The following is a 127,495-nucleotide window of genomic DNA, read 5'->3' on the forward strand; positions in this document are numbered from 1 at the left end:
ATTCGTGCTGGGTTGGGTTGAGACCGCCTGGGCTCCATCATTCAGGTTGGGTTGTGTTGAGTTGTGCTGTGGGTTGTATGGGGTTGAGCTGGGCTGGACGGTGACATTCAGGTTGGGCTGGATGTGCACTAAACTGAAACGGTTCCCACACCCACATGGACATTTTTCAGAGTTTTTCTCCTACGAACCATTCCCAGGACACCCCCCATCTGCTCGGCCTTCCCGATGCTCTTGTGGAAATTGCCACGTTTCCTGTAAAACATGAATTCCCTGGGGAAACAGCCCCCAATTTTTGCCAACGCAGAAGCCACGTGTAGAGAGGAACCTGCGTGCGCCCTGCACGTCACAGCAAGCACCGCTTGACATCAGCGCTGGCGACGCGACCTCCAAGGAATCCCACGAGCAGGGAAGAGGGGCTGATTTCTCGCACGACCCGTCGGAGGGGAAGGAGCGGGCCCGAGGGAGGATGCATCTGTAGGATGCGGAGTCACTTTCCCCCGCGCGCGGTGACCTCGGAGCCCCACGGCGCTGGGGCTGCCGCAGGGACTGGCAGGGCCTTTCCCAGGCACGGGGCTAATTCTGTCCCCCCCCGGGCCGGATGCGGTACCTCGTCACCAGCACCCGTCAGAGAAGGGAAGAGCATTGTGCGAGCTGTTGCTTTTTTTAAAACCAGTTTGTGACCCCGGGACCAGCCTGCGAGTGAGAGCCGCTGCCGGAGGAAGGAGGGGAGAAGAGGGGGGGGCAGCAAATTCCCAGCTCTCCCTGGGAAATCCCCACAAAGCTCCCTGGCACTTTCTTTCCCACCGGGGCCAAGCAGCAGGTGCGTGTCCGAGGCACCGGGCACCCGGGGGGGACAGCAGCTGGCCAACACACCTCTGAGGTGGCCATGGCTGCGGCACTGCCTGCCCCGGCCCCACATGACCCAGCGGGTACGTGCCAGCGGCGCAGGCTCAGCTCTGTGGGGCACAAGAGGGACCGTGAACCCTGGTGAGCTCCAGAGACCACGCTCCACACCCCGAGGGGTCTGAGAAACAACCCCATGGGGCACAAGAGGGACCATGAACCCTGGTGAGCCCCAGAGACCACGCTCCACACCCTGAGGGGTCTGAGAAACAACCCCATGGGGCACAAGAGGGACCGTGAACCCTGGTGAGCTCCAGAGACCACGCTCCACACCCCGACGGGTCTGAGAAACAACCCCATGTGGCACAAGAGGGACCGTGAACCCTGGTGAGCCCCAGAGACCACGCTCCACACCCCGAGGGGTCTGAGAAACAACCCCATGGGGCACAAACCATGGGACGTCCTGGTGCCACTGTGCTGCCCGTCCCAAACGCAGCCAGCAGAGACACCACCCAGCCTCCTATAGACCCCTGCAGCTGATTCACTGTTTATTTGTATTCGCTTGTGCCCATCGCTCACGTCGGGCACACGCCTGGATCCCGCAGGGCTGAGCCCCTGCTTGGCTCAGGGGCTGCGAGTGCCGGGGCACAGCGGGAGAAGGGCCAGGGCCTCCTGCCAGGACCACAGCGTGCAGGAGAAGGACCAGGGGACAGGCGACGGGCACTGCCCGAGCACGAGGAGCACAGGGCCAGCATCACCAGTGGCCACTGCCCCCTCGGGGAGCCGGCACCGGGTCACACTCGCACCCCGGCAGCCTGGGAAGGGCCGGCGACAAATTCTCATGGAGTTCGAAATGCCTCTGCCGTGAGCTCAGCGAGTGACTAACTTGTTTATCTCCCCTGGGAGCTGCACCGAGTTTTTGGGAAGCAGCAGATCCCCGCCAGCTCCTCCGCCTGCTCCAGGCGCCGCCCCCACCCCTCTCCTGAAGGGAAACAGAAACCCGTGGTGACACGCCACCACGTCCCCTCGCTGCGAAGGCCATCGCGGCAAGCAGCTCTTCTGCCTCTTGTCTGGGTGACGCCAGGGAAGCTGGAAGGACACAAAAAGCCTGAATTTTGGAAAAGCAGGGGTGGAAATTCCGGCACAGCAGAATCTACAGCACGGAACAGCACCGGGTGCTTCCCTGGGGCTGTGTGTCTATGCAGGTACCGGGGAGGCACCACGGAGACCTCATCCTGCCCCATCCTCAGCACGAGACAGGGCAGCTGCCTGCCAGGGATGTGGCCCCGGTCCGAGTGACCCAGACACGCAGCACCTCCGAGGACACCGGGGCTCAGCACTGCTCAGGATGTGTCCGGTGGGCTGGTGGCAGCAGGGTCAGCCCGCTGCGGGAGGCTCTGCCAGCCCCACTGCCCTCCAGCACAGCTTGTCCCCAGCTGACAGGGACATCCTGGCCAGAGAGTGGCCTCAGACCACCTGCAGGGAGGGACAGAGTCAGGGGGGCTTCTCCTGAGCACCCCAGATGGGACGAGCAGGGGTGCAGGGGCATAAACATCACGTTTAAGCATATGACTGACGGGTTAAAGCCCTCCACACCGAGCCTCAGAGCTCCAGTGCCACCGTGTGTCACCCATCCTCACCCCAGGCCGCCAGCCCCGCGTCCCCAGTGCCACCTCCGGGCTCCGGCTCTCGGATCCGGCCCCCTCTCGCCCTGTGCCCAAAGGCCGCTCAGCACCAGGGTCCTGCCCTGAACATGCTTCGTGCCAGAGAAAAACCTGGCGCCCCGGGACCAGAGCTGCCGCCCCCGGGAACCCCGCGGCGCCCCCCCGGTTCAGCGCTGGGTAACCGGCAGGTCTGGCCGGGACAAGGCCCAGGGGCACCTTCGGGGCTGGGCACAGGCGGCGGGGCCGGGGCAGCCGCCACCGCCGGGACCGGGCGGCCCTGCAGAGCCTCCCCGCCTGCCGTCAGCCTCCCCGCACACACAGGCTGCGGTTCCGGTGCCTTTAGATGAAAATCAGCATTTTACACCCCAAAAGGGCCCCGGCTGCCCCGGCCTCGGCCCCACCGCCCGCCCGCGCCCCAGCGCACTGCGCATGCGCCACCCCCCGGGCCGTTCTAGGCCGCAGCGTGCCTCTCTATGGTCTCCCCCCGAGGCGCTCTATGGCTACAGAAGCAAAGCGGCTCCCAGCGCTCCCGGCACGGCGCTGACCGCCCGCCCCATGGCCGGAGCCTCTCCCGGGACCGTCGCTACGCGCAGAGGCTTTTCGCCGCTCCCGCCGCCTCCCCGCTCTCAGGACACACGGGTCTCTATGGTGCGTGCGGCGCTCTATCCGCCCGCCTAGCTCTCTATGGTGTGCGCGGCGCTCTATACGACGGCCTCCCAGCTGTTTGTGGCCACCGGGGCGGCGCCCGGTACCGGCTGCGCCCCCCTCCCACACGGCGCGGTGGCGGCCCCGTGCGCTCTCCATCCCGTGCCGTCTCTATGGGTGCGGGCGCTCTACCCCACGCGTCGCTCTCTATGGCGGGCGGCGCTCTAGCCCAGCCCGCCCGCGCTCGGTGGTGCGGCCCCGCCCCGGGGCGGCCCGCGGCGCCGCCTGAGGCGGCCCCGGCCCCGCCGCCGCTCCCGGCCCGGCCCCGCCGCGGGCTCGGGGCCCGGTACAGCCGCTCAGGAGGAGCCGGGGCGGGTTCGAGCTCGGGGGAGCTGCCGAGGTGGGTCGGGGCCCGGGGCGGGGGGTCCCGGCTCGGCGGGGCGGTGGGAGCGCACGGCTCTCGTACCAGGCCCGGCTGCGGGGCTCGGGCCTGGCGCTCCCCGGGCCTCGTCCTCCCGTCCCGGAGCCCGCCGAGCTGCTGCCGCCGGGGAGGGCGCTGGCGGCGCGGGGCCGCTCTTGGGCCGCCTCTGCCGAGGGCCCCGGGAGCTCCAAACGCGGTTTGTAACGTGGCTTTTTCTTTACTTTTCTTTTTTTTTTTGTCTGTAAAAGGCCAGCGAGACCCTGATGTAAAAGCCTTCGGCTCCTCGGGCAGCGCCGGCGGGCGCAGGGAGCCGGAGGAGGGGGCCGGGAAGAGCCGTGACCTCCAGCACAGACCCTCCGTCGTTCCTCCAGCCCCCCCGAAGCCTCGCTCCGTCTCTTCCCCCGCCTCAGCCCCGTGCTCGCACGGTCCCAGGTAACAGTAGCTGACCCGGAGTTCAGACGGGGATTAAGATGTCAGATGCCATCAGTCTTGCGAAGGAAAGAGCAGGCAGAGCTGTTCTCTCTCCTTCCCTGGTAAAAGGCAACCTCTCCCTGCCCGGGAGAGCTGCCTGGCCCCTCTCTGCCAGGGCAGCACCCAGAGCAGGTGAATAAAGTGATTTAATAATAGTTTACTGTAATAAGTATCCCTGCGGGGGATATACCACGAGGGTTGGCTGCTTTGCTGGAAAAAAGAATTAGAGCTTGTTTCTGCTAAGCTGTGCAGCCTGAAAAGGCTTTGCTTGAGATAGATGAAGAAACTGCAACGAGGAGACTGCAATAAGGTTATGGGAAGGGGGGGTCTGGAGTCGGGTGGTTGGTGTTTAACGTGGGGTGAGCAGATAATTACCTTTACTTCTAGGAAAATGAAGTAGCTGTGAAGCTGGCAGTGTCTGGGATGTCTTTATTAGCTCCTTAATTTAATTGAAATCCCTTGCTGGGAAGGGCTGGAAGGAGAATCTGACTCCTGACAGCCGAGATCTAATAGAGCTGTCTGCTGCAGCGGTGCAGTCTGTGGGAGAGCAGGAGCCTTTCTCAGCAGGGGATGGCAAATCTGCCTGTTGTTTCTTTTGTAATTAATAGGTAAGCGAGGCCAGCTCGGGCTGTTAAACCTTTAACTCTGCTGGCAGTCCAGTGTCTGTCTGAGAGGGGGGACTTGGCCTGTCACGGGGGTCCGTCACCTGGGTTAGCATACGCAGGGTGTGTCCAAGATCTGCAGACAGAGTATTTCTCAGGCTGCTTTGAAAAACGATTTATTTTCTCTTTCTCTGTCTTTTTGAAGTGTAAGGCCTGTTGTGCTCCTGAAACTTTCCTGTTTCTTACAGATCAGAAACCTTTGCTTTAGCCAGGTGCTTCTAGCAATGAAAAAGGGTGTGTGAGTGTAAGCAACTCGAAAATGCTTAATGAAAAATGGATAGTTTTTTTCAGATGCTCAATAAGCTTGAAAAACAGGCTGGACATGCTGTCACAGAGCGATGACACAGGTCTGTTCACGGCACCAGAGCTGCTTCCCTCATGCCAGCAGGCCAGTGTCACCCTGTGCCTGGAAGGTTTTGGCTAAGAGCTGGCTGAAGACCAGAGTCTTGTGTTGTTTCTCCTTCCATATGTTTTCATTGCTGAAACTATTTAGTTACTAATTTTTCCGGCTCAGTATTTTTCTTTGCTCGAAATGGGAATTGTGGCTTTTTGTCAAAGAGCTTAAAAAACCAGTCTTGGTTACTTCAAATACTTCTTGTGTCAGCAGTGAGACCAACTGCTGAAGGGCTAGGCGGGAAGTCTGGGCAGACCAGCCCCTCCTGAGGCCCGCTCTTCCTTCCTCCTCCTTTCACAACATCTCTTGTCTTTTCTCTCAAGAGACTTATGGTAATTCCTCAAATCACAAGATATTTGAGTTTTCTGCCTTTCCCTCTGCCTTTCCTCCTGTTCACCCTGTCACTTCTGGCACAGGTTCTGTGCATGCTCCTGTTTTCATCCACGTTGGGTTCTCTTGGATAGGGTGAGCCGCATGGGAGATATTCACATATAATGTCTGCTTGGGCAGAGGGGCAGGCTTGGTAATGGAACATCTCTCCCTTCTCAAAGTCCACTTGTGTTTACGTGCAGGGTAGTTTAATGCCTTCTTCCTCCTGCCCTTTTTGAATTTCAAGAGAAGCTTTGTCTTGAAATCTCTCAGCTGCCACATTTCACTGCTGCCCAGGTGAGCTGCGTGGCGCCCGGCCAACATAAAGATGAGAAACATAAAGGTGAGGTAAACATGAGGACTGGGGGAGAGAGTTAGCTGTCCAAACAACCAATTCCAGCCAGGAGAGAGCTGTTGGCTCTGATTAAACAAACACAAAATGTAAATCCTGTCTAATCATATAGATTTTTATTTTCAGCTCCTCTTAGGTTTAGCATCTCTTGGAAAGATTAAATTTCAGGCTTCCCTGTGAGTGTTTGTGGTGTCTGCTTCCAGCAAGAACAGCAGAGAAGCAAGAGGTCTCATTGATTAGATTAAATATCTGGGTCACTTACCATTACCTGTGTTTATTCTCTGCTAAGTTTTGATATTGGAAGAGGACGAGATAAAAGGAACATGTGCAGAAAGAGATAACTACGGCTGGAGCTGCCCCAGGCAGAGGCCACCTTCTAAATGGATTTGTAGATGAGCTTTTCCTATCAGCTTTGGGTCCTGGGTGAGGAGATATCAGGCGTGTGCAAACAAGCTTGCTGCTTTTTCCCCCTCTGTTGGGTTAGTGGATATCCTTGATACCCAAAAGCCAAACTGGACAGAGTCTTCCCTCCTGTCTTTGAGTTGTAATGCTTGGTTCAGGGAGTTAAATCCTTTCTTTAAGCTTTGTAAAAGCCAATAAACATCATAATCAATGCCTGGTTGTCTATAGCTGCAGATTTTCTTCATATCAAGAAGAAATATCTTGATATGCATATCAAATTTGGCCAATTCTTTTTCCTATACTGACTTTTCAAAGCTAGGGTGGGTTGGGAAGCATTCTGTCGGAGCTTAGCATTGGCATTTCTACAAAACCTGATATTCTGGCTGGCTGGAGACCACCAACGGGAAGAGTAGGTATTGTGGTGTGTCTTCAGATGCCCTTTGTATTGAAGAGTTGTTACAAATCTCCCTCTGAGAAATCACCTTCTAATCTCTAGCCGAAGGATAACCGTGGCTGGTTTCTCTTCCATGCCAGCTGTGTCCTTCAGAGGAAATAGATTTTCTTCCTCCTCATTGTTTTGCATACTTTTTCTAGAACTGACCTAATTACTGGATTCCTCTAGTTCTTGCTTCTCTAACCAAGGTCACTTTACTGCCCTTATCCCTGTAGTTCTGTCCAGGAACGGTGAATTCAAACTGGGGAGGCTGGAGAGGGGACAAGACCTGCAGCAGATGAGGCTTTGCCAGTCTTTTGCACAAGAGCACTGGACACAGAGCTGTCTCTTCTGGAATTGCTTTGCCTCATGAATCCGAGGATCTCACTTGTTTCTTCTCAGGACTGTTTTCCGCTGTGGTTTATGGTGGTCACAAAATAAGCAAGACACCCTTGTCTCTGCTCCTCCTGTCTCCAGTTGGATTGGATTAGCTTGTTTGTTTAAAAAATTAATTGACCCCCTAAGGGTTAATTCCCTGTTGCCTCCATTACATGCAGCTTTTGAGGGCAGCCAGTCTTCCCATGCAATTTCATGGTCTTCCTCTGAGATGTTGGCAATGCCTGCAAAAATATCTGCTGCAGCTGGTCTAAACAAGGGTAAAGCGCCTGATTTTGTGGAGATTGCCTCGTTGTCTGTGTGTTGTTAAGGATAAGCACGGATTGTGGGCACTGGAGAAAGCCTGGCTGCGTGCCTGGCTGTGCTGCCACTGGGAGAATGCAGAAGTGACGCTGGTACTGGGGCTTGGCAGCGAAGGCGTTTGATACGAGACTCGCCAAACTCTGTGTTTAGTTATTTTTCATGTCCAAACAGTGCCTGGGAGGGAAGTGACTCGCTCCTCTGGCCAGGCTGCCAGTCATCATGCCCACTTCTTTTCTCCCTCCTCAATGGACTAGTTCTCACTCGCCTCTCGTGTCGGTAAATTACAGCTGTGGAGGATGAGACCAGCTTTCCCGAAGTGCCTACGGTGCCTGGCGTAAGAGCACAGAGATCAAGACGGGGCTGCCATGCAGTAGCACAGCCGAGTCACCTTGTTCTTTCCCCTTTCTCTCTCCTGGCTGCTCAGGATGTGGGGCAGGAGGCTGGCGTGGCTGTTCCAGGTGCCGTGCCAGCGGGGTGGAAGCACTAGACATCACTCGCCGTGGCTGCCCTGTGACAGAAGGACCGTCCTCGCTGCTGCGGCTCGCTGGCATCACACGGCCCCAGAGTCCCTCAAGTGTGCCTGGCAGTTACACGGGGACCATCTAGGTAGGTGTGTTGGGTGCGTGTGTACCTGCTTTTGAGGCTGTTTGGGAAGAGGAGTGAGACTTTCCTGACCTTGTTTCCCAGGAGTGATTCCCCCCCCCCACCAAATGGCCTGCGTTGGACGCTGGAGTCTGTTTCACGTTCCCTTTGGGAATTCCCAAAGGCAGGACGGAGCAGGTTTGTCTGCTGGTGGTAAGGCTTTTGTGGTAAGCAAGGCAATGCTAAATCAGAAATCAAATCGAGGCATTCCTGAACAATAACTGCGTCGGAGCCTTGCCCTGTCAGTCCCTTATTTTCTGTGCCGTGCTCGGGGCTCTGACTGGCAGGCGGGATGGCTGGTTTGGTGCGTCCTGCCCCCACTTGTGCATGTTTTCAGTGAAACGCAGTTGCTGGAGCAGGTTTTCGAGCAGCCTGCCTGTCTGTGCGGCTGGATGGCAGGAGCAGCAGGAGGCAGGGGGGCATCAAAGCCTTTTTGATGCAAATTGTACCTCACTGGGAGACTGCTTAAAGAAAAAGCAAGGAGAGTGTGTCTGAACGTGCAGTAACCCAGCAAGGGGGGTATAAATGCTGTCTAATTCAGGCTTTTGTCACTCTGCTTTTGGAGGTGACTTGGCAACTGAGGCATGTGATTCCCCGTGGCCTGTTTGGTTTGGTGCAGTGTTTGTCTGCCTGGGGGATGTCTGCAGAGGCTGGTTAGATGTTGGTACTCCGAGTCACTTGTAAGCAAAGGGAATTGCTCAGTACTTTATCGAAGAGTGGCCCCAAGAAAGGATGTGGTTGTTTTCCCACTGCAAAGTGACCTCGGATACCTGGATTTCAAAAGTGAGCAGGAAGGGCTCTCCTGTTGCCTCTGCTGGCTCTGAGCCCCTTCTGAAGGGCTTGGAGTATTCCTAAGCTGTCCCAGGATGGGACAAGGAGAGGCTTTATAGCAGTGCTGAATGGATACCAAAGCTTTGCATCAAGGTCTTGATGTTGGCTGTAACGCTTGCATGGTTTGGATGTTGGTGTGATTATTTGGTTGCTCTTACCTGTGTTCTGTGCTGGGGTCTACGGCTGTGTTACGTACAGCAGCTGCTCTACAGCTCTGAATTTACTGCTTGGTGAAGAGAGGTGAGAGATGGAAGTATGTAACCAGCATGTTTGTTAGCCATGCTCCTTCTCCCTGTTGCAGGACGAGCTTGCCTGCAAGAAGCAAGACCGTGGTGAAATCACTGACAGCCAGGCCTTCTATGAAGATATTCTGCCTGGTCTTCATCATGGGACAAGCTAGCTTAATTTATGTAAAGAGGTGCTAAGTCTACCAGCCTCTGCATCCTCTGTAAGCAGGATCATAAGGCCGCACCTTGAATCCTGTGTCCAGTTCTGGGCCCTGCACTTCAAGAAAGATGTTGAGGTGTTGGAGGGAGTCCAGAGGAGGGCGACCAAGCTGGTGAAGGGTCTGGAGGGTCTGACCTACGAGGAACGGCTGAGGGAGCTGAGGGTGTTTAGCCTGGAGAAGAGGAGGCTCAGAGGTGACCTTATTGCAGCCTACAACTACCTGAAGGGAGGTTGTAGTGGAGTGGGAGTCGGCCTCTTCTCCCAGGCTACCAGCGATAGGACAAGAGGACACAGCCTCAAGCTTGGCCAGGGGAGGGTCAGGTTGGACATTAGGAAGCATTTCTTCTCAGCAAGGGTCATTAGCCATTGGAAGGGGCTGCCCAGGGAGGTGGTGGAGTCACCATCTCTGGAGGGGTTTAAGAAAAGCCTGGACATGGCACTTAGTGCCGTGGTCTAGTTGCCATGGTGGTGTCAGGGCAATGGTTGGACTCGATGATCCCAGAGGGCTCTGCCAACCTGGTTGATTCTGTGATTCTGTGATTCTATAACTTGTGGGCTCTCGGCACCAATGCATAGTTTGAGCCTGTCCTCCTTTGCAGAGCTGAGGTACGCGAACACGCTGATGCGCTTCGATTTCGTGTGGCTGCGGGACCACTGCCGCTCCACGTCCTGCTACAACGCCAAGACGAACCAGCGCAGCTTGGACACGGCGAGCGTGGACCTGGGAATCAAACCCAAGGCCGTCCGAGTGGATGAGACCACGCTCTTCCTCACGTGTAAGTAGCAAAGTGACCGTACCCTGCGTGTTGTACAGACCACCAGCCCTGCTTGGAGGGAGCCTTGTTGGTGGATCCCACCCTTCAGTTTGCTGGGAGGGGGCAGCCTTATCTCTAGACCAGTAGCTGGTTTGGGAAGAGACTTGGCTGGAAGCAGATTTTAAACTCTGCTCTTCTGAGCAGCGCTGTTGCTGTCAACACGCCTCAGTCTTGAATTTGTGTCTGTTTCCCCCCCTCAGCCCTTTTTGCGTAGAGATGTGTGTATCTTCAGTGTCTGGGTGTTTTATTGGTTGGTTTGAACACAGCAGGAATGCAGGTAGTGAGCAGATTGGTTTTCTTTTCCTTACCCTGTCATGTTTGAGCTGGTATTCCTGATCAGAATTCACATTTTCTGTCCTTTCTCCTCAGTTTCCCAGCTGCTTCCTTCCTTTTCTTGTAGCTTACCTTTATTTATGGGCTTGTCTTCAGTGCTTTACTTCTCCCTGGAGTCCTGTCACTAGAAAACAACCGCTGAATTTGAAACACTTAGCTCTGAATCTGGAGTCGTTGCAGCAATTAAAATGCTTTTTAGGACTTGTGGCCTTAACCAGCTAATATTTTGGGGGGCATCAGGGTGCAAAGAGTCTGTCACCAGACAAAATTAAAGGGTGAGGACTGTCCTAGACTGATGGTGGCACTGACACGATCTCGGGCTGTTCAGTGCGGTTGGGGTGACTGTGACCCTTCTCCCTTGTCGAAGGGCCGGACGGGCACGTGACGCGGTACGGGCTGGAGTGGCTGGTGAAGAACAGCTACGAGGGGCAGAAGCAGCAGGTCATGCACCCGCGGATTCTCTGGAATGCAGAAATCTACCGCCAAGCCCAGGTCCCATCCGTCGACTGCCGGAGTTTCCTGGAGACAGACGAGGGGCTGAAGGAGTTCCTGCAAAACTTCTTGTTATATGGGATCGCTTTTGTAGAGAACGTCACCCCCACCAAAGAGGACACAGAAATCCTAGCGGAAAGGATCAGCTTAATCAGGTAACGAGGGCTGCCCTGGGAAGGCCACTGACAGCTTTGTGGAGGAGCCATGAGGGGTAGACTGTTATTTTCTTTTTGTTTGGACAGGTGCTGCCTTATCCTGTATATTGTGCAGCGTGGCTTGTTTGCAAACAGAAGTTCTGGGTCTTTACAGCCTCTTGAACGGAGGTGGGGTGTCGTGCTGTGGGATCTGACCTCTCTAGGGGAGAGGCTGGAGTCACTGGGTTATGGAGCTGCCTCGGGAGCATACGATGACTTTTGTGATAGTGGAACTGCGCGCAGAGAGGAGTGACTGAAGGAAGTGGCCTGGCTGGGAAGGCTGGAGCTTTGCGAGGGGAAACATTTCCTGTTTTGACTTGAAAGGTTAGGAGGGCAGCCCTGGCCCTGGGAGCCAGTGAGATCAAAAACAATTTGTAGCTCTCGCTACAGAAAAATATTGAGAAATGTTTCTTCTGCGCTTGTTTAAAACGCACCAACAGCATGGCAAGCTGGGGGTTGAGTTTCAGGTTTTAGCCAAGCTGCAGAAACAGCTTAACTTGCCTTGGGCTGTTGGAAGAGGAGGGATTTCATGTAATGAATAGTCACTCCAAATAGAAATGAAGGGCTCCCAAGAATATCCAGCCAACCTCTTTCTCCAGGTACTCTCACCCTGTAGCCCCTGAGCACTGTTTGTCCGTACCCTGTCTGTTCTCCGTGTGTGTCGTAGCGTGGAGGTGGTGAAAACGCAGGATCCTAAGAACAAGAATTGAAATTATTGGGCAACCCCATGGCAGGTACAAGCAAGGGCTGGCTGCACTCTGGCGACTCCTCGTGTCGCTCAGTGGCTTCCCTGGTTGAAGTGGGGCTGATGTTTGGGGTGGAAAGAAGATCTGTATTTGTGGAGAGGCAGCAAGGCTCACTGTGTCGGTCTTCTCGGGGAGGGGAGAGAGAAATTAAGCACTAAAGGAGGCATTAGAAGCACTGTCTCTTGACAGTGTGAATTTTGTGAAGTTGTTCTGCTTTAATTTACTCTGTACACGTGGAGGGGAGTAACCTCAAATGCCAGAGAGGATCTGCTTTGCCTCCCCGCTCAGCCCTGCAGCGCCCTGTGATAACTGCCCGCCTCCTTCGCAGGGAGACCATTTACGGTCGAATGTGGTACTTCACCTCCGACTTCTCTCGGGGAGACACTGCCTACACCAAGCTGGCTCTGGATCGCCACACCGACACCACCTACTTCCAGGAGCCCTGCGGGTAAGTGCTCTTGCTGGGTCACACACACACGGCGCAGAAGGCAGGAACGATTCACAGCGATGCTGTTTTAGCAGCACAGGCTTCATTGTCTCCAGTGCTGCTGATGGGACGTACTGTTACTAGTCACACGGCAGTTCTGGGTCCTGTCTGTTGCCTGTGGAGTGGGGTAGTCTGTAGATCACAGTTTCCTATGCTTGAAACTTCTAGGTCTTCCAGAATGCAGGCAGTGAAGGACTTGGCTGTTAGATAGCTGGCTGGTGCTTGGTGTTGCTGTGGTTCCAGTAGTCTTTGTAGCTACAAAAAAAGGCTCAGTGCTGTGGTCACTTCTGTGCTACCCTGAAGCGTATCTGACAGCCTCGTCTGAAATCACCCTCCACAGTCTCGGTGACACACAGCATCCAGCCTCACAGAAAGGAGCAGCTGATCTGATTTGGGTACATCTGGCAAGGCTCAGCTCCTCCCGCAGCAAGTGACCCTTAGCTGTTGTACAAAGTTGCTGCAAAAGCTTGGTTTGACTTAATCCGGCTGACCTGGGGCAAGCCCTCCTCGCCCACACCAGCACCGTTTGTTTTGCTGGCTGAGCTGGGCTAGTGGTAGCCTGCGGGGAAGGAGAGAGAACAGCTCACCTTGGCACAGCCTGCAGTAACTCTTTCTGCCCTGCCAAGCTGTGAGTGGCAACTGATGTACGTGCTGTGCTCATGTATGCTCTGTGCAGTCACTCTGCTTCGGACAGGCTGGGGTTTGCCTTTTGGCAGCGGTGCAGCCCTGGAGGTAGTCAGAAGCCAGGCTTCCCCAGCCCTTCCGAGGTCACGCCTGTCTGTGCTTCTAAAAGCAGTTTGTAGCTACAGCATTGTTTCCCAAATGCTCCTTTGCAAACTGCTTTTCTGATACAGCCTCGGGGCTGTGAGTTTTATACACAGAGAAAGAAAGTCAGCAGCCCTGATCATAGTTCACAGTGAAGTGCAAGAGACTTAGGCTTAATTTCTAGCTTAATTTTTTTTTTTTGTCTGCTTTCATCTCAATCAAGAGGGGAATCATGGGGAAATGGCCTCGGGGAGAATGGATGGAAGTTCTGTGATCTCTTACAGAACTGGGGCTACAAAGAGAAGCCATCCAGTCCACACCCCCTCCCTAGGGCAGGATTAGCTCTTCCCAAGTGAGGCTGTTAACTTGCTAAACATCTTAATGGGATGTAAAAGCAGAGGAGGACTGAGAGGTGAGACCTGTTGGCTGCACGGGGGTTTCAGAGCAGCCCTTCAGCCCAGGAAGGGCAGTGTTACCCAGGTGGCACCCTGAGCCCTGCTGTCTGTGCCCAACCAGGCAGGAACCTTTTGGGTGGTAGCATTTGTTGTAAAGCAGCTCGGTGGCAGGAGCAAAGTAAGTGGATCTGGGTGTGCTCTGTGGAGCTAGAAGGATACCTGTGAAGCGTGGGGCCTGCCACACACTTCCAGACAGATGTAGTTGGGTTCCATGTTCTCGGTGAACAGCTGACTGCAGCACCCATGTGCTTTCATGACCTGCAGTGTTACCTGCTTGGCTGACTTGTTTTAGGAGCTCACAAATTCTTCCCCAAAATCAAATTTTAAAAAGTAATTAGCAATCAAAGCTTCAGCCTATGTTAGAGCTTTGATTAAGCTGCTCGGTGCCAGGACTGTAGCACTCAACAGCTATTTTTATACCTTTCTTTTCCACTTGGAAGGATTCCCTTCACGTAGGTGTATTCTCATCTGCAGCCAACTGAAGTACATCAGGCAATGGCAGCATGGGCTGGATTAGTCGGGGTAACCATTAACCCTTGCAGTCCTGCAAAACTGTAGTTGTGCAGGAAGAACATGAATTTCTGGCTTTCCTGAGCCCCCATCTTTGCCAGAAATCCCTTCTTCCCAGACTGTTTCAGACTTGCTTCCAAAACACTTGAACCAGTCTTTGACCTGCTTCTAAAGGAAATGAGGTGTTTTTCAAGAAAGATGTGTTCATTTGAATATCTGCTTTCATCTGAAATCAGCCAAAGCTGACAAGTCTCAAATTATTGTGAAGGGTAGAGGATAGAAACTCCCCAAGCTATGGGAAAGACTTCAACTCACTCCTCAGGTACCAGAGCCTGCCCTCAGAAGAGGCTTTCTCAGCACCCCGAGCTGCAGGAGGAGGTTGCTGCCTTTGAGGCACAAAGCGTCCTTTGCTCCAGCGCTTGTGGACTGACTTTGGAAAATTATCCTGAAACTGTTGTGGGTAAAAGCGTGGTTAGGGCACGGGGTGAAAAGGTGCTGGTGAGGGTGGAGCTGGGAGGTTCTGCCACATCGCTTGCTGTGGGACTGGGTTAGGAGGCTGTGAAGGGAGATCAGAAGATAAAGGCTTTCCCAGAAGGTCACAATTAATTTTCTGACAAGTGAGGTTGGTACACTGTGTAAATTGGGCGTAGGTGGCTCGAGGCAGCTCCTGGGTAGTTGTTCCTGCCAGTACAATGCCTGCCTTGCTTGGATGAAAGGAAGGGGAAGCTTCAGAGAAGTAGTAGAAGGACAAAAGCCAAGTTGGATGACTTCCCACTAGGGAAGGGGTGTCCTGTGGGTAAGCTGCTCATTTGGGACTCCTCTGCTCCAGGCTTTCCAAGGGTCTTTAATGTGTTGCCTTGAGGGACTTCTCTTGACTGCTTGTGGGAGACCATGATGTACCTGCCTCTGAGTGAGAGTCGCCCTGAACTCCCCTTGTAGTTTCCTGGAGACCTTAACAGGACAACCAGCATTTCTTTAACTGTCCTCTTGTCCTGAGATGTTCTAGGGAAGTTTTATGCTTTTCAACCTCTGCATCCTACTGCCTGGATGGACTTTGGTTGATACAGGCCTGATCCTACACCACCTGAAGTCTCCCAGGCTCATGTCACTTGATCTACATCTGTCTGGGTCTGTGGGGAGCGCCTTCTCTCTGCAGGACAGGCAGCCAAGGTCTTTTCTCTTGTGCTCTGGATTCTCTCCCTCGTGCAGCATCCAGGTGTTTCACTGCCTGAAGCATGAGGGCACGGGCGGGCGGACGCTGCTGGTGGATGGCTTCTACGCGGCAGAGCAGGTTCTCCGGCAAGCCCCTGACCAATTCGAGCTGCTCAGCAAGGTGCCCTTGAAGCACGAGTATGTTGAGAGTGTGGGAGGCTGTCACAACCACATGATCGGAGTTGGGCCCGTCCTCAACGTCTATCCCTGGAACAACGAGCTTTATCTGATCAGGTAACATCAACATGAGGCCTCTTGCTTATGGGGAGGAGAGAGCATTGTGGCAGACAATGTGGGGTGGTTTTCCAGAAGATATAAACTAAAAAACAGCGTATATTTGAGGGGCAGGGGTGTGAACCACAGAAACACCCTGCGTATCCTCCTGGGCTGTGCATTGCTGCTTTAGAGGAAGCGTCAGAACCACCGATATAAAGATGAGTGTCGGTGCTGAGCACTGATTTTTCGCTCCTGTCATCCTGCCTTCAGCTCCATGCCCTCATCTCACCCCATTTGAGAGGCAGCAGAATTCAGCCCTTCTCTGAAGGAGCCTCTAGAAACTAGCCTGGCATACAGGGAACGGGGAGAGCATAGACTTTGGTCCACTTCCAAAGGAAACTTGGGCTCCTTTCTTAGTGCAGGAGGCTGCCCAGCACTGCTTCACTGTTATCCTGAACAGCCTTCAGCCTTGCCCGTTGTTGCGGCGCATCCTTCCATGGAAAACCAGCCAAAACAGTTTTACACTTAACAGTAAACTTCCTCCTTCCTCCCAGTGTTGTGTGTTCTCCTTCAAGTCCTGCACGTGCAGTGTAACCTCCCCGATCATCTCTGTAGCCTCCCTTAAACACTGACTCTACAGGGTTCCCTTTGGAAACACCTGGCTGTGCTCGTGGAGCTCTGCAGGCAGTCTCTTACCTCTCCTTTACTTTTAGATACAATAACTATGATCGTGCTGTCATCAACACCGTGCCTTACGATGTCGTGCATCGCTGGTACGCTGCTCACCGCACACTCACTGCAGAGCTCAGGAGACCTGAAAATGAGCTGTGGGTCAAACTGAAGCCGGGCAAGGTAGGGCTTGGAGTTGGGAGGCTCGTGTGGGTTTGGTACAGGGAGGGAGGCAGGGTGCTCCTTTGGATGGGCAGCCTTGTTGCCACTAAGGTAAAAGCTTCAGGCAAGCCCCACGTGCTGCAGTTTCCCTCTTCACAGCTGTTTTGAGGTACCCTGTGTTACAGCACTGGCATCTGTTGTGTGTGTTCCTACCGTCCTAAAAGAATACGAGCTTCCAGATAAGGCAGAAATGTTTAATTCAAACTCTGCCTCCGAGGAAAGTTAGTCTCAGCTCAGGGAGAGAAGATCTTTCCAGTCACTGAAATGAGGACCCTCAGAAGCAGAGAGGCTGGGGACACTTAATGTTCAGCCTCTAACTTCTTCCAGAAGAAAATTTTATTTTGATGGGGATATAAAGGTGTGAGAAGCTGAATTTGCTTCTGTTCTGATGTTATATTTGAACGCTGACATTGCCAGCGAATCACAGGAGACCCAGGCTGTCCTCACTGCCCCAGAAACGGCTGAGGTGCCTCAGCACACCTTGGTGCTGAAAGGAGGAAGCTCTGCTGGGTGCTGGGTGCAGCTTCGGAGGATGCTTCGAAGAGCTAGAGCCAGAGTTGTAGGCTGGAGAGGTGTTACGGGTGCATGGCTTCTTCCTTCAGCTGTGCCTGCTTGAAGGGGTTGTATTCCTACAAGGTCTAGATGCAGCCCCAAAAACTAAAGAGTCCAGCAGGGAAGATGATCATATTGGAGCCCCTACACCTCTCTGCTCCCAAGGATGCCTGGAGGGGGGGGAAGTGACACCGCAGAGGCTGAAGATGGCCAGTTTCTGTTGCTGGTGAACTATTGCACGGCCTCTCCAGTAGGAAAACAAAGAGCCCAGAATGTATTTCTGTGCTTTGCTAGCTGCCATGTTTTAACCTGTGGTTAGAAGCAGAGCAAAACTGCTGGCTTCAGGTAAACCAGCTGTGCTAGATGACGTGAAACATCTGGCTGTAGTCTCATGAGCTGTCTGACAGTGTTGAACAGGGAAGGTCCTGCCTGCCGGGGCATACCCTTACTTGCTCTTCCAGCCTCTAGGCATTCTTCATCTTGGCACTGGTGAGGCCGCACCTCGAATCCTGTGTCCAGTTCTGGGCCCCGCACTTCAAGAAAGATGTTGAGGTGTTGGAGCGAGTCCTGAGGAGGGCAACCAAGCTGGTGAAGGGTCTGGAGGGTCTGACCTACGAGGAACGGCTGAGGGAGCTGGGGGTGTTTAGCCTGGAGAAGAGGAGGCTCAGAGGTGACCTTAGTGCAGTCTACAACTGCCTGAAGGGAGGTTGTAGTGAAGTGGGAGTCGGCCTCTTCTCCCAGGCAACCAGCGATAGGACAAGAGGACACAGCCTCAAGCTTGGCCAGGGGAGGTTCAGGTTGGATATTAGGAAACATTTCTTCTCAGCAAGGGTCATTAGGCATTGGAAGGGGCTGCCGAGGGAGGTGGTGGAGTCACCATCTCTGGAGGGGTTTAAGAAAGGCCTGGACATGGCACTTAGTGCCATGGTCTAGTTGCCATGGTGGTGTCAGGGCAATGGTTGGACTCGATGATCCCAGAGGGCTCTTCCAACCTGGAAGAGATCACCTTCTGTGATTCTGTGATCTCCAGGACCTGCCCTGTTAGGGGCTCCTGGCCCTGGCTGCAGTGGTTGCCCTTCTTCTGACAGCCTTTTCCCTTCGCCTCCAGGCCCTGTTCGTAGACAACTGGCGCATCCTGCACGGCCGGGAAGCGTTCACGGGGTACCGCCAGCTCTGTGGCTGCTACCTGACCAGAGACGATGTGCTGAACACCGCGCGCCTGCTGGGCCTCCAGGCTTAGCCCCGAGCACCCTCCACAGAGGGGCTGTCAGACCTCCGGCACCACCACACCGAAGATGTTGCACATACCTCAGACGCCTTCGCCCTCTCCAAGCAGCTCTCAGCACCTGCTCAGGAGAGGGAGCAGGTGGAAGCCAAAGGCTGTGGGAGCTTTATGGGACCATATTCTGCCTTCGAGCGTGGTCAGCTCTTGCTGCCTGCGCACCCAGCCTGCTCTTTCCAGCCAGCCAGCCTGTCTCAGCTCTGCTGAGGGAGGGTTAATCGCACCGCGGGAAGTGCTCCCAGCACCTGTTGATGTGAAGTGCTCCTCCAGTGCCTTCAGGATTTGAAATCTCTGCCTTTTTCCCTGTTGTCCAGCCTTTTTGTCAGCTGGCAGTTCTAGGGGTTTTTTTTTTTTTAGCAGAGCAGAATGCAAATCTTTGGGGCCTTGTCTCACCCCAGGCTGGACTTGACCCTTTCTAGAGACAATGAAAATCTGTGGTCCTGATTTGATGAAAATGCCACTACTCAAACTTGAGGGCTATTGGCATATTCCAGTGGCTTCTTCTTAAACGTACTGTGTACCCACGTAACAGTCACTGGTACAAGCCATGCTGCTTGAGAGAGCCTGGAAAGAGAACCTGGTATAGTGAGGGTACTTCTGGGAAGGTTTAGGTTAGAAGGAAAGGGGGAAGTGGCAAGATCTGCATGTTGGGAAGGAGAGATGACTGTGTTAGATGTATTCCTCACCTTTCCTTGACTTCTCAGGTTCTTTCTGCCTGTTGCACCGTGCTTGTATCACAGGCGAAGGCTCAGCAGCTACAGTATTCACTGACAGATTTCCCCCTGTGCCTGCTCTTTCGTCTTTCCTGAGGAAGGAATTTGTGGTAGGTCATCGTCCCACTGGCTGCTGGATGAGGCTGACTCTTTTTCCCACCAGATTCTCCTGCACGTGCAGGTAATGGACGCAGAGGTGCCTTTCAGCTCCTGGGCGCTGGGAGGGTAAACTGGAGTCTGGCACACTGAAGGGCCACAGTGTAAGCAATAAAAGCGACTCCTGTCACTATTAGAAACATTGGAATTTTAGAACCAAGAGGGGATTTTAGGATTTTTTTTTTATTTTTCATTCTTCTGTATCTTTAGGGGTGTTCACTCTGCTCTGACTAGACCTTAAAACAGGGCTGGTCCCTTTTGCTCCTGGCTCTCCTGTGCAAGCAAGATGCTCTTGTGTCCGAGGTACACGTGCAGCGCAGATGCCTATGGGCTAAGTGTGCTGCTCTCATTTAACCTAAATACTGAATATACAGATCCTGGTGTTGAGACGCTCTTGAAAGCTTCCCTTGACATGGCCTGAGCTGCCCCACGCTGTCTCTCGCAGTTTCCCCTCCGCGGTGAGCCGCTGCTGCAGTCAGCAGGCGTTGGAAGGGGTTTCTGAGGGAAGGCTTGGCAGGAGGCTGCTCATCAGAGGGTGTGTGAGGGAGTGAAACATGAGCAGTGGTGGCAGGTAATGCAAGCTCGAAGTGAGCTGCCTCCTGTCAGGTACTGCCGGGGCCTGTGAACGGCAGCTTCAGACACAGGCAGGGACTTGAATTTTCCTCTAGGCTGAGCCAGGGAATTCCTCGAGCAGCCTGCAGCGTGTAGTCTGTTGCTTTCTTCATCAGGCATTTTGTTTATAGGTTCTCCTTAGGTGCCAGTTACGCCAGCACAGCTTAGTTGTGAAGTTTTACAAGTCTTCCTAGAGGGCTAAATCCTTCCTGAGCAGCTTGTGAGCACCAAACTTCACTGAAAGGACCAGGACTGCTTGGCAGCTGCTGCCTGTCTGCCGTGGGCGTTTGTTGTGCCGTGGTACAGAACAGGTTCTGTTTGCTCTAATGGCATCGGAGCAGGTTTTGTAATCGAGCTTTTTCAGTTCTTTCAGCCAATAAATGATGAAGCGCTTCCTCCTCCTTCCCCCTGCACTGGTGATGCGATGTATGTGTAGGACACTTTCCAAACCCAAGAAATCAAGTGTTCAAATAAATGATTTATGAAGTGGTAAGCTTAACAAAATATATATATATTTCAAGCAATCATGAACGGGAAAGTAAGTCTGTATTAACCATCAAAAGGTGGAATAAACGTGAGGAGCAGTAAACCAGGGCCTCTGCATTGACTTCTCCTCGTTCACTCTCACTGGCCACACGATGGCAGAAGATACCAGAAATTAGTATTAAAAAGTCACTGGTAAGTCCCATCGCTCTGTGGCTTTAGGGGTAGCAGTGATGCAGGCTCTGCTTCTTCCTCTGTGTTATATCCATGTCTTCTGACAACCTTGAGCAGCTCCGCAGCCGCGACGATGCCACATCGTGAAGCTTTTGGGTGCTGCTCAAGAGAAGAGGATGAGTGGGTGATCCCAGGGAAGTGCTGCAGCGCCTGCACGGGTTAAATGTGCCGGACTCTTCCCTGAGGTTTGTTCTCCTCGTCACCTGCTCGGGTTTTTTTCCCCTTCTGCGGGAGGCAGAACACAGAGGGGACACCGCAGAAATTAATGGGGGAAAAATAAAAGTGAGAGGAGACAAGGCTGGCCATGTTTGCTCCGTGGGGCTCTTCATGCTCCCCTGCTTCTACCTTCTCCTCTCCACCATTGCTCACCCCGAGCTCCCACCACAGGAGACGTTTGCTCTTCGCCCACCTCTGTCTCTAACCCACGCCGCAGCGTTACTGGCTGCCTCTGCCTTTTCATTTCCTTCTCTGAGCAGCAGCTTTGCCCCCAGGCCCTCCTTTGTTTGCTCTTTGAAGCTCTCAGGGGTCGGTGTGGCTTTCCTTGCGGCTGCAAATGGCTCGGCGCTCGCAGACCTCAGGCGCTCGCTGGCCGCGTCTCGGGGCAAGCTACTTCCCACTGGAGACGTGCAGCCTCGTATTTTAAAGGCTTCCAGGGGCACACTGGTCCTCTCAACAGCCTGGCTGCTCCTCATAATTTATTCTTCCACGTTTCAATCCATCCCAGGCCCGTGTGGCTGAATATCGTCCTTTGAGACTGCTTCTGAATGCGTGGGGGACCTGGTGACAGAGGACAGAGGAGGGCGACCAAGCTGGTGAAGGGTCTGGAGGGTCTGACCTACGAGGAACGGCTGAGGGAGCTGGGGGTGTTTAGCCTGGAGAAGAGGAGGCTCAGAGGTGACCTTAGTGCAGTCTACAACTACCTGAAGGGAGGTTGTAGTGCAGTGGGAGTCGGCCTCTTCTCCCAGGCAACCAGCGATAGGACAAGAGGACTCAGCCTCAAGCTTGGCCAGGGGAGGTTCAGGTTGGACATTAGGAAGCATTTCTTCTCAGCAAGGGTCATTAGCCATTGGAAGGGGCTGCCCAGGGAGGTAGTGGAGTCACCATCTCTGGAGGGGTTTAAGAAAAGCCTGGACATGGCACTTAGTGCCGTGGTCTAGTTGCCATGGTGGTGTCAGGGCAATGGTTGGACTCGATGAGCCCAGAGGGCTCTTCCAACCTGATCAATTCTGGGATTCTGTGATTCTGTGACATGGCCAAGGCACCCAGCCAATGTTTACAGGTTTGTGCTGCTGTATCTGCTGTTCGATGCCTCCAGCCCCTCCAAAGGTGCAGGGTGCAGGGCAAGTGCTGGAAAAGCTTTTAAAATACTTGTGAAAGGAGTTAAGCGCTAGCAGAAACCTGCCTTGCTTTTCCATTTAGTTAATCTAAGATTAAGTGGTGAAAATGTTTTGAAAGTTTCCTTCTTGCAGCCTGAAAGGATTAATGGGGCCAGAGTGACCTGACTGATAAAAGTTACTCTTTGGAGCAGTTAAATGAAGAGGTGGGTATGATGATGGGGATGTGGTGGGAGCGGCGGGTGGGCAACACTCATCTACGGCAGCTCATCCCCCCTGCGAGCAAATGAAGTATCTGCCTGAGGACGAAAGCCTCAGCCAGTGTCTCTCTGAAGACCCCTTTGGGTGAATGGTCACCCCAGGTGTTGCTGTGGCACGTTGGTGCATCCATTGCCACTGCAAGTGAGTGGCACAGTCACTGCCCGGCTCTAGGCTAAGGCTAAGCCTGGCCAGGGCACGGAGAACCTCCGACATTGGCAGACGTGACAAACTGCAGCGTGAGGAGCATCAAAACCCAGAGCTGGTGTGCAAGGTGCGGCTGGGTTTCATGGTGGCCAAGGGAGGGGACATGAGGAACAACTGAACTTCTCAGCTAACCCTGGGCACCTCTCAGGGAGCAGACTTGTGAGGCCAGTACCCAGTAAAACCAAACTGGCAATAGCAGCTAAAGCTGAGGTTGCCCAGGTAATGGTGTCAGGAATGCTAAATTTCATAGAATCATGGTTTGGGTTGGAAGGGACCTTACAGACCATCTAGTTCCACCCCCCTGCCACAGGCAGGGACACCTTCCACCAGACCAGGTTGCTCCAAGCCCCATCCAACCTGGCCTTGAACACTGCCAGGGAGGGGGCAGCCACAGCTTCTCTGGGCAACCTGGGCCAGGGTCTCACCACCCTCACAGGGAAGAATTTCTTCCTAATATCTAACCTAAATCTCCCCTCTTTCAGTTTAAAACCATTTGGGGGTGGATGTAGCAAAATGAGGACCAATGGGGGAAAAGTAATTACAGGCATGTTTATTTGGAAGGAGAGAAATGAAGGGGCAAGAAAGGGGAACAGGGGAGGCAAGGTCAGGGTCAGGCTGAGCACGGCACAGGGGCTGGGTGTGCTGCGGCAGGCGGGTGGTGCGGGCTGGGTGCCCTCCCCGGCTGGCCGGGAGCCCGCAGACGGGGCTGATGGAGCTGGCAGGTACCACCGTGCTGGTGCTCCGGACCCCAGGGCACCTGCATCCACCCACCTTCACACATGGCTGTCCTGTGCCAGCGTCCATCTCGCTCTGGCTTTGGTGGCCCGTGGGGGTCAGCCGGGGCCAGCCACGCTGGGCAGGGCAGGAGGGCTTTCCCCAGCGCTCTGGGGCAGAGCTCAAACACTCCCAAGTCTCTCATCCCTCTGCTCTCTAGTCTAGAGCGTGAAACTTGGTCCCCAGGTGCTCCTCTGATCCCAGGAGTGTCTCTCCCTTAAACTGAAATTCCCTTTGCAGAAAGCCTGTGGGACATGGATGGTGCCAGCCCACACCTGCCTTGGTGGAGGAGAAAGCTGCTCGCAGCGGGGCAAGTGTTTGGGAGCCTGCGGCCACCACTGGAAACAGGCTGGGGGGTGAGTCTGGCCTCTGCCCCGCTCCGGGAGCAGGGATGGGAGAGGATTGAGCTGTGAGAAAGGGATGGGGAAGGGTCTTCTGGCCTCAGGGCATGGAAGCGATCTGGGACATCCCCTGTAATTTATATTGCTGCAAGAACTGACATAGGAAACCCCTCCTTGGAGCAGAGTCACGCGGGGTTTTCTCCCTGTTTGTTCCTGGCAAATCAAGCTCAAGTTTTTTTGCAACGGGGCCACTTCTGGGGTGCAGCTCTGCCCACGTGTCCCCGCGGGGCTGCAGCACGGCCCCTCCGGGACCCCGCTCTGCCCTGCCCTGGCACAAAGGCCACCGAGGCTCTGAGCGTGGGAGCCCGCGCCCAGCCGTGGTGTGGGAGCCATCACAGAGCTCTGCCCGCCCGCACACCCGGCGTCATCGGCACCGAGCGTGGGGGCGAGAGCAGGGAGCTGCCGCCACCGGGAAGGGTCCCCTGGGACGGGTCCCCGGCAGCGGCGGCGAGGAGTGACAGGCAGGAGAGCAGCGAGGCTGGAGCCGGTCCAAGCTGGGGTACGAGGTGGGGTACCCGCGGCGCTGCCCTCGCCAGCATCGGGGTACCCAGGAGCATCGTTCACCTGGTCCCTCAGACCACGAAGCCTCCCACGGTACAGCCTGACCCGTTATTCTCGTTACAGCGTGGGCTTTTACGGGGCTAATTGAACAGCGTGGCGATTCTTGAGCCGTTTTTCCTTGGCAGATGCTGACGTGCCGTCCCGTGGAGCTGCTGGGGACCAGCTGGGTGCTCCTTGCAGGTAAGCTGTCCCCAGGCTGGGCGAGGGGACGATGCTGTTCAGTCCACGGAGAGCCTGAGGCTTGAGCAGAGCTTTGCAGTGGGGATCTCTGGTCCATGTAAATTAGAATTTTTAAGTGGGCAAAATGCTTAATCCTAATGGAAAAGTGTCTGTGCTTCACTGTGCAAAGGCAGGGGAGGGAGAAGCAGCTCAGGAGCTGGGCACGAAGGCTGGAAGTCTACGGCAGATTTGTACTGGGGCTGATCTAGGTATTAACACTAAATTTATTGCAGTTAGACGTGTGTGAGCAATCTCACCGCGGTCCTTATATCTGCACTGGCTGCCTCGGAGCACAAATGGGCGAAGATTTTCAGGGCGAGCATCTAAAATAGAAAATAAACCCATCCCAGTATGCCCAGACGTTCAGGTGCTGGGGTGTGAGGGAGCTCTGCTTGAGTGGCTGGAGGATGAGCTTGAGGTAGAGTAGTCGTGAAAAGGTGCCTGTGATGAAGGATTTTCTCTTGCCTCCTGCAAGTGGTACCGTGTGTTCTGTATAAATAGTGTTTTCCTAGAGCAAGGGGATTTTCAGTCATGAGATTTTCCTTGGGTGGGTTGTTACACCTATTTTCTTTCCCACCTGGGCTGCAAAATTGCTGAGAGCAGCCACCGGTGAGAGCCTAAGGGACAGCGCTGGGGATTGTTTGCAGAGGCAGCATCTGCTTATCGGGGCAGGAACTGAGACACGGGGGAGAGAGGAGCAAACACGGCTGGGAGCAGCACCAGCACCCTGCCTGCCCCACATCCCTGCCCGCCCCACATCCCTGCCACGCGGAGCCGTGGGGGCTGGAGATGGGTTTTTCTGGCGTCTCCTTTGCCGGGCAGGGTGTAGACCAAGGAGGTGGGGAGAGGAGCTTTAGCAGAAACCCAAACACCTCCTTTGGAGCAGCCTCTTAGGAGTACTGCGATTGGCACCAGCAATTAACTGGACCTCTGCCTGGGTGGATCAGTACCCATTGATCCAGCATCATTCTAGGGCTGGCTCCTTGCTTTACACTCTTTAACCTCACCTTTTTTTAATATTTTTTTTATTAAAGCATCCACTTTCCAAGACAGGACTGTCACTAGATGGTCTTTAATGTCCCTTCCAACCCAAACTCTATGATTCTATGACTGCAGGAGTGATTTCAGCCTGGCTTTCCTAGAAAGCTTTTGTTTTTTGGGGCTGGGAGCTGTGACCTACCCACAGCAGCTCCTCTTGAAGTCCTCATGCCACAACAAGCCCAGAATCTGCCATGTGCTTTGGGGGCACAGCTGCGTCCCACTCTCCTGGGAGCGTGGGGACACTTTCAGCCCCGAAGAAGACCAGGGATTGGGAATGAGTCGTGGAAATCAGGTCAGGATTAGAAAGTCTGGGCACAGGCTGGGAGGAAACACCACCCAAACAGGCACAAACCCCAAGCAGAGACAGCTGGCAGCCCTGCAGCCAGGTATCTCCGAGCACCCTGTGCTGTGTTTAGGCACCTGTATGGGCTCTGCTGGGACATCTCCCTGCCTGGCAGCGTGATAGGTGACAGCTTTGTGAGAGGCTGTGACCAAGCGGGTCAGGCACCACGTGTGTGTCCTTGGCACGGGGGGTACCAAAGCCTCTCCTGAGCCGTGCTGACTTGCTCCATCTCCCTGGCTCACCTTCCCTTCCCCTGCCGTCCAGGGCTGCTGGTGCCTCTGCAACAGGCTGCAGACGCGGCGGGACCCCTCGAGAGAAAAGCCGCTGCTGTGGGATCCTCGGTGCTGCTGCCTGGGCCGGATAATGTCACGCACATCTTCTCCACGCGGTGGGAGCACCTCAACGGCACCAGCTCCCGCACCATCCTGCAGTACCACAGCGGGTCTCACAACCCAGCCATCCACGCACCCTACACAGGATGGGCCATCTTCCATCCCTCCAATGGATCTCTCTTGCTGGAGGATGTCCAGGAAGGTGACAGTGGCATCTACAAAGTGACCGTCAACACAGGAGAGAGGGAGAGCCTGCAGATCCTCCTGGAAGTCCTCAGTAAGTGGTGGGCACGGGAGGGAGGAGTGGGGTGATGGGTGCAAGCAGAGCAGTGGCGTCATTTGGCTGCATATGGACCATCAGCCAGACAAAGGGCTTTGGAGAAGGGATTTGAGCAAAGTCTAATGGGCCAGTCATGAGTCCATGCATGGAGACATCACCAGGGAGCGTTGGCAAGAGGTTCCCAACCTGACCCAGCTCTGGTGGTGCTGCCCAAGGAGACCTTCCAGAGTCCCTGGCTGTGACAGAGGGCTGTCCTGGCAAGGCGATCTCCTCCCGTGTTCTCTGCTCTCCGTGCAGGGGTGGAGGGACTGGTGGGACGCTGTGTATCCGCTGCCACCGGCGGAGAGTGTCCCCGGCACCTTTGGCGAGGGGGACCCGGCAGAGCCGATGGGACTAAGCCCAGCAGGGCGGGTGTATGGAGAAGGCACTAAAAGCCTCCCCCCCAGCCCACACTGACGAGGGGCTGTTGGCAACAGGCAGGCTCCAGCCGCAGAGATAAGAGCACGATTTAAATAACACAGAAGCTCCCCAGCATCGCCCTCGGCCGTGCCCTTAATGCACTCGGCGTTGTCCTGTCTCTGCTCTAACGCTGCTACCACAGCCCTCCACCCCCCGTTTCTCCACCACACACACATCCAAATGGGATCCACATCCTTTTTTCCCTTTTTTTTCCTCATTTCCTGATGTATTTTAAGCCGCCCTGTGTTTACCCAAACGCAATCAAAGCAGTGACTCAGCTAGAGAAACCAAAGCCCAGCAGCCCTGGGACCTTCTGAGAGGAGGGCACCCACCACGGCACCGGTGCGGCCTCGAGGATGCCGTGGTGACAATCGCAGCCCAGATCCCCGTCGTGGATGGTCCAGGTGGTGTCTGAGAGAAGGTGCTGCTGTTTGTGTCCCCTCTGCAGAGCCCGTGTCTCGCCCTCGGCTCTGGGGCAGAGCCCTCGTGGCCCGGGCCACCGCTGAGGTGCTCTGTGACGTGGAGGAGGGCAAGGTGGACACCTTCACCTGGAAGAAAGACGGGCAGCCCCTTCCCCCAGACAGAGGTGTCCGCCTCTCCGACAGCCTCAGCGTGTTGTACCTGAGGTCGGCAAAGAAGTCAGACTGTGGCTCCTACTCCTGCAACGCCAGCAACGGGATCAGCTGGCAAGAAGCCTCCCTGAACGTCACCATCGCAGGTGATCGCTGCTGGGGTGTCACCTCCCACCGCTCTTCCTGCTCCCCACCCTTCCCTGGGGATCCCCGGGTGGTTTCATCCCACCCCCAAGGTCTGGCCGCCCTCTCATGAGGTTGTGGCCCACGTGCAGTTGACAGGAGCTCCCCATCACAGGATGATCAGCAGCAATTCCCGGTCTCTGATCCCACCAGGGCACGGTCCGTGGTGGGATGGGAGGCAGGAGATTGGCTGGTCCCTCTTGGAGAAGGTCCCAAGTGATGGCCCTTGGCCAAGGTGATGTTGAGCGGGACATGGGCAGGGGGTTGGTGGCCAGAAAGCCTGTGGACAGCATCCTAGGTTGGACATTTCATGGACCACAGCCAGCAGCAGAAAGCGCTGATTTGGCCACCAGCTGGCACGTAAATGGGATCTGCCCCAGTGCTGGAGGAACCCCACGGCCACCAGTGCTGTCCAGGCTGGTCCTGCCGCTGGCCTGACTCCTGGCTCCTCGGGTTGTGTGTTTCCCCAGGTCTCTCCCCTCCCTTGCAGGATGTGCTGAGGGTCGCCGTGGTTGCTGTGGTCTTTGCTGCCGTCTCGGGATGGGGATTGGTTTTTCCCGTCTGCCAGTCTGAGAAGCTGAGGATAAGTGAGTCTGCGGCTGGGGGCAGCCGGACCCTCATTGCCCTCGTCTTGGGGGGGGGACAGCTCGTCAGCAGCTAATTCCCTTTCAAGCTGCCCAGACAGCTCAGCTCCACGTCACCTGGCAGGTCTTCATAATAGGCGAGAAACTCTCCTTGGCAAACTTTTTTAATGGCAAAAACTGATTTTACTTTGTTTTCGAGACCCTGGTACCTCCCAGACCCTTTCGTTCTAGTGAGCTGAGGCGATTGATTGATAATTTTATAGAAAAAGCTGTTTCTCAGGAGCATTTTTTTAATTACAAGGCTCCATGTTTAAAAGAGTGTGTTCAATACACCGTACTGGGGCACAGAGCCCTCTCCAGACACCCACGCTGAAGACCAGGAGAAACCCACCGGGCCCTGGCCAGAGACACCCCGCAGCATCGCGGGAGGGGACGGGCTGCATCCCACCCCGAGGAAGGGGCAGGGGCTGGTGTGGGACATCTGGGGGGGGGTCACAGCAGTCACCCCCCGCTGCTCTGGGTGTCTAGGAGGGGAGCTGTGGCGGTGGCTCAGCGCCTACACCTGCGGGCTGGTGTGCGTCGCCGCCTTCCTGGCAGGCACCGCCGGGATCCTGTGGATGCGGGAAGAAGGTAGGAGGTGGCTGGGGGTGGTTTGGGGTGGGGGACGGTGCTGGGCAGACCCCGCTCCTTTCCCCTGTGCAACGTGCAGCAGGGAAAAGCAATCCTTGCTGTGCAAAAGCATGGGGTGGAGACCTCGTGGGAGATTGGAATGGGCTGCCCAGGGAGGTGGTGGAGTCACCATCTCTGGAGGGGTTTAAGAAAAGACTGGACATGGCACTTAGTGCCCTGGTCTAGTTGCCATGGTGGTGTCAGGGCAATGGTTGGACTCGATGATCCCAGAGGGCTCTTCCAACCTCATTGATTCTGTGATGGAGGGTTACAAAACGGTGAAGGTGGTAGACAAAGGCAGGAGCTGGGGGTGCTCTGCCTTGTCCCGTTCTCTTTCAGGCCCTTCCATTGCCATCATATTGCCAGAGATCGCCCTTACCTATGTGATCATGATCACCTTCCTGGTCTCCGCCACCGTGACCTTCCAGCCTACAAAGCTCATCCAACTCAAAAGCAAAACAGGTGAGCTGTTCTGCCAAGGACAGAGAAAACTGGTCCATCGGGCTTTTATTTTACCTAAAATCCCATCCTTAGCGTTTTAAATTAAAACTTTATTTCTCCTTCTGCGCTAGCTCAGGCTGGTGGATTCTGCACCAGCCCACGGGTGAGGGCAGACCCTCGTCCTCATCTCGTAACACACATTAACGTCCCTTTGCCGTCTTTCCCCCGGGCAGCGCAGCGCACGATGGGCTACGCCGCTCCCGCAGGAGTGGTGTCTGTGGTGCTGACGACCAGCTTCCTCATCAAGAACATCCACCATCGCCACGGTGAGAGGGGATGCTCAGGGACCACCCCAGGCTAAAATTTGTCCACCGTATGTAACCCCAATCTCCCTTTACCTCGGCCCTTTGGAGTTAGAGCTGCTCAAAAAAAAAAAAAAAAAAATCCAACAAATTGGAGTTTTCAGGGAAATCTTTGCAAACAGAATCCCAGAATCAATGAGGTTGGAAGAGCCCTCTGGGATCATCGAGTCCAACCATTGCCCTGACACCACCATGGCAACTAGACCAGGGCACTAAGTGCCATGTCCAGGCTTTTCTTAAACCCCTCCAGAGACGGTGACTCCACCACCTCCCTGGGCAGCCCCTTCCAATGGCTAATGACCCTTGCTGAGAAGAAATGCTTCCTAATGTCCAACCTGACCCTCCCCTGGCCAAGCTTGAGGCTGTGTCCTCTTGTCCTATCGCTAGTTGCCTGGGAGAAGAGGCCGACTCCCACTGCGCTACAACCTCCCTTCAGGTAGTTGTAGACTGCACTAAGGTCACCTCTGAGCCTCCTCTTCTCCAGGCTAAACACCCCCAGCTCCCTCAGCCATTCCTCGTAGGTCAGACCCTCCAGACCCTTCACCAGCTTGGTCGCCCTCCTTGGGACTCGCTCCAACACCTCAACACCTTTCTTGAAGTGCGGGGCCCAGAACTGGACACAGGATTCAAGGTGCGGCCTCACCAGTGCCGAGTACAGAGGGACGATCACTTCCCCAGACCGGCTGGCTACACTATTCCTAATAGAGGCCAGGATGCCATTGGCCTTCTTGGCCACCTGGGCACACTGCTGGCTCATGTTTAGCTGGCTGTCGATCAGCACCCCCAGGTCTCTTTCCGCCGGGCCGCTTTCTAACCACTCTTCCCCCAGCCTGTAGCGCTGCAGGGGGTTGTTGTGGCTGAAGTGTAAGACCTGGCACTTGTTCTTGTTGAATCTCACGCCGTTGGTCTCGGCCCATCTATCCAACCTGTCCAGACCCCTCTGTAGGGCCTTCCTACCCTCCAGCAGATCGACACTCCCACCCAGCTTGGTGTCATCTGCAAATTTACTGCAAAACTAGTTCTCCTCCCATCCCTTTTGTGTGTGTGTGTGTTTTCACGGTGGCAATTTGCCTTTCTCCTGTCTCTCCTGCTCTGGACGGCGTTTTGTGCTGGCACCCGGTCTGTCGGACCACAGAAGAAGGATGCACGGAGCTCGTGGCCGTGACCGCCCTGACGGTCAGCACGGCGGCCGTGGCGGCCCTCCCGCTCCTCGCCATCTTCCTCTGCTGTGAGTGCCTCCTCCCTCATCCCCCTGCCCCACCGAGGGCCTTACAGTTAACCAGCTGGGTCCCCTCCACCCCCAAGCAGCCGTGTGAGCTATTTAACAACTGTTTGGCTCTTGGGAAGACCCCAAGACCTCTCCATTGTCTGTTTCCCTTCCCTGGTGAGCCCCAGACGCTGTCCCCCACGTACAACATCCCGTACCGTGCGTTCAGGGCCCCTCGTACGCATCCCCCCGACGCCTGGGGACAGCCTTCTCCTTTCGCAGATCACACGACTCAGGGGAGGCTGAAGGCGCGTGACTCCAGCTGGGTGGACAAGCTCAGGTAGATCCTCTATTGCCTTTTTATGCATAAACTCATACGGCCTCAAAGGGAAAAGAGCAGGATATGGAACTACCCCAAGTCCTAGACCCCAAAAGGATGCCGTCCAGCGCTGCCCTCTCAGCCCCTGGTTTCACCCTGGGTTCGGTGGGTACCTCAGGGGGAGGTCCCCATCCAGCCAAGCACTTGCGTGCCTGCTCACATCTCCCCAACAACCCCCTTTAAGCCCTAATTCCTGCTGGGTTCGTCCCAGCGCTCTGGATTTCGGCCGTGCTGTGCGTGCCTTTGGGCTCAGCCAAGCCGTGGGAGAGCCCTGGGGCATCGCAGCCTCACGGGGCTCAGCCCTTGCCCCGGCCAAAACCACCCTGGAGTAGAGGAACGAGCATCACCCCCACAGCCGTTTGTAGGCTCAGACCATGCCAGGGTGGGCACAGAGAGGCCAGGGCAGCCCTCCCCTCTCTGGCACCCGGGGCAGGGCTGGACGGGCACAGCAGAGCCCCGGCTCCGCGATGCCCAGCACATCCCACCCCATCTCCCTTCCAGGTCCTTCGAGATGTCTGAGCCCCGCAGCAAGGATGCCGTTCCCAACCGCTGTTAGGAGCTGGTCGGGGTGTTTCTCACTCGACGGGGGTCAGCTCAGCCTTTCTCCCAGGTGTGATGGTTCAGGGGTCTCATGGGTTTGCACCTCTGCAAGACCTGTAATAAATGGAAATGAAATAAACTCATTTCTGCCTTTTTTTTTATAAACCTTGAGGTGGGTGAGGCCAAATGAACATTTTCCCCTTTCTTTCTCTTTAAAGCCAGGCCCTAAAGCAGAGAAGGTCCTTTAGGAACAGCTGCAGGAGTCTCCCTCCCTGGTTTATCACAATAATAAGGCCACATCATCTTTTATTAAACACACGTGGATAAATAAATGTTCCCACCCCACCCCTTCCCACTGCCGTGCTTGACCTCCCGCTCCCCAGCGCAGATGATCCCAGGGCATGTTTTGGGGGGTGTCAGGCTCTGTCCCCCTCAATCCACAGCTCTCTGTGCTGCCTGTCCTCTTTGGGGGGGGCACAGCATCTCCAGGGACCACTGTCCCCCCACAGCAGGGCTTGGCAAGCAGCTGCCCTGAGCCTGCTCTTTAATGTTTGCTTCAGTGCAAATCACTCGATAAAAGCCCTGAGCATGTTGGGGGTTGTTGATATCATCCCCCCCCCCTCCCTGCTGGGTTGTGGGGTGGTGGATTTGGATGCTCTACACAGAGGCAGTCCTGTACCTTGGGCAGGGGAGGTCTCACTCCTCCTGATCCCCAGGAATCCAGAGCCTTATTAGGTTTTTTTATTTTTTTTTTTGGTCTTCTCCTTGTTTTTTCCTGCCTGGCCAGGCAGCGTCACATCTGCATCACAGCCCCTCCGCTCCGCCCTTCCCACGCAGGGAAACAGCAGCTCCTGGGCCTCTTGGATCAGGAAAATGGGGAAAAATCCTGTTCCCTTCAGCAGGAACCGTACTTTCCACAGCCTCCTCTCCAAACAACCCAACTTGGGAGGAGCGTGGCTGGTTTTAGCCGTCGGGCAAGATGCCCTCATCCCTCGGGATGCCAACACGATGCTGGTACCTGAGCCCAGCCCGCTCTGCTGCACCCGAGCTGGCAGCTGTAGGACAGGCAGGAGGGAAGAATTCACCCCTTCCCGTGGCTTTTTTCAGTCTGTTTCTCAGTTCCTCCCCCGGGTATCGCTGCAAACGTACCCGAGCCCTGCAGCTCTGCGTGCGGGAACCCTCCCAACCAGCCCGAGGGGAGCAAACACACACTGATGGTCACTGCTGTTTGTAAAGGGAATTTTCTTCCTCTTACACAACGTCACGAGAATCTCTGGTCAATAATGGATGGGAAGGAGCTTCACGTGAGCCATGTTGATATATCCCCGAGCCATCTGTCCCGCTTTCCTGTTGCCCCAGCAGCAGTATTGACTGAGTCCGCTCAGCCCTTGGCAGCAGAGGCTCTGGCTTGTCTGTAATACCATTAAAGTTAAAAAAAAAAGTGTCTAATTTAATCTCGCAGGCTAACCCAGACATGGGGAGGTCCGTGGTGGCTGACGTTTGAGTGCTGACAAGGATGGAGACCCCACAGCCTCTCTGGGCAGCCAGCGCTGGTCCCCCTCGCAGTCAGACGGTGTTTTCTTTGAATTTCCTTTCCAGCATGTGCCCATCGCCTCCTGGCCTGGCAGTGGGCACCTCTGAAAAGTCTGGCTCCCTCTTTGTTACAGATTTAGATATTTATCCCCCTCAATGAGACCCCCATACTCACTTCCCTGTCTCTGTCTTGGGGAAACCTCCCTCCCTCCTTCCCTCCACCAGCCCTCATCCTCCGGGCGCGCTCGCCCCAACCCCACCTTCCCCAACCCCACCTTCCCCTCCTGCCTCCTCCTTTCAGCGATGCCAGAAGGACTGGAAGGCCAGGGGAGCCCCCCCGTACCTCTCCTGCCCTGAGCCTTTGGCTTGATGTTGGCACAGGGGCTAATGCTGCACCCCTGCGTTTTGGGGGGTGCTGGTGCAGCTGCAGCCTCCCCCTGTCTCTAGAGGGGGGCATGGGGTGGGGGATTTATGGCCTCCCCCTAGGCCAGTCTCTGGGTTCGGGGTGTTTAAGAGGAGTGCAAGGGCACCGTGTGCTCATCCCAGGGCTGGGACAACCAACCCCCCCTGCCCAGCAGCATTTTATTTTAAAGCATCCCTGAGGCAGCTTGGCCTGAGCTGATCTCCCTTCCGTGGGACTCCGAACCGACCTCGCATCCATGCCGTGGCCTTCAGCAGTTTCCTTCGCAGGTTGTAGCATTTTAGGTGATGTTGGAGTAAGTTCTGCCAAGGCCCTTTGGTTTGCGTCCCCCTCGGTCAGGATCTCAGCTGTCAGGCGTGTTTATCCATAAAAAAAAAAAGGCAACAAAAAAATACTTTACATCATTGTTTTCTTCTTCACTTTGTTATATACAACCTCACCAGGGGAGGTTCAGGTTGGACATTAGGAAGCATTTCTTCTCAGCAAGGGCCATTAGCCATTGGAAGGGACTGCCCAGGGAGGTGGTGGAGTCCCCATCTCTGGAGGGGTTTAGGAAAAGCCTGGACATGGCACTTAGTGCCCTGGTCTAGTTGCCATGGTGGTGTGAGGGCAATGGTTGGACTCGATGATCCCAGAGGGCTCTTCCAACCTCATTGACTGACCACGTCCCACCAGCAGTGCAGCCTGGGCAGGGCTGTGGCTGAGCCGGGGACAAGTGGCCTCCAGTGGGGCTCAGACAGGGACGTGAATCCCATAACCCTCACCAGCAGCAAGCAGGGACACGTCTGGGATGCTGCGGATCAAACCTGGGGTGTGGACCTGAGACTGCCCCATTTTTTGCCCCCGCCAAGCCCAGACCACACGGAGGATGGGGAGAAGGAGCGATGGCAGGGCCAAGCGTGGGGCAGCAATGACCAGGCATGCAGGCTGCACCTCTGGGGGATGCGCGGGGGTCTCGGCTCGCTCGGGGCCAGGGAAGGGCTGTGTGCTGGAGGAACGCTGGCAGCGGGGACTGCTGCCCCATAGCAAGGGGGAAAACATCCCTGCTGCCAGCGTGGGCTGGGCTGGGAGCCTGCGCATCGCTGCATCCCCGTGGAGGGGACCAGGGCGAACCCAGGGCGCTCCAGCCGTCAGCCAGAACATAACAAATGTCCTACAGCGAGCTACAAACCCCATGAAATGGCTCTGAGAGCTCCAGCCCTCCGGGGCATGGGGCCAGAGCTGCACCCATCCTGCCCCAGCTCCGTTCAGGCTGTCCCATCACGGACCTTCCCTGTGCAAAGGGACAAACTAACACACATGGAGACACAGCCCAGGCAGAGAGGGGCGAAGGGAGAGGATGCCAAAGCCCCAAAATCCCCCGTCACAGACTGATGTGTCACCAAGAACTGACAGGCAGAGCTTTGGATACCCCAAGTACCCTCGATAACCACAAAAAAAAAAACAATAAACAACAACAAACTTATCTGGAAAGGGGAAAATTAGCCAAAAAAACTGAAAAACAGTCTGGGAAAGTAGGAATTGGTGACAGGTATTGGCTGCTTCAGCTGGGGGAATAGAGAAACAGCCCAGGGAAGGAAAAATTGATCTGAGAAAAATAGAAAAAATCATGATCTACAGGCTGTTCCGGGTGAAACAGAAACATCTGCCCCAACCAGCAGTGTCTCACGCCCCCTCATGTTGCTACGGTATAAAAACTACTCGGTTCCTACCCAAAAGGGAGCCTTGCCCTGCAGGAATTTCTCTCTGTGGGACAGGAGGAGCCAGGGGATGCCTGCCTGAGTCCCCATCCCCTGACACGGGTCAGCCACGCAGGGAGACTTTGGCCACGAGGGACTGGCCTCGCTCCTGGGAGCAGTTTGATGGGCACCACACTGGGTAACACTTCAAATAACACCCATATAGAGGTGTTCATACAAGAAATTAATCATAGATACACACACTTCTAATATTGATACGTGGATACTTGCTGCTTTAGCAGAAGTAATTTTGGTAGTAGATGGAAATATACACCTACTTGCTTTTCTGGGTGTAATTGCCCCCAACACAAGAAGGACACGGAGCTGTTGGAGCGAGTCCAGAGGAGGCCACGGAGATGCTCAGAGGGCTGTAGCCCCTCTGCTATGGAGACAGGCCGAGGGAGCTGGGGCTGTTCAGCCTGGAGAAGAGAAGGCTCCAGGGAGACCTTCTAGCACCTTCCAGTACCTGAAGGGGCTACAGGAAAGCAGGAGAGGGGCTTTTTACAAGGGCATGGAGTGATAGGACAAGGGGGAACGGTTTTAAACTGAAAGAGGGGAGATTGAGATTGGGTATCAGGAAGAAATTCTTTGCTGTGAGGGTGGTGAGACCCTGGCCCAGGTTGCCCTGAGCAGCTGTGGCTGCCCCCTCCCTGGCAGTGTTCAAGGCCAGGTTGGATGGGGCTTGGAGCAACCTGGTCTGGTGGAAGGTGTCCCTGCCCATGGCAGGGGGGTTGGGACTAGATGATCCTTAAGGTCCCTCCCAACCCAAACCCTTCTATGACTCTATGATTCTATTCTAATTTTGTAGTACCTTGAAATACATACCTGCTGTACCAGGAGTAGTTTGTTTGCTTGGCAAACCCGCGCATGCCAAAAGTCTTCTTCTGCTCGTGCCAAGTGCTCGGTCAGCTCCTGCCCACACTGCAAAGCGATGGGATTTCACGGCCTCTTGCCAAGCTTTGCTGTTAGGGGGACAGCAGGCTGAGCTGCCCAGGGAGGGGGAAGAGACCCACGAGGGAGGACGGGCTTGAAGGCACGAGGGTGAGATGGATGCTGGCAACACCTCTGCCACAGGCACATCCCAGCGCATCCGACACGCTCCGGTACACAAACGCAGGGACCTGTTTACTCAGGACACACAGACTCTGCACATACTTTCTATCCTTCCCCAAGGCTGTTTTTCCCCACCACATTTAGCTGTTACTACGCAGAGAGGCATCTCCTACAGCCGAGAGGAGGCTTTTCTGATTATGAACACAGCTACTACGCATCAACCTGCCTACACAGGCCACCAGATAAACCTCGAAGCTAAAACCTCCCCCAGGGCGAAGCCCAGAGGCATCTCCGACCCCGTCGCACTCGGGTGGCATCTCCTCACAACCCCGGGCCGTGCCAGGGCGGCTGCTTGCCAGGTCCCAGTGACTCAGGGAACTGCTACAGGTTAAAAATACCCTCGCTCAGCTTCAGAGCGGGGTTGTGGGGTTGGTTTTAACCCCAGCTCAGCCTCCCAGACTGCAACCACAGCAGGAGCTGGGCTGCCCTGGCGAGGGAGGGGACGCAGGACCCCCACAGCCGTAGCAAATGACCTCCCTGAGCGTGGCAGCTCTTCCTGCAGGGCTGGACATCGGGGTCAGTCCAGCATCTCCAGCTCTGCCACCAGCCACAACCCACCAGCGAAGCCCACGCAGGGCCCGGCAGCGGGGAGCACGTCCCTCCGCTACCGCAGGCTTTGGGTACCCCCGAGGGGTTATTTCCCACCCCTGAAGATCACGACAACATCAACTGGGATAACACACGCGCTTTTATTAGTAGCTACAGACATTAAAAAACCACGACGTCTCCAAAACGATTTACAGACAAATCCCCAAAAATTTAGAAAAGTATTTTTTGTAGAACCGTGGCTGCGTTCGTCTTACACCTGCGAGGGCACCAGGGAACCTGACAGCTCTAACGCAGCGGCCACGGGGATTTCTTTGGCGTTTCCCTTCTAGAACACAACCACTTCGCTGCTCCTCCATCCCCTGCCACCGGCTCCACACCTCTCCTGGACTCCCCAGTGCAAACAACAGCAAAATCCTGCCCTTTTTCCTCCCCCCAGGGCCACGCTGAGCAGAACACCCACGGTCTCAGCCGCTGAGCCACGCTGGCAAGGCCCCGGCACAGCACCGCGCCGGGAGGCCACGGTGAGGGGCTCGAGCCCCACGCAGGCAGGGGCTGGCACAACGGCACGCCCCAGCAGCCCCAGGACTGTGTGGGTGTCCGGCGGGGACAGCGGCTTGTCCCAGAGCCATCAGCACTTACCCCACGGAGCCTGGGGGGAAGCCAGGAGAGGTGAGGAGGTGGGGAGCGCCGCAGCAGCCGGGTCTCTAGGCACGGCCGTGCCCACCTCCCCCAGGGATGCACAAGGAGCCCTGGGCCAGGGCAGGACGCCGCAGAAACAGTCCAAAAGCCAGTGTTGTACAAACAAGTATTTGTGGGGTTCAGCAGCTTGAGCAATCCAGAGGCGAGCCCAGAAGAGGCCGGGACATCATCCGACGTCGGGCGCTCCGCAGGCAGCACCCGCCAGCACCATCGGGGACGGCAGCATGGGTGCAGCCTCACGCTCCCCACCTGCGAGCAGAGCAAAGGTCTCCAGCTGAGCCACCTCCAGGGTGTGGATCCTCCACGTGCCCCTCACCCAGACACCCCAGAGCGTTTCCCCTCCACGCTTTCCCAAAAAACACAGCGTGAGTTTTTTGCTGCTTTTGCAACAGGAGGAATAGGGGCAGGGCCACCACTAATCACCCCCCTACACCTTCAGAAAACGTGTCACGGGAGTTAAACCACCAGCACAGAGGGAGAACAGGCAATGGAACAAATGGGTGATGGACCAGGGGGAACCCCGAGGCTGCCTGGCGCCTGCTTTGCCTGAGATAACCAGCAGCATCAGGCTCTGGGTGGGGGAATCAAAGGTATTTTCAGAGCAAACCCCAGTGGGGACTAAACAAGGGGGACAGCAAAGCCTTTGAGCCCCCGGAGCAGGGAGGGCAACCCCTCAGCTGCCTCTTACAGCTGCCAGGAGAGGCTGGCAAAGGACCCCCAGCCCTCCCGCGTACTCAGCCAAGGATGAATTCTGGTTCATAGCGCTGGCAGGAGGAGCAGGGCCACCCCACGAGAGGGGCCGAAGGCACCTTACCTACAGCCGCCGCGGCACGGGCGGTCCCTTCTCCTGCACCAGACGAAGATACCTGGGGACAAACCAGTTGGTGTCTCCGTTAAACGCCCCAGAGACGGTGCTCAGCTGGGAAACCTTGAGCCCAGCGCACCCGTGAGCCCCCCCCGACGCAGGGCTGGGGTTTGGGGTCTGGAGGAAACGCCCCCCTGCCCATCTCCACGCCGCCCCGCAGGTCCCCATCGCCCCGGCGCAGCCGATGGCCACACGGGAGCAGGTACACGGGGAGCGTCACGGGGCTGGTGAGAGCAGGAGCTTTTCCAGCACCTACCCAGCGCCCGGAGGCTTCTCACAGGAAAAACCTGAGAACTTCGTGCAATAACAAAACACCCACATGAATCACCTCGTGGGTGAGAACCTCCCACTGCTATTTTAAACTGCCAGATCCTCTTCCCAGGTCCAGACAACCTCCCCTCCCACATCTGGGGGAGCAGGGAGGCAAGGGAAGGCGACGGAGGCCAATATTCCCTCCTCGGATTGGGGACACCCCGCTCGAAACGACGGCAGTGACAAAGCCCCAGCCCCTGCCCATGGGCTGCCTGGCTGGGAAACCCAGGTCCCAGCGAGGACATGGCACAGGAGCCAGCACAGACCCTCTCCCCCCGTCCCTGCTCATGCTCAGCACCCACCAGCCAGCTAAAAAGTCAGGGTGAGGAGCCAGCCCTGGCACTCACCTGCGAGCGAGCCGATGACAACGCACGCCAGGCTCATGGGCAGCACCACGTTCGCAGCGTCTGCAAGGGAGAGGAGCCCCAGGCTCTGCAGCCAGCCCCCACCTAACCCCCTACCCACCCCCCAGGCAAGCGCCCGCCGCCGGGCAGTCACCCGTGGGGTTTTTGGGCATTTCCCCGTTTCCCTTCCCGGACACCAGGCAGAAATCCCCACTTACTCTGGACGTGGAGCAGGAAGGAGGTTTCGTTCTGGCTGACGGCGTTGCGGACCACGCAGGCGTAGTAGCCGCTGTCGTTCATCGACGCCTTCACGATGCAGAGGGTGGTGTTGTCAACGAACTGGATGCGGTCGCTCCCCAGCAGCACCTCCCCGTTTTTCTTCCACCAGTACAAGTCTGCCTTCCCTTCCAGGACGTTGCAAACAAGTTTGGTGTTGCGTCCTGCTTTCACTGACGAGTTGCCCACGATTTCTGGCTCAGACAGCGGTTCTGGGAGAGACGGAATGACCATCAGCTGCCAGACCCGGCACACCTTCCTCCACAGCGATCCCGGCTGCAGTGGAGGGGTTTCCCATCCCTACACTCACCGACAACGCGCAGCTGGAACCAGCCCGTGGCCTCCTCCTCGGACCTGAACCGGTACAGCCCGTCGTCTCCCTGCTGCAGCACCATCTGCAGCGAGAAATCCGTTTCGTTGAACCTCGTGCGGTTCTCGTAGGGGCGAGACGTGTTGGCGGGTCTATCGAAGGCGTAGCTGACGATGACCCCTTCCCGCGGGCCGGCGGCGTGCTCCCACGAGACGGCTTTGCTGGCCGCCAGCGCCGGCGCCGTCAGCAGCACGGTGCAGCCCACGGCCGAGACGAGTCGCTCCGAGGCCGGGCTGAGGTCGGCGGAGTAGCACGGAGGAAGCGTGCGGGCTGAAAAACGAATGAGATGTTACTCGAGATTCAACCTCATCTGCCCAGGAGGTGGCCACAGGGACCCTCCGTGGTCACAGGGACCCTCCCCGGCTCAGCCACTCTGCAAACAGCAGCGCTGGGGACTCAATTAATTATTTCTGGCTTTAAGCAGAAGGTTCCAACGGTTGTGTACGAGTTCCCCTGGTACCTCTCGCCCCAAAAACGCAGCCGTTTGCCTTATCACGTACCCGCAGCTCCAGCAGCTCTTCCCCGAGGATGGCCACGCTCCTGGGGAGGGCTGTGAGAGCGACCGCTCCCAGCTCCCACCCGGGGAGCCCCTTTGCTCCCTTCCACTCTCGCAGAGACACAACCCCCGGGGTGGCCGAGCCGGAGCTGCCCTCCCCGCGCACAGGCGCTTTCCTGTCGGATGGCTGCCAAGAAATCCCGCTAAGGGCCAGGACAGCCTGCGAGCTCCTGCCCGGCCTTCCTCGAGCAGCTTTTGGCCGGGGAACCGACGGGGTTGAGGAGCGCCCGAGCCCGGGACATGCCTTTGCTGCTTAAAAAACGGAGCCGGGAAAATTCTCCCGCAGCCCCCAGCCCCGGGCTCGGTCCGGTGCAGCCCCCACGGCTCAGCCCCCGCCCCAAAACGCGACGTGCGACATCCACGGGCACTCCCGGGCCGTGACACCCCCCCCGGGCCGTGACACCCCCCCGCCGCGGGACGCGGCCCCGGCAGCGCTGGGGCTCCGGGTGTCCCCTACCCCCCCCCCGCCCCCGGTGGCACCGACTTGCCTGTGAGCCCCCGGCCGGCTACCGAGCTGCCGGGGCGGGCGAGGAGGAGCAGGAGGACGGCGAGCAACATCTGCGGGGCCGGAGCGGAGCGGCCACGGCACCGGGACGGGGCGGGCGGAGCCGCCCCCGGGGCTGGCGGGGGGGGAACCGGAGCCGCTCCCCCCCCCGCCCGGCTTGTGCCGCTGTCGCTCAGCGGGGTGGCCTTGGCACGGCGGCCCCCGGCCCTGCCCGGCTGTACCGCGGGGCTCCCCAGCTCCCCCCGGCCCGCAGCAGCCGGGGGGGTCCCAGCCGTGCCTGGGGAGCGAGTGCTCCTCCTAACAGGAAGGGTCAGGGGAGGAGCGGCCACGGGTTTGGCTTCTGGCTCGCCAGCCCGACTTCCTCTCCTCCTCCTCCTCCTCCTCCTCCTCTTCCTCTCCTTCTCCTCCTCTTCCTCTCCCTCTCCTCCTCCCCGGGCCAGCCGAGCTCAGCAGCAGGACGGAGCACAATGCTATCCCCCCCCGCACCCCCAACAAAAAACCCCCAAGGGTGCTGGTATCCCAGCACCCACACAGCCCCTGGGCAGGCCAAAGAGCCCACGACAGCAACGAAAAGTTGGGTTTTAATGATTTCCCAGAGCAGCCTCGCAGCTGCAGGCAGGGCTGGACGGGAGCGGGGCTGGGGAAGGGCTCTGCCTGCGCAGGGGAGGTTCCTGCTGCTCCTGCAGAAGGTTTATCACACGAAGCACAAGGCAGGTGGGGATGGTTTTCCCCTTCCCCACGTTGTTTCCTTCACCTTAGCGGCTTAGGAGGGCGGTGACGGGTGTTTGCATCAACACAGCTGCTTTACGTGGCCTTATGTCTGGTGAAACCTACCCTGGAGAGAGTGATACATATATATAAAAAAATTAAAAGCTAAGCCAAGCCAAACTGGTTTGAGAACCCCCCCTCCCCGTGCAGGAGAGCTTCCTGCTGGAGGCAGGTTCAGACACCACCGCAGCATCCATTCCTGGCCCCAAGCACCTTCAGAAACACGATGAGCTCAGCACCCACCATGGCTGGGTCCCCTCGGTCCCCTCCCAATGCCTTCAGCAGTGTGGAGGGGGGATGCTGGTGTTTGGGGGCCCTTCCAGTGTCTGGGGGACCTTCTCAGCTCACACGGAGCGTGCCACGACCTGCTGCACAGCCTGGACATGCACAAACTGCTGCACAAAGTGAGTACGCCGAGTCTGAACGTGTGCCAGCCAAACGTGCCCTGAGCGAGCACCAACTCATGCACAAACTGGTCTGTTCAGCGAATTTCCACGCCTGCCGATTCCTGCCCATCCAGAGGGATGCGGCCAGCGCCCAGGAGAAACGGCCAGGTGGGAAATGGAGCCCCTGGTGTGGCTGGTCTCTGGGTGGGGATGCTCCTGGGACGCATTTGAAGGTGTGACTCTCACACCCGTGTCCCTGTCTTGCTTTCAAAAGACGTGACCTGCCAAGCAGCGATCAAACCCAGGCACGTCGGCGAGCCCAGGTCCTGTACACGTGCTCTGTCCTCCTGGAGGAGGAGGAGGAGGAGGAGAATAGCACCTGGACCTCACCACACGCACCACAGGACAAATGCACATGGCCTTGGTCCTGCTCCCGGTGAAATCAGCGGTGTAAAGTCGCTTTGGGTCCCTGTCAGCTAGGGTCTGTAGGGTTTGTTGCCATTAAACCACTGAGTAACCAGCAGCAAAACACCAGCAGCTGCCTGGAGAAAGCCAGGAGGTCCCCAGCCCCATCATCATGCTGCAGATGTTGATCAAACACCCGCCAGCACCGTTCTGCAAGGTTTGTGGGCACACTAAATGTTCTCAGGAAGCCCCTAGCAGTCAGGTCCAGAGGCCAATTGAAGCTGTGGTTGGGGATTTGCATCTTTTACGTGTGGTAACAGAAGGGCCAAGCCCAGGGCTGAACAGGTCCTGACGGGAGCGAGCAGAGCCACGAGGAGAGAACCAGGAGCTCCACTGTCGATGTTCCTCAGTGCCACCTAAATGAGCTCAGTGGAAAGAACACTGAAACCTTCTCCACGTCTCTCTCCTCAGGGGTGGAGGGAGGATACATCTCACCAGCTTGCTTCTGCTGCCAAGAGACCCCCCAGGGGGGTCTCCATATCCTCCTTTCCAGCGGGATATGGAGACCCACTTCATCCCAAACCCCTTGGGTTGGCCTTTATACGAGCCAAAACCTGCTGGGGTCTCTGGCTCTGGGGTCTCTGGCTCTGGCCTCCCCTCAGCCCCACGCTGAGACGGCTGCTGCAGATAACACAACGGTGGTGTGAGGGCAACGTGGCTGCTTGGGTGGCCACCACCACGTTTGCCTCGCAGCTAGCCGGGCTGCGGCAGTGCCAGTGTGGCACCAGCGAGGGCTGGGCCAGTACACAGAGGCCACACACCAGATGTGGCTGCAGCTGGAGAGGACATCTGCCCAGGACAGGAATTCACACCTTTTGGTACAAAACCTCCTGGAGAGGAGGTCTTGGGGCAGGCGCTGAGCCGCCACGCCATGGGGCAGCTGGTCCCAAACCCAAGGCTTTCAGGTTGTTGGAGGATGCTCTGCTCCCTCCATGGGTACCAGGTGGCACACGGGGACCAGCGAGGGGACCAGGGCTGCGGGAGCAGTGGGGTGGCCAGGGCAGGGACCAGAGCCAGCATGGCCAGAGGAAGATCTCCAGAAGCCATCAAGACAGGAGAGGAGAATCACGGGCACACGTGTGTGCAGAGGCCACGGGCTGGTCCCACTAGAGGGAGTGCGCAGATGGCTGGCTGGGACGAGGGAGCCCAACACAGCGAAGGAGCTGGAGGCAGGAACTGGCCCTTCATGCCTCAGTGGAGCCAAGGATGCCCCTGGCCAGGGCAGGTGTGGCTCAGGAGCTACCAGTCCCACCCTGTGATGTTACACGGGGTCGGCAGCATTAGGGCTCTGCGTCCCTCCCAGGCCAGCGTGCCGGGCTGTGGCTTTATGGGGCTGCCCCAGTCTCCCCCCCTCCATCACAGAATCACAGAATCAATGAGGTTGGAAGAGCCCTCTGGGATCATCGAGTCCAACCATTGCCCTGACACCACCATGGCAACTAGACCAGGGCACTAAGTGCCATGTCCAGGCTTTTCTTAAACCCCTCCAGAGATGGTGACTCCACCACCTCCCTGGGCAGCCCCTTCCAAGGGCTAATGACCCTTGCTGAGAAGAAATGCTTCCTAATGTCCAACCTGACCCTCCCCTGGCGCAGCTTGAGGCTGTGTCCTCTTGTCCTATCGCTAGTTGCCTGGGAGAAGAGGCCGACTCCCACTGCGCTACAACCTTCCTTCAGGTAGTTGTAGACTGCACTAAGGTCACCTCTGAGCCTCCTCTTCTCCAGGCTAAACAACCCCAGCTCCCTCAGCCATTCCTCGTAGGTCAGACCCTCCAGACCCTTCACCAGCTTGGTCGCCCTCCTCTGGACTCGCTCCAACACCTCAACCATCGGTCCCTCCGCTGCCAAGCTGACAACTCCCAGCAGCAAAGCAGGGAGCAGCCCTGCTCCTCCCTTCCCTCTCCCGCTCCCCCTTGGCTCTCACCCCCAGCTGCCCCCGGGTCACCCCCAGCAGGGTGAGCAGACCCAGAGGTGCTAGCTTGGTTCAAGTACAAGTTCAGATCATCAGGCAACTTGGCGGTGAGAGGCAGGTCTGAGGTCCAGCCATGAAGTTCTTCCACAGGTCAGGATTTGGGTCAACAGGGTCCGTGCCCAGGCAGGGGCACGGCCGTGGTGGAGCTGGAGGTGGGCACACCTAGAGCAGAGCCCAGGTAGGGTCTGAAGGCCCAGGGCCGAGCTGAAGTGGGCTCCTGGACACATGGGTGGAGGCACCGCTGTGGAGGCATCCCAGCATTCATGGCTTCATGCATCGCTCCAACAGGCAGCGAGGGCCACGCTGCTCAGTGCAGAGCTGCTGGGAGGTCTGGCTGCGGAGAGCTTGAACTTGGAAGCTAAAAACCAGCTGGTTCGTGAGAAAAAGGCTTGGCACAGCCTGGCCCAGCCCGGAGCCCCGGGGCAGCAGGAGGGTGGAAGCAGCCGGGATCTCTGTCTGCTTTTCCCCCTCCACGGAAACAGGAACAGCCTTTCCCAGGCCGGTGTCTGGAAGAAAAGGGACCGAGGGTGTTTGGGGTCACCACCCACGTGCCCCCTCCTAGCCCACGGCTTGCCACCACGTCTGAGCCCCGAAACAGGCCCCTCCATGGCCATCCTGGCCAGAGCAGAGACAGCTGCCTCCAAGGACACCCAGGGGACACAGCTGGTCCCCAGACCCCAGCGGGGTGCATGGCTGGGCTCCCACCAGCCTTTTTCCTCTTTTTTTTTTAATTCCTTTTTTTTTGATGCTCTGCTTTGCCAGGAGGTTGCAAAACCCCGGCAGTGAGTCAGACCAGCCCGGAGCTCCCGTTCCCCTTCTGCAGCCCAGGAGCAGCCAGGCATCGTGTCCCAGCTCCACAGCCCAGGAGCTTCTGGGCAGCTTTGTGCCTGTCCAAGCCCACCCGTCCTGCCCCACTCGGGGTGACCGCCAGCCCCTCCAGCCTCAGCCAGGCAGCAGGGAAGGTCTCTGACCCCTGTGATAACGGGGACAAGCAAACCCTGGCCCCAGCCCCAGGCAGGGGGTGACATGATGGGCAGCATCAAGGAGCGGGTGATGCTGGGGAGGAGGAGGGAGGGAGGCATGAAAAACCCCTGAGGCAGCAGGAAACCTGCGGTGGGAAGCTCTGAGTCAGCTCCAACCACGCTTTGCTGAGGCCTGCCCCCCCCCGACCCCGCAGGGCGAGGTTAGGGGAAAGGACGAGGCTGAAAAGCAAAGTCTCCACGTAAACGGGTCGCTGGGACCGTGGTTTGTACCCCCCACCCAGCACTGCAGTGCGGCAGCAGAGGATGCTGTGTGTGGCACAGCGCCGGGGGAAACTGAGGCAAGAACCGGGCCAAGCTGGGTGCTTGGGTCACACGAGAGGGAGTGAGACAGGTGACACCGGTCATAAAGCCTAAAACAACCCTTCACAAGGCTTCCTGAGAGCATCAGCACAGCTTCACCCCGCACACCCTCCATGACCACCCCTTGCCCCGTCCTGCTCGTCCCATCACCAGGGCTCCCTTCTGGAGGGATATTTTGGATGTGACTGAGAAAGAAGAGCTTCTGTGGGCATCTCCCAAAGCCACCCGTCCCTCCCACCGCGCAGACTTTCGGGGTTCTTGGTGGGGGATTTTCTGCTGGTTCCACAGTGGTTTCGGGCAGACTGGGACGGCCGGTCCGGGGGGAAACTGGGCGCCCCGTTACTGCGGCATCAGCACTGAGGCGTTGTCAGAGGGTGTTTCTGGGGTGCTGAGTCACGCTCTCTGGGTGCTGAGTCACGTCTGCTGGGGCTGCCCTGTCCTGGGCCCACTGGCACATCCTTGTCCCTGAGCCAGGCTGCGGGGGGACCCCACAGCAGGGCCGACCAGCGCCATGGTCCCACACTCCCCACCCTGAGGTCCCCCGGGGAGGGCGCAGGGACCTCCCCAACATCCCCCGTGGTCCCCTCCGCCCTCCCGCACCGCAGGTGCCTGCACCCTGCCCACGGGCTGTGTCCTGCCCTTGCCCATCAGGAGCCAACAGCCCCATCGCCAGAGCACAGACCCGAACGTGTCCTCCTTCCCCCTCGGACCCACAGACCCCCCTCCCAGCCCACAACCCTCCACCACAGCCCAGCTACTCACTGGAGGACCAAGCGTACCCCCCAGCTGACCACCCCCAGCACACGGGTCCCTCCGCATTTCACCCCAAGTTCAACGTGCTGTAGAATCCCTGATATTCTGGGCAGGGGAGGACATAAAAGACCCCCCTTTGATCACCCCTCTCTGCTGCCACGGCCATCTCCAGGGGTTTGCTGCCCGTGCCTGGTGCAGGGATGGGGACTTTCTGCTCGGAAATGTGTGGCACGAGGTGATGCTGATGCTTGAAAAGCTCAAAAGTGGCTGCAGGAGCTGGGACCGGTGTCCCAACGCTGGGCATTTCGCTGCTGGCATCCAGCCCGACGTAACAAAGGCTCTGGGAGCCCTCCTGCTGTTTAAGCCTTTTCTCATGACATCTCTTACCTGCTTCCACACCAAACACCCCCGGGGCACTGCGCTGCAGCAGAGCAGGGGTGGCATCCCCTGGGATGAACAAACATGGGGCATCGTCTGAGCTGGACATCATCTTCCCACCAGTGACCTCAAGCACCTGGGAAGGAAGGAAAGCCCTCTGAGAGCTGTGCTAGACGGAGGGAAACTGAGGCACGGAGGTCCCAGCGGGTTCTCCACATGGTCGGGGTGGACCTGGTCAGGCAGGAGAGCTGGTCCAGCGCCTCGGCTGGAAGCACTGACCTTCCCGTTGAGCCTTGGGAGCGCGGTGTGAGGGGGAAGAGGTTTTTCCCCCGAAAAAACAACCTCAGCACAGGAATTTATCAGTTCAAATTGAAAGGCCGATGTTTGGGAGAGCGCAGCAGGGAGGTTAGCGAAGGCCTTCCTGAGCTGCACCGATGATCTCACGTCCCGGGGGGCTGCTGCTTCCTGACTGAGGAGCCTGGAGCCAACACGGGTTAGAAACCCTGAGCTGCTGGAGCTGCAGTTTGCCTTAAAGCAGCAGCTCGGGGAGCCCCGACCTCGAACGGGGAGGGATGCCCTGTTGCCAGCCCAGCCCCAGAGGGGTCCAGCCCAACCCAGCAGGTCCCCTCACCCCCGGACAACGTGGGAAAACGCGACTGAATCGTGAATCCGGGGGCAGACTGGAAAACCACGGTCACAAACTCATCTGCCTGGTTCCCCAGCCCAGGGCGACGCTGGCGAGACCCCGGCACAGCCCTTCTCCTCCCCTGCGCCTGCTCTGCTCCGCTGAGCGCTGAGGAAACAGCCTTCCAGGCTCAGCTGACCTGGCTCTCCCACCAGGAAACATCACCACTGAAAAACAACTCCTCGGCCAGTATCTGGAGGCGTTTTTTTATCTGGCTCCCACCCAATTTTCATTGCACGGTTCCAGCGCTGCCTCTGCCCTCGCTGAGGCTCGGCTGCTCTGCAGCCCTCCCCTCTCCAGCCCCAGAGCTCAGGCTAGAGCCCACGGTGCCCGTTCCCTGGGGTCCCAGCACACAGGGGAGCGGTACCCAGGCTGCTTCTGCATGGACATCCATGCCCCAAACTGCAAATGCACTTCACAGAATCACAGACTCAATGAGGTTGGAAGAGCCCTCTGGGATCATCGAGTCCAACCATTGCCCTGACACCACCATGGCAACTAGACCAGGGCACTAAGTGCCATGTCCAGGCTTTTCTTAAACCCCTCCAGAGATGGTGACTCCACCACCTCCCTGGGCAGCCCCTTCCCATGGCTAATGACCCTTGCTGAGAAGAAATGCTTCCTAATGTCCAACCTGACCCTCCCCTGGTGAAGCTTGGGGCTGTGTCCTCTTGGATGGACATAGATGGGAGCGGGCACCGAGATCAGCGCGCAGCCCGAGCTGAAAGGCTTTGGCTGGCACAGCTGGTAATAAATCAGCCCTCAGCCCTTCAGCATCCCCCTCCACGGCCCTTGCCCGCATCGTGTCCCACTCCCTTTGCCTTGCTCCTGCAGCTGGACTCCGAGTGGGCTCCAACAGGAGGTGGGGAGCGGGGTGGGGGACAGCAGCCCCCCAACAGCATCTCTGCTGCCTTCCTGCTAAAGAGCAACAGGAAAAACCTTTCTGCTACCCCGAAGATGCCAAGGAAACCGCCAGCCTCCTCCACACGCACCCACCCCGTCCTCTCCCTTCGCACAGCACGGGCCACCGGAGCCGCTGGTGCAGCGGGTGGGTGATTAGATCAGCGATGTGAGGGCGTTTGTGCCGAGCTGGCGTTATTCAGGGCCTGGCAAAGTCTTTCACAGAAGCAATAAAAGCCGATAAGGCGACTAGTTACCCACTGTCCTGTGGCTGGGAGGCCACGCTGGCTGGTCACGGGGCTGCTCGGCGTGCTGGGCAGAGCGGTGGGCTGGGGGAGCCTGGGGGGCTGAGGAAGCCCTATGGGCTGGGGGAGCTCCATGGGCTGGGGGAGCCCAGGGGCTGGAGGTCCTACCAGCTGTCCCCATTCCCCAGGTCAGGGGTCCTTAGATGGCACATGCTCTGCAAGGTCCAGCCCAGGAACTCCAGGCTCAAGGGCCAAATCCTGAACCAATGTTATTACTGAAATGTCGCAGATGGTTTGAAACCCCTCGAGGATCAAAGCTCAGGCTGGCAGGGCTTTGGTTCACAGCTCTCACCAAGGGAGAGCAGCCCTAGATGGGGACCTGCATGGCACAGGGACGTCAGCCCTGGTCACTCAGAGCCGCTCTGGCTTCGTGGATATGTCTCTACGAATGGCTGTGGCTGCAGGGACAGGGGTCTGTGAGCAGGGACGGGGTCTGTGAGCAGGGACGGGGTCTGTGAGCAGGGACAGGGGGTCTGTGAGCAGGGACGGGGTCTGTGAGCAGGGACAGGGGGTCTGTGAGCAGGGACGGGGTCTGTGAGCAGGGACAGAGGGTCTGTGAGCAGGGATGGGGTCTGTGAGCAGGGTCGGGGGGGTCTGTGAGCAGGGACAGGATCTGTGAGCAGGGACGGGGGGGTGTGTGAGCAGGGACAGGGGGTCTGTGAGCAGGGATGGGGTCTGTGAGCAGGGACAGCCCGGGGCGGCCGCAGGGCCTGACCCCCTGGGACAGGCTGGGCCACAGGGCAGCCCCCTCCGTCATGGATCTCACCTTGGTCCAAGGCACAAGGCTGGGGGTCCCAGTGCTCCCTGTGGGGTCAGGCCGAGGCCAGCCCGCTCTTCCCACACCCCATCCTGCGAGAAGAGGGAGGCGGTTTCTGGGCAGACCAAAGCTCTCCTGTGTTTTATCAAGCTCTCACTTTCAGTTCAGAGCCAAAAGCCCTAAAAGCCGCCGGCTCACCTGACCACGGCGGTGGGCAGCACCCAGGGCCCGGCCTTGCTGTTTGCTTTCCAAACAACCCAACGTTTCCATTTCAGAGTGACCGGCGGCTCTGCCCACCCGCGGGACAGCCACACGTGGGGCCAGCGTGCCCAGGGGCCAGCGTGCCCTGCTCCCCCCAGGGGTGGGCTCTCACCGGGGGCACAGCGGGCACATTCCCCCCACCCCGGGCAAAGCCTCCGGGAGATGCTCGGCAGCGATTCTGCAAACCTTCGCCCGTCCGAGGGCCGGGGGGGGCCCAGCTGAACCCAGAGCTGGCCCGGAGGCCCCGGGGACATGCGGACCGTCCCCTAAACCCGTGCCAGGCCCCGTCCCCTAAACCCGTGCCAGGCCCCGGCCCCCAGCCCCGACACCCGCTGTTCCCAGCATGGGGGGGATGTTTCGCTGCCTGGACCCGGGTGTCCCCCAGCCCCGTGGGGCCACCCCACCCCCGCCACCCGCGCTGCCCCGGGGGGGGTCACACTGGGGGGGTCCCTGAGGACCACACAACCCTGTCCCCGCGGTCCCCACCGCCTGTCCCCCGCTGCCGACGGGGCACCGCGGCCGTGTCCCCGGGCCAACCCCCGGTCCCCGCGGCGGGAGGGGGCTGCGGGGGAGCCCCCGCCCCTCGCCCCGCCCCTCGCCCCGCCCCGGCCGGTCCCTCCCGTCGCAGCGCGGTGGGCGCCGGGCGGCGGCAGCCGGGGCGGGCCGGGCCATGGCCCCGCACCAGCCCAGCGCCGGGCACTACCTGCGCTCCGACAGCGGCGGCTCCGAGGCCCCGATGCTGGCGGACGGCCCCGGCCCCGGCCCCGGTCCCGGCCCCGGCCCCGACGGGGCGCGGCGGCGGCGGCGGCGGTGCGGGCCGCTCTGGGGCAGCGTGGCCGTCATGGCCATCCTCGCCCTGCAGATCGCCTCCACCACCGGCCTCTTCGTCTACTTCACCATGGCCATCTCCAAGGTGAGCGGCGGGGGGGGGGGCTTTGGCCCGCACCCACCCGGCCCGGAGCCGTTCGGTGCGGGCGGACGGGGGGGGGCTGCACCCCCGGGACACCCGGCGGCAGCGGGGGCGGCTCTGCCCGCTCGCCCCGCAGCGCCTCTGCTCGCCGGGGGCGGTGGCTACCGGCGCTGCCCCGCCGCGGGTCCAGCTGTGGGGCGGGGGGCGGACGCTGCCCCGGCTCCGCCCGGAGCCGTCGGTCCAGATGTGGAGAGAAGGAGCCTTTGTCCTGGGCTCCGCGCGGGCAGGGGGGGGCCCTGCGGCCCCACATCGGGGGCTGCCCTCGCCTCCGGGCCCCATTCGCCCCCGGATCCTGCTCCATCTCCCCCCCCCCGCCGTTCCCATCCCCCCCGCCCTCCAGGGCCACCAAATCCTCCTCCCCCCCCGTCGTGAGACGCTGGATGCGGCCCCTGGCTGGGAAATTCCCCCCGCTGCCCCAGGCCAGTAGCTCTCGGGGGCTCGATCCGGCTCCATCACACCAAGTAACCGTGCGGGGACCCGGCCCTTCCACCTCCCGCAGCCCAGACTCGGGGGTGACGGGCCTGTCCCCTCACAGACCCCCCGTCCCTACTCACACACCCCCATTCCCTACTCACACACCCCCGTCCCTGCTCACAGAGCCGCAGGGAAGGGCTGAGGAGGACAAAGCCACTCGAACTAACCTCTTTGGGCTGATTTCCCAGGCTTGTCACCGGGTCCCCACAGAAGATCTGTGCTGGGGGAGGTGGTCAGAGCTCAGCACCTTGGGGATTCACCCCTCGGCAGGGCTGGGGGGGGCTCGGAGCAAGCGGGGACGGGGGGGAAGCGCAGGGTGCTGGAGGTGGCCAAGCCCGAGGACTCCTGGGTTGTGTCCTGGGAACGACCCAGGTGACAAAGGTCGGATGGTCAAGGTGCTGCTGTTCATTCCCAGCTCCTGGCACCCTGATTTCAGGGCAGCCGTCCCATCTGTGCCTTAGTTTCCCCACCCCGGTGTGGTGAGACCCTAGAGCCAGCTGTGCCTGTCCCACAGCCAGAGCTGAGCCGGGTCAGCCCCGGGACAGCCCGGGAAGGGGGAGCTGGCCGTGCAGCTGCCCGCGTCACGCGGAGGGAAGGCTTCCAGCCCAAACCGCAACCCGGAGAGCGTGTGAGCCGTGCCGGGGCTGACGCAGCCCTGCGAGCGCTTGGGGTCCCGTCCCGGAGCTGAGCAGCGGGGGGGAGCGCGGCCGGGGCTGCCTGGGCACGTCCGTGGCGCAGCTGCAGCCTCACCGGGCAGCCCCTGCCCCGGAGCACCCGCTCAGGGCTGCGGCTGGGGTTACTGCTTGGGGAGCCCCCGTTCCCCCGGGGCAGCAGAGGAGGAAGTGAGGGAGATGGAGAGTGGGAAATTCGGGTTCCTTGGCTTTACCTGGTGCTCTGCAGCTCGGGGGTCCTTGAGCCTCGCCGCCGCCTCGCGCTGGAGCTCAGTGAAAGGGGCCAGGATGTTTGGGATGAGCACGACTTGCTTCTGCCGGGGGTCGTAGGACAAGATGGGAGTTTAATCCATCCGAGTCACAAAAACAGATTTTTTTGAGTCACAAAAACTCAAGCAGAACTTGGGAGCCACCCCCCGCCCCCAGCCTCCTGCCACCCAACCCCGTCCCCGCGCAGGGTTTGCATCCCAGGGTACCGTTCTGCGCCCCGTGGCACAGCCGTGAGCAAAGGCAGCTGCCCCCTGCCCGCAGCCCCCCAGGCATCCCCCCTGCCCCCCCCCAGCCTCCTGCCCGGTGTCGTTGCAGCTGAAGGCGCAGGCGCCGGGGAGCGCGGAGGAGCTGCGGTGCCTCCAGGCCATCCGCCAGCAGCAGGACCACGACGGCTCCGGCCTCGAGGAGCTCGTCACCAACCAGTCCTGCCTCAAGCTGGCCAACACCATCAAAGCCTACGTGGCCACGGTGAGCCCTGACCCGCCAGCCGTGGGGAGCGGGGGAGGACGGGACAGCCGATGGGAGGGCTCCGGTCGGCCTCCCTGCCTCAGTTTCCCCATCGGGTGGCAGAGGGCAATGGCGAGGGTGGGTGAAGAGGGGAGCGGGGCTGCACGCCAGGCCCTGGGGAGCCCAGAGCCACAGCGGGAGAGACGAGGTCAGGAGCGCGGGGAGCGCCCGTGTCACCTCTAACCCTGCGGGCGTTTCTCTTCTCTAACGGTTCAGGTGACGGAGAACGTCCTCCGCAGGAGCGCGGCGAAGGGTGAGTCCCAGCGCCGGGGGGGCAAGGAGGGCCCGTGTCCGCGGGGAACGGGTCGGACGGACAGCCGTGTGTCTGTCCTGAGGCCAGGGCCACAGGGACAGCACAGAAACGTTAATGATTGACCAGCTGTCCCCATCCCCAAATAACCTCCCTGTCTGAGGGGTCAGCGGGGCGCGTCGCTGCCCCGCTCCCTCGGCACGGGGCCGGGCGTCCCCACGCTCTCTGCGCCCTCCAGCTGCGTGTCCCTGTCCCTGCAGAGGCCCGACGGAGCTACTCCAACACCTCGGAGGGGCACGTTCCTCCCAAAAGCGCCGGCAAACCCTCGGCACATCTCACCCTCCGCCCGCAGAGCCCGGCCCAGGACGGTGAGTCGGGGCTGAGCGCCGGCATGTGGCTGAGCTGGGGGCAGGGGGAGGATGGCACCCAAAGGGCCGGGGAGGGGAGGATGCGTGTGGTGGCAGAGCACAGACTCAATGAGGTTGGAAGAGCCCTCTGGGATCATCGAGTCCAACCATTGCCCTGACACCACCATGGCAACTAGACCAGGGCACTAAGTGCCATGTCCAGGCTTTTCTTAAACCCCTGCAGAGATGGTGACTCCACCACCTCCCTGGGCAGCCCCTTCCAATGTCCAATGACCCTTGCTGAGAAGAAATGCTTCCTAATGTCCAACCTGACCCTCCCCTGGCCAAGCTTGAGGCTGTGTCCTCTTGTCCCATCGCTGGTTGCCTGGGAGAAGAGGCCGACTCCCACTGCGCTACAACCTCCCTTCAGGTAGTTGTAGACTGCACTAAGGTCACCTCTGAGCCTCCTCTTCTCCAGGCTAAACACCCCCAGCTCCCTCAGCCGTTCCTGGGAGATGTTTCTCCTGTCCAGTCCAAGACCACCTTCCCCACCCCTCTGAGCTGGAGGGGAGAGAGCCAGAGCGCCCCGCTCCCTTCCCGTGACCCCGATGGGCGTCCCGCTCCCCTCGCTGACCCGTCCTTCTCCCCAGGGAGCTCCAGGCGCTTCGGGAACCTCTCGCAGTCCTGCCGCCACGCCATCGCCCGCTGGGAAGCCAGCACCATCCACTCGCACCTGCAGAACATCACCTACCGCGACGGCCGGCTCCGCGTCAACCACGCCGGCAAGTACTACGTCTACTCCCAGATCTACTTCCGCTACCCCAGCGACGGGGCCGGCACCCGCGTCTCCGTCCCCCAGCTCGTCCAGTGCATCAACTGGAAGACGTCCTACAGCCAGCCCATCCTCCTGCTCAAAGGGGTGGGCACCAAGTGCTGGGCGCCCGAGGCGGACTACGGGCTCCACGCGCTCTACCAGGGGGGACTGTTTGAGCTGAAGGCCGGTGACGAGCTCTTTGTCTCCGTCTCCTCCTTGGCCATCGACTACAACGACGCAGCAGCCAGCTACTTCGGGGCTTTCCGGCTCGACCTGTGACAGCCGCCTGCCACGTCCCCGCTGCTCCTGCCCACCCGCTCCCCCACGTCACCCTGCAGGAGCAGCTCTTCAAACCGGACAACGGCCAAATGGCCGGGGGGGACCTGGCACGGGGTCCCTTGGGGCGAGGGACAAGCCAGAGGAGGGCACGGGAGTGGCTGCCCCAGGGACCCCCTGGGCTGGGTGCCACATGGGGTCCTGCCGTCCAGCTGGGAGGAAGCCCGTGAGCGAGGAAGGGTGCCCGAGGGCCCTTGGGACAGAGGGACATCCCAGCCCTGGTGTCACATCACCTCCCTGGCTCCCACCTGAGCAGGCAGCACCGAGCGGGTCCCTGCTGCAGGAGGGGCCACATCTACACCCATCAGTGTCCCCATGGCAGGATGAGCCTCTGCAAGGCCAAGCCCAGCTCTGGTGGGGGCAGAGCCGCTGGGCCATGGGGGCTCGGGGACAGGAGCCGGGGTTGGCAGCGAGCAGTGGCACGGCAGGCACAGGGCTGGCACCCCCGGGGAACAGCCTGCAGGTACGAGGCGGGTCCAGCAGCGGCTTCTGGAAAGGAGTGAAGGAATTTCAGTCCGGGCTAATGAGGAACCTGGAGCGATGCCAGGGGAGGGCACAGAGCAGCGAGGGACGTTTGGGGACCACCCGGCCCTGGAGCTTCCCATCACACCTCCCCTCCCCTTCGGACCAGGCATCTCTTTCCTTGGGGTTTTTGGTCCCCCCAGCCCCACGCAGCCGCCTGCCTGCCCACGTCATTAACCTGCAGGATGTCACCCCACGGAGCAGCAGGGACCCAGGAGGGACAAGCCGGACCCCTCGGCGTCAGAGGATGCAGGAGGTGGGTCCCAGCAGGGCAGAGCGTGGCCAGGCTGGCCCGGGCGCTGGGCTGGACGCAGCCCCCTTGTAATTACCTGTGTACCCCTGTATCATATCGACGGTCGGTGGGTACGGACGGGACGGTGGCACAGGCTGCCCCGGAGGGACGGGGGGCTCTCGGGGCTGGTGTAAATAAAGCCCGTCCGCCAGCACTGGGCCTGCTCCTCTCTGCATCAGGCGCCGGGCGAAGCAGAGGTGCGGAGGTCTGGCTGGTTCCCACGCTCGGCTGGCACACCACAGCCCCCCGGCAGCCCCCCTCCGTGCTCCCTGCAGCCGGGGTGCGGTGCCAGAGCTGCGGGGTGCCGAGGTGGCCTCAGGGAACGGGCTCCTGCGCTTCCCAGGAGCTCTGGCCCCCAGAGCTGCAGGCAGAGCCCAGCCAAGGCTGCAGGCAACAACCGGCTCCTGCCTCGTCTTGCTCGAAGGGCTCCGCTGCGGCCCCGCGGGCATTCCCAGGGAGACGCGCTCCCGCTCCCAAGCCTGGCACCTTCATCTCCCCTGGGACCGGGGGCTGCTCCGGCACAGCCCCTCCCGGCCCCGCTCCTCTTCCTCCCCTGCTCCCGCCAGCTCTCGGGGGCTGCATCTCACTCAGGGGGATCCTGATGCTGCTCCTCCTCCCTCCGCTTTGGGGTCACCAAGCCCAGCCCAACCCCAGGGTGCCGAGATGGGCTCGTTCCCCATCACGCCGCGGCCAGGCAGGGGCTGCTCCTTGCTCCCACCATCCCTCCCACAGCTTTCCAGGCCTGAGCCCCCTCTTTGCATCCTGGGCTGGGGCTGGGAGCTGGTGCCAGGCTGGCTCCCACGTCCCCCCACCCATTGCCACGCACCACCCCCAGCCCCTGCAGGCTCCTGCCCCAGCGAGGCCGACACAAAAAGCCCCCCCAGCACTAGCCCCCCCAGGGGCACCAGCCCCTGGACCAGCCCCAACCGCACCAGCAGCTTCCCCAGTGCATCCAAAGCCTCCCCGGCTGCCAAGGGGTGACACGGCCGCCCCCGTGCCAGGCAGGGCTGCAGGTCCTGCTCCCCCCGGCATCCCCCTCCCTGGCTGAGCCCCCCAGCCCCACGGTCCCTTTTTCTTCCACCTCTCGTTCCTCCTCCTGCTTTCTCAGCCACTTTGGTGACCAACAACAGGCATCAGGCTCCCAGGGCTCTTAAACTCCTTACTAGCCCAAAACCTCCCCCTGGGGCCACCGAGCTCATCCCGGCTCCCACGTCCCCGGCCCCTGAGCCAGGGGAGCCCAGGGTGGAGCCGGACAACCCGGGGCTGCAGGAACCGCAGCTGAGTCGGCTCTGGGGCCACAGGGGTCACCTGGCCCATGGCCACCATGGGGAGAGGGGGCTCCTGCAGAGCCCCAATGGCACCAACACCAAGGGGAGGCAAAAGCTTGCCCGTGCCAGGCGGAGCTGCCCTGGGGAACAGCCCCAAGGGGCTGCCCTGGCCCCAGGGTTCACAGCCCGGAGCCGGGGGGTTTGAGGGGCACAGGGCACTCGCCAGCCCGCTCCAGGACAGTCCCCATGTCCTGACCCTTCATCTTTCCCCTGTGACATCTCCCCTTTCAGAGCAATCTCACCCTTCCCAGCCCCTCGTGAGCTTAGAGGAGGCTTAACGCAAAAAAACACCCAAGAGGATGAGAAAAGCAAAACAACCCCGGGAACTCGATGCACATTTAACACACGCCAAGCTGGGAGAGGGTTCTCAGTTCCCCAAACTGGTCTGAAATGTAACAAGCAGCAGCAAGTGCCACCGGAGCCCAGACCATACCCCTGGAGAGCATCCCGGGGAGCCCAAACCATACCCCTGGAGAGCATCCCGGGGAGCCCAACCCGTGCCGTGCCCCTGGAGAGCATCCTGGGGAGCCCAACCCGTGCCGTGCCCCTGGAGAGCATCCCGGGGAGCCCAAACCGTGCTGTGCCCAAGCACGTCACACCAAAAAGCCCGTGTGTGTCTAAACACACCCCGAGCACTTGGCAGCGTACAAGGCACCGCTGCGTGCTGCGTTACTCGCCTGCTGCCCGGGGCAGGGTTTCTTGGCCCTGCCGTGATTTCTGCGAGGGCAGAGCCGGGCGATGCCAGGGCTGCAGGAACATGTGGTTTCAGGGAAGAGGAGCGGTGCTAAACCCGCCTGCCCGCAGGCCACGAACAAAACTACTCCCGCAGCGATAAAGCCCTTTGCCTTTCCCATGCCAAAGGCAGCGCGGATCAGCCCGCGCACGCCCGGGCTGCCAGCACGGCCTCCACCAAGCTCAGAACCACAGAAAAAGACCAAATCCCCCGACACAGAGAGATTCTCCTGCTCCCCAGCCCGCTGGTGCCGCGTCCCTGCGCGATGACAGCCCTGAAACCCCCCTGTCCTCTAACAGAGACCGGGGGGCGGGGGGATGACTGCAGCTCTAATAACATTTTCAGGTTGACCTTATTTCTCCTGGCTTGGCGGTGTCGATAGGATCTGGACACACACTGCTTCCTTGTAGCCGCTGCCAAAGGACCCTCTTATCTTCGCCGCCGCCAAGCTCTGCTTTCCCTGTGGCGCAGACAGCAGCCAAGGGCGTTCACAGCGCTGACGTGCTGCCCTTTGTCTCAAAATAAACTCTGGGGCTGAAATCTCTTTTTTTTTTCCCCCCCTTCTTCTGTTATTATTAACCAGCTCATCGCTACATCCAAGCCTTCTGCTCCCTTCCAAACAAGATCTTGTTTTACTTTCAAGTCCCAAGTTCGCAGCGGGCAGGAGGAAAGCCACACCGAAAACCACGGCAACACCCCAGGAAATCATTTCTTGGGACAGTGTAAATAAAGCACAAAGCAAGTGAGCCCGGGGCTGTGACCCTGCTGTCACACGCACACAGACACCCACCGTGCATCTCCCCGGGGGCACCTCGGGGCATCTCCCCCAGCCACGGCTCCCAGCCCCGAGCATTAATTAAGCCTGAAAAAGAGAAAAAAACAAAGCAGCAGGGATTCAAATAGCTGTAGGAGGGAGGATGCTCCTTGCGCCGATGGGAAAACATGAATGCTCCAACGTGAGCGAGCGGAGGGACCCTGTGCAGGAGGCAGGAGCCTGTGTTCACCCACCCCATCCACGCCGGCTCTCCTGGAGCCGTGCAGCTCCCAGCACCTTCCCAAGGCTGCAGCCCCACGGGGACTGGTGCTGAGGCCCCAGAGGAAGGTGATTTCGCTTCCCCACTCCCAGAGTGAATTGCCTTTTCCTGCTCAGACCCTGGGTTCTGGGCGCAGAGAGAGCTGGGGCCTGCGGGGAGCTGGGGCCTGCGCGGAGCTGGGGGCAGCCGAAGCGGCAGGGCCGATGCCAGCAGCTCGGCCGTCCCCTTTTCCACCCGCAGACCCATCACCGCCGCTCCCTGGCACGCTCCCAGGTTTCCCTGCCAGCACCAACAACTCCCCGCTCTGCCCTTGGGACGAGCGAGCTGTACACAAGCAAACAGCTGAGCCAGCGCGATCCCCGCTCCCGGCCCTCGTGCACGAAGGACACGCAGTTTTCCCCTTTTATTTCCCCAAGTGAGACAAACTGGAAATACCAGGAAAAAAATAATTACAAATAATTCCCCTCACCTACTGCCTGCAGCGTGGGCCCGTCCCCGGGCATCGGACAGAGCTGCTAAACAAGTCCCGACCCTGGGAGGAGCCCACCCCTCACGGCCACCCCAGTACCCACTCCTCGCTCCAGCTGGGAACCCGGCAGGGTGGGAAGGGCCGGCATCGGGCTCCCCGACCCACCGCATTTCATCAAGGCCAAGTTCAGAGCTTCTCCGCGGACAGGCAGAGACGAGGTGAGTGGCAGAGCATGGGGAGAGCCCATAATGAACCCCCTCGTGCATCCTGTGTCCGTTCAGACCCCAGCACTAGGCTGGGGGTTTGGCAAAGCCACCGACCCCAGCCCGATGGCTACCCCAGGCATCCACACCCCTCCCCAGAAGGGTCCCCAGTAACGCACTTCATAAACGTGGCATCGTAACCCCCTGCCAGGTCCCCTCCTTTTCGGGGTGAGGGTGAGGTGCTCCATGGAGAGGTGCTCCTGGAGGTTTTAGCAACACATGAAACAGGTGTTTACAAGAGCACCAACCCCAGCCCTATTGCTGGGTGTTCGACCCAGGGCTGCAGGCAACGGTTCTGGCTTCGCCAAGGAGCTCACGGGCTTGGTGAGGTTCATCCAGCGTCCAGATGTGCTCCAGCTCTGGCTTGTGTAACCCGCTGTCTGCCGAGGAGAAAGCCCAGGGCTCCTCCTGGAGTCACTCCCCGGGTAACGCAATGGCAAAGCAAGGACTGGGCAAAACCCTCCAGCTCGGACCGCCCTGGGAGGGGAAGCCCCCCAGCCAGCACCGAGGATTAGGGCCAACATCGAACTCACTCCAGTTAAAACCCTCGCGTACAGTCTCTCCCCTGGCCAGAATTTTTGATGAAAGAGTTGAACTCATTTTTGTAGGAATTAAAGGAATTCACTCAGCCAGGAGGTTCTACAAGCCCCATCTCAGCAGGGATGGGAAGTCACCAACCCCAGTACAGAGCTCTCCATCCACGAGCCCCACGGCCTGGGCACGGCTCGTCACTGCTGCAGCTCACGCAGCAATGGCCACCGGGCAACTTTCCTGCAAGTTTCCCCTCTACACACAACTACGGCTTAGAAACAGGTCTGGAGCCACCACGAGTACATCAACCTCCGAAAGCATTCGTGTACCTTCAAAATTCCAGTCAACGGTCACAATTTTATTAACAGGAAAATAATTCGATAAGATCTGGGACAAGGACTTGAGGAGCACAGGCGTGGACCGAGGTACCTGGCTGCCAGCGGTCAGGACGGGCGTTATTGCATAGGTGTTGGGGGGAGCGGGGCTGAGGAGGGGAGCGGGGCACAGCCCACGCACCCCCATAAGCACCCCGGGCACGGGGCTCCCCGGGGGGACGCCCACAGACACCGCTGATGAAGGAAGAGGTCAGTTGTGCAACATCTACCACGGCCAGAGTTTCCTGGGAAGGGCAATAACTTAGGGCTTTGTGGATTTAATTACATGCTCGAGGGAATCGAGGAGGGATCCTTCGGTGTGGGTATCAAAAGGAGGGATGGCGATGAGAACACAACTGTCCGCTCCTCCTGCCTCCTCCCTGGGGCTCTCCTGGCAAGGCAGCGGCGGAGTAATTAAATACATTCACAGAAGATTAATCAAAATAAGCTTCTTCCCAGCCAGAAACTGGGCCCAACTTTAAGGAGATCTGGTCTTCTGGGGGTTTTGTTTTTGTGGGTTTTTCCTTCTTTCAGCAAAACATCCTCAAGTGAGACAGTTTCGTTTTTTCCCCTCCCCTATTTTGACTTTACCAGGTTCTTATTTTTCCCAAGTAGCTACTTGGGAATCCACCACCCCTGAGTTACAACTGTGTCTTCCTGCCACCACCTGAACGCTGTGTGCAAAATCATCCTTCTCCTTCCAAATTCCTGAAGGTACAGACCTTGGCTTTTCCTCCCCACGGTAGTAACGAGTCCAAATAAAATAAGGAAATATAATTCTATAGCATTTTGCTTTTACTCCTTCATGGAATCTTTCCAATGCAACTTCACAAAAGCAACGTAAATAAAGTCTTTTTTGTGGTTTTTTTTTCCTTCTAAAAAGAAGATTATGTTCCACAGATTATGTAGTGCAATTGGTTATCTGGTAGAAAAAGAATTATCTTCTTCAGCTCCGTGGAAGGAAACGCTGAAAACAGTCCCATGGTCTCAATAAAAATAGGAAAGTCTCTCCAGTATGGTCTGTAAAGTGTCTTTTGTGTTGAACACACAATACCTGCTAGTCTGCCTTTAATTGAAGAGTATAGAGTCTGGGTCCTGGTTGGCCAGCTGTGCAATGTGCTTCAGGACGTCCTTTTTGGTGATGATCCCGAGGAGCTTCCTGAAAAATGAGCACACACAGTGTTAGTGCCTCAGTCCCCGCAGAAGGGGTTGTTTAGCCTGGAGAAGAGGAGGCTCAGAGGTGACCTTAGTGCAGTCTACAACTACCTGAAGGGAGGTTGTAGCGCAGTGGGAGTCGGCCTCTTCTCCCGGGCAACTAGTGATAGGACAAGAGGACACAGCCTCAAGCTTGGCCAGGGGAGGGTCAGGTGGACATTAGGAAGCATTTCTTCTCAGCAAGGGTCATTAGCCATTGGAAGGGGCTGCCCAGGGAGGTGGTGGAGTCACCATCTCTGGAGGGGTTTAAGACAAGACCGGACATGGCACTTAGTGCCATGGTCTAGTTGCCATGGTGGTGTCAGGGTAATGGTTGGACTCGATGAGCCCAGAGGGCTCTTCCAACCTGACTGATTCTGTGATTCTATAACACACACGCAGCCAGATTTGGGAAGAGGCCGTGAGCCCTTTCCATGAGCTCTACAGACCCATCACCCCATGGAGCCGCATCCTCGCCTTATGTTACTGCTTCACCCAAAAGGATCAGGGGTTCCACAGTTGCTTTTCTCCAGATAACAACTGCTCCAGGCGATGCTCAGAGCCCTACACATCGGAGGCCTCTGTTCCCAGGAAGGAGAGGAGGTTTTGACTCAGGTCCACAGGCAATCCTGGGGCCACAGGGCTCTGCCTGCAGCGTCCTTACCCGTTGTGAGTAACCAGGCACTGGCGCAATCCCAGCTTGCGGAATATGTCCACGACGATCTCCATGGGCGTTTGGTCTGTCACCGTGAAAGGACTGAGGTCCAGGATGCTCCTGAGCTTCAGCATAGAGGGGGAGCTTGGAGGCAGCGGAGGAGAGTGGTCAGTGAAATAAATAACTGAAGTGCTCACAATCCCATCCTGCTTCTTCCGGGCATTTTCTGGAAGAAGAAACATTTGATTAAATATCATCCCTCCTTTCCTTTTCCAAACTATACTCTCTTCTCTCCCTCCCCACATTGGGATGGCCTTACAAGTCCATCCCTTCCCTTCCAAGGAGGGTGCGATATGTTTCCATCCCGTCTTCTAATAACTACATCATAACCTCTAAGGTCTCCAGAGCTTCACGGCCACCGTGCATCTCAGCATCGTGCTCTGGCCACATAAATGCAAGTGCTGGAGATCTTTAACCTCCCAGTTTTAGGAGGAGGTAGATACAATGCTCCCTACTTTTATCATGGGATTTGGGTCCCACGCAGAGTAGCTACAGAAGTATTTTTAAGTACTTAACCTACTGGTGTAGGCTCCAGGCCGTGACTAGGGTCAAGAATAGAAAACAAAAAGTTGCTTCTTGCACCTGAGTGATGCCAGGACAGCGTTTACCAAGTCCTGCCAGCACCACACACCACCTGCCTCACAACCACCGACACGGCAGCACAAGCGAAAGGCCAGGCTGGCTTTCAGTGGTGGGGAGAGATGGAAGACTTTACCATCAGTATTGATATTTATAGGCTGGACAGCACCACCTCAGAAGTGACCCGGTATTTCATACCATGGACCAACCAGACTTTTTTTCCTTAATGAAATAAAATAAGGTTTGAGACATTAACAGCTAAGAGAGCTTTCCACATCCAGTCATCAAGCCTTAGCTCTTGGTGGCAAGTAGTCTCATGCATCACAACCGTGCCCTAAGGTTGATGACATGGTTTAGCGGGCATGGTGGCATTGGGTCGATGATTGGACTTGATGATCTTTTAGGTCTTTTCCAACCCTAAACAATCCTATGATTCTGTCTTGCCTCTTACCAATTGAAATGATGAGGTCCCTCCTGAGGACAAACCCAACAAGCCTTTGGGACTCCCGTGACACCACCACTGGGTAGCCACTGTACGTGGTTTCATTGATGATGGTCTCAACATCTTCTACGGTCATGCTGTCCTGAGTGATGACAGTCAGAGGAGGATCGGTCCTCCGTGGCCTCATGACGTCCATCGCAAGCGTCTTGTGCGAGAACTCCTCCTTGGCTTCCAAGAAAGGGTACCCGTTGAGGCGAATGTGGGCATCGTAAATGCCTTCCCTCCCAATGGCGTCGGCCACCCACTTGCTGGTCATGGCTGCTGCCATCAGAGGGACGATGTATTCCAGTCCACCAGTGAGCTCAAACATAATGACCACTAGTGACACAGTCATTCGCGTCACCCCACCTGCAAAGAGAACACAGAGGCGACATGACCAGGCTGTTTTCGGGGTCTCCAGGCAGGAGAGCTGTTCTGAGGTTTGCTCCAGCTGTCCTCTGCCAGCGCACCTACAGGAGGTCTTGTAGCACCAAGCGGTTGTACTGTTGGACTCCTACATCACAGAATCACAGAACGGTTTGAGTTGGAAGGGACCTTGAAGATCATCTAGTTCCAACCCCCCCCATTCACCATCGCAGCAGGAGCCAAACACGGGCACAACGCAGCTCTGAAACCAACACCAAAACAGTTGAGGCATTTCAAGAGAAACCAGATGAGCCGCCTTAAATATTTTTTACAACAGCATTTTGCCTCAGCATATTTTAATTATGTGTTTGAGATTCAAGTCCCAAAGTTACTCCCAAATGTTTTAGAGGAGTTTTGCTCCAACAGCCACCTCCTGAAGGGGCACAGAGCCTTTACAGAATCACAGAATCAATGAGGTTGGAAGAGCCCTCTGGGATCATCAAGTCCAACCGTTGCCCTGACACCACCCTGTCAACTAGACCATGGCACTAAGTGCCATGTCCAGGCTTTTCTTAAACACCTCCAGAGATGGTGACTCCACCACCTCCCTGGGCAGCCCCTTCCAATGTTTAGTCCTGCCCAGTGCTCAAGAGAATAGTTAATGAAGCAGAACCGTATCTATTTTTCATCGGTTACATACAATCAAGAAGGTTTATCCCCTTTAAAAAGACCCAAGATGGGTGTTGGTATGCTTTTATTGCTCCTGAAATGAGAGTTTCTCCTGATAAAGTAGTCCCTTAAGAGTTAAACACGCTGTTCCGTGGAGGAGAGGGCTGGGAATTACAATGAAGGTGAAGTTCAGTCACGTGCACTCGATTTCTCAAATCCAGCCAAGTGGAAAAAGTGCTACCAAAAACCAGAGCACTTGAAAGAGGAGTTGCATCACAAGGGGTAAGGCCAGAACGGGAAATAAAATGAATTAAAACCCCACAGGAAAATGTGAAGTCCCTGGCCCATCTCTTTTGTCCTACTAGCTGCCCATGCGGGAGCCTCCCCCTGAAACCTGCCGTGTCCAACGGTAGGTTGGTGCTGGCAAGAGAACACAAACAGGATGAGAAACGTGTTGCACGTTCTACTACAGAGTTTCCTGTTCCTGAGATGAAGCCAGCTTTGATGGACGTGAGAAGCCCCTCTCCTATGAAGACAGGCTGAGAGAGTTGGGGCTGTTCAGCCTGGAGAAGAGAAGGCTCCGAGGAGACCTTCTAGCACCTTCCAGTACCTGAAGGGGCTACAGAAAAGCTGGAGAGGGGCTTTTTACAAGGGCATGGAGTGATGGGATGAGGAGGAACGGTTTTAAACTGAGAGAGTGGAGATTGAGATGAGATATTAGGAAGAAATTCTTCCCTGTGAGGGTGGTGAGACCCTGGCCCAGGTTGCCCAGAGAAGCTGTGGCTGCCCCCTCCCTGGCAGTGCTCAAGGCCAGGTTGGATGGGGCTTGGGGCAACCTGGTCTGGTGGAAGGTGTCCCTGCCCACGGCAGGGGGTTGGAATGAGATAGTCTTTAAGGTCCCTCCCAACCCAAACCATTCTACGATTCTATGAGAACAGCAGTATTTCACCACTACATGTCTTTACGTGGCCAACCAAGACCCAAACCGCAGCCTGGACTTGAGGAGACATCTCGCTTACCCAGACACGCGGCAGCCCCGACCATGGCGTAGAGGCCAGGCGTGATGCAGTCAGCTCCTTGGCTGCACCAGCCGCTGAAGATGGCCCAGTCGTGGTGGTAGTAGGCCAGCTGCTCCACGGCCACGCCAAGCAGGCGCCCGGCGATGGCGCCCACCGCCATGCTGGGGATGAAGAGGCCTGAGGGCACCTGTGGAAAGACACGTTGGTAAACGCACCGTTCCAAACGCTGGTGAGGGCACTTTGAAACAGGACCGAGTTAGAGGTTATGCCGGAGTTAGCATGGGCAAGGATGCCTCGCTCTGTCACCTCTGCCCCTCCCGCACCCTCATGCTCTGAAGGCTCTGCAACAGCGTTTGAATTTACTCCTTTCCGAGCAGGAGAAACAACCACCCAATGCTTACGATAAGTAAGCATTTACAAATTAAGATATTGATAGCTTTCACAGACTGGTTTGGGTTGGGAGGGACCTTACAGACCATCTAGTTCCAACCCCCTGCCACGGGCAGGGACACCTTCCACCAGACCAGGTTGCTCCAAGTCCCATCCAACCTGGCCTTGACACTGACAGGGAGGGGGCAGCCACAGCTTCTCTGGGCAGCCTGGGCCAGTGTTATTGCATATATATCATAAAGGTCTAAGGCAGGACAATTTAGAAGCAGTCTGCGCTTGGAAAATGGGATGTGAAGCCTTGAGACACCAGCTTCAGTGACTGCATCTGGCACCCACACTCACAGACTAAAAGGTTTCTACTTCTACTCAGTTACGAGCAACAGAACAAATAATTGCAGTCTGTCCCCTTGCCCCCTCCTTAACAGAGCTCGGGGAGGAAAACACGTCTGTTTATTGAGCAAATAAAACTCTAAGATGTGGAGTTCCTGCAGAGGGTGAGAAGAACACGAGCTCCTCTACAGACAATTCTCACCTTCATGCCGAAGGTGAAGATTGTGATGAAGACCTTCATTACAAGGGCCAAAGCCAGCTGCCACATGGCTGTGTAAACTCCTGGGCCAGCAGCTCGGTCTGGCAGGTCATCCCCTTTGGTGCTGTTGAAATCGTTCACATACTCGCAGAGCCTGGAGGAGTCTAAAATCCCACAGTCGTTGAAGAGCTCAGAAATCAGCTCGCTGGTGCTCATCCTGGTGTACTCGTTGGGGAAGGCCAGAAGGGCTGTGATCGCAGTCACTACAAACACCTCCAGCACAGGGTATTTACCCAGCTTGGTCGTCTTGCGTCGCCTGCACCAGGCGATGTTGCTGCGGATGAAGAAAGCTCCCCAAAGCCCACCAAATATTCCCAAAAGGATGAATGGCACCAGCTCCAGAAGATGCCACGGCATGTGAAACTCCACGTAGAAGAGAACCAGGCGGCTGTTCCCAAAAGGGTTGATGGAGCGCAGGGTGAACGCAGCGACCAGAGCGGCGAAGAAGGAGCGCCACAGCGTCTTGAGAGGAAAGTAGTAACTGACCTAAAGAGGAAAAACAAAGCAGGTTCAGTCACTTTAACACTTGTCACTACACCAGTCGCCGCCCAGTAACATCACCACCACTGCAGGAAGTCAAAGTGAGGACTGAGATCGATGTGCACTGGCCACACACCCTCCTCTCCAGCCAAGCACCCCAGGCTCTGCTTTGAACTCCTGTTCAACGTGGACTGCCGTGACCAGGGTGGCTCCTGGCCTGCACACTTCCACTGCAGCAAGTGCCCTCTGTGATCCCTGAAGGAGAGGTGATTTACTCGGATAATAAAAGCTGTTACACACAGAATCACACAGAATCAATGAGGTTGGAAGAGCCCTCTGGGATCATCGAGTCCAACCATTGCCCTGACACCACCATGGCAACTAGACCAGGGCACTAAGTGCCATGTCCAGTCTTTTCTTAAACACCTCCAGAGATGGTGACTCCACCACCTCCCTGGGCAGCCCCTTCCAATGGCTAATGACCCTTTCTGAGAAAAAATGCTTCCTAAACCCTCATGGGGAGAAAGAAAACATTTTCATGTCACTAGAATCCTTATTTTTCTCAGTATTTGCCTTTAGCTTCATCTAATTCACATAATCAGCTATAAGGTGAATCTGGAGAACACCCTGCCTTGGGTGCTCTGCAAAGTCCAGAAGTGCCAAACAACAGTGCTCACCACAGCTGCCCCCACAAGTACCGCTCAGCTGAGCAAAACCATCCCATTCCTCCTCTGAGCTAAGCCCTGAAGCAAGCAGCGGTGATCCATTTCACACCTGGATCAAAAGAACGAGGATTAAAAGTTCCTCAGGAAGAAAGAGGGTTTGATAAGCCAGGTAAGTCCGTTCCCAGGTACCCTGGGACAGAGATGTCAGGAGGGAGTGGACATATGGGAAACATGCCAGAGGCTGTGAGCAGTCAGTGTGGCTGAGCACGCACAGACCAGGGGAAACCAACGGGTTTACTGCAAAGCTACGGATAAGACATCATCCAAAATATATTCTCCAGTATTCGTAAGAATTACCTGAAACCTCAATAAGCTTTTAGGTTGCTCGGCCTTGTAAATACACCACCAACAAGAGTTCAAGAGGGTCTCCTCTCCACACCCAAGCAGTTATGAGCAGACTGTATTTTTAAACCAGCAGGGTCAGTTCTTGCAATAAAGCAGCTCGCCAAGAGCTAACAGAAAATGCTGATGTTACCTCTTCCAGACTAAAGAGCACTCCTCCGATCGGGGCACCGAAAGCTACAGACACACCAGCAGCTGCTGCTGCTGATAAAACCTAAGAGAGAAACCAAAGACAGTCATTGTCAGCCCCCGCAACCTTCCCCCTTCATTTGTTTGTCTTTACTGAAATTTGGTCCATTTTTATCTCCAGTGAGTGCACCGTAAGCCAGGGTCTGACCTGTCTTAAAGACAGCAGGGAAGAGATGGCGTGAGGCAGTTCCCTAGGGAGAAGGGCTGTTGGGTTTGGTTTAGCAGAAGGTAAATTGGCCAACATGACACCACACATCTCACATCGACCGTTCTCCGGTGACTTGCCCAGAGAAAAGCCTTACAGCGCTGTGAGGAAACACTCACAAACGTCACGTTAAATGTTGGCTTGGTCCTTACACCACGCCTGTCGCTGTGCCCCTGGAAGCAAAGCCCTTCAGTCTACTCCTACGGCCAAGCCCAGGCCCCTCAAACGCTCCCAACATGGTTTATGGAGTTGCATGGCAAACAGACAAGCGTTGCAGAACTGGGTCCGCAGCAGGTCAGTGCCTGCGAATGCTCCCATCACAAATGAGATGATGACCTGGGGAGATCACAGAATCACAGAATGGTTTGGGTTGGGAGGGACCTTAAAGATCATCTCATCCAACCCCCCTACCACAGGCAGGGACACCTTCCACTAGACCAGGATGCTCCAAGCCCCATCCAACCTGTCCTTGAACGCTGCCAGGGAGGGGGCAGCCACTGTGGTGTCACTTCCTAACCGAGCTGGCCTTTGTCCAACCAGGTGTTGCGCTGAGGCACACCAAGAACATGCCAAACCAGAACAATTCACAGCCAGCGCAAGGCCCCAGACCCACCGGGCTCCCCACACCACCTCAGCAGTTTGACAATACCAGTGTCTCTCCGTACCTCTCTGCGCTTCGCTTCGTTCTTCCTGTACTTGGTGAAGAGATGACACAAGATGTTCCCACAGCAGCAGGCGACGTGCACCAGGGGCCCCTCTTTGCCCAGGCTCAGCCCAGAGGACACCGCCAGCACCAAGGTGATGGTTTTGATGATCAGTGTCCACTTGCCCAGGTAGCCTCTAATGATGAAACCACTTAAGATAGTTTTGATCTGGAAGTCAAGCACACAAAGCTCTACAGGCTTTCATTCAAGCCCTGCTCAGAGCTCCTGTTTTACGAGGCGCTCCCAATCCTGCCCTCAACTTTCCCTACAGCTTTCTGAGTCCCCCCCTCCCCAGACTAGCAAAAGTAACGTAGAGTTGGTAAAAATATCCCTCCGTGCAAAGGCAGAAACAGGCATTTGAGTCCTTCCTTCAGGGCCACTAGCCCTGCTGAAGAAAAACCTGGGGCCTGTAGCCTGTCCTACACAAACAGTGGGCTTTTGTTTGTACCTCCTGCAGAAAATGCCAAAATATTTCAGTTTTTAAAGGGATTGCATGGAGACTTAAGTACTAGACGTGCTTCAGTAATGGTTTGGAAAAAAGCACATATGAAGTCACCATCTAAAGTGCAAGAAATTATTATTCCACAGCAAGCATATGTCATCTCTGGCTGGTGGATCCCCAACCCACCTTAAAAAAACCCAACCCACTTTCATTCTCACTCACCTCTGGGATGCCTGAGCCACAGGCATAAGGAGCAAACCCCTTCACAAGTAACACAGCGAGAAGGGAGAACAACAAGGCCCAGAGAACGTACATGAAGTAGTTGAGAATATAGGCGAAAGCCCCCTGAAATGCAGAGAAAGTTCCCCAAATTAGACCATTTCAGCTGAGATCACATCAACCGTGCCCAGTGAAGCAAGCACGCGGGAACAGCAGGTAACCTCACGTACAGCCATCAGCCAAAAATGAAGAGTAACTCACTTGAGTTTATTTACACCCTTGGAAGACCCCAGCGACGAACGTTGAACCACTGACCCACCCAGAGCTTGCACTTCTGCCATATTCACCCAGACCACGAGCAAGGGACGACACAGGCCGGGGAAATGGGACATTGGGCAGCAAAACCAGCTGTAGACACACGTCACCTCTCCATGGCCAAGGATCAGCTGGGACCAGCTCTTCCACTCGGGACACTGGTCTCTGTCCGTAAAGGTTGTGTTGGACTTCCAGCAGCAGTGCTCGCGGTTGAACCAGAAGCCTGCTAAACACACGCCTTCTTTCAGATCTGTCATCCAGTGGGCAGAAATGTCTATCAGACCCGCTAAGGACCCTAGTGTAAAGAAAAAAAAAGAGAAAAAATTAGTCATTGTCTTATGCATATTCAAATATCTGAAGGTTACAGTCCGCCCTACTAATTTTTCCACTCACCTACCAACACACAGAGCAATACTGGTATTTTTTACTACAATTAACTAATGAGAGCTAAATGGGAGGATACTCTTAAGTGTGTATGTTGGAAAGAGTAGGTCAGGAAAAAAAGGATGCCTAATAATATTTCCAAGGCTGACCATCATGAACTGCATTCAAACCCATCCTACATCACTAGAAATTAATTACTCCCCTAGCTTGGCCAGGGGAGGTTCAGGTTGGACATGAGGAAGCATTTCTTCTCAGCAAGGGTCATTAGCCATTGGAAGGGGCTGCCCAGGGAGGTGGTGGAGTCACCATCTCTGGAGGGGTTTAAGAAAACACTGGACATGGCACTTAGTGCCCTGGTCTAGTTGACATGGTGGTGTCAGGGCAATGGTTGGACTCGATGAGCCCAGAGGGCTCTTCCAACCTCATTGATTCTGTGATTCTATTCTCAATTAGACTGAAAGAGCTAATTAAGCTCATTAAATGTAGCCCAGCAAGTAGTCTGAGAGGCAGAGAGGGACGTACTGCATTTCTGGAGGACACAAAATGTGTCACCGGTCTCCAGCACTAGAGCTGGCATCCAGGAGTAACACTAAACGCTAAGACGGTGACAGGAATGACTCTGAATTTGGAGAAAACATTTCCAATCCCAATTAAAAAAAAAGAGGGGAAAGTTACAACTGTGCCAAGTGTAACAAAGCAAGCAGAGGGCCAGTACAGAAAGTAACTCAGCTTTTAAAAGACAAATCTTCAAGCAATTTCTTATTTTTTCTGTTAAGAAAAACTCCTACAACCCCCATAGATAAACGCTGCAATCAGCTCTGCTCTCAACTAAAAGGACAGAGTCCTCTGATCTGCACGAGCAAGCGCTAGCACAAGCTCCAGAGGTAGCACTAAACATCTAGTAAATCTTCCAGTTAATGAAAAACTGGCCAGCAGCTTTCCTTTGTAAATATTAACAGGAGATTTCCTGCCATTCCTCGTGATGACTGCTCTCTATCGGGAAGATCTGTATCCAGCTGATTTACTTCTGCTGCCCTGGGTCCAAAGTTTGCTTCTGAAGTCATTTAAAAGGTCTCAGCCAGCCAACCTCTGAAGAGGACACAGCCTCGAGCTTCGCCAGGGGAGGGTCAGGTTGGACATTAGGAAGCATTTCTTCTCAGCAAGGGTCATTAGCCATTGGAAGGGGCTGCCCAGGGAGGTGGTGGAGTCACCATCTCTGCAGGGGTTTAAGAAAAGCCTGGACATGGCACTTAGTGCCCTGGTCTAGTTGCCATGGTGGTGTCAGGGCAATGGTTGGACTCGATGAGCCCAGAGGGCTCTTCCAACCTGACTGAGTCTGGGATTCTGTGAAAGGAGCCTTTGCGATTTAATGGGAATTATTTTTAAAGGAGGAATCGGTACCGGTGCTGCGGTGCAGAACCAGGACTCAGCTTTAAACTGAGGTTTGCTCTTACCTGCCAACAACCCGATGAGCAGCATCAACAACCAGCCGGAAAAAGCATCGCTCACGCTGTGTATCAGTGCCCACGTGGACTCTTTGCTTCTACTCGTGATCTAGAAAAGGTTTTTTCCAAAAAGAAACAACAATCTGTTAAGACACTGATCTGCTTTGGTGTAAATGCTCTAAAAACCACACAGTGACGTTGGCAGTGGAAGGCAGCCCCCAACGTTCAAACCAACAGCTCTCGTGACTTTCTGCTTTGAGGGACGAGAGAAAAGGGATCAGGCAGCGGCTGCCCCCACTGCTGGTCCGGTAACTGCAGCGCTGGTCCGGAGTAATAAAATGCACCAGTAGAGGTTAGGAGGCCATCTGCTAGAGAGCAGCTCCGTGGAGAAGGACCTTGGAGTCCTGGTGGACAACAAGTTATCCATGGGACAGCAACGTGCCCTTGGGGCCAAATGGGCTCCTGGGGTGCATTAAGAAGAGTGCGTTCAGCAGATCGAGGGAGGTCCTCCTCCCCCTCTACTCTACCCTGGTGAGACCTCACCTGGAGTATTGTGTTCAGTTCTGGGCTTCACAGTTCAAGAGGGACAGAGATCTACTGGAGAGAGTCCAACGGAGGGCTACGAGGATGATGAAGGGACTGGAACACCTGCCTTATTGGGAAAGGTTGAGAGACCTGGGGCTGTTTAGTCTGGAGGAGAGAAGACTGAGAGGGGATCTGCTTAATGTGTATAAATAGATGAGGGCTGGGTGTAAAGAGGAAAGGGGCAACCTCTTCTCACTTGTGCCCTGTGATAGGACAAGGGGCAATGGGTGCAAGCTAGAGCACAGGAGGTTCAACCTCAACATGAGGAATAACTTCTTTACTGTAGGGGTTACAGAGCACTGGAACAGGCTCTCCAGAGAGGTTGTGGAGTCTCCTCTGGAGACTTTCAAGCCCCGTCTGGATGCATTCCTGTGTAACCTGCCCTAGACTGGTCCTGCTCTGGCAGGGGGGTTGGACTCGATGATCTCCAGAGGTCCCATCCAACCCCTGACATTCTACGATTCTATGAGATGTACAAGAACGGACCAAGGATGCTTCCATTTTCCCTAGCAAAAAGGAAAGTCTTCAAGTAACGCTTTCCTCCTAGGTGTCTTTGCACAAAAACAAGACAAAATCCATCCCTTCCTCTTTTAAAGCCATTCCTTGTTAGTAACAGCAAGTTCCCAACATCCCCATGGCATGAGCCCACCTGCACGCTGAAGAAACCATCCAAGCGCTTTGCCCCCAGCAATTTATCCACACCGCCTCGTGGGTAGACACCCCCCAGCTGTGAGAGCCAACAGAAGCTGTCACCAGCATCTCTCAGTCTCCAGCTACTGCCTCGACACCTGCAACATTTGTTTTTTTCTCTGGATTTTTGTCTTTCAATGCCACGCTGACCATGAGAAGAACTGCAGCTGGATCAAGGCAGGGGCTGGGGTGGGTGCCAGAACTATTTCCTTTATATTTCCTTTCACTGGGCCAACCCTACACCTCTTTGGCCAGCAGGAATTTCTGCCGTGACCTGATTTCAACTTCTTCCAAAGAGAGAAGCAGCGTTTTTATACAAGATAGGAAATATTGTCCTGCTCCTGCTGGTGGGCATCAGCTTTGTACACCTGCATCTGTGCGTGTGGGGTAAATGCGAGATGTCTGTTGGGTTTGTACTCTTAATCCATCGATGGGAACAGGTACTGGAGGCACGGAGCCCCTTAACTGGGTCTGTCCTTGCTCATGTTGGGCGTTATACTGTATTGTCCACCCACACTGAGCAGGCACCATGCTCTGTGCACTGGTATTGAGACACAAGTTGTTTTGTGAGGCTCAGGAAAAAATAAAAAATTAAAGAATATTTTGGCAAGCAAATAGATGAGTTCAGCCATCACCCTACAAGAGTTCTGCCAGCAAGGGTTCCTCACGAACCAGGAGCACGCTGGGGCCATGGGTGCTTTATTTAAAGCATCCCTTGCTTTCTCAGCAGATTCCTTTAACTGCAGAGAGCGGTGAAGTCCCGGGAGTGAATTCTGAAAGAATTGCACTTAGTTTTCTCAAACGTGCAGCACAAAATGATACCAACAAAGAGCATCATTCACAAGTACAACTGCACGAGCAGAAAAAATGTATTTATTAATAAACAAGATCACGGGTGCTTTGATTCTTCCACTATAAACCATGCAACAGCAATGTAATTCCTGCAAACGACATGTGCACCTTCCGTGAGGAGCAGTGCAGGTTCTCCCATGCTTCAGAGTCGAGCAAGCTCAACGTGGCATGACAAAACGTGCCATTAAGGCATTGAAGGTGTGCAACAGAAATCCACTGAGGCGTCTTAAATAAATAAAAGCCTTCAGGAGTGAAGTAGCAATTAATAAACAATTTAGTGTCCTCGGTTCCCATCCTAAAGGCAACCCCTCCACCCGAGGTACAGCTCCAGCAATCAGAACTACGATTAGCTCTAGCAAGTTAATTATTCTGCCTTCAGTGCCAGCAAGGAGTGGTGAGATATTTTACCTCTCTGTGCCTGTCCCGGTCCCTGGACTTCTCTCGCACCCAATCTATAGTGTTAAAATCTTCGTAGGTCCCCACACCAGGAAGAGGTTCCTCCAGGAAATCCATCATTGTGCTTGTGCCGTTCATCCCTCCTCCGTTATATGAGGAAAATCCTGGGGGGGGGGAAATTGAGCATTTCTTAGTTTTCTCCCTTTTTAGGAAAAAAAAACCAGCACCGAAACACTAACTTAGAGGAAAAACTAGATTTCAACAGCTAACGAGCTGTTTCCTGAGCTAAACACACCAAACAAGCCTCCCAGGGTGACCTGGGCAGCACAGGGATGTCCTTCCCCATCTCCAGCAGTTCACGTAGAGATGGGGTCACTCCTGGAAACAACCGTTCAGGAACCAGAGTAAATCAACACCCAGATCTACGTGCAAACTTTTCTCTAAACGCAGAACTTCTGCCATTTGAGGAAAGCAGAAGGGAGAGGGATAACTAGCAACTAGCGATAGGACAAGAGGACACAGCCTCAAGCTTCGCCAGGGGAGGGTCAGGTTGGACATTAGGAAGCATTTCTTCTCAGCAAGGGTCATTAGCCATTGGAAGGGGCTGCCCAGGGAGGTGGTGGAGTCACCATCTCTGGAGGGGTTTAAGAAAAGACTGGACATGGCACTTAGTGCCATGGTCTAGTTGCCATGGTGGTGTCAGGGCAATGGTTGGACTCGATGATCCCAGAGGGCTCTTCCAACCTCATTGATTCTGGGATTCTGTGGGAGAGGAGAAGGTGAACGTTCGAGCCCTCAGCAGAGCTGAAGGGAGTCCCAGGCAGGTCTGGTGAAGAAGGAGGAAAAGCAGGAGGGCTGTGGATGGGAGCAGGGGGACGGGGGAAGGAAAGCATCTGACCTTCCGCCAGCACTGGGCAGGGGGGGACCAGGAGGGTCTGAAAAGCAGAAAGTGGTACCAAATGGGGGCTTGGGAAGATACCAAACAGGGGCTCACAGCCTCCCTGCAGGTGAAAATCTCGGCCAAACCACTCAGCCTTCTGTCTAACCTGCTCCAGCCCATGGAAATGATGCTTAGTGTGGATGTATGTGCCCAAAATTTTGGTCCCAAGGCAGTCTCCTCACGGTTAGGAGTGCAGACCAAGGCTGCGGGGCAGGGGAACGCGGGGGCCTACAGAAAACTATTAATCTACAGCGTGATGAGGGTTGGCCAGGTCCACCTGAAGACAACACACAAGGGTTTCACAGTACAAGCCACGCTCCCGAGCAAAGTCTCCGAAGTGTCATTGCCCTCAGTTCTGCCATCCTCTGCCAAGAAAATAAATCCATTAATCATAGAATTGTTGAACAATTTGGGTTGGAAGGGACCTTTAAAGATCACAGCATCAGTCAGGTTGGAAGAGCCCTCTGGGATCATCGAGTCCAACCATTGCCCTGACACCACCATGGCAACTAGACCAGGGCACTAAGTGCCATGTCCAGGCTTTTCTTAAACCCCTCCAGAGATGGGGACTCCACCACCTCCCTGGGCAGCCCCTTCCAATGGCTAAGGACCCTTGCTGAGAAGAAATGCTTCCTAATGTCCAACCTGAACCTCCCCTGGCCAAGCTTGAGGCTGTGTCCTCTTGTCCTATCACTAGTTGCCTGGGAGAAGAGGCCGACTCCCACTCTGCTACAACCTCCCTTCAGGTAGTTGTAGACTGCAATAAGGTCACCTCTGAGCCTCCTCTTCTCCAGGCTAAACACCCCCAGCTCCCTCAGCCGTTCCTCATAGGTCAGACCCTCCAGACCCTTCACCAGCTTGGTCGCCCTCCTCTGGACTCGCTCCAACACCTCAACACCTTTCCTGAAGTTTCTTGAAGATCATCTAGTCCAACTGCCCAGTCCTGGACCACAGCATAGTAAACAGGTCAAACCTGGTTGACTAATCTTGTCTCCACATCCCCAAGCACTGGGTTTACAGCCAGTTCCCAGCGAAGCCGCTGCCTCCTTCCAGCCCGTCCGCCCGCCCCGTGCCACCTCCCCACACCCCGGTACCACGGGGAGAGGGCAGCGAGCAGGAGGCAGCACAGCACAGCCTGCCCTTGCGCGTCCTTGGGCCCAAGAGGACTTTACCTGCCCTGGGACATGCATTTAAATCTCTTCCACCTGGAAAACATCCAGGAATCTATTCCTGCTTTCATGTGCTCTTAGAACCACATACTGAGCATCTTTGATCTGAAAAGAACCTTCAAAACCCCCATTCACGTAACATTTGCTCCTTTAAAAACGTGTTTCTTACAGCCCCTTGAAAGCAGTTTGAAGGTGGTGTTGAAACACATCAAGGGAAAAACAAACCAAAGGTCTTTTAAACCTCATCCAAAGAAAACGAGCAGTTTTCTTGAGAGATTAATTGACACGGAACGAGGTTTTCTGTGCAGTTCAGCCCAAGCTTCATTCCTTTGCTTGTGCAAGCACTGAGGCCCCTGCTCCAGGTCAACACCGACAGAATCCTTCAGGAGTTACTCCATGTATTTTTCTTTCTAAGCCACCGAATGCTGAAAGGGCAAAAATTCCACGGGTTACTCCAAGAAACACCCTGTTAAACCTCAGCGGAGGTGAAAGGTGCCCTGCAGTCGATCCTCCACTACGCAAAAGCGTCCTCAGAAAATGTGACACTACTTCACACGCTGAATATGAGTTTTGAAACTCCCTGGAGCAGCCTTTCATGCTACCCTCGCTCCCAAGGGTGCTCTCCATGGCCCCAACACCTCCTCAGCTAAGCTCACACCTGCTACAGTCCTGTCTGGGTTGTTTTTTTTTTTCCCCACTATTTCTAAAAACTAAAAAGCACCTGGAGGGACATCACCGTTCCAAAAGCACCCGAAGAGGAAGGGCTGCTGGGAGCTGCCAGCTGACGATGCCCTCGTTGGCCGGGCTCGAGCGGTTCGGCACAGCAGCCTTCCCACACTGACCCAGCTGAGGTCCAAACCAAGCTCAGGAGAACTCCACCTTCCCTGGTGGAGCTGGGGTTGTTTAGCCTGGAGAAGAGGAGGCTCAGAGGTGACCTTAGTGCAGTCTACAACTACCTGAAGGGAGGTTGTAGTGGAGTGGGAGTCGGCCTCTTCTCCCAGGCAACTAGTGATAGGACAAGAGGACACAGCCTCAAGCTTCGCCAGGGGAGGGCCAGGTTGGACATTAGGAAGCATTTCTTCTCAGCAAGGGTCATTAGCCATTGGAAGGGGCTGCCCAGGGAGGTGGTGGAGTCCCCATCTCTGGAGGGGTTTAAGAAAAGCCTGGACATGGCACTTAGTGCCATGGTCTAGTTGCCATGGTGGTGTCAGGGCAATGGTTGGACTCGATGATCCCAGAGGGCTCTTCCAACCTGATTGAGTCTGGGATTCTGATTCTGTGGTATCAGCAAACCGGAGACAGAACAGCCAGTTTTCTCCACCGAGCCCAGCAGCAACGAAAAGGAAGCCAGGTACAGAAAATCTATGAGAAGGCAATAGGAGACTGAAGTCCTCACCAGCCCATTTCTCACCTGAGCTGGGAACCCCAGCCTTAAATAACCACAAACCATTCCCTTGGCAATCCACAGCGCACCAAAGCCACCTATAGCCTGTATGCTCCACAGAACAAGCGTGGGTTCACATACTCTTAGCAGTCCCTACTACTAGAACATACACCACGCATGTTCTTTCTCCAGCAACACGCTGCTACAAAAAGCTTCCAAGGGCACACGCATGGAGACACGGGTAGGGAGTCTGGGTTTTCTGACCGGGGCAGAAGAGTAAATCTAAGCACAGTTCTCTAAGACACTAAGCATTTACAGTCATCCAGAAGGAAAAAAAAGATGCAAAACCCAAAATCTGGTCAAAATTGAAAGGTGGTGGAGAATCACAGAATCAATGAGGTTGGAAGAGCCCTCTGGGATCATCGAGTCCAACCATTGCCCTGACACCACCATGGCAACTGGACCACGGCACTAAGAGCCATGTCCAGGCTTTTCTTAAACCCCTCCAGAGATGGTGACTCCACCACCTCCCTGGGCAGCCCCTTCCAATGGCTAATGACCCTTGCTGAGAAGAAATGCTTCCTAATGTCCAACCTGAACCTCCCCTGGCGAAGCTTGAGGCTGTGTCCTCTTGTCCTACCGCTAGTTGCCCGGAAGAAGAGGCCGACTCCCACTCCACTACAACCTCCCTTCAGGTAGTTGTAGACTGCAGGAGAAGAGGAGTATTAAAACTCCCATAAAGAAGGACAGTGTTTAATATTTCATTTAAAGTTTTTAGATTGTAGATACCACCAGGGCAAAGATGTCTTTGGATGGAGAGAAGTAAGGAATTCAAACAACTGCTCTCTACCCCATCATCTAAAGGACGAGAGGGGAAAAGACACCTATGATGTCTGCCCAAGCCCATTGCCCAGACTGGCGCAGCAGCCTCTTAACAGAGAAAAAGCCGCAGGAACACAAGGTGAGTCGTGTAGCATAACCGACAAGTACCACAAAATACCCCACTTAAAAAAAGGCTCCTCGCTTCATTTGGGACAAACCAAGGTTGACTGAAGTTCTCCAGAGATCTTCCCACATGGTGAGCACAGACTGTGAGCCGCACGTGCCCGACTTGCGCTGTGAAGAAAATGGGGCACGTTTGCCCAGAGCCTCGAGGAATCACTCTGTTTTTAACAATATTTTTGCACTTACGAGGCCAACAGCTTGGAAATACACAAGCTGGCATCAACACTTTCAGAGACCTCCCCGTTCAAGTATCCCCACTGGAAATCCCAAGCACTCTTCTACAAATCTGACAGACCAAAACCTCCTTGAATAAACCATCCTAATAACAGGTTGACCTGGATGGATGAGTGCTGCCGGCAGCCTCTCGAGGCAATGAACCCCCTCTGAAGCAGTTATTTGATCTAAGGGACACGACGAGGCACCATCCCAGTCAACCACAGCTCCAACAAGTCACACCTTCAGTTCAGAGCTGAAGATCTTCGCAGCAAAGGCCACAGATGTGGAGACCGTGACCGAGCAGCTGAAGCAGGGAGGCACGCCAGGGTCTGACCCAGCTCGATGGTGGCACCGGGCTGTGAGCACACCGCTACCTCCCAGGCCACAGGACACCCCAACGCCCACCTGGGCCGCTCTGAGCCATACCAGATGTTCTCACCACGGTCACCAGCTTGCTCACCTGGGCCCAGTCCCCATTCCCAGGCTCCCCTCTCCCATTACAGTGGACTTTTAATGTCCTCACTTCAATAGCAGCTGCTTTTCTGGAAAAGCTGAAATATAAATTTGAGGGTGGAGTGGTGGTAACGGCATTAAGGATCCACCCAGACATTCGTTCCTGCCCTGTCCCCAAGGGAACCACCATGGCTGCATCGCGTTCACAGCGGCTTCAGATACAAGTACTGAGGTGGCTCTGGTGGGGGAGGTACTTTAAGGCTTTGCTAAGTGGGGGTGACGGGTTTCTACCAAGCCCAACGATGCAGAAGACAACACTGAGTCTACCTTGAGCAAGGGAAGATGAACAACTATCTCCTGCTCACTCACCTCCAAAGCCAAGCAGCCCAGCCAGGAGAGCTCACTTTTGTTTCTACAGGAATGACCAACTCTTCTGGAAGTACAACAACAATCCCTGTCTCCGTGCTGCAGACAGCGGCTTTCACTGCCTGCTCAGCTTTATTTGGGCACACCTACCACCATCTTTCCTAAAGATAAAAAGATACAGTTGTCCTAAAAAAACCCACACTATTAATAAAGCAGTGTTAAACCAGCTAACAGGCCACTTTGAGAAGGATTTTCCACACGAAGATGAGCTCAGGGTCATTCCTTGCTCACTCTTCTGGAATAACTGCCCAGACCAGCGACTTTAGCTGTCCTGGGATCACTCCCACAGAGCCACACGGACGAGCCCCCGAGGGCATGAAGCCAGCACACAGCCCTGCCCTGCAACACGAGGAGGGCTGCAGGTCATCGCAGCCTCAGCAATACCCTGACATATGGCACCAAACATCCCACAGGTACCGGCCCGTGTGATCCTGCCCGTACCACGGCCAGGAGCTGCACAGAGGATCACACAGAATCAATGAGGCTGGAAGAGCCCTCTGGGATCATCGAGTCCAACCATTGCCCTGACACCACCATGGCAACTAGACCAGGGCACTAAGGGCCATGTCCAGGCTTTTCTTAAACCCCTCCAGAGATGGTGACTCCACCACCTCCCTGGGCAGCCCCTTCCAATGGCTAATGACCCGTGCTCAGAAGAAATGCTTCCTAATGTCCAACCTGAACCTCCCCTGGCCAAGCTTGAGGCTGTGTCCTCTTGTCCTATTGCTGGTTGCCTGGGAGAAGAGGCCTTATATTTTTTCCAGGATTAATACCGAACTATAAAATGGCTGACAACCATAAATATTTATCAAGATCATATTTCCTGCTTCGGCTTGTTGCAAATCAAGGATCCTACGATAACCAGATAGGAGTAAAGGAAGAAAATGAGCTCAGTAATGCCTTGTCGAAACACAATCAAGATGACCGTGCAGGTCTGCCCAGTTCCTAACGCAGGGATCTCTAAATCAGTATTTAATGCCTACATACAGCAAGTTAAACGCGTCCCTGTTAGAGAAGTACAGTTGATTTTTTAAACACAGACTTGTCAGCATTTTGATCACCTCTTCTCCCCAAAATGGGTTAATGCTCCACTTCAGAGAGCCTGCCTGGCTTTAAAAAAAAAAAAAAAAGGCAGTGCTTGTTAAAGTTACAGGCACCTGCCGTTTGCCACGCAGCAAAGCCACGGGGCTTTAGTAACTGTCCTGCCAGCACGGCGAGACCACGGCCACTGCACGAGACCACGGCACGCCGGAGAGCTCTGCCCCCACGCCGCTTCCCTCTCTCTAGTGAATCTGGAAAATTAAAGGGTTTTGCAGACACGAGGGAGACGGGCAGTAAACACCCAACCATTACACAGCAGAAACCCAGCACAGACCCCCACTGCTCACCCTGCCCAACCACCCCTGCACCGGGCACAGGAGCCACCACCAGCAGCTTCCGCGGGGGCCACGCTGCCCCGGGCTCACGTCCCCCTCTTCCTCCCTGGAAGGGCCTCCTCACCCTCGCTCAGCCTCGGGGAGCCCATCCATCGCATGGCCGGCGGGCCGAGGGACGGCGGGCGCGCTTTGGTCCTACAGCGGCACTTGCTGCATCCTCTTCCTCCGGAGCCGGCCGCAGAGGAGCCCGCAGCAGCGCTGGGCCCTCCCCGCACGCCCGGCGTCACCCGTCACATGAGCGAGCTGGCCCTTGCACCTCGCTGGAAGGGGCAGGATCGGAGCGGCACGAGGAGAGGGTCACGCAGGGGCGGAGGAGGCTGGCTGTGTCTGGGTATCGCGGCTCCCGAGGTGCCCCGAACGCGGGCCGCACCCCGACGCTGCGAGCGGGGCTGTGCAGGCAGCGCTCGGGATGTTTTATCCGGCAGAATATATTCCCCGGGACTGAAATCTGCATTTTTGCAGGCAGCCGAGGCCGACTGCACACAGGCTTTGAGATGGAGAGCGGCTCGTGGCTAACGCCGTTTGCTCTCACCAGCACCAGGAGCCAGGCGGGTTGAAACTGATGTACTAAAAAAAACCCCTTTCTCTCCCCCCCAGCTGACACTGCGCTTGCTGACTAGCTACCAGCAACCCTCTTTGCTCCCTGTCTTCCCAGCAGACAGGCACTGAATTTCCCTTTTGTCCTCCCTGCACAAGCAATCCCTCCGAGCGCTTCCCCCAGCCCCTCCGGGGCCCCACGAGCGCTCTTTATCTTGCCATTCAAAGTACATAAGAGCTCGCAGGGGCTGGTGATTAAGTTCTCCTGGCTCCAATTTGCTGGCGATAGCTTGTCATTTAAACATCGTCTGGCAAGGCTGAAACACTACACCCCAGAGCGGTTGACTTTGGTCTCACCTGATAATGCTGCGCTGACAGCCCTGGGTTTCTGTCTGGAGGTCGAGGAGGAAGGTGGCTGGAGAAAAAAGCCAGGGGAGATGTCACCCAGCTCCGGGATCCATCTCAGAGCTTGGCCCTTTAGCACTTCTAACGGCGGGTCAATGAGTCTGCCCTGCCAGAGGTGCAGCAGGCGAGTGAAATCCCCTGGCTAGCAAAGCAAGGGACCATATTTAATCCTTCTGAGGGACAGCTGGCCACCCCCAGTGTCGCAGCGAGCCACACCACCCACCTCCGCTTCCCACTGCATAGAGCAAGCATGTCTGGAGAGCACAGACAAGGACAGGGCTAGGGGATGAACCCAAAAATCCCTATAAAACCAAGCGTCGCTAACCCTGCTGCACTTCGGGGTGTTAGCTGCTGCTATGGCAGTTCTCAGTTCTTGCCCTTAGAGCTCAAAGAGAACAAAACCTTCCTAAATCCTACAGCAAAAAGGAGACCTTCCAGCCATCGAAACGTTTTTAAGTCTTCCCCTGAAAGAGGAAGGGACCACAGCCCTGCCTTTGCCCCCTACAAGGCAAAGCACATCCAGAGACTCCCACAATGTCACAGAATCACAGAATCAACCAGGCTGGAAGAGCCCTCTGGGATCATCGAGTCCAACCATTGCCCTGACACCACCATGGCAACTAGACCAGGGCACTAAGTGCCATGTCCAGGCTTTTCTTAAACCCCTCCAGAGATGGTGACTCCACCACCTCCCTGGGCAGCATTACATCCTGCTCCTCCCGAGCCCAGGGTCTGCCCCACCGCTGCGAGGAGCAAAGGGCCACTAAAGAAAAGCACTAAAGAATCGCTGCCCATCGCTGCCTGACTCACACACCCAACCAGAACTGCTTCAACCTGTTCAGAGGAAACCATTTGTATTTTAATAGTTTTGGAAAGGGATCTCAAGGACTTAGAAATCAGTACAAACATGAGCCAGCAGTGTGCCCAGGTGGCCAAGAAGGCCAATGGCATCCTGGCCTCTATCAGGAATAGTGTAGCCAGCCGGTCTGGGGAAGGGATTGTCCCTCTGTACTCGGCACTGGTGAGGCCACACCTTGAGTACTGTGTCCAGTTCTGGGCCCCGCACTTCAAGAGAGATGTTGAGGTGTTGGAGTGAGTCCAGAGGAGGGCGACCAAGGTGGGGAAGGGTCTGACCTACGAGGAATGGCTGAGGGAGCTGGGGGTGTTTAGCCTGGAGAAGAGGAGGCTCAGAGGTGACCTTAGTGCAGTCTACAACTACCTGAAGGGAGGTTGTAGCAGAGTGGGAGTCGGCCTCTTCTCCCGGGCAACCAGTGATAGGACAAGAGGACACAGCCTCAAGCTTCACCAGGGGAGGGTCAGGTTGGACATTAGGAAGCATTTCTTCTCAGCAAGGGTCATTAGCCATTGGAAGGGGCTGCCCAGGGAGGTGGTGGAGTCACCATCTCGGGAGGGGTTTAAGACAAGACTGGACATGGCACTTAGTGCCATGGTCTAGTTGCCATGGTGGTGTCAGGGCAATGGTTGGACTCGATGATCCCAGAGGGCTCTTCCAACCTGACTGAGTCTGTGATTCTGTAACTTACCCTCATAACAAACCACTTGACAGAAGCCACCCCCCATCTAGGAGGTATTGCTCGGGAAGGCAGCAGTTCCAGCAGATTTTGTTCAAGGAATCAGGCCTCATAAATCTTATATTTCTTCAAAAAAAAAAAAAAAAAATCAACAGGACTGCAGATATAATCTAACTGACCATGTATTTGGGTATCCATGAAGCGTTGGGTAGAGTTTTCTTTGGAACAACGTCATGCTCTAAGTCAGCACGTCTGACTCAAAAGCTCAAGTGTTTGCGGATAATGCTCCGCAAGTCATTGCTCAATACTTGAGAACAGTCAACAAGGAAATAGCTTTTTTTTTAAAAATCCCTTAAACTAAGAAGCAGAAAAGATTTACTGCTGTACAAACTCACCTCGAACACCACACGTAGCTCTGGTCACCTTTACTGTGGCACAGAAGGGAGGAGATGCCAAATAGATGAAACCACTTGTGGAAAGCACGACTGTATCCTTAAGACTGTGCCACCCATCAAGCCTTTGACCAAGATTAAAACCTTTGCTTTGACAACAATTTGGAGAAGCCCTGCCAAGATTCACTCGCTGCCTGGTGTAACACTGTTACCTTAGTACCAAACCAAGGAAAACTAGAAAAGCATCAGGGGATTTTATTAAAAAGCCAAGTTTGATTCCCGAGTGCAACTTAACAGCATGGGGGGAAAAAAAAAAACAAGGAAAGTCTTATCTGTTACCTCTTCTTGATGAAATGCTGAAGTCCAAACCAGAGAAGATAAGAGTGAGAGACTGTGCTGCTCACAGCGAGTTTTCCATACCAACCAGCAGTGCAGCAGGGGTGAAAAGCCACCGCAGACCACGTTAAATCATTGTGACTGAAACCAGCCTGAAGTGCTCAGAATATCTCCATTTTGGCCCAGACTCCTGAAGAGCTCCAGCCTTTGGGAAGCAGGGGCATTCTTGCAAATACCAGTTCAGAACAAAGTCTCATAGTCAGTCTAGATCCTACGTGAAGATATTTTTCATCCTGTGTTCCAGGCAGCGGGCAAGGCTGGTGGCTCCCGTCGGGGACCTGACACCGTACGGAAGCCCTGTCATCAGTCAAGGGCTCGTTAGGAAAGCACGGAGGAGCACTGGCTGCCAAACACACTCCAGATTTACAAATTACCACACAGCAGGGGATGCTTCCTCCTCTGCTCACTTGACAGGACCCAGGAGCTCCAGTTGTGGCTGGTTTTTCAACTTGAGATGCCACCACTCTTTGCAGGAGAGTCTTGGAGAAGGGGGTAAGAGGGCTGGGTCCTGGTTCCAAAAGGTGTCACTCGCTCACTCCCACCCGACAACACACCAGACAGCGAAAGCAGCAGGTCCCAGCCAGAGGCCAGCAGCCAACTCCACCACAGGAGAACCTCAGTTACCAGCTCGCCAGCTCCAGTCAAGCCTGTGCCACCACATCTCCAGGCTGCGTACCCGACACCCAAACACGTGCCAGCAAACGCTTCCTGAAGTCAGCAGGGGAAATTTGCAGAGTGAACTGAAACTGGCAGTTGGGCAAGCAACTCTTTCCCCTTTCAAATTTCCTCTTTTACTTCTGCCCGCGGACTCAGGCACCCTGCCCGCAGAGAGAGCCTCTGCCCGGGAGCCGCTCCGCTCTGCACCGGGTTTAGGGCAGCCCCACAACGTGCCACCACCACCGCTCCAAGCCGCACGTGCCAGCGGAGCAACCTGGTCTAGAGGAAAGGTGTCCCTGCCTGTGGGGGGGTGGTTGGAACTAGATGATCTTTAAGGTCCCTTCCAAACCATTCTATGATTCTATGGATGGAGCCCAACAACGCACTCGGGATGTAGATCTTGCACATGTCCGTCCGCTTTGCGCACGGACAGAGGTTTTACAACCACAAACCAATGCTTCTCACTCACAGAATCACAGACTCAATCAGGTTGGAAGAGCCCTCTGGGATCATCGAGTCCAACCATTGCCCTGACACCACCATGGCAACTAGACCATGGCACTAAGTGCCATGTCCAGGCTTTTCTTAAACCCCTCCAGAGATGGGGACTCCACCACCTCCCTGGGCACCCGCTGCCAATGGCTAATGACCCTTTCTGAGAAGAAATGCTTCCTAATGTCCAACCTGACCCTCCCCTGGCGAAGCTTGAGGCTGTGTCCTCTTGTCCTATCGCTAGTTACCTGGGAGACAATGCAACCAGTACAAAAAAATGCAGAAAGCAGATAGAGGCACAGGTATTACCTCCCATCTCCCTGTCGAGTGGCGGGTCATCATCTGCCATGGAGAAGTCCAGAGATGCTCCTGCTATTTCCAGCATATCTTCATCACTAGTGCTGCTCTGGAAGCTCCCCCGTCGATAGCCTTTCTGATCCATGGCCAGAGCTTCCACACCTAGGAGCAAAGGGAAATTTTTAAGAGCACAAGCAGGAAGACTCATTTTCTAAGCCAACTGGACTGATGCCCACTTGATGCTTTGTCCTGAAGACCAGGAGGCCACACTGCTCTTCCCATGGGAGGGAGAAACGCAGCGATACCACCTGAAGTTTGGGCTAGAACAAGCAACTCCTCCGGACAGAACTGGATGTTTACAATTCCAGGCAAAGCTCTCGCACTAGATTTCGTATTGCCACACGCCAGGAACAAGCATCAAGTCCCAGTATGGCATCTGAACCCAACTGGGAAGGCACACAGCAGATAGGGTGCCCGGGTTCTTAAAAGAGAAGAAGTTTAGAAACCTTTGCACGGCCAAGCCAAGCCCCACAGAGGAAAATCCTTCCATAACAAGGGATCCTACACACATACCCCCCACTTCCCAGTCCACTGCCTGCTGGGAAAAGGGCTCAAACTGGATCCTGAATAACCAGCTGCCAGCCATGAGAGAGGCTCAATTACAGCAATGAGACCAACAAACTGCAAGCAACCACCTCAAAAACCAGCCCCCATCTCAGCTGCTGTAGCTCAGGTGACTGTCCCATGTCACCCACGGCCGGCACGTGGGTGCACCAGAGCTCTGCTGGAGGTAGGACTGGGGTGGGTTTGAAAATGAAGTGTCAAAGCCCCCATCTGCTAATGGTGCACAAGTTCACACTAACTTCTGCAACTATAATCTCAAACACCAGAGCAGCCCGAATGCCTCAGATAATGTTTTTCTCTATACAAAACCAATTATATTTCTAAGTTCTTGGTCTAAAAAGCCTCCCAAGGTATTTCCTTCTTCCCCTTTGTATTTCCCACAGAGACTGTGAATCAATGTCTATCTGCTGATCACCACCTGACAGAGCAATTAGAAATCCACTCTAACAAGCAGGTAAAAAATGACTCAGCTCAACACCATGTTCGCAAGGCAAGTGACATCCGCTGATGTATCTTTTAACTCATCTCCACGTGTGCTCTCAACAGGTTTGCAATGACTTTCTTTTTTCTTTTTTTGACCATTTCACCTCCCACGGTTCCTCACATTTACTGCTAGAGTTGGGCAAAGCCCATCACGGAGGAAGGATCCTCGCAGGAGAAATGCAGCTGTGATGCTCTCCAGATGTGCCAAGCTCTCCTACCCGTCCTTCTCCAAGATGTAGGCAAACTACTAAAAGAACTCAAGTGAATGATGACTCTTAACCACCCGCACATGAAGCTACAAAATGCAGTCTGGAAGTGTGCTATTAAATTTAATAATCTTAATTAAGTACCCTCGACCTGCTGCCAGACCCAGACACCTCCAGGAGCTGCCCGTGCCAGACCATGACACAAGACCTGTCATTTCACAGAATCACAGAATCAACCAGGTTGGAAGAGCCCTCTGGGATCATCGAGTCCAACCATTGCCCTGACACCACCATGGCAACTAGACCAGGGCACTAAGTGCCATGTCCAGGCTTTTCTTAAACACCTTCAGAGATGGTGACTCCACCACCTCCCTGGGCAGCCCCTTCCAATGGCTAATGACCCTTGCTGAGAAGAAATGCTTCCTAATGTCCAACCTGAACCTCTCCTGGCGAAGCTTGAGGCTGTGTCCTCTTGTCCTATCGCTGGTTGCCCAGGAGAAGAGGCCGACTACTACTTTGCTACAACCTCCCTTCAGGTAGTTGTAGACTGCAATACAATTTCTCCTCCTCTTCTCTGCGATGGCAGGGAAACTACAAAAGCACAGGCTCTGAAAACATAATAATAAGTTAAATTGGAAAAAAAATCAGGTCTTGCCTCAAAAATAGCTCTTGCAACCTGAAAGTGGGGATCTTTTCATCTTAACGAGATGACAGGCCGTGTTCGCTTTTCTCTGGCAAACATACTTATTTTTCAAGAGAATTATAGAGGAACCAAATCCACAGCTCAGCCTTATTTCAGGAAGGGAAAAAGCCAGCCAGCATTAGCAAACAGTACGAATTACACACTCTGCAGAAAGCACTTCCTATTACATAAAAAAAAAAGCCACCACACAAAAAAAGCCTTGGCATCATCCGAAGCGACGCGCTGGGCTCCTCGCTGGCTCTGTGGAACACAACGTTACTTCACTTTTACACCCTGTTTACTCATTGAACTGGTGCAAAACACACCAGTAAAGAAAGTATAGAGCACTGGCCGAGGGGAAGCGGGTGCTGGGGCCGGCACGTGAGCTCGCTCCCGAAGCCCAGCGCCGGGGCGGCTGCAGTCCCCCAGCGGCGTGGAGAACCAACGGCAGGAGAAACCCAGGGGTTCAAAGCTATTATTTGCCAGGTAACAATAAAATAATTAAAGGGCATTAAAGCGCTGCGGTGCCCGCGGTAAGCAGGGCTCCACCCTGGCAGAGAACTAACGAAACTCTGTGCTCATGTCACGGGGCTCGTCTGCGGCGTAACACAGTTTTAGAGGTATTTTCCATCAAGACTCTGTGTGTGTGTATATATATATATATGTGGGAGGGGAAGTTGAAAAATACATCTGCATTCACATATTTTGCACAAAAAGCACAAACTCGTAGCGCTGGCAGAGGCTGAGACCCTCAGCTGGGTCCTGTTTGAAGAGGGGAAATCGGAGCAATGTCCTGCTCCCCCCAGTCCATCCCCAGGTTTGTTCTCAGTTACAGTGTTAAAACCCAAACCCCAGCCCCTTCCAGCGGCAGCAGAGCCCAGTTAACACCCAGCGCGTGCGCAGGACCCAGCAGGTGATAATCCAGAGCTCCCTCCCCTCCCAAGTCCTAAAGCTGCTCCTGCAGACACAGGTTTAACTCACGTTTTCTTACCAGAACGCTCCCTCTACGGGCAGGCAACGCCTTTCCAGGCTAAACCATGCACACAAAAAATAAAAAGACTGTTCCCGTGCTTATCTACTCAGGTAATTTACCACAATACTCCATCAGGCAACGGCTGCTTCTTCCCTCCCGGGTCGGGGCACTGCCCGGGGTGCCCCCGCCGCGGGCTACGTACCAGAAGGCTCCCGGTGCGCCCAGCGCGAGCCCGAAGCCATCCTCCTCCAGCTGCTCCCCGCCGCCTCCTCTGCCTTCTTCAGCCCCATCGCAGCCGAGCAAAGGGAAGCAACGAAGCAAAACCCGCCGGGGTCGGCCCCGCGACGCCTGGAAGTGACTCAGATGACGGCACGAGCCACCAGGAAGCCGGAGCACCCGCCGCTGTCCCGCCGAGCGGGCCCAGCCCCGGCCGCTGCCCCCACGCCAGCCTCAGCCCCCGCAAGCTCTGCTCCCCGTTTCATGCTTCGCCATCACCAGCACGCCCAGCAGATCCGCTCCCCCAGCCTCGCCGCAGCGCCCATCCCAGTGCCACCGCCGTCGCCCTGTCCTCTCTGCAGCCAGAGGAGTGGGACTGGCGAGCCGGGACACCGGTGAGCCACCGCGCTCGGAGGCCCCGGCCAGCGACGCCCGGGCTCGCCGCAGCCCTTCCAGCACGCAGGGTCAGTGCTTTCCAAGTCACAGAATCCCAGAATCGATGAGGTTGGAAGAGCCCTCTGGACTCATCGAGTCCAACCGTTGCCCTGACACCACCATGGCAACTAGACCAGGGCACTAAGGGCCATGTCCAGGCTTTTCTTAAACCCCTCCAGAGATGGGGACTCCACCACCTCCCTGGGCAGCCCCTTCCAATGGCTAACGACCCTTGCTGAGAAGAAATGCTTCCTGATGTGCAACCTGACCCTCCCCTGGCAAAGCTTGAGGCTGTGTCCTCTTGTCCTATCGCTGGTTGCCTGGGAGAAGAGGCCGACTCCCACTTCACTACAACCTCCCTTCAGGTAGGTGTCAGAGCATGGCAGAAGTTCCTGCAGTGGTTTTTCCCAGGAGGTTCAGCTCCGGCTCCACCAGCACCACAGAGACGTGGCACCAGGAGAATACAACTGATGAAGGAGCAGGGAGTAGCCCTGAGCAGCCGCCTCCACGAGCCCTTGCTGCTGCGGGGAAGGAGCGAGCTTACCCCCCCACGGCTGTTGCACCCCAGGAACCCAAGCCCACCTCACAGGACTGTCCTTTTCCTCAGAGATCAGCAAAGCGAAGTGGAGCTGTGACGTTCAGGGCGCTTCTTCCTCCCCCTCCCCACAGCATCTCTTCACAGGGGCAGGCACATCCCACAATCACCAGATCCAACGGTACACAAATAAGGAAAAACATGGAATAAACCAATTGTAACCAAAAAAAAACAAAGGAAAGGAGAGAAAAAAGTATCATTTAGCCACTATGTCAATATAGCAGGTACCTGGCTTGCAAGGCACCTTTGTAAAGCCAAGCAAGGCTTTACTGCAACGTTATCCCTCCAGAGGCTCACCTTGGCCCTAAAAAAATTTAAAATAAAAAAAGTTCTCTTTCAGGGCAGAGGAGGTTACTCCACAAGAGAGAAACTTCACTGCACTGGTCAACTAAGGGAGCTGGTTTGGATTTTGTCGTATCCCAGCCCATGAAACACATATCCCTGCCAGGCCGGGCTCGACGTGCAGACATAAGTGCGAGAGGGCTGGGCAGTGACCTTAGAAAAAAAAAAAACAAAACCAAACCCAACAAACAAAACAATTGTAATTTCTTCCTTTAACTGCTAAAAAAATCAAACCAGCGTGCATACGAAGTTGGAGGCGGCATTCACAGAAGAGCTCCGAGGTTTTCAGCCCTCATCTGAAAAGGAATTGAGGTTCACACACCGGTGGAACCCTTGAAAGTCACTTCGTAGCTTTATAAAGAGAGGATGCTATTTTCCAGGTCATTCCTTCCTCCAGTTCCCTGTGCTGCCTGAAGGGACCAGTGTCCCCTTCCGCAGGGATGACACTGCACCAACTTGAGCTGATAACCATCTCTGGAGGGGTTTAAGAAAAGCCTGGCCATGGCACTTAGTGCCATGGTCTAGTTGCCATGGTGGTGTCAGGGCAATGGTTGGACTCGATGATCCCAGAGGCTCTTCCAACCTCATTGAGTCTGTGATTCTTTACACCATCATTAAGTTCCCTTCGGGCACAGAATGCGACACAGAGATATCTTCAGGGAAAAACAAAGTGTTGTAAAACACGTTGAGACCCCCAAGCCTCAGAGAGCCCACAGACTCTCATCCGCTGCTGCTGTTTCACGTGGGCACCGGTGACACAGCCAGGAGCAGCCTGAGGTGTATCTGTGACATTGCTATTAGCACTGCCTTAGTTTGACAGCACATAAATCACTTCACAGAAGGGTTTCGTGGCTCGGTGATGATTATCAACGTGTCTTTTGCCACTGCATTTTGACTGCATGGTCGTAAAAGCAGGTATTTACCTACACCCACTTCTCGTTGCCTGCCTGTTCCTCCTCCGAGCAGACCACTGCTCCACCCTCGAGCATCACCCACTCCTCCCATTCCTCTCCTCTCCCCACAGACCACAGCTCCCTTCCCGGGGTGTCCAAGGGGGGCTCCGGGGCTCCCCCAGCCCAACAGAATCACACAGAAGCACAGAATCAATGAGGTTGGAAGAGCCCTCTGGGATCATCGAGTCCAACCATTGCCCTGACACCACCATGGCAACTAGACCAGGGCACTAAGTGCCATGTCCAGGCCTGTCTTAAACCCCTCCAGAGATGGTGACTCCACCACCTCCCTGGGCAGCCCCTTCCAATGCCTAATGACCCTTGCTGAGAAGAAATGCTTCCTAATGTCCAACCTGAACCTCCCCTGGCCAAGCTTGAGGCTGTGTCCTCTTGTCCTATCACTAGTTGCCTGGGAGAAGAGGCTGACTCCCACTCTGCTACAACCTCCCTTCAGGTAGTTGTAGACTGCACTAAGGTCACCTCTGAGCCTCCTCTTCTCCAGGTTAAACACCCCCAGCTCCCTCAGCCGTTCCTCGGAGGTCAGACCCTCCAGACCCTTCACCAGCTTGGTCGCCCTCCTCTGGACTTGCTCCAACGCAGGGAACAGGAGAAGCCGTGCCCCTGGGACGGCAGCGGGCGGGTGGCACAGAGCCCCCCAGCCCCGACACAAGGCTGCTGGGACCCTGCCGCTCCCCCCCACAGCTCCACGCAGCACCTTGTCCTCAGGCACAGGCAAACAAACGCCGGGCGAGCTGTTGGCATTTGGCAAGGGCTGGTCGGCAACAATAGATGGTTTCGGAGGAACTGGGAAATGTCCCCACACAAGCTGAGCACAAAGACTTGCATTGTTTCCGGGCTCGTTCGAGGTTCTTCTGTTGTTCTTCGACACGTACTCACAGGGGCCCCAGGGAGGCGACGCTCCGTGCTCTGCTCCGACATCCCTCCAGCGAGGAGCCCCGTGCCGTCACGTCTCGTCTTGGTTAAGGAGGATGACACCTTCCAAGGCGAGATGGCCGCAGACCGTGCTGGAGGAGCTACAGTGAGGTCCATGCTGACGAGAAGCAGAGAGGAGTCAGGGCCACGAAGGCGCCCTAAAGGCTGCAGGACCTCCCTCCATCCTTTCCCCGTGACGGGGTCTGCAGGGACCAGCCCCACGACCTGCAGCTTCAGCCCGGAGCGGTGCAACACACAGCAGCGTATCAAACCACCCACAGCACGTCGGCCCCCAAATCAAGTGGGAAAGTGACTTGGATGCAAGACGAGAAGATCTTAATACAGAAAAGTCTTGAAGGCAGCACGAAAACCAACGGTACTGGCCAAACGTGGGGTTTATATAAAGCTGCTTCTTCCACTTTATGGTAGGGAAGCGCACGGAGTGTACGTGCTAAACCCAGACACACTTCAAAGCTCAGTAACGTTTCTTAAATGAGATTCCTCATATTGCGACAGGCGGATCCCTAGAACCAGTCTAGCAAGAAGCTTATATTCTTTCCCCCATTCCCAAAAATACATTCCGGCACGGCCACCCAAGCACAGGGGATCTTCACCTCCCGATTCCACGACTCACCACCGCAGAGATACCATCACAGAGACACAATCACCCGCGCCTTCCGTACCCGTTACATTTAGTTATTTTACTGGAACCCCAAAAGGACGAGAATTTGCTGTTACAGAGCTGAAGTCCTTCAGATCTAACGGAGAAAGCTTACGCCCAAAGCTGTGTTAGACAAAAAAAAAGCCAAATATCAGAACCACAGAATCATTTTGGTTGGAAAGGACCTTTAAGATCATCAAGTCCAACCATTAACCCAACACTACCAAGCCCACCACTAACCCATGTCCCTCAGCACCACTGATAAAGTACCATCTCTCCTGAACCACCACCACTTTTTCCCCCCCCTTTTCCTTTCCTTTTTCCCTTTTAAAGAGTAAGGAGCATCACGGCTACAACAGCAAGATTTCAACAAACACTTCGGATTCTATTTTGTAGTCCAGTTTAGTTTCAAGCTCACATCAAGTTCCAGCTGGAAACCTCTCACTGCACACTTTTGTGAAGCACCAGGTACTGCAGCTCTTCCTGCAGAGAACCTGACCTTTTTTGTTTGTTTTTATGAGACGCTTCACCGCACACCCTGAAATTCAAACAGCACGACGAGGTATCGGGTTAGGACTTATTTTGGGGAGACTGCAGCTCTGCTCTCGCTTGGCAAGGTAGAAAACGCTCAAATTACTGAAATATAGAATTTGAAATATAGGTTACAACGGATTTAACGGGGGATTTTTGCTGTAACAGGGGCTGTTTGCTGTAAAGCCTTCTGGAAATGCAACTGCACGTACATTTCATCAGGAACTGTTCGATGCATTGTCACGCAGCGCTATACAAACAGAGAAAGGATTTTCCCTTTATGGATTGTGGTCCTTACGGTCTCAAAGAATCACAGAATTGTTAAGGTTGGAAAAGACCTAAAAGATCATGAAGTCCAGCCAAGACCCAGCCAAGACCCAGCCAAGACCCAGCCAAGACCCAGCCAAGACCCAGCCAAGACCCAGCCAAGACCCAGCCAAGACCCAGCCAAGACCCAGCCAAGACCCAGCCAAGAAGAGCAGGCATGGACTGCCGCTGACTGCAGCAGTATGTCGTCATTTAAAACTGTTTAAAAAGTGATATTGTAGCAGGTGTCATTAAAAAAAGAGGTAATTTTACACACCCTGTGTAGGTCTCACTACAGTACGTAAATTTCTTGAACGTTTTCTGCTTAAAGCAAAAACCCATGAAGAGGCAAAAGGACTGTTAGAATGAAAATCAGGGACATGATGAAAATCTCCCACTCCCCAAAAAGCCACCGGTTGCCTCTATCCAACCAAAGCGCTCGTCTGGGCACTCTCATCTCCCCTAACTCTCACCAGAGCGTCCCTTCTCCTGAATAAAACACACACATCCACTGCGCAGACAAACCCATCTTCTGCTGAAGATCGACTGAAGAAGAGCCACATGGAGACAGAAGGAGCTTCCACGGCAGCCTGCTCTGTCCTGGAGATGACCCGACGCCGCCCTACAGCCCAGCCACTTCTTTCTTCTCCAGATAACAGCAGGGTGCGGCAACAGCCAGCTTCCCCGCAGTGCCACCCACTCCTCAGCCCTGAGGAACGAAGGGCTCTTGAGGAAACCCTCCATGGTTTCACCCTAAGGATGCAGGGACACGCACCCGACACCCCACCTGCCATCACACAGCCATGCAGAAAGGGAACAACCCCAAAACACCGCCAGCGGCACCGCAGCAAGCCCTGAAACGCGTTAAACACCTGCAGCGTGACAGCGATGGGTACGCGGCACCACAGACGTCCAAACCATCTGGGTTTGCTGCTTCTCCCAGTAAGCAGGTGGAGATGCGCCCAGGGTCACCTTGGCCGAAGCGGCGTGCCGGGTCCGTCTGACGGGGCAGGCTCCCCACGGTCCCGCATCTGCTCTGCCTTCAGGTGCTGCCCAAGTCACCCTGAGATGGGTGGGTGGGCTCCCATGCTCAAGGGACTCAGAAGAGGACCTCCGAAAACCCCATCCAGTCACAGAATCAGAATCACAGAGTCAGTGAGGTTGGAAGAGCCCTCTGGGATCATCGAGTCCAACCATTGCCCTGACACCACCATGGCAACTAGACCAGGGCACTAAGTGCCATGTCCAGGCTTTTCTTAAACACCTCCAGAGATGGGGACTCCACCACCTCCCTGGGTAGCCCCTTCCAATGGCTAATGACCCTTGCTGAGAAGAAATGCTTCCTATGTCCAACCTGAACCTCCCCTGGCAAAGCTTGAGGCTCTGTCCTCTTGTCCTATCGCTAGCTGCCTGGGAGAAGAGGCCAATCCCCACTCCACTACAACCTCCCTTCAGGTAGTTGTAGACTGCACTAAGGTCACCTCTGAGCCTCCTCTTCTCCAGGCTAAACACCCCCAGCTCCCTCAGCCGTTCCTCATAGGTCAGACCCTCCAGACCCTTCACCAGCTTGGTCGCCCTCCTCTGGACTCGCTCCAACACCTCAACATCCTTCTTGAAGCGTGGGGCCCAGAACTGGACACAGTCCTTCAGAAACAACTGCACATGAAGCCGTGCTGCGTAACCAAGAGCAGGTTGTTATTCCAGAGGGAGTAATTAAAAGCATGATGCAAGATGCACATACTCAAACCCACGTGGTCAGTTCTGCACTCGGGCACTCACACCTCAATCCACGCTCCCGGACAAACCCGCTGGATGAGTCTGAGAGCAGCCGATGGCAACGCCAGCCCTCGCCTGGCTGCCCGGTCAGACTTCATCCACCCCCAGAACAGCCAAATGACTCGTGAAATTACACATATGAACTCTACCCCTACGTGAGCGTGCTCAAGGTGAGGACTTCTGGGGGGCAGGTTTGCCTTCCTTCACTAGTGACCAGATCCAGCTGGAGACACAGCTGGGGCCACCTTCCACACCAAGGATGGAAGAAGAAAATGAGGAACCGTGAAATAATTTGTGTGATGGGGAAGGAGGTGGGTGAAGGTGGGCACAGGGCAGAGGATCAGAAGCAAGAAGCACCTCGACGTGAGGGGAGGGTGTCACCGCTGCCGCACAGACACGTCCTGGAAAATCCTATTTCCAGGTTAAAAAAAAAAAAATACATTTGTGTACACCACCCTGCACTTAAAATCCTCACACCAAACCCGGGTGGCACCAGCACGAGCCTGGGTGCTGCGGGGGATGATTCCAGGTCCCCGAGCACGATGCCACCCGCCGCTGCCCCCGGGTTTTGGAAGCCCCTCTGCTGAGCCCTGCCAGCTCGCGTGACGGTAACGGCTGCCGACCTACGAGCTCGCCCCACCGCTCCTCCCGTTAAACCAGTTGTTGGTGAGGAGCAGCTCTTTATCCGGACAACGTGACAATTGCCCAACCGGCTTTTCACCTCGCCAAGACACCTAGAGCCGAAAGAATAACGCATCATTAACAGGTATCTCCTGAAATATGGGTGTTACAGACACATTTCTCACTCAATTACCAGCTTCGTGGCTTTTTTTTTAAAAAAAAATACCAATCTGGATCAAATGTGAAGCAGACAAAGCAATGCTGGAGAACGACCGAAGGAAAGTATTTAGATTAAAAGCAAATCCTGCCTCGCAGCACTGCCCAGTCCTGAAACGCAACGGGGCTGCCAAGAGCACACGGCAGCAGCACGGCTGTACGGCGAGGGACACGAGGCAAGGGCAAAGCACGTCCGTGGGGCACAACCTCCCAGTGACCCCCTCCAAACCCGGCAGGAGGAAGGAGGAATGAGCTTTGGTATTCAGGGCTCATGGTACAACACAAGTCCATAAAAAAAAACCCACTTTTGGTTGGGTGCTGCTCCCAAACCATGTCAGCTTCTGGAGTTACTGGAGAACAACTGTTAGTGACAACACCACAAAATCCTGTGCAAACCAAAACCAAACCTCAAAAGATAATTTGGTGCAACCAAGTTTAAGGCCATGTACTACAGACCTTCCCCGACCACGGTGCGGTGGGTGGGAGGCCGTTTCAGAAAGCAGCAGCTCAGCAAAGCTCCAGCTCGGGCCGGCAAGAAGAGGATTTGGCCTTTGCATCCCAAAGAACTAAAACAATTCGCTATTTTACACAACCAGCATCCAAGCAGTATTTTAAAAACAAAGATAAACCAGTTTTCAAGTTGTTCTGGGAACAAAGGCAGTCAGAGGCACACAGGTGCTGATGCTCACAGCCCTGCCCCACAGCAGCACCACCAACACCTGGGCAGTGATACAGTGAGGATTTCACAAACACCTGCTCTGCACAAGTGTAAAAAGATAAAGTTTCTTCTGCTCTGGCTGAAAAAAACCCCTGAGGTACAGCCTTCAAGATTAACTGGGACAAATGAAAGCTCACAGTGTCCAGAGGCCGGTAACACACATTGTATTAACAGACTCCCAGGCTCTGGCCGCCCTATTTCTCGCCCCATCTATTCCCAGAGGCTCCTTCAGATGGGAATTCCTCAAGCACTCAAATAGACGGAGAGGACACCAGCTCTGCCCAGGCGCGCTGCGGCAGAGACAGACAGTAAGAGAAGTGGGCGGCATGTCCCTGGCACCACATCACATCACCACCAGCTGCCCCCAGCTCTCTGCTCTCAGCACCGGCGCTCGCCCGCAGCAGAGGCCAACGGCCATCACAAGAATCACAGACTGGTTTGGGTTGGAAGGGACCTTAAAGATCATCTAGTTCCACCCCCCTGCCATGGGCAGGGACACCTTCCACCAGACCAGGTTGCTCCAAGCCCCATCCAACCTGGCCTTGAACACTGCCAGGGACGGGGCTCCCACAGCTTCTCTGGGCAACCTGGGCCAGGGTCTCACCACCCTCACAGCAAAGAATTTCCTCCTGATATCCAATCTAAATCTCCCCTCTTTCAGTTTAAAACCGTTCCCCCTCATCCTGTCACTCCATGCCCTTGTCAAAAGCCCCTCTCCAGCTTTCCTGTAGCCCCTCCAGGTACTGGAAGGTGCTAGAAGGTCTCCCCAGAGCCTTCTCTTCTCCAGGCTGAACAGCCCCAGCTCTCTCAGCCTGTCTCCAGAGCAGAGGGGCTCCAGCCCTCTGAGCATCTTCATGGCCTCCTCTGGACTCACTCCAACAGCTCCGTGTCCTTCTGATGTTGGGGCCCCAGAGCTGGACGCAGCACTGCAGGGGGGGTCTCCCGAGAGCGGAGCAGAGGGGCAGAATCCCCTCCCTCGCCCTGCTGGCCACGCTGCTGGGGATGCAGCCCAGGACACGGGTGGCTTTCTGGGCTGTGAGCACACGCTGCCGGCTCATGGTGAGCTTCTCCTCACCCATCACCCCCAAGTCCTTCTCCTCAGGGCTGCTCTCAATCCATTCCCAGCCTGGATTTGTGCTTGGGATTGCCCCGACCCACGTGCAGGACCTTGCACTTGGCCTTGTTGAACTTCATGCGGTTCACACGGGCCCAGCTCTCCAGCATCACTCACCCATCCAACGAGCCGGTACCGTCACCCGAGGCTCAGCAGCTCCCGCCTTCGCTCCGGTGCTTCCTGGGGCTGCTGGAAGAGGAGGAGTGACCTGCTCAGGCAACAGCACCCAGCCAAGACGTGCCGCTCCGAGCCGGCGGGGCCGCAGGCGCCTCGGACACGCTGTCCCGCTGCACGGAGAACACCCCGGCCCCGCACCGGGAACCCCCCCGCTCCGGGGCTCCCTTCAGCGCCCCACGCCCTGATCCGAGGGCTGGTGCCGCCCCCCAGCACCCCCGTCCGCCCCCCCCACCCCGGCGGCACCCCCGCGAGGCGCAGGGCCAGCCGCGCGCCCGCCCCACACGGCCCCAGACCCCCCCGGCCCGCACCTCCGCCGCCCCGGGCGCCGCTCCGCCGCCCCGGCCCGCACCTCCGCCGCCCCGGCCGAGCCCCGGCCCCGGCCCGGGCCCCCAGCACCGCCCCCGCGGCCGCCGCACCTGCGCCACGGGCGGGGCGGGGCGGGGCGCGGAAGGGGCGGGGCGGAGGCGCCCACGTGACGCCCCGCTGCCCCGCCCCCGGCTCACAGCCTATCCGTCCGCGCGGCGCCCGCCGGGTGCCTCACTCCGGGCAGGGCTTGTGCGCAGGCGCAGTGCGCTGTTGAAGCAGAGGCGCGCCTTGCCGGCGCCATCTTGAGTATGGGCGGCGGGCTCTTAAAGCGGTACGCTCCCCATTCTGCAAGGGGGTGTCAGGGCAGGGAACGCGGGGGCGGAGGGGCTCCGTCCCTCCCGTCCCCCAAAGCGGCCAAGTCTGGAGGGACAAAGGCAATCCTCAAACCCTCCCACACCCAGCACCCCGCCACTTCTCCCCACCCAAACCCCACCACATGGGCACCTCAGGGCTCCGGGGGCTAAACCCAGCTCCCCCCCCCCAAGCCCAGACCCCCCGTGCTTGGCTGCAACCCCCCGGTCTCTGCTCGGACTCCCCGTAATCCCCCGGGGGCACCGTCGGAGCGGAGCCGTGAGCTGCGGTGCGAGCCGGGGAGGGAGAGCCGCTGTGCCTCAGTTTCCCTTCCCCGCCGGTCCCGTGGGCCAAGCGATGTGACGGCGGGCTCGCCCGCAGCGGGTTTTACGGGGCTTTGCCCCCGGGCCATGAGCACCCTCAGCAGCACAGCGCAGCCCCGCTACCAGAGCCCACTTCCCAGTCCATCCCAGTGCCACCAGTCCGGCTGGGGACAGGCAGCACTAGAGGGCAGCAGCGGTGCGGGCAGGAGCTGCCCGGCCAGGAGAGCCCCCAGCTCCCCGGGCAGCCCTCGGTGGCCCTGGATGCCTCTGCTCCTCCTCCTCCTCCTCCTCCCATGGAGGCTGGCTCCAAACCTGGCTGGGCTCTCCTCTGGGTCTGGAAGCGTGGCCAGTCCCTGCTGGGAGACAGGGGAGAAGAGGATGGAGCTGTGCTGGGGACACGGTGGGGTGATGCTGCTGCAGCAAGAACATGGCTGAGGGGGGCAGCAGCCAGCCCTGGGGCGTGGAGGAGCAGGGCAGGGGCCCACCCTCCGGCTCTCCCCCATCCCTCTTCGAGCTCCCAGCTCCTGCTCGGGCCAGACATGCTGCACAGATGTGTTCACCTCCCCGAGGAATGTCTCCTCAGATGGCGTGTGGGAAGGTGGCCCTACATCTCTTCATGGAAAGGCTTCACTCAGCGCCCTGGTACCTCGGACCTCCCGTGTCCCACCAGAGGAGGTAGAAAAGAAGGTGAATGTCACGGGGGTGCTGGCAACACTCTCATTTTGGGGACGTGGGAGACGAGACACCTTAGTTTTACCATCACAGCGACCCTAGAAGGTGGCACCAGCATCACGCCATGCAAGTGAAGATCCTTTAGAAGAGGAAGACCCAGCCACATGTCCTGATGAGGTGACCCCTGGCTCCATCTGATCTCCTCTGTGGCCGCACGGCTCGGCCCGGCTCCCCCAGGAATTAGTGCCAAGGAATGAGCACCAGCTCCTTCGGCCTCGGCCCCAGGCAGCTCCGCTGGGCGCCACCAGCCCCACCACATCCTGCCATGGTGCTCCCACCCCTGAGATGTGCACTGAGCTGGGGCATGTTCTCAGCCCCCACAGCCTCCCCAGGAGCAGGGGCTGCTGGGTTTGGCCTCCCACCTTCCTCCCCTGCCATGCTGGGGGCACTGGGGCTGGTGGAGAGGGGCAGGCGGGCATCCCTGGGGATGGCAGGTACCCATCCTCTGCCCAGATGCCCAGCACACGTGGCAGCGAGCAGCTCTCCTGCCCTGCTTGCTGGCTGGAACCCTTTCTGCTCCCCTTCTCCCCCCTTCTCCGAGTTACTGTCCCCAGGTCTGGGCGATCCCGCGTGCCCCGCAGAGGAGTTCCCTGCCCTTCGCCCTCCCCAGAGCAGCCCTGTGTCCAGCTCCCCTCGATGGACCATTTTCCCATTAAATAAATTTCTCAATTTTTTTTTGTCCTTCTGGAAAAAAAGTCAGTGCTGACGTTCTCACTCGCAGAGCGTTCCAAAGGCCTGGGAGCACCAGCAGTGGCTCCGTGGGGACCTTGAGGAGGAGAAACCCCGACCTGGCCGGGCTTGCAGACCCTCCTGGGGCAGAGCCACCAGGACCAGCAGGGCAGACCCCATCCCCGATTTCGTGCCCCTTGTTTCCTACGCCGCTCGCTCAGGAGCTTCACCGGGAGAAAGACGAATTTCCCGTGGCTGACTGAACGTCAGCCCCATGGCAGGGAGGCAGGGGCAGCCCCGGGGCCACCCCCTCGTCCCCAGCCTGCTGGAAGCCGCTTGGTTCAGGGAAACAGGAAGCCCTGAAATAGCAGAAGCTGGAAACACGTGGTCAGGGCTGGAGCGGGGCTGGGAGCAGCCAACGTCCCACCACCCCGTCTGCACAGCCCACAGTTTGCTCCTCAGCATAATTTTGTGATGAGCCCGTTGCCCTTTCCTCATCTCCTCACCCACCCCCTCCCAGCAGACCCCAGTCTAAAGCACTGGGAGCTCTGGGACCCCTCGGTGCCACGCTCTGGGCCACCCTGGATCTGGCACCCCGCTTGGAGAGCGCACCCAGAGAAGGGGCCCGGTGATGGGTGCTGCCCGCAGAAGGCACAGCCTTGTCCTGCCCAGCATCAGCCTTCCAAGCCCTGAGAGCCAGCCGAGAGCAAGGAACACACCCCAGAAAAGCAAATGTCACAGTGAAATGGGAAATAAGGGTTGGGCTTTAAATCTAAACATGCCCCACAGCAGCAGGACAGGCAGGACATGGACACTCGTGGGGTGCAGTGAGGAAGGAGCATGCGGCTGGGCGTCGTGCTGCCCAAACCGGGCAGAATTATAAGGAAAAAAAAAGATATTTCGAGTCCAAAGATCGTTGCATGAATAGCCAGCTCGCCTCTGGGTGCAGAAAATCGGGGGTGATTATGTCCAGGAGGGTTATGTGCAGGCTTAGCCCTGGCTTGGTGCTGAGGGGTGGCAGCACAGGGCTGGACCCTCCCGGTATTCATTAATTGGTTTAATTACGAGGTTAATGCCAGCTAAGCCAGCAGGGAGCTGCAGCCCGGACCAGCTCTGCTCCTCTGCTCTCCCCCGGGCTCGCTCCGTCTCGGGGACGCCAGCCAAGGGGGTTTGGCTGGGATGGGGACGGGGCTCGTGCCCCGCGTCGCTGCTGGTGGGGACGGAGGAGGGCAGCTCGGAGGGGCAGGACAGCCTTCCCCGTGCCCCAGCCGTGCCCCAGCACGTGAGGCTTATCCCTTCCCGGTCCATGGGGACAGCGGTGGCCAGCCCCTTGTCCTCGCAGAGAGAACAATCCTGGGAAGTGACCCAGGGGCTGGGGGACAGGATGCGGCGCTGGCCGCCACCACGGCATTGTCCCTTCGGATACCTGCGGGGTGAAGTCAGGGCTCAGCTCAGGGTGGGGACGGCCGGGGGACAGAAACACACGGTCCCTCTGATGGCAGGCACCAGGGTGAGACCTCAGCAGGGACCTGGGGGAGCTTGTCCCCTCTCATCCAGGATGCTGGCATCCCCGGGGGGGGAAGCACCCACCCCACACCGACCGACACTGGAGCTCTCCTGTCCCCTGGGCAATGGGGGGTGTCACACAGAGACTCCGTGGGGACATTTTCAGGGAGGACTGGCGCTTCAAGAGCTGAGAGGCAGTTGGGTTCGTTGTGCCTGGAGGCTAGCAGGGTCACCATGCCTGTCCTACCTTGGTCCCCAACATGGAGATGCTCCCCGGAGCGAGCTGGTGTTTGGGGCATTGGGGATCTGCACCCAGGAAAACATCCCAGGCTCTGCTCTGCAGTCCTGCCAGTGCTGGTGCCCCGCCGGTGTCACCAGGGCTGTTCTTGGGCAGGGGTTCAGGTGATGGAGACAGAAACATGGAAAAATTCCCCCCCCAAGACACATGAAAGGACTTGTCAGGACAGAAAGGCAGCGGCAGACGGCATCCCCAGGGCTGGGTTATCCCCCAAAATAGCTACAGCCTCTTGCATCACCACGGCCAGACTGTCTGGGCACCCAGAGACTTCCCTCATAAGAAGGATGTGGTTTCTCTCTCAAATGCAGTGTGGCACAGACATCCCCAGGCATGGCACGGACGTCCCTGGGCATGGCACGGACGATGGGTTAAAACATCCTGTGTCCTCTTGTCCTATTGCTAGTTGCCTGGGAGAAGAGGCCGACTCCCACCCTGCACACTCGTCCTGCCTCCCCACAGCCTCTGGCCAGCGAAAGGTGCCCCATCCCTCCATCCCAAGGAGGAAGCACCCAGGGAGGCTCAGCCAACTCCTGCCCAGAGGTGGTCCCTGCGGTGGTGGCCACCAGGGAGGCTTCTGGCTGCCCTCACACAGCCAGGGCGGTGGCTGGCTGCCAGTCAGCTCCTGCGTGGCTATGGGTCACCTCTGCTAAAGCCCTCACCTCCACAGCCCAGCCCGGCCATTCGGGTCCCCAGGACGCCAGATCTGCTCCTCTGCGAGCTGGCCTCACAGCCGGAGCTGCTTGCCCCCAGCCAGGAGGAGGGGGCTCACTGGAGACCCTACAAAAACAGCGTGTGGGACCAACCGCCGGGGCAAAGCCTCGTAAACAACCACTGTGGGCTCCGGAGAGGCTGGGCGTGCAGCTGGGCTCGAAGGAAGAGGCGCAGGCAGGAGCTCGTGCAGGTGCCCCCGCTCCGGTTAGCCACTTCCCGTCCCTCGGTGGCCCCGCGCGCTGCTCTCGCTTCTCAGGAAACCACAGGGCGCAGAGCTGTGAGCGCACGGTGGCTGCGGGGGCCAGCCTTGCAGGTGGCCCTCATGCCTGGCCACGGCTGGGGGCTTCTCCGCTGACCAGGACCGAGCTGGCCCAGCAGCTCCGAGCCGATGCGGGGGCTCCAGCGCTGCGCAGGGGCTGACCACCCCCAGCCCCTCCAGCTCCAGTGCCTCCAGAGGGGGGGGGGTCCCACCCTGGCAGGGCCAAAGCACTCCCCAGACCCTTCCCAAAGCCCCCACACAAAGCCCACCCTGTGCCCTGCTGCTCCCAGGGCTCCCTGGCCCTGGTCCAGCCGCCTCCGAGCTGCGGTGGGAAGGGGGGGCCTGGGGAGGAACTGACGTGGCACAGGATCGTGCTTGTTGGCGCTGATGATTTCTGCACAACAGCCCCTGGGCAGCTGTCCCCCCGTGGGCCGGGCGATGCTGTGGCCCCCATCCCAGTGCCACACTGCCACCCAGGCGTGTCCCCAGCCCCTGCCCAGGGTCCCCAGGGAGCATCGCCACTGCTGCTGCTGTGGGCGCAGGCTGGGCAGGAGGGCGCTGGCATTAGAGGCCCCAAGTCACCCCGTCACCCACATGTAGCCCCAGCACTGGGGGGTGCCCATGCCAGCCCCACCATCCTCCCAGCACCATCCCAGCTGCCGACAGCTGTGTTGGGTGCAGGAGGTACCACGAGCCCTGGGGAGGATCCTGCCCGACACGGGACAGCTCAGCCTCGTGGTGCGGGCAGCGCCCACGCAGCCTGCCCATCCTGGGGGGGCTGGAGGAAACCCAAACCCCTCTCCTGGCAACCCCCACAACAAACAGCCCCTGCGGAGCTTTGGAGGCTGTTACATGGCAGAGCCACAGCGCGTTTGGGGCTGGAAAGTGTTTGTATCTGCAGCTGCGTGGGATGCCCCAGCCCGGCCCCGAGCATCGCCGCGGCGCAGCGGAGCCCGCGCTGGCAGGTGGGCTGTCAAAAACTCCCTTCCCACGCAGGCTGGCGCGGCGCTCGTGGTGCCCAGAGGCAGAAAGGGCCCGTGGGTGGAACGAGCACCAGAGTCAGAGCCAGACTGCGAGGGCGAAACGCCTGCGCCCAGTGACTCAGAGGGGAAAAACGTCCCGAGGGACACCGGGGGCGCGGCCGTCACCCGTGTGCGTGGCTGGGACAGACCCCACGGCTCCTGCCGCCCTGCCCCACTGGCGTGGGGTGAGTGTGCCCGCAGCTGGGGTGCTCTGGCCCCTGTGGTGCAGCCGAGCATCATGGGGACATCCCTGAGCATCATGGGGACACCCCTGAGTGTCACCACTGCCCCTGGCCCTGCCACCCTGCACTCACCCCCATCTCCTGACTGCCCCTCAATGGGGCTGGGGGTCCCTTTGGGAGGCAGATCAGGTGCCACATCATGCAGCATGGGGCAAGTGACGGCAGAAATTGCCCCCCTCATGCCCAGCCTGCCCCCGCCACCCCCCTGCCCCCGCCAGCGCTCGGGGTTGCAGGATTAGCGCCGGTTCAGAAGGCTCCTGCGGCAGCTCCGAGCCCCGGGCTGGCAGATTAGTGACCAATCTCCTCCTGCCCAGCACCCCGTGAACCAAGGGGCGAGGGAAGGAGCTGAACCCGCCTGGTTTCCTGCTCAGACGGTTGCGACAGAGCGGCACGTGGGGTGTCACGGGGAGGGAAGGGCAGCGCTGCCAGCCCAGGGGCGAGCAGGGCCCCATGATGTCCCCCCTCTCCCCTGGTCACCCCCCTGCTCACAGGGCAGCTGCTGGCACGGGGAAGCCCAGGGCTGGGCTGAGCATCCCCTGTGGGCTCAGCATCCCCTGTGGGCTCAGCATCCCTCTCCCCCCTCTCCGCTGCCCCAGCGTCAGGGTGCAGCACAGCCATGCCCCCCCCCCCCAATAGAGGAGCCCCCGGGGAAGGGCTGGACACACGCAGACGAGCACAGAGACGTCAAATCCTGTTCATAAAAATACATCCCACCTGTACAGCGTGTAAAACACCCTTTTTACAGTATTTACAGCAGCAGTCGGGGCGGGGGCACTTGGGGTGCAGGCAGGGGCCTTACTGGGGCTGCCCGTGCGAAGCGAGGGGCCAGCAGTGGCTGCCAACGCCTGTGACAGATGCCACCGTGGGAACAGCCCTCCCCGACCCCGGAGGGGACAGCGAGGTCCCACCCACGCGCTGCCAGCTCCTCTTCCCCAAAGTCACGCAGGGTGTCCCCTCTGGCTTCAGCAGCAGCACAGACACCCCCAGCCCACACCCCACGGGGTCACGGGAGCTGCCACCCCCCCGGCAGGGCAGAGCCCGGGGCCCCCGGCGAGGGCTCGTCTCCCGTGGGTGCTGGCAGAGCCCTGCGGAGCCAGGCTCAGCACCGTCCCGTCGCTGCCGGGTCGGTCCCTGCTCGGGGCTGGAGCCCCTTCCCGTGGCACGGGACAGCCCTCGCCCGCGCCGCGGAGGGTGGCGGGGGCACAGAAGCAGAGGGGGCATCGGGGAGGCGCGGGGCTCGGCTGCTGCGGGTCCTCCTCTCCAAACTGGCCACCAAAACCACATCTCACATCTCTGCAGGACAGGCAAGGGGGGGAAAAAAGAGACTGGTGAGATGGCTGTTGGTGGGAGGAGGGCTGCATGGTGCCCTGGGCCCCCCCGGCATCCCCAGAGCAGGGTCAGAGCAGAAATGTGCTGGGGGCTCTGGTCCCCTCCTGCTCCGCTGCTCCTGGTGTGGCTCAGGGCCCGCAGGAGCGGCACTTTCCCCCAGCCACCTCATTTCGGGCACTCAGAAGGGAAGGGAACAGATACCGAGAACTGGGACTTACCCAGCCTGTTTAGGGGGGAAATATTTTATCGTTTTTTTTTAAATTCATGTTCCCTCTGCCTCCAGCCTGTCACCCAGGGACCCCTTTGGAGAGGAAGTGTGGCCTCTGCCTCAGTTTCCCCAGTAAGGAAGCTATTGGGGACTAGCCACGCTCACAGGACTGCAGAGCTACCTGGGTGAAGCTGCAGGGACGCCCAGCACGGCGTCACCACCTTCCTCGGGGCATCTGCAGCCAAGCCCTTCACCAGGAGAAAAACATCTGCAGCAGGAGCCCGCGACCCGCCCGTGCTCCCCGAGGGCTGGGGTTCCCCTCTCTGCCACGCACAGACCCTCCGGAGCCGGGCCCACTCCGAAACCTGCCCATGGCTTCGCTCCGTGCCAACAGGCATCAGGACCAGCCTGGCCTCCACCTCCCCAGTGCTGCCACCGCCGCTTCGCCAGCTGGGGGAAACTGAGGCACCGGGGAGGGAACACGCAAGCAAGGGTTAATTTCTACCCCAGCTGGAAGAGCTTGAAGGGGGATGGGGGTGACACCCAGATGAGCCCCCCGCAAAAGAAGAGCGAGAAGGATCCCACCCCCGCAGCCCAACCCCGGCCCTAAGCCCCCGCAGTGGGAGCCCCAGCGAGGAGGGGTGCTGGGCTGGGGGCAGCGGAGAGGCCCCAGCCCTGGTGTCCTGCCTGGGCAGGGACAGGGCTCAGAGCGTGTACATACCCTCCAAGGCTTTATCCAGGTCGGCAATGAACTCCTCCAGCTCCTGCGTGTCCCCAAGCTTAGCTGGTGGAGAGAAACGCGCCGTCAGGTCTCGCCCAATCCCCATCCCAGCTCCAACCTGGGAGAAGAAGGATCCCGACGCCTTGGGTCTAACCACAATTGCTCCGCCCGCCCGCTGCATCTGCACAGCTGAGGTCGGAGCTGGATCCGTACGTGGTGGGAAGGGTGCTCACCTTCCCTGTGCCACCTCATACCCGCACAATCCTGCGCTTCCCCGGTCAGGGACAGAGCCCCTCGCTGTGACCCCCCCAGACAGACCTCTGGCCCAGTCTAGCCGTGACTGGGAATGTGCCAACCCAACTTTGTGCCTCTTCCAGGATCCAGGAAGGGCCTGAGGGCTCATTCCCACCTCCAAACCCTGCAGGGCCCCATTGGCACACCCGCTGGCCAGGAAGCCCTGGCATCAGCCCTTCGGACAGGTCTTTCAGCCTCACCTTTGGGGGGGTAGGGGTTGGCAGGGGTGTTGAGGTCCTCCTCGCTGGAGCTGAGGCTGCTTCCCGGGGACCCGCTGGTACCTGCAGGCACAAAGCATCAGTCACCATCCACAGGCACCGCAGAAACAAGTTGCAGGACCAGGGACCAATCCTGCGTGTGGCACGGGGTGCCTGGTCCACCCTCGCTCTTGGCCAGCCCACCTGCTGCAAGGAATGCTTGGGGAAAGGGAACCGAGCTGGGCCACCGGGCCAGACAGCACCAGGGGCTGCTGGGCACGGCTACGGGGACTCCTTGGGGTTATTAAACCGAACTGGCTCCCTCTGAGCTCCTGAGAATCTCAAGCCTCGTGCAGCCCTGCAGCAGCCAGCCCAGCAGAAGGAGCCCCAGCAGAAGGAGCCCCAGCAGAAGGAGCCCCAGCAGATGTTGGCAGGCCCTGGGCCAGGAGCCAGCGGCCACCACCCCATGTTACTCATCCAGCCCGCAAGAGATGAGCCAGGCGGGCAGCTCAGAGGTGGGATCAGCAGGAAGCTCCACGGTTTGCAACCCCAGAGCTCCCAAAGCAGCCCCACCCCGACGGACACCATCCTCCCCAACGAGTGCTCCTTCCCCAGCCCCACACTCACTCTCCAGCTCCTCGATGCCGCTGTCGTACACGCTGTGCCCTGCTTTCCTCTTCAGCTCCTCCAGGTGCTGCTCGTATTGGCACGCGGGGCCCCTCTCGAAGCCCTCCATCACCTCGTCGAACTCCCGCAGCAGGTCACCGAGCTCATCGGCCATCGCTGGGGGCAAGAAGCCAGCGGCTGGGGGGGGTTTGGGCACGCACGGGGCAGAGCCCCGGAGAAAGGCTCTCGGGAGCGGTGCCAGGAGGGGACGGGGCAGAGCCGGGACGGGGCAGGGGGGCTCCGGGCCCCGCTCCCGCAGCGAGCCCGGGGCTAATATCGCCCCTCGCAGAGCTCACGGCACGGCACGGCACGGCACGGCACGGCACGGCACGGCACGGCACGGCACGGCACTCACCGGCGGGCTCCGGTCCGGGCGGTGGCAGCGGCGGGTCCCCCCGGGCGCGGCGGTTTTAGCCCCGGGGCGGTGGGCGGGGCTGGACGGGGCGGCACCAGCCCCATGGCGGCCCCGCCCCCCCGATTCGGGGCCCCGCGGCGCTCCCGTGGGTCCCCCCGAGGACCCAGGGCGGGGGGGGTCGGGGTGTCCCCAGGGCTGTTCCTCCCACCAAAGCAGCGCTCGGCCTGAAGCTGGAGGAACCCACCCCGAGCCCTCCCCGTCCCTCCGTTTTCCCCCGGAACTCGAGGAGATAAAGCATTAACGACGGGGAATGGATGAGAGCAGCCCTGAGGAGAAGGGCTTGGGGTGATGGGTGACGAGAAGCTCACCATGAGCCAGCAACGTGCGCTGGCAGCCCAGAAAGCCACCCGTGTCCTGGGCTGCATCCCCAGCAGCGTGGCCAGCAGGGCGAGGGAGGGGATTCTGCCCCTCTGCTCCGCTCTCGGGAGACCCCCCTGCAGTGCTGCGTCCAGCTCTGGGGCCCCAAAAGAAGGACACGGAGATGTTGGAACGAGTCCAGAGGAGGCCACGGAGATGATCCGAGGGCTGGAGCCCCTCTGCTCTGGAGACAGGCTGAGAGAGCTGGGGCTGTTCAGCCTGGAGAAGAGAAGGCTCCAGGGAGACCTTCTAGCACCTTCCAGTACCTGAAGGGGCTACAGGACAGCTGGAGAGGGGCTTTTGACAAGGGCATGGAGTGACAGGACGAGGGGGAACGGTTTTTAACTGAAGGAGGGGAGATTTAGATTGGATATTAGGAGGAAATTCTTTGCTGTGAGGGTGGTGAGACCCTGGCCCAGGTTGCCCAGAGAAGCTGTGGCTGCCCCCTCCCTGGCAGTGTTCAAGGCCAGGTTGGATGGGGCTTGGAGCAACCTGGTCTGGTGGAAGGTGTCCCTGCCTGTGGCGGGGGGGTTGGGACTAGATGATCTTTAAGGTCCCTTCCAACCCAAACCATTTTATGATTAATGACGCCCTTCAACACGTTTACACGCGTGTGTATCCTGATCAGCAGCATAAGGGAGACACGTGGGTTAAAAAGAAAACAAAGAGGATGCTGCTCGCTTTGCTGTTGACTATAAAATCACCCACTCGCCCATCACTCGGAGCAACTCATCCTACAGCTATGAGATACTCCCCGTCGTACCCTTCCTCAGGCCTCTCAAGCTTGACTTTAGCTGTAATACCCCTCCAGGGCTGAGCAGCCTGAGATGGTTGTGGTGGTGCTGACACCCAGCCACAACCACCCCCAACAGCAACCCACCCCCGCCCCGTACCAGCACTGGGGGACTGGAAACATCAAGACAGAAACTTTCAGCTTGTTTCACGAGGTGCAAGCCCAGGGGCTTGTGGCTCCACCGTGGGGAGGAGGGGAAAAGAGCCCACGTGCCTGTTGTAACCCCCAGGGGTGACACAAACCTCCCGGTCACCTTTTAAATCCTTGGGTGGCTTCTGAGGGGCAACACCCAGCGAGAGCTCAGCGCTCCCTGTACCCCCAGGGCTGCGACACGCCACGTTCCCCCACGATGACAAAAATTTGCCGTCCAGGTTTGAGGTGGGCAGGACCGTCTGAGTGCCCTTTTGTCCAGCTGAAGGTATAAAGATCACCTGCTTTTTCTTGGATTCAGAATTCTTGGTGAACATTTGTAACAACCGCTCCCAGCCTGAGGGTTTGCCCCCTTTCCCAGGGATCCACCACCAAGTCCCAGCAGTCGTTACTGGAGCACCTTGTCCTCGTTGGTCCGTTACTGTTAACGGACTCGAGCTGTCAGGACTAACAGGAGATAACAAGGCACTCGCCCCACGTGGGACCGACGCTGGCTGTCTGAGGAGCAGAGGGTCACGCTGACATGCCAGGGGTGTCAGGTCCCTCTGGAAGGTCCCCCCGAGGGTCAGCTCCTGCAGCAGGTATCGTCCTGCAGTCTGTCTGCAGAGAGCAGCCACCGCCTCCTTGGACATGGTCTTGGTGGCAGAGCTGGTGCTGGTCACCCAGAAACCTTCTCACACTGTCCTGTGTTTATCTGCTCCTGCAGACTCGACAGCACTGCTCGTCTCTGGAGCTTATCGGTTCCTGGGGGGCTCTCACCAGCTATCTCCCAGCACACACGGCTCTCTCCAGCCCGCTGTTCTCCGGGAACTGCTTCTGCCCCCATCCCGGCTGTAGGGACAGGGAAGGGACCTTCACAAAGCGAGAGCCCAGCCCTGAGCCGTGCAGTCCCTTGAGACAGGTACAAGGGCAAGTCCTGGCACATGGGGCCACGGCTGGGCCCTGCCCGCCCGGATGGCAGCTCCTCTTGAGCCCTTGCTCCGTGCCTCAGCTCGGGTGGGTACGGGGCCATTCCTTCTCAAGAGGCCCCCGCAGCTGCAGGAGCTGGTCCCCTGGGCGAGGATGAGCCTCTGTCCATGGCGGGGAATCGGAGCATCCTCAGGCGACCCCAGGGCAGAGGTACCCAGCTCCAGCAGTGAGCCCTGCAGCCACGGCTCCGTAAAGCTCGCTGCCACCTCAGCAACGCCCGACGGGAGCACCGAGGGCTCACGCTCGGAGCCAGCTCACGAGGCTTGGGGCAGGCGGCGTGGGCTGCTCCAGATCTCCTGCAGGAGCTGCTGTCACCTCCCCCTTAGAGCCAGCGCTGGGAGCAAAGGGCAGACACTGGTCCATGGCCTGAGCTCAGCCTGTCCCAGTCCCTCCACCCAGGTTGGGCTGTCAGTCCACCTTAGGGCCCTCCTGGTCCTTCCTGGGCACCAGCAAGTCAGTGGCAGCCCCTGCCCTGGGGTGTCACCTCCCAGCCGCTCCCAGGCCCCCAGTCCCTGCCCTACCAGTGAGAAATGAACGTTTGCACGTAACTGGCAGCGACTTCCAACACCCACAGAATCACAGAATCAATGAGGTTGGAAGAGTCCTCTGGGATCATCGAGTCCAGCCATTGCCCTGACACCACCATGGCAACTAGACCAGGGCACTAAGGGCCATGTCCAGGCTTTTCTTAAACCCCTCCAGAGATGGTGACTCCACCACCTCCCTGGACAGCCCCTTCCAATGGCTAATGACCCTTGCTGAGAAGAAATGCTTCCTAATGTCCAACCTGAACCTCCCCTGGCGAAGCTTGAGGCTGTGTCCTCTTGTCCTATCGCTGGTTGCCCAGGAGAAGAGGCCGACTCCCACTGCGCTACAACCTCCCTTCAGGTAGTTGTTCCCGACTAGGAACAAACCAAACCAGACACTGCTCAGCCAAAGACCAGGAAAAGACACCATAATCCATAAAATACACCAGAAGGTCTATTTACTGCGTGTTAACTCAAGGAAGATCGGGGTTTGTAATCCTCAGGGTACACTGTTCCCTCTCACTGCCCCAGCCGTACATTTTGGGGTCGACGCAGCGTTTTCTGTCTATAAAATGAGCAGTTTGGAACCCGGGTTCAGACGAAGCACCAAGCTGGGAGTCACCCTGGACATGGCAGGCCAGGGTGTCTTTGCAACGATGGTGCCGCTGCTTCAGCTCCATGGCGGTTCCTTCGGCTCCAGGAGAGCTTCCTCTCCGCACAAGGCCGTGACATGACATCCCCCGGTAAAGGGGATCCCAAAGCACCAATGGCACAAAGCTGAGCTGCGTGTCCCATCCCCACCGCAGCTACTGGAAGCAAAGACGCTCCCACAGATGCCCCACGCTCCCTCCGCTCCTCCCACGTGGGATGGGGGACCTGCTTTTCCCAGGGAAGCTGCCCAGGTTCAGTCCCTGGAGGGACCAGGCTCGCTAGATGCCAACGTCCAGGTTGAGGAAGGAGACACTGCTGTACAGCTCGGAGGAGACCGAGCTGCTCTCCAGGGTGCGGGTACAACCAGGCAGCGGGGATGGAGCCTGCTCCTCCGGTGAATCCTCACTCCCTGTGCTCCTAAGGAACAATAAAAGAGAGCTGCTGTCTGCAAACGGCTTTTATTGCCCACTCCACACCCTGAACAGCCTCTAGGAATCACAGAATCAGTGAGGTTGGAAGAGCCCTCTGGGATCATTGAGTCCAACCATTGCCCTGACACCACCATGGCAACTAGACCAGGGCACTAAGTGCCATGTCCAGTCTTGTCTTCAACCCCTCCAGAGATGGTGACTCCACCACCTCCCTGGGCAGCCCCTTCCAATGGCTAATGACCCTTGCTGAGAAGAAATGCTTCCTAATGTCCAACCTGACCCTCCCCTGGCCAAGCTTGAGGCTGTGTCCTCTTGTCCTATCGCTAGTTGCCCGGGAGAAGAGGCCGACTCCCACTGCACTACAACCTCCCTTCAGGTAGTTGTAGACTGCACTAAGGTCACCTCTGAGCCTCCTCTTCTCCAGGCTAAACACCCCCAGCTCCCTCAGCCTCACAGGGGACAGGGAAAGGAGAATGGGGGCTCCAAGGGACAGAAAAGCTGGGACACTTCAGCTGTAGGTGTTGGCACAGAAAGGGGGGGAGTTTAGCTGAGGAGTTCATGACCGAGAGTGGTGGAAGGACCAGGAGAGACGGGCAGGAGGATGAGCAGGGTTTGCCCGTCACTTGCTGGCAGCCCCGCGGGACTTACGGCACGGCGTTGAGCTTCCTGCGCAGGAGGTGGTCGATGACATCGGGGTCTGTCTGAAAGAGCCGCCTTAGGACGTCACGTTGCGTTTCTGGAGAGACCTGGGAGGGACACAGAGACCCTCGCTCACAGCAGAGGCAGCCGAGGGCAGCGAAGGGGCTCACAGACCCACCGCCTTGGTGTCACGTCCCCCACATCTCCCAGGCTCTGAGCAGCATCTCAGCCCCTGCTTTCCCCACGCTAACCCCCGTCCTCTGGCTCCCTGTAGACCTGACAATTGCTACAAGGCTTTTTGGGGACCTGAAATGTCACATTCCTGTAGGTCTGTAGGAAATGGAATTTTCTGGTATTTCTCCGGAATTTCCCAGGTCCTCTCCTAAAACCAGGGCCAGGAGAAATGCTCAGTGTAGTCTGGCTGCTCCAGGGAGGGTGGGGAGAGGATGGAGCCAGCCCCTTCCCAGAGGTGCCTGGGCACAGCCCAAGGCACAAGGGCACTTCTGACAAGGAGAAAATTCTTCCCCCGAGGGCGGTGTGGCCCTGGGACAGGACCACAGAGGTCAGAGCTCTCCACCCCTGGGAGCACGTAAACCCCCGCCGCCCGCAGCCCTGACCCAGATCATGGATCTGGTCGGTCTGGAGGCCTCACAGGTCTCTGCCCACACGAACCTTTATGTGACTCTCAAAGATGCTTTTGGGAACTGCAGGTCGATGCATCCCCAGGGCAGGATGAGCACTCCCTGCCTCTCTGATGGTCCAGATCATCCACTGAAGGGTAGATCTGAAGTGATGCCCTTCTTCCCTGCCCTCCCCAGCTGGTGCAGACTCCCCACACCTGCATCCCCACCCCATGCCATCGCCTTCCAGCCCATGCCCTCTTCTAGGGTCTAGAGAATCTCCCCAACAAAGCCTCACCTACCGTGAACAAGGTCTGGTGATGCTCGATCAGCCTCTGGAGCACCAGGATGATGGCTGCGCTGTCTTCAAAGCTCACGGCACCAGCGTCTTTCTCTCCAGGCTTCTCTTTCTGAAGGATGTTGGGACCAAAGATTGTGGCCAAGTTTGAAACTGTCATTTTATTCCCAGGAATCTAGCAAGGAAGCACAAAAGGAAGTTGGAGCTTATAGCTGAGATGTCCCAGGGTAGCCTCATTCCCCCCAGGACAGGAACACAAGCTGCTGAGTGAGCCTGGGGTGATGACCTGGGTCCAGTTTGGTCCTCTCCAAGCTGGTGGGGCAGGGCCAGCACAAAGGGTTTGTGGTGCTGGAGCACACGCTCGCCCCCTCCCTGCATCAGGGCTCCATTCCCACCTACCTCACCTTTCAATATTTCTATACCATCCTACACTACGGGACAAGGCCAGTCTCTCTGAATCATGGAGATACTTAGAGCTCATATTGTCCAGAGAAACCAAAACCCACCTCAATGCATGATGGTAAGTCCTTCATGAAAGCTGGAGGTGGAAAACCAGAATTAGTCCACAAAAAGAGCCTACGGACACACAGCCAGGTCTCTGTGGGGTTACTGCAACCCCCAAAATCCCTTAGCTGGACCGAGAGGAACGGCTGAGGGAGCTGGGGGTGTTTAGCCTGGAGAAGAGGAGGCTCAGAGGTGACCTTAGTGCAGTCTACAACTACCTGAAGGGAGGTTGTAGCGCAGTGGGAGTCGGCCTCTTCTCCCAGGCAACTAGCGATAGGACAAGAGGACACAGCCTCAAGCTTGGCCAGGGGAGGGTCAGGTTGGACATCAGGAAGCATTTCTTCTCAGCAAGGGTCATTAGCCATTGGAAGGGGCTGCCCAGGGAGGTGGTGGAGTCACCATCTCTGGAGGGGTTGAAGACAAGACTGGACATGGCACTTAGTGCCCTGGTCTAGTTGCCATGGTGGTGTCAGGGCAACGGTTGGACTCGATGATCCCAGAGGGCTCTTCCAACCTCATTGATTCTGGGATTCTGTGAGAGCCACCCAGACCCGCCAGGGACAAGGAGGTTCATCAACAGTGTGGTTTAGCCAAGGATTCACCTAGGCTCGCAGGAAGCTCTACTCGGTTTTAACCAACGAAGCCTGAGCAACCCCTTCTCCGTGCCAGCCCTTACCTCCTGGCCTTCGGGGCTGCGGGAGCTCTCGGCGTGCCGGGCCACCTCGCCGAGGAAGCGCAGGAGCCGGTGCAGCGTGTCGCTGTGGCAGGGCGGCAGCAGGAAGAGCAGGAGCTGGAGGGCGGCCAGCTGCGCCGGGCCCGCCATGGCTGGGCAGACAACAATTAGCGTGGGTGCCCGCCTGCCCGGCGCTGCCAGCCCTCGTTTACACCCGCGGTAATGAGCTCTGGAGGGAGCCAGGTTGGCGTCCTGCCCTTCATCCCCTCCACGCGGGGATAAGCGCTCTGGGAGACCCTCGCGAGGGGGGTATCCCACAGCCCCATAATCAAAGACCATCCTAGACCAGAGGATTATAACCCAATTATCAAATGAAGCACAGCCCGCAGCGCGTGCCCGCGGCGGTGCCAGGGCAGCGCGTCGCCGAGCCCACCGCTGCCCAGGGCGGGGGAGGAAGGACCTGGAGCCAAACGGTTGAAAAATTATACGTGGTGGGGTGTGAATTTGTGGGTTCAACCGCCAGCCCCCGCGCGGTCCAGGGCCACCCGGCCTGTCTAGTGTGAGTGTGTGTGACACAGGGGGACATCCAGAGCTCTGTGTGACGGATGGCAGGTGAGGGAAGGGGGGACCGCGCGGTCCGCAGCCCACTCCGGTGCTGGCTCCCGAGGTCACGCAGCGGGGGGCTCACCGGCGGTGCTGAGGAAGGCGGCGTAGAGCTCCCTGGGATCAGCGGGTCCGGCAGGTCCCGGAGGAACTCTTTGAGCAGAGCAGCCACATCATGAAACGCATTGATGCTCATCCAGGAAAACATCCAGCCCTTGGTCAAACTCTTCCCTCAGCTTAGAGATGGAAGAGAGGAGAAGAATAAAAGCAACGCTCAGTTCCTCCTCCAGCACGTGCCTGTGAGATTTCAGATCTCTCCATGGCAGTGTCACCAGAATCACAGAATCAATGAGGTTGGAAGAGCCCTCTGGGATCATCGAGTCCAACCATTGCCCTGACACCACCATGGCAACTAGACCATGGCACTAAGTGCCATGGCCAGGCTTTTCTTAAACCCCTCCAGAGATAGGGACTCCACCACCTCCCTGGGCAGCCCCTTCCAATGGCTAATGACCCTTGCTGAGAAGAAAATGCTTCCTAATGTCCAACCTGACCCTCCCCTGGCGAAGCTTGAGGCTGTGTCCTCTTGTCCTATCACTGGTTGCCTGGGAGAAGAGGCCGACTCTGCTTTATCCATCCCCCACCCATACAAGCGGCACGGCTACAGAGGGTGCAGTAAAGGGCTCACTTTACCTGCTGGACTCTCTTCTTGGAGCTCCCAACACGGAAGATGCCCACGGTCTGGAGACCTGGGAGGCGACAGGTTAGTGCTGCGCATCCCCCCAGCCCCCGCCACCCCGACTTGTCCTTGGAGCACCCCAATGTCACGGGAGCAGGTCCCTTGTGCCACACACGAGGCAGCGCGGGGAAAAAGAAAGGTTTTGGAGCCATAAGATGTTCTGGGGCTGTCGGGGGGGTGAGGGAAGAGATCCCGTCTGTACAGCAACTGAGCCAGACGCGGGGTTTGCAGGGGAGTTAAGGACAGGCCGCCTGGCTGGAGACACACGTGCTTACCGGTGTGTTTCGATGTGTCTGCAACAGCTCTCCACAACCCGCGGGACCTGCCAGGTGATGGGGTTGAGGCTCAACGTGTTTTTCTTGCCCAGGCTCCTCCGCGGATCCAGCTCGCGGGAGTGCGACAACTGCAGAGCCTCCAGCAGCTCGGAGGTGTTGTCACTCAGGTCAGCGATGGAGTCCCACGGGACATCGCGCCCTGAGAGGGAGCAGAGGCGATCTGGGGGGTGGCAGGAACGACCCCGTGAGATCCCAGTGCAGCAGCATGGCTGTGAGCTCAGCAGTTGGAGGGGAATGGAGGCATCACCCCCAAACCACCACAGAGGTCTACAGAGCCTGGCTGGGGGTGGGAGAGAACCACAGAGACCCTTTCATCCTCCACACAGTTGTTTACGTGCTCTGCTCCTGGCGTGAGGGGCTTCTAAACACAGCCTGGGCAGACCTTACACCCCACGCAGACATGGGGAGAGAGGAAACACCCCCAGATCTTCCACCTCTGGCTGCGCAATACACAGGGTTTAGTTACCTGTATGGGAGCTGCTTTACCCCGGGGGTTCCAGGAGCGGGTCTCTGCCCCAAAGAGACGAGGCAAAGCAAACCCACCCTATCACCCACCTCCCCTCCCGTGGAACGGGACTAAAGCCGACGGGGTGGCCAAGGCTGACCAGCCACAGCATCCTCCTTGCCCTCTCCACCTCTTGGGGGAAGCAGGGGCATCCCACACCCCTGAGGGCAGAGCGGGACTGACCCCGCACGCAGCACAAATAACTCCTACTTGTAAGAAAAAGACCCTGGGAACACGTATTTATGGCCGAGGTCGGAGCCTCCCCCAGCCCCAGCACCATCCCAGTGCGGCCCGTTTGCAGCCATACCCTCCGCCCGGCTCCGGGAGCTGCTGGTCGAGGAACGTGGGGGAAGCGGCTCCTGCGGGCAGACCCCGCAGGGTACCAGGCCCCAGCTCCTGCCCATACGGGGACCTCTTCTGCCTCTGAGGCCCGAAACCTCGTCACGGTGGCTTCCACCTCCAGGCAGAGCCGGCGGCTCCTCGTCACCGCGTCCTGCAGCTGCCTGTAGGCACGGTCGTTGGCGATGACTTGGGCGAGCGGGATCCCGAAGGCCTGAGGGAGCAGTCTGGGGACAAACGTGGGAGAAATGGGAAAGTATCACTACAGGAGAAAACAGAATCACAGAATCAACCAGGTTGAAGAGCCCTCTGGGATCATCGAGTCCAACCATTGCCCTGACACCACCATGGCAACTAGACCAGGGCACTAAGTGCCATGTCCAGGCTTTTCTTAAACACATCCAGAGATGGTGACTCCACCACCTCCCTGGGCAGCCCCTTCCAATGGCTAATGACCCTTGCTGAGAAGAAATGCTTCCTAATGTCCAACCTGAATGAGAGGAAGCTGCACAGTGAGGGAATCCCAGGGTCCTGCACAGGTAACCAGCAGCAGGAGGGTGAGGAGGACAACACGTAAAACTGATTCAGTCCATGACAAGGGGATCTGCAGCGTAACTCCAGGACGGCAGCCCTGCAGCTATCAGTGCCTGCCTGCCCTGTCCCCTCCTGCTCCCCCCAGCCAGGAGTGCCTGGGGTGGGGGGGAAGAGCCCCGAGGACCCTGGGTGCTGCTGCTCCTGCGTGGTGGGGCTCAGGGAGCGGGGAGGGCACGGCGTGGGATACAGCATGCTGGAGGAAGAGGAGGGAGACGCAGGGGAGCTGGGAAGACGGCAGGAAAACCAGCCTCCACCAAGGTGCTTGTTGCAGCCAGTTTTTCCTGAGCTTTCCTTCCTTTTATTGGTTACAGCTTCATGAAGACGCCACAGCGGAGACTTCAGGAATCACCAGAAATATTTGATACAAAAGATTCTTACCAAATTATAACCTCTGGTTTTCTACAGGGTTTGCACCAGCTATTAGTACTCCTGGTACTAATGGCTTTTCCCCCTCCGTGCCGACGCAAGGAGAGCTCTCCTTACCCCCAGCCTCCGCACCACCCTGGGCCAAGGGGTTTTGCAGCCGGACTACAAGCCACAAATGCATTTAGTAAAATATCAGACTGCTGCTGAGTGATTTCCTCGAGTGGACTTTGTACTGGTGGGAGAAAATCAGGCCGTGCTCTGCCGGCTGCGTCCCCAGGTTGGTGGCTGCCGTCCTCCAAGGGACAATAAAGCAGAACACGAAGAGCAAGACCAGGGTTAAAAGGGGCAGACAAATATCCATCCGTGTACCTCCCTACAAACACACATCGGGCACACACATGTTGGGCACACACACATCCACCTCTTCCAGCCCCTCGCACGCTCCCGTACGCACTGTTACACCAGCAAACCACCACGGCACAAGGCACCCTGGCACCTCCCAGCTCAGCCCCATCAAAAATCCCCAGTTCCCTCTGAGAGCAGGGACCAAAAACCCGGGGAAAAGGGTGCTGCTCACCTTTCCTCTCCTTCGAGAAGCTCTCCAGTTTCTGGCGGATGGATTTGCTGCCTTTAGGTCCGACTGCGAGGAGAAAAGCAAGCAAAGGGTCTGCATCGTGAGGTGGCTTTAGCACAGTCTCCCCATAAAGATTCGCCCCTCCTGGCTCAGACCACAGCCCCGTGAACCTCCCTCCATCAGGGCTCACCAATGCCTCGGTACCCAGACGCGCCATCCAGCAATGCCCAACGCTACGGGTCAGGGCACAGGAGCCACCAGGCAGCCAGCAAATTACCTGGCGTCCCAAAACAGGGGCCCAACGAGCCCCAGCCACCCCTCCTGGTGCCACCCTGGCCGTGCCCCACGGGGGGAAACGCCTGATGCCACAGCAGCCACCGGACACGGTCTGTGCACTGAGTGCGGTGAGCAGCCAAGACCAGCCACCAGCACGTGGGTCAAGAGCAGTGGAAAAGCCACAGCTGTCCAAAGGCTGGAGCTTAAAGCTGTTTCTGGCCGCCTTAAATCCCGTGTCCGTGTCATACATGACTTGGTGTTAACGATGATCTCCCAGCAATTACTTAGGGGACTCAGAAAGCCGCCTTAATTCATCCTCAGAGGTCTGGTACCAACGCTGGAAAAGGAATGCAGCCCCCAGAAAGCTTTTGTGAATGTTCTCCAGAGCACAGACAAGTGGAGTTAGACACAACACCCGCCACCAGAAACCCCATACTGGTCCTACGAGCCAAGCCCCGCTCCCGAGGGTCCCCCACGTTGTACGTCCAGGGACACCAGCCACGTCTGGTCGCAGTCAATGAGCTGAGAACTCGTTCACTGCCCACCCCAAACCCAGGACAGATTGTCCTGTTCTGGCTCATGCTCCTAATTCCTAAGGAATTCTCTTCCTAGACGCAGCTCATGTCACTGTTTGGGTTATTCTGTGAGGTTTAGAAGCTATTGAAAGTTGCACGAGCAACACGTGCCTGAAAGGGAGCCCACAGCAATGACCACGCGGCACCGTACGTGTTGTTTCATTCAAACCAGAGCGCAGGAAGATGAAGAACAACCTTGGAGACAAAACTCAGCTAAGGAAACACAAGGCCAGCAAAGCTCCACTGCTTCAGCACAGGCTTAGGAGGGGTGACCCAACGTGCTGGGGCTCAGCGTCAGCACAACGCCCCGCTCCTAAAGCCGTGCAGATGTTCCTAGGGGAAGCAACCTAGGAGGCAGGAGATGAAGCAATCATCAGGGTTCCCCTGCCCAGAAAGCCTCAGCTGGTATCTCCGTGACAGAGCAACACGTACGATCCCCTACAAAGCCAGGAGATGAGGACAACTTTTCACTGAGATGCATCAGAGCAAGCTCGATGCTGTGCATCCTTCAAAGGTTTCACCTTTCTTGGTCATCTCCTGCTTGAACCACAGTCTTGGTCCTGCAGGCTTGGCCAGAAGGAGACGCAGAGCCCACGTTGTGTTTGCTCTGCAGCTCAGGAGGGTCCTACAGCTGTTTGCTGTAGGGTCTGAGACGCTGCAGGGGTTTGTTGGGATTGAATGAGTGAGGACTGTCAGAAGGAGAACAGCCCAGAGGGCATCAAAGCTGAAGGCTGCCCCAAAAGATGGTTCACAAGGGGATGCACACCCCATGATCCTCATCACCTAGGTACCTGGAGGCACGAGGATTAAAAGGTGCTGAGCACCTTTTCCTCGAGGAGAATAGTAACACCCGTGCGATGGCTGTTTGCTAAAGGAGGCAGGAATTCCACGTGGGTAGGTGCTGCGGAGCAAGGACAGACGGGTGGACCCAAACGGAGATGGTGCAGCCCAAATTCGGGCATTTCCAAACAACATGAACTTCCCTTAAAACCCTGGGGTGGGACAATGGAGGTGCAACAGGTCCACAGCTCATCCTCAGCATCTCACAGTGACCCTCTGCAAAAAAGCAACGAGTGGAGAGAAGTCTAAAGGGTGCCAAGATGGACAGAAGGGAGGAGGGATTCCCCTTCCAAAGCCAGGTGAGGAGAGCGGTGTCCAAACACACACGAGGATGAGATCAGGACTTTGCAGTCCCCCGCACTCATCCCGCAGGGAGAGAGGAGCCCATGGGGCAAAAGGCAGCACACAACAGCACGGAAGGAAAGACCATGGGGGTTTCTTGGCACCAGAAGCTGCTGCTGCTGCAGGGTGTCACTGAAAATGGGACCACAACAGCTCAAAGGAAAAAAAAAAAAGCAAAGGAACCAGGATGTTTGTGGTCAGAGTCCCCCAGGGACTGGAAGGCAGTCTGTGGTGGCTGGTGCCACAGCCCTGGGGCAACTGGGAGCTCTGGGAAGGAGAGGACAGCTTTCTCCCTTTCCTTGAAGCCATTTCGTTGCATGAAATCTTCCAAATATTAAGACAGGAAATCAAACTTGGACGTCACCCCAAGTACTTGCTGTCCAGTATGAGGCTGAGGCTGGGCATTAGGAAAAGCTCCTTCCCTGGGGCAGGTCCCCAGAGATGGGGGGGTCCATCCCTGGGGGGTCCCAGCCCCAGCTGCCCCAGGCTGCTGGGACCCCACGACCCAAGGGCTGGTGAGCTGGAGGCACCTCCTGCCCTGCTGGGACACCGAAATATGGCCAGGGCAGAGGAGGCTGGTCTGTCCCCTCCTGAGGAACGGGTACGGGTGGGGAGGTGCCAGGTTTGTAGACACCAGGGGACAGTGTGGGAACCCAGACAATGCCTGTGTGTCTACGGAGGGCAGCACAGAGCTCAGTCCCTGTGGAGCTTCTATATTTATCTGCCCATTAGTTTCAGGAGCACGTCTCCTGGCCTTGCATAAGCCCCATCCCAGCAGCAGGACTCTGTGCTGGACATCAATCCAAAGTTTGTCCCATCCCAACGGCACTAAGACAGTCCCACTGGAAGCCCTCGCCAAGCATCTGGTTCGGATTAGGGGGATCACGGCAGACAACAGGCAGGGTCACATTCTCACACTCCGACGGACACACGAACCCTCCTCAAGAGGCTGATTGAGCCTTCGAGGCTCCGGCCAAAGCAGGAAACAATAAAATGGACCAAAATGTGTCACCAATGTCTTTCCATAAACATCACCCCGTGTTCTGAAGCGTGGTGACGGCTCAGCCCTCAGCCCTCCTCTCCCACCCTCTACCTTTAGCCAGGCTGAGGTCTCCGAGGCGCAGCTTCTCCTGCAGCTGGTAGAGCGCGAGCTCCTGCAGGCTGGCTCGCTCCAGCTCCGAGAGGCTGTGCAGGGGCACGGGCTGCATCCTGCTGCTGCGTCCTGGCAGAAGAGCTGAGATCAAGGTCCTCTGAAAAACATACATATAAAAATAAAAGAGCGAGGAGCACATCACTGAGACACCTGTTTGAGGGGAGAAGCTGCTGGAAACACCCCAGGGTGTCTGTGCAAGTGCAGGAGATGCTTGGCCCTCCTTAGAATGGACCTTAGAATCACAGAACAGTTTGGGTTGGGAGGGACCTTAAAGACCATCTAGTTCCAACCCCCTGTCACAGGCAGGGACACCTTCCACCAGACCAGGTTGCTCCAAGCCCCATCCAACCTGGCCTTGAACACTGCCAGGGAGGGGGCAGCCACAGCTTCTCTGGGCAACCTGGGCCAGGGTCTCACCACCCTCACAGCAAAGAATTTCTTCCAATATCTCATCTCAGTCCCCCCTCATCCCATCACTCCATGCCCTTGTAAAAAGTCCCTCTCCAGCTTTCCTGTACCCCCTTCAGGTACTGGAAGGTGCTAGAAGGTCTCCCTGGAGCCTTCTCTTCTCCAGGCTGAACAGCCCCAGCTCTCTCAGCCTGTCTCCAGAGCAGAGGTGCTCCAGCCCTCTGAGCATCTTCGTGGCCGCCTCTGGACTCGCTCCTTCACCTCACCCAAGAGCCAGCTGATCTGTACGTGCCCCGGCCACACCACCTCACTTTGACCTTCCAAGCAAAGGCCTTGGAGGCATCAGGGAGCGGGTGGGGGATCTCAGTCCTGGCTCCCAGACCTCCCAGAGGAACCTCAGGGCTCAGCAAGAGAGCTCCCTGGCCAACTCCAGCTCTGTTGGCCCATGAAGCCCGACACCATCAGGCTCACATACACAGGACGGGGCACATCCTGGCTAGCCAGAGCAGGGACAGTGGTCCTGCTGCTGGGACTTGGCCATCTTCACCATGGAAACATAGTTCCTGGCCGGCATCAGCCTCGAGACCAGGCTCCACGTGAGCGAGGCCAGGAGGGAGGCAGGTCCGACCAGCTCCTCACCAAACACAGACGGCACAAGGTGTTCCAAAGCGCTACAAAACCTCATGTGAGAGAAACTGCCTTTTTTCCCCCATTTTTAATTGGTTTATTTCCTGATTCAATACTTAACACTGAGCTGTGACGAGGGTGAGAACAGCCGGAGTGGGACAAGGCGGCACCTCTGCAGCGGGTCCTGGACCAGCCTCCGCACAGCACCCACCGCCCGCCTCCGCCGCGGGGCCCGGGAGGGCGGCTGGCTGTGGCAGGGTTTCTGTTGGCCACGTTCTCAATCCCTAAAGATATTTAGAAAATTACATGTATTTAAAAAAAAAATATATATATAAAAATGAGTTGTTATGAACTCCCCCGCATGCCAAAAAAGGGAATCCAGCTAAAGACAAAGATACTCCTGAAACGTGACGTGTCACAAAAATGATATTCCTCAGCTCGCCCGCGGTGACACCCGTGAGGTGCAGCGTGGCCAGACGCCTGGCACGGCTCAGCACCCCTAACGCCGGGGTACCCGGGTGCCCACCACTGTCCATGCGCTGGACTCGGGGGTAAATTGCCCAGGAAGGGCTGGCATGACCCCGCTCCCACAGCAGCCAGCCCTGCGGACAGCCAGCTCCGGGACTGACACCCACCTGGGTCTGGAGCCTGGGGGATGCCACCCTCGCTTGAAAAGGGGCTTTTTCATTATTAAATTACTAAACGACATCACAGAATCACGGAATCACTCAGGTTGGAAGAGCTCTCTGGGATCATCAAGTCCAACCATTGCCCTGACACCACCATGGCAACTAGACCAGGGCACTAAGTGCCATGGCCAGGCTTTTCTTAAACCCCTCCAGAGATGGGGACTCCAGGAGCTGTTCTCCAGGCTCTGCAGTGTGCTTTGTCCCCCCACAGCCCCCCGCCCCTCCCCGCGCTCCCTCCCAAGGCAAGCTCAGCCATCAGCCCCGAATGTGATACCCACTTCTCATAACTTCCACCCTGCAGAAAAAACACACCTGTGGGAGGAAGAAGCACCCCTTTAGGAACGTATTGCATTTACTGTCTCAATGGGGCTGTGTGTGAGAGGTCAGCCTTAAACTACACTAACTAACTGGTCCTACCAAGCTTTGTGGAGATCCTGGGACATGAGCTCCCCTGGGACAGCCCAGGCAGGAAGAGGGGGCACAGAAGGTGGCACAAACATCTCCACCTGCCAGCCACCGTAGAATAGAATCACAGAAGGGTTTGGGTTGGAAGGGACCTTAAAGATCATCTAATCCAACCCCCCTGCCATGGGACACCTCCCACCAGACCAGGTTGCTCCAAGCCCCATCCAACCCGGCCCATCCAATAGCTCACGCGTTTCTGCCACGCCAGAAAGGAGGGACGAGCAGCGGCGGTGCCTGAGCAGGAGCCTCCCGGCAGGACGGGGCAGGACGGACAGACAGCCCCGAGACAGACACGTGGAAGGACATTACCCTTCTGCAGGCGAAGGCGACGGCCCCGGGCAGAGCCCACACTCCCAGCCCGAGCGGGAGGGATGGGGAGCGGAGGCACAGAGGATGCGGCTGCCTCGGGGCAAGGAGGGGAAACCCGATTAGGGGGGAGCAGAACGGAGGGACAGCAGGAAGGAGAAGTCAGGGCAGGCTGGTGCTTATCTGCCCCTACCACGAGTGCTACAGCCCTGTGAAATGCCCCCCCCCATCGCAAGCTTCGTGATGAACTCCTGCTTCAACTGCCAACCCCGAAAAACCCAGCCTTGCTTCTTGGGAGCGAGCTAGTGGGGACCACTGCCAGCTTCACCCTCCCGACGGCAGCTCGGCGATGCCCTGCGGAGCCCCGACGGCAGCGGGCAGGCAGGAGAGCCCGCTGAAAACCCTCACAGAGGGGGATGCTGTAGGAGGCATCTCACCAACTCTAAAACAGAAATAAAAAGCCTTTTGCTGGGAGCGTTAACATGGCACTTCCTCTCCGCAATGACTTTCCCCACTTATTTTTAGGACCAGGGCTTATTTAACCTCATGGAAAAGGCTCAGCTCAGCAAAGTTACTCCCTTCCCAGCTGCAGCGAAGGGCTGACATTTACCTTCCTCGTCTCCTTCTCGCAGCACCCGGGGCTCTGGGCTCTCTCCTCTTCCTCCAAGATGATGGTTTTCAAGGCAGCGTCTCCACTGTCTCGCGCAGCGGGTGGGGGAACCTTCCCCGGCTGCTGGCGGGAGGAGCAGCTCCGGGGAGGAGACGCTGCTGCTGCTGGACGCGGCCGAGGGGAGGAGAGGGGTGATGAGAACGTGAATTTCCTGCCAAAAGAAACGAGAGCCAGAAACATGGTTATGTGGAGAGAGCGAGTGGGGTTAGACGGGAAGGACCAGCACTTCCCACGCCTGACAGTGCCTGTGCCTTGGCAGGGGATCCCATCGTTGCTCAATCCATCTCCCCCCACCCCTGTGCTTTCCCCACTCTTACCTGTCAGTAACCAGGACGCCCACCGAGGTGACACCTGAAAGGGCAACGTGCCGCCTGGCGCTGGCCAACGAGGGCAGGGGATGGTTTTCACCCTGGTTCTCCGTGCAGACCTCTCAGCTGCTCCATCACAGCATCTCCACGATGACAGAGTCTCCAGGCTGGGCCTGAGGGACCACAGAGGTCCCCCGCAAAGCGCTGGCATTGGCGAGCTCCCAGCCTGATGGGACAGACGTACAGCGAGCATCTTGTACGGCGTGCTGCACGCGGGGGGTTACAGACCCTCACAGACGTGTGGTAACGCCCAAAACCAGCACCTCCTCGCCCGTTAACACACCCACGAGCACCTCGGGGACCGCAGCCGGGCTGCTGCACCAGATGTCCACCCCAAACGCTGCCCTAAGCGGCAACTCCATGTGCTTTGACGAAGGTCCCAGACCTTGAATGCGCTGCCTGTTGAGTAACACATGAGAGGGTGCTGGAGAGGGAGCAGGGAGCATTTCGCAGCCGTTTGCTGCTGAACACTTGCTGGCCTGATATTTGTGAGTGCTCTTGAAATTTACCACCAGGACAGCGAAGCCCCGCGTTGGCAGAGGACTTGGGAAGGAGCATCTCCTTTCCTCTAGCAGGCAAGGTAAGCCAGGTGAGAAAAAGAAAGCAGCAGGGCCAAGATTTGCCCATAAAAAAATGTTTATTTCTTAAAAATACAACGTTCACCTGCAGTGACACAACTACTGAGAACATTTCCTCTGAAGGGTTTTCACCTGCTTCCAGTGCAGCTGCAGGAGACACCCACCCCTGGAGACAGAGAGGGTCTGGTACCTGCAGCGGCACCTCACTCACCTCCTCACCATCCAGGGAGACCAAGGGCAGGATGGATTTCTCCTGGTGGCAAAGAGCACACAAGGTTTCAGGGAAACCTCAGCCCCACTGGAAGGACCTTGGTAAAGGAAGCCTGGAGAGGGGGAGAAGCAGGACCCAGGACTCTTCTGGCCCCTTCCTTGCCTTTACAGCACAGAGCTGTTGCTCTGCAGGTCCCAGCTCCGCTCCCTCCCGCTGCCCCACAGAACCCGCCTGGTCCACCATGACGCCGCAGAAGAGTCCGGGCCCCCCTCGGAGGAGCTCCCCCAGCCACACCAGCTCCCCCAGCGCGGGTCTCCTGCTGCCCATGTCACAGCTCCCACCCTGCAGCCGACACGCGGGAGGGCTGGAGCCCGATGACTCCTCCTGCTGCATCAGTGTCCACATTGTAGGATCAGCCCAGCCACCGCAACCCGGCTCGTCCAGCTGATCTCCTCGGGACGCAGAGCCAAGGACCTGCCTTTCCCGACCCCGCTGTGCTCTGACCGTGTCCTGCCATCCAGGCTCTGAAACACCCCCGTTTGCTGAAGTTTTGTTCCCCATATTTCCTAAGGAAAGGTCTCTGCTGAACACACACTGCCCTGTCCTCTCTCACCTGGCTGAACACAGTGACCAAAGGGATTAGGGGGCAATGGTGACAAGTCCCTGTCACCAAAACCTGCTGGGCTGACCCACACAACTGGAGTGCTGCATGGATGGCTTGCAAACTCCATCAGAAGGGATGGGCAAGGTGGGAGAGGCGGGGGGTGGCCCTGTGTTGGGGTGTGTTTC

General features: G+C 57.2%; 8 protein-coding genes and 1 long non-coding RNA gene across 17 annotated transcripts; 4 read left to right on the forward strand and 5 right to left on the reverse strand.

The window, feature by feature from the left end:
* The first annotated feature begins 3,438 nt into the window (after positions 1-3,438).
* Positions 3,439-20,295, forward strand: TMLHE (trimethyllysine hydroxylase, epsilon). Of its 5 annotated transcripts, none has more exons than XM_068409049.1 (10): positions 3,439-3,552; positions 3,822-4,005; positions 7,780-7,961; positions 8,043-8,150; positions 9,875-10,051; positions 10,791-11,070; positions 12,184-12,303; positions 15,282-15,518; positions 16,214-16,352; positions 18,052-20,295. In XM_068409049.1, exons 3-10 carry the CDS (start codon positions 7,781-7,783, stop codon positions 18,181-18,183), a joined length of 1,374 nt encoding a protein of 457 aa, XP_068265150.1. In that variant the 5' UTR covers positions 3,439-3,552; positions 3,822-4,005; position 7,780; the 3' UTR covers positions 18,184-20,295. The 5 variants fall into 5 exon arrangements, with proteins under 5 accessions (XP_068265150.1, XP_068265152.1, XP_068265153.1 ...); XM_068409051.1 differs by having other exon boundaries at positions 8,043-8,135; XM_068409052.1 differs by lacking the exon at positions 8,043-8,150.
* A 3,619-nt stretch (positions 20,296-23,914) lies between these two features.
* LOC137668087 (HEPACAM family member 2-like) lies at positions 23,915-28,048 on the forward strand. The gene is made up of 5 exons (XM_068409382.1): positions 23,915-23,991; positions 24,084-24,138; positions 25,826-26,170; positions 27,081-27,350; positions 27,858-28,048. Exons 2-5 carry the CDS (start codon positions 24,084-24,086, stop codon positions 28,046-28,048), a joined length of 861 nt encoding a protein of 286 aa, XP_068265483.1. The 5' UTR covers positions 23,915-23,991.
* Positions 28,049-28,536: 488 nt separating this feature from the next.
* On the forward strand, positions 28,537-29,398 carry LOC137667594 (uncharacterized). The gene is made up of 3 exons (XR_011048812.1): positions 28,537-28,601; positions 28,980-29,102; positions 29,315-29,398. It is a non-coding gene; the product is annotated as an uncharacterized lncRNA (long non-coding RNA).
* A 7,647-nt stretch (positions 29,399-37,045) lies between these two features.
* Positions 37,046-41,219, reverse strand: LOC137667817 (junctional adhesion molecule A-like). The gene is made up of 6 exons (XM_068408925.1): positions 40,835-41,219; positions 39,731-40,060; positions 39,363-39,632; positions 39,148-39,207; positions 38,438-38,489; positions 37,046-37,872 (listed from the first exon to the last, which is right to left on the reverse strand). The coding sequence occupies exons 1-6, from the start codon at positions 40,902-40,904 to the stop codon at positions 37,860-37,862; spliced, it is 795 nt and encodes a 264-aa protein (XP_068265026.1). The 5' UTR covers positions 40,905-41,219; the 3' UTR covers positions 37,046-37,859.
* A 9,239-nt stretch (positions 41,220-50,458) lies between these two features.
* On the forward strand, positions 50,459-55,430 carry LOC137668197 (tumor necrosis factor ligand superfamily member 10-like). The gene is made up of 5 exons (XM_068409530.1): positions 50,459-50,736; positions 52,524-52,676; positions 52,932-52,968; positions 53,226-53,333; positions 53,963-55,430. The coding sequence occupies exons 1-5, from the start codon at positions 50,494-50,496 to the stop codon at positions 54,403-54,405; spliced, it is 984 nt and encodes a 327-aa protein (XP_068265631.1). The 5' UTR covers positions 50,459-50,493; the 3' UTR covers positions 54,406-55,430.
* Positions 55,431-59,971: 4,541 nt separating this feature from the next.
* Positions 59,972-98,672, reverse strand: LOC137667696 (H(+)/Cl(-) exchange transporter 5). Of its 5 annotated transcripts, none has more exons than XM_068408714.1 (14): positions 98,632-98,672; positions 98,223-98,294; positions 85,733-85,882; positions 73,996-74,147; positions 71,470-71,569; positions 69,742-69,926; positions 69,320-69,442; positions 68,617-68,823; positions 67,691-67,771; positions 65,954-66,496; positions 65,032-65,218; positions 62,948-63,346; positions 61,867-62,083; positions 59,972-61,167 (listed from the first exon to the last, which is right to left on the reverse strand). In XM_068408714.1, the coding sequence occupies exons 2-14, from the start codon at positions 98,224-98,226 to the stop codon at positions 61,077-61,079; spliced, it is 2,439 nt and encodes an 812-aa protein (XP_068264815.1). In that variant the 5' UTR covers positions 98,227-98,294; positions 98,632-98,672; the 3' UTR covers positions 59,972-61,076. The 5 variants fall into 5 exon arrangements, with proteins under 5 accessions (XP_068264815.1, XP_068264813.1, XP_068264814.1 ...); XM_068408712.1 differs by having other exon boundaries at positions 98,591-98,652; XM_068408713.1 differs by having other exon boundaries at positions 98,223-98,291; positions 98,591-98,641.
* A 6,699-nt stretch (positions 98,673-105,371) lies between these two features.
* LOC137667983 (regulator of cell cycle RGCC-like) lies at positions 105,372-108,534 on the reverse strand. Its single transcript, XM_068409252.1, has 5 exons — positions 108,472-108,534; positions 108,078-108,233; positions 107,454-107,534; positions 106,960-107,022; positions 105,372-105,994 (listed from the first exon to the last, which is right to left on the reverse strand). Exons 2-5 carry the CDS (start codon positions 108,229-108,231, stop codon positions 105,987-105,989), a joined length of 306 nt encoding a protein of 101 aa, XP_068265353.1. The 5' UTR covers positions 108,232-108,233; positions 108,472-108,534; the 3' UTR covers positions 105,372-105,986.
* Positions 108,535-111,768: 3,234 nt separating this feature from the next.
* On the reverse strand, positions 111,769-118,575 carry ARHGAP36 (Rho GTPase activating protein 36). Its single transcript, XM_068409383.1, is given in 12 exon segments — positions 111,769-112,395; positions 113,058-113,155; positions 113,971-114,141; positions 115,147-115,295; positions 115,832-115,867; positions 115,870-115,924; positions 115,926-115,982; positions 116,440-116,496; positions 116,763-116,945; positions 116,948-116,959; positions 117,732-117,891; positions 118,568-118,575. Coding segments are annotated over 12 exon segments (1,125 nt in total). The 3' UTR covers positions 111,769-112,256.
* Positions 118,576-118,737: 162 nt separating this feature from the next.
* LOC137668091 (uncharacterized) lies at positions 118,738-125,978 on the reverse strand. Its single transcript, XM_068409384.1, has 4 exons — positions 125,867-125,978; positions 125,490-125,700; positions 122,325-122,481; positions 118,738-119,264 (listed from the first exon to the last, which is right to left on the reverse strand). Exons 3-4 carry the CDS (start codon positions 122,437-122,439, stop codon positions 118,738-118,740), a joined length of 642 nt encoding a protein of 213 aa, XP_068265485.1. The 5' UTR covers positions 122,440-122,481; positions 125,490-125,700; positions 125,867-125,978.
* Positions 125,979-127,495: the final 1,517 nt, after the last annotated feature.

Source organism: Nyctibius grandis, chromosome 10 (assembly GCF_013368605.1).
Source record: "Nyctibius grandis isolate bNycGra1 chromosome 10, bNycGra1.pri, whole genome shotgun sequence".
In the NCBI taxonomy this organism is placed as follows: Eukaryota; Metazoa; Chordata; class Aves; order Nyctibiiformes; family Nyctibiidae; genus Nyctibius; species Nyctibius grandis.

Coding starts and splice junctions, on each gene's coding strand:
- TMLHE (XM_068409049.1), top strand. CDS start 7,781: ATGTGGGGCAGGAGGCTGGCGTGGCTGTTCCAGGTGCCGTGCCAGCGG. Junction 7,962..8,042: donor GTTACACGGGGACCATCTAG/GTAGGTGTGTTG, acceptor CTTGTTTCCCAG/GAGTGATTCCCCCCCCCCAC. Junction 10,052..10,790: donor GACCACGCTCTTCCTCACGT/GTAAGTAGCAAA, acceptor CCCTTGTCGAAG/GGCCGGACGGGCACGTGACG.
- LOC137668087 (XM_068409382.1), top strand. CDS start 24,084: ATGCTGACGTGCCGTCCCGTGGAGCTGCTGGGGACCAGCTGGGTGCTC. Junction 24,139..25,825: donor CAGCTGGGTGCTCCTTGCAG/GTAAGCTGTCCC, acceptor CCTGCCGTCCAG/GGCTGCTGGTGCCTCTGCAA. Junction 26,171..27,080: donor GATCCTCCTGGAAGTCCTCA/GTAAGTGGTGGG, acceptor TCCCCTCTGCAG/AGCCCGTGTCTCGCCCTCGG.
- LOC137667817 (XM_068408925.1), bottom strand. CDS start 40,904: ATGTTGCTCGCCGTCCTCCTGCTCCTCCTCGCCCGCCCCGGCAGCTCG. Junction 39,633..39,730: donor GTTCCAGCTGCGCGTTGTCG/GTGAGTGTAGGG, acceptor CGTCTCTCCCAG/AACCGCTGTCTGAGCCAGAA. Junction 38,490..39,147: donor TGTCATCGGCTCGCTCGCAG/GTGAGTGCCAGG, acceptor GTTTGTCCCCAG/GTATCTTCGTCTGGTGCAGG.
- LOC137668197 (XM_068409530.1), top strand. CDS start 50,494: ATGGCCCCGCACCAGCCCAGCGCCGGGCACTACCTGCGCTCCGACAGC. Junction 52,969..53,225: donor CCGCAGGAGCGCGGCGAAGG/GTGAGTCCCAGC, acceptor CTGTCCCTGCAG/AGGCCCGACGGAGCTACTCC. Junction 53,334..53,962: donor GCAGAGCCCGGCCCAGGACG/GTGAGTCGGGGC, acceptor CCTTCTCCCCAG/GGAGCTCCAGGCGCTTCGGG.
- LOC137667696 (XM_068408714.1), bottom strand. Junction 69,927..71,469: donor GCTCATCGGGTTGTTGGCAG/GTAAGAGCAAAC, acceptor TCTTTACACTAG/GGTCCTTAGCGGGTCTGATA. Junction 62,084..62,947: donor GGACCTCATCATTTCAATTG/GTAAGAGGCAAG, acceptor TTCTTCTTCCAG/AAAATGCCCGGAAGAAGCAG.
- LOC137667983 (XM_068409252.1), bottom strand. CDS start 108,231: ATGGCCGATGAGCTCGGTGACCTGCTGCGGGAGTTCGACGAGGTGATG. Junction 107,535..108,077: donor CGGCATCGAGGAGCTGGAGA/GTGAGTGTGGGG, acceptor TTGTGCCTGCAG/GTACCAGCGGGTCCCCGGGA. Junction 107,023..107,453: donor CAACCCCTACCCCCCCAAAG/GTGAGGCTGAAA, acceptor TCTCTCCACCAG/CTAAGCTTGGGGACACGCAG.
- LOC137668091 (XM_068409384.1), bottom strand. CDS start 122,439: ATGCAGCCCGTGCCCCTGCACAGCCTCTCGGAGCTGGAGCGAGCCAGC. Junction 119,265..122,324: donor AGACCTCAGCCTGGCTAAAG/GTAGAGGGTGGG, acceptor TTCTCCTCGCAG/TCGGACCTAAAGGCAGCAAA.